At 36.2% G+C, this 144,179-nt stretch overlaps 1 protein-coding gene across 9 annotated transcripts; it reads left to right on the top strand.

Moving 5' to 3' along the window:
• The first annotated feature begins 11,923 nt into the window (after positions 1-11,923).
• GPR174 (G protein-coupled receptor 174) lies at positions 11,924-80,807 on the top strand. 9 transcript variants are annotated; one of them, XM_032840620.1, is made up of 4 exons: positions 11,924-12,105; positions 12,344-12,446; positions 37,618-37,713; positions 79,003-80,807. In XM_032840620.1, the coding sequence occupies exon 4, from the start codon at positions 79,551-79,553 to the stop codon at positions 80,541-80,543; it is 993 nt and encodes a 330-aa protein (XP_032696511.1). In that variant the 5' UTR covers positions 11,924-12,105; positions 12,344-12,446; positions 37,618-37,713; positions 79,003-79,550; the 3' UTR covers positions 80,544-80,807. The 9 variants fall into 9 exon arrangements, 6 of the variants coding, with proteins under 6 accessions (XP_032696511.1, XP_032696512.1, XP_032696513.1 ...); XM_032840621.1 differs by having other exon boundaries at positions 12,349-12,446; XM_032840622.1 differs by lacking the exon at positions 12,344-12,446.
• Positions 80,808-144,179: the final 63,372 nt, after the last annotated feature.

The raw sequence follows: 144,179 nt of genomic DNA on the forward strand, positions 1-144,179 counted from the left end.
TGATTTGTAAATATTGAGCCAACTTTGCATACCAGAAATAAATCACACTTTATAGTGGTGAATGCTTTTTTAATGCGTTATTGGATTCAAGTTGCTAGTATTTTACTGAGGATTTTTGGACTCTATTCATTGAAGATATTGGTCTGTGGTTCTCTTTTGTTGGTATTGTCTTTATCTGCTTTTGGTGTCAGGGTAATTCTTGCCTGCTTGCCTCATAGAATGAATTTGGAATTTCCTTCCGTGTGTGTGTGTGTGTGTGTGTGTGTGTGTATGTGTAAACTTTGGAATAGTTTGCGAAGAATACATATTAACTCTTCTGTAACTGTTTGGTAGATTTCCCTCTGGTCCTGCCACAATATATAATTACAAATTAACATGGTCTTGAGTAAACTGACTCTTTGGCCACTGGACTATTTGGGATAGAAACAATGTTCCACCAATTTCCCCTCATTTTCTTCCTTCTTTGCTTTCTGTAAATTGAATTCTGTTTTCCCACCTCCTTTCATGATCAATTCAGAGACTATCCCCCAAGGAAAAATAAAACATACAGGTATAAGATAACACTGAAAACTTTGGCAAAGAAGGAAGGAGTTGATTGAGTCAGTGATCTGCCCTTGGATTGCTTGTAATTTTGGTACTGAAAGGTAATTTGCAGTTTATTTGGGACTATGTGGGAGTTCCACAAATATGGAATCTACTTTATGCCATAATCTGATAATCCCAAAGCTGTGAGAATTTTTCTCTTGGCCATGTGCATCTCCTGAATCAAAATTTTTAAGTTATTCTTTTATTGTCTTCATATTTATAATGATTAACATAATTTGGTACCAATATTATATTTTACCAATAAGTACCACTATATCCTGAGAATCAGCAATGATAATGTGTCTTGAAATTTTGAACTGTTTTTCTTTAGATTTTATTTATTTATATGTCAGAGAGAGAGAGAGAGAACAGTAGGCAGAGGGAAAAACAGGCTCCCCGCTGAGCAAGGAGCCAGATATGGGACTCAATCCCAAGACCATGGAATCATGACCTGAGCCAAAGACAGACACTTAACCAACTGAGCCACCCAAGTGTCCCTGTGTCTTGAAATCTTAATTTAAAAACTGCAAATCAATTTTTAGCATTTTCTTTTTTTTGTCTTTTTTTTTCAGCATAACAGTATTCATTGTTTTTGCACCACACCCAGTGCTCCATGCAATCCGTGCCCTCTCTAATACCCACCACCTGGTTCCCCCAACCTCCCACCCCCCGCCCCTTCAAAACCCTCAGATTGTTTTTCAGAGTCCATAGTCTCTCATGCATTATTTTGACAATCAAAGCTGTATAACTTAGAGAAAGTTACTTAAAAGTAAAAAGTTATACTTAAAAAGTTATACTTAATATAATTTATATACACTTATATATATGTACTTAATATATAGCTATATATTATATATGACTATATATAGTATATATGTATACTTATATATACACAATATAACTTATAAAAAGTTATACTTAAAAGCTGTATAACTTAGAGAAAGTTACTTAAGTTACTCTTTTTTTTAAAGATTTTATTTATTTATTTGACAGACAGAGATCACAAGTAGGCAGAGAGGCAGGCAGAGAGAGAAGGGGAAGCAGACTCCCCACTGAGCAGAGAGCCCGATGTGGGGCTCGATCCCAGGATCCTGGGATCATGACGTGAGCTGAAGGCAGAGGCTTTAACCCACTGAGCCACCCAGGCACCCCTAAGTTACTCTTAAGTTACTCTCTTAGCCTGGTTTTTAATCATAAAATGGGACAAATAATATCTAAAACATAGGGTTGTTTGAATGAGTAAATAATATAACAAATGTGAAATTGGTAGTACAGTGCTTAGTGGATTGCCAACTCTCTGGCCATCAAACACTTTCCAACAAAAGTATTTTACTTAAAGAAGGACTAAGTATGTTTAGTATTTTAACTGGTAACTTGACAAAAAATTAATTTAGGTATCCTTTTTTAATGTATTTTAATTTGTTAATTGCAACACTCTAATGTCTTATTGATGATGATGATGTGTTAATTTTGTGCAATTACTTAACAGCATAAAGCACTTTGCAGATTATAGAGTGCTGAACAAATGTTAGTTATGATTAAATCAAATGATAACAATTTAAACTATAGAAAATTTGTAGAAAGGGAAAACCAGTGGTATTTAAAATTATAGATCTGATGATATGAATATGTATAGAAAATTTATTTTAATTATAATCTATATTGCATTATGCAATATTGTATACACAACACAATAAGTTGAGAGAGTAATTTTAGAATCATGAGGTAAACATTAAATGATAATGAAGCATTTATTAAAAAGAAAATTCTTTCCTCAAACAAATAATAGAAGCTCAAACTTTTCCTTTATTTACACTTTATTATTATTATTTTTAAAGGGTTATTTATTCCCTTTAGAGAGAGAGAGAGAGACAGTGCACAATTGAGGGGAGGGCAGCAGGAGAGGGAGAGAGAGAATCTCAAGCAGATTCCCCACTGAGCATGGAGTCCTATACATGGCTCTATCCCATGATCCTGAGATTATGACCAGAGATGAAAGAAATAAAAGGCATTCAAATTGGCAAGGAAGAAATAAAACTTTCACTATTTGCAGATGACATACTATACTATGTCATATATACAACAAACCTGAAAGACTCTACCAAAAACATACTAGAACTGCTAAATGAATTTTGTAAAGTTGCAGGATACAAAAGCAGTGAGAAAAAATCAACCTACTGAGCCACCCAGGTGGCCCACACTTTCATTATTAATTATTGTTATTATTATTATTTTGCCTCACAAGATCATAATTATTTACAAAAATAGGAGATTATGGAGAATAATTTACAAAGCCATGACTCTCTGAACAGAAAACAGACTCCTTTTTATTAATCTTTTTTTAAAAATTCTGATAGAGTTAACATAGAGTGTTATTTTAGTTTCAGGTGTCTAATATAGTTCAACACTTCCATGTATCAGCCTGTGCTCATCACAGTGCACTCCTTAATCCTCATCATCTACTTAACTTATTCCCCCACTAACCTACCCTCTGGTAACCATCAGTTTGTTCTCAATAGTTAAGAGTTTGTGTCTTGGTTTGTTTCCCTCTCTTTTTGTTCTTTGTTTATTTGTTTTGTTTCTTAAATTCCACATATGAGTGAAATCATATGGTATTTGTCTTTCTCTGACTAACTTATTTCACTTAGCATATACTTTCTATCTCAATCCAAGTTCTTGCAGATGGCAAGATTTCATTCTTTTTATGGCTGATATATATATATATATATATATATATATATATATATATATATATATATTAGTATATATGTATACACCACATCTTCTTTATCCATTCATGAATCGATGGATGTTTGCACAGTTCCCATAATTTGGCTATAGTAAATAATGGTGCAATAAACATGGTGGTCCATGTATCCCTTTGAATTCGTGTTGTTGTATTTTTTTGGGTAAATATTCTGTAGCACCATCATTTAATCATAGTGTAGTTCCCTTTTAATTTTTTGAGGAACCTCTCTACATTTTTCGACAGTGGCGATACTGGTCTGCATTCCCACCAACAGTTATCTTTACATTCTCACTAAGACAGGTCATTTCTTATGTTTTTTTTTTTTTATTTTAGCTACTCTGGTGTAAGGTGATATCTTATCATGGTTTTGATTTACATTTCCCTGATGTTGAGTGATATTGAGCATCTTTTCTTGTGTCTGTTGGCCATTTGTAGGTCTTCTTTGAAGAAATATATATTCATTTATTCTGCAAATTTTTAATTAGATTATTTGGCTTTTGGGTGTTAATTTGTATAAGTCCTTCATATATTTGCATACTAACCCTTTATTGGATATGTTGCTTGCAAATATTGTCTCCCATTTAGTAGGTTGCCTTTTCTTTTATTGATGATTTCCTTTGCTGTACAAAAGCTTTTTATTTTGATATAGTACTGATAGTTTACTTTTGCTTCTATTTACTTTGCCTCAGAAGACATATCTAGAAAAATGTTCCTACACCTGATACCAGAGAAATTACTTCCAGGGCTAACTTCTAGAATTTCTATGGTGTTATGTCTCACGTTTAGGTTTTTGTTTTTGTGTATGATGTAAGAAGGTGGTCCACTTTCATTCTTTTTCATGCAACTGAACAGTTTTCCCAACACCATTTGTTGAAGGACTCTCCTTTTCCAATTGGATATTCTTTACTGCTTCATTTGAGATTAACTGACCATATAGTTGTAAATTTCTTTCTGAGTACTCTGTTCTGTTACATTGACCTATGTATCTATTTTTGTGCCAATATGATAGTTTTCATTACTACAGCTGTGTAATATTACTTGAAGTTTGAAATTGTGATACCTCCAGCATTGCTTTTCTTTCTCAAAATTGTTTTGTCAATTCATGGTCTTTTGTGGTTTCATATAAATTGTAGGATTTTTGTTCTACTTCTGTGAAAAATGCCATTGGTATTTGACAAGGATTGAATTAAATATGTAGATTGTTTTGGGGAGTAAAGACATTTTAACAATTGCTCTTCCAATCCATGTTCATATAATATATTTCTATTTCTTTGTGTCACCCTGAATTTCTTTTATCAGTGTTTTATACTGTTCAGAGTGAAGATCTTTCAACTCTTTGGTTAGGCTTATTCCTAGGTTAGGTTGTTTATTTGAGATTTTTCTTGCTCTTTTAGGTAGGCTTCTATTGCTCTAAATTTCCCTGTTAGAACCACTTTTGTTGCATTCCAAATGTTTTGGACCATTGTGTTTTCATTTTCATTTGTTTCCATGTAATTTTGGATTTTTTTCTTTGATTTCTTGGTAAACACATTCATTGTCTAGTAACATGTTATTTATTCAACCTCATATTTTTGGGGGTCTTTCCAGATTTTTTCTTATGTTTGAATTCCAGTTTCATAAGGTTGTGGTCATAAAAGATGTGTGGTATGAATTCATTTTAAATTTATTGAGACTTATTTTGTGGTGTAATATGTGATCTATTCTGGAGAATCCTCTGTGTGCACCTGAAAAGAATGTGTATTCTATTTTAGGAAGACATCTTCTAAATATGCCTGTCAAATCCACCTGGTCCCATAAGTCATTCAAAGCCATTGTTTCCTTGTGGATTACTGATTGGACAATCTGTCCATTGAAATAATTATGATGTTAAGGTCCTCTATTATTGACACTTGGAACATTCTCCAGAGTAGATCACTTATTAGGTCACAAAACAGGTCTCAACAAATATAAGAAGATTGACATCAAACCACGCATTTTTTTAACCATAAGGCTCTGAACCTGGAAGTCAACAACAACAAAAACATCTGGAAAGTTCACAAATACATGGAAGTTAAACAGCATGCTACAAAACAATGAATGTGTTAACCAGCAAATAAAAGAAGAAATTTAAAAAGAACAAGGAAACAATGAAAATGAAAACATTGTGCTTCAAAATCTTTGGGAGGTCGATGGGGAATGGGCTAAATAGGTGATGGGGATTAAGGAGTTAAGGAGTTCACTTGCTGTGATGAATGGTGGATGTTATATGAAGTGTTGAATCACTATATCGTTTACCTGTAACTAATATTAGACTGCATGTTAACTAATTGGAATTTAAATAATTTTTAAAAATCCCTTACTATTACTGTTTTACTATCAGTTTCATTATGTTTGTTTTTAACAGCTTTATGTATTTGGGTGCTCCCATATTAGGTGCATAAATATTTACAATTGTTATATGTTCTTGTTGGATTGTCCACTTTATTATTATATAGGGTCCTTCTTTGTCTCTTGTTACAGTCTTTGTTTTAAAATCCATTTTTTCTGATGTAAGTATTGCTACTCCAGATTTCTTTCCTTTTTTTTTTAGGATTTTATTTATTTATTTGACACAGAGAGAAATCACAAGTATGCAGAGAGGCAGGCAGAGGGAGAGGCAGAAGTAGGCTCCCCACCGAGCAGAAAGCCTGATGTGGGGCTCAATTCCAGGACCCTGGGATCATGACCTGAGCCAAAGGCAGAGGCTTTAACCCACTAAGCCACCCAGGTGCCCCATCCAACTTTCTTTTGACAGCCATTTGCATGGTAATTTTTTCTCCATCCCATCAGTTTCAATCCGTAGGCTTCTTTAGGTCTAAAATGAATCTCCTGTAGGCAGAATTTTGATTGATCCTTTTTTTTTTAATCCATTCTGTCGCCCTATGTCTTTTGATTGGAGCATTTAGTCCATTTACATTCAAAGTAATTATTGATAAATAGGCATTCAGTGCCATTTTATTATTTGTTTTGTGGTTGTTTCTGAAGACTTTTTCCTCATCCTTTCTTGTCTTACTCTCTCTCTCTTTTTTCTTTTTTTTGGTTTTCTTTAGTGATATATTTGGATTTTTTCTGTATTTTTCTTTGCATATGTATTATTGGTTTTTGATATATGATTACCATTAGGTTTTTATATAACCTCTTCTGTATATAGCAGTTTATATTAAGTTGATGGTCATTTAAGTTTGAACCCATTCTTTTCTCCTCTCCTCCTTAAATGTTCAGTATACATTACCATGTCTTACATCTTTTGCTTGGTGACTTTATTGAGTGACTTTTTTTTTTCTTTTACAGAATATTCATTTTTACTGCTTTTGTATTTCCTGCCTTCTTACTATCACTTTTGGTCTCTCCTTTCTACTGAGAGTCTCCTTTAATATTTCTTTCAGGGCTGAATTAGTGGTCACAAACTCCTTTAGTTTTTTGTTTGTCTGGGAAACTTTTTATCCAGTCTTTGTGGATAAAGTATTCTTGGCTGCAGATTTTTCCCATTCAGCACTTTGAATATATCATACCACTTTCTTCTTACAAAGTTACCACTAAAAAATCTGCTGATGGCCTTATGGGTTCTCTTTTGTATGTAACTGTCTTTTTTTTTTTTTTTGGTCTTGCTTCTTTTAAAATATTTTCTTTATCCTACATTTTCCCTGTTTAGTTATAATATGTCTCAGTGTGGATCTGCTTTTGTTGATTTTGTTGGAGGTTCTCTGTGCCTCATGGACCTGGATATCTGTTTTCTCCTCAATTTTCAGCTATTATTTCTTCAAATATATTTTCTGCCCCCTTTTCTCTATCTTTTTCTTCTTAGATCCCTATAATTTGAATGTTATTATGTTTGATGAAATCTCTGAGTTTGGCAAGTTTATCCTCATTTTGCATAATTATTTTTTCTCTCTTTTGTTCAGCTTCATTACTTTCCATTACTGTCTTCTTGGTCTTTAATTCATTCCTCTTCTTCTTTCAGCCTGCTGTCCGTACTATCTAATGTGTTTCTCATTTTGTTTATTGAATCCTTTATCTCTACTATATAATTTTTTTTTCTTTGTGGTAAGGGTTTCACTGATGCCTTCCACTCCTTTCTTCATCCAGTGAGCATCTTTATAATCATTGCTTTCAATTCTCTATTGGGCATATACTTACATCTGTTTTTGTAGATCTCAGACTGTGGCCTTGTCCTATTATTTCACATGGTAAAAATTCCTCTGTCTTCTCATTTTTGTCTAAGTCTCAGTTCCTGTTTCTATGAATTAGGAAAATCAACTATATCTGTTCTTGAAGGCAATGGATTTATGCAGAAGGGTTCCCATATTCAGTGTAGTGTCCTTCATTCCCCAGGGCCAGGTGTCTCAGAGTGTGGACTCTGCTGATTTATCCTGGTTGCTTTATCTTTGAGGCCAGTAGTCTGCAGAAGCTTTATTTGCCTGTTGTGTGCAGAGTTTGGTCACTGAACTGAATATGGTGAGTTTTAAGAAGGTGTGCTGTGGTCTGCCTGTAAAATAATACCTGCTGCCTCCACCTCTGTAACCATGTCCCTGCAAAATTCCCAGGAATTCTGGGGGAAGGGTTACACCACTCTTTACTTACACAAGCATGACTGGGAAGAGAAGGGTGGTTCCACTGGAGTGAAGGGGATCTAGTCTTGGTGTAAGCAAGTTAAATAGCAAGCTTTGTAGTCTTGCTGATTTCTGCATGTGACCCTGTGCTTATGCTCAAGGGAGAGAAAGGGAAAGCTGCCTCCCAGTTCCTTCATTACCAGAGGGGTCTCTCTGTGAATACTACCTCTTTGGTACATACACTGAAATAAGTAAATAACCTCCCCACTGTGTGCCCCAGGTTCTTTTCAGATTGCAGTTTTCATGTTGTATCTTCACAGCCTGTTTGCCCTGCTTTCTCTCCAAGAGCAGTCCAAATGTTCTTTATGTTATCTTGGAGTCAAGCCCACCAACCTTTAAAATTGAAATCTTTAAGCACACCTGGTTGCCAGAAGTCATGAATTCATTCCCTCTTGCTTTCCAAGCCAATTACTATGGGGATTGCTTTTCCCCATGCACCACCCTTGGGTTAGTCTCTCTCTCATCTTTCTCTATCACCATGGCTGCATCCCCACTGCAGGGACTACAATCTATTTCTCTACCAAACTGCATTTCCGTACTTCTTACCTTCTTCGATATGGCCTCTTCTCTACCTTTAGTTGTGGACTTTTTTCTGGCAGTCTTCAGGTCAATTTCTGAGGTATTTAAGATGATTTGATACTTATCTAGTTGTATTTGTAGGAAGAGGTGAGCCTAGGGTCCTCCTACTTGGCCACCATCTTCCCCTTTTTTTTTCTACTTTAATATATTTTACATTTCAAAATTACACTACCAAGAAAATATTTATAAATTGTCTTGACCTGTATCTCTAATTTGAATGAGCTTAAACATCTTTTTCTTTTTAAAGTAGATCTACATGAGTCAAATGTCCACCCCTTTTATGTATAAAGGCAGAGGCATAGAATGCAGCTTTTGAGTTTATTTGATATTTGATCTTTCCTCTGTAAATAAGACAAAGCCTTGATACAGATGATACAATTGTGAACAAATTACCCATATCATTAATACCATGAGACACTAGCCAGATAGAAATGACTTTGGTGAGGACATTGTCTTAAAAGTCAAGAAACCTGGGTTTAAGTCCAAGATTTATCATTAATTCACTATGAAACATGAATCCAGTCCTTCTCTCTTACATTATTCATCCTTAAAATTAGAGCTTAGACTAAATCATCACTCATATTTCATTAGGTTCTGATATAGTGTTCTTATCTGACCAATTTGGAGTAGAATTTAACAATGTTCCTTTGGGGATATTAATTTGATTCTAATTGGGCTAAAGTTCCTTGAGCTAAATAGGAATGATAAGTACTGTCTAGGTCAGGAAATTTTACTACCAGGTATTTTATGTCATAATACATGAGGATTGGCTCCTATGAGTTCTATTTGGGACAGCCAGCTGAAACCACAAAACTGATATGTCCATGCCTAAACCTTACTTGGTGGAAGCAGACAGGAAGAAAATGAAGATAATAAAAGGTGAGCCTATACAAAACAGCAAAATTTATGGGCTTTTAGAAATCTGAAAATATATCTTTCTGTTCTGTGCTTATTGAAGTCCTGGTATTCTTAATTGGCCCAGCCCAATCTCTCATTCTCCTGGAAGTATTGCCTGACTTGTACCCTGAAATTCCATTCCTTATCCAAGCCTTCCCCCACCCCCCCATCCCTGACTTCTGTAAAATCTTGCAGTAGTAGATATGACATTTTTAGGTCCTTATGACATGTATGTTGCCTTATATTTGAGGCATCTACATAATGTCTTATCTGCTTAACCACATTCTGAAACATTGTCCTTTTGTTTACCATCAGCTCTCTCCTACTCTTTTCTCTTCATTCTTTCTTCTTCAGTTATATTTGATCTACTGGCCTTCATTTGGCAGTTACTCGGTAGATGTTAGCTGAATGAAGTTAAGTCAGAGTGAAGGTAGAAAGCACCAAAATAAACTCATGACACAGGAAAAAGAAAATAGGAAATTTTTCTTTAAATAAGCAAATAAAACATTAATGCCCTATTCTGCCAGACTGTGAAGTACAGAATAAGAAGATACAACAGGGACAATGAATTGTGATCTGTTGTCAATATATCTGACTTAATGCAAAGATAGATTAATTTGACTCTTTCTCCTATATTTACTACAATTGCTGAGAACTATTCTCACCATAGCTAGCTTAGTGCAAAATCATTAAATATTGTTTTTGTAATTCAGTTTTATATCCTGGAATCTTTTCATTTTTCTTTTATATCCTGCTCCCACCATCTATTCTCATCTTTCTAATTCTAATAAATTCATTCACACCAAAGTTTTCAAATAAGTATATTTCTAAGTGTCAGGATTTGAAGATCAAGACTCAGGAAGAAGGAAATGCTTGCCTCCAAAGGACTTGTGTTTCAGACATTAGTAAAGAAAATATTTTGAGGCAAAGAGTTCTACAGATGCTTCCTATAATATACTATGAATGTATGTCCTGGCATGAGACTGGACCTGCATTAATATACTCTTTCTTCCATGGTCTATATGAAATGTTCCCTTGCTCTGGTCTAAAATAATACTTAAGTCTTGGAGATTGCCTTCAGTTGTCCCTTGTTCATCTCTCAGGGATCCTGCTGATGAGGAAGCATAAGGCTGGCTGAGGACAAAGCAAAAGCTGGCACCTTGCACCCCCTCTCCATGCGCTCCCCTCAGTAATATGTGTGACATTCCTCAGGCACCCCTGGCTGCCCTAAAAGAAAAACAAATAGTTAACTTGCAGAGATCACAATCCAGCAAGACAGGAGTCCCCCTCAGTTTACAAATGTCCTAGTGATTTACAACAAGTCAGCTATCTTATCAATAGCTCAATTTCCAGAAACGAACAACTCAGTTCCTCAAGCCCTAATGTCGCCCTACCCTCTATAAACAAAACTGAAGGAGGCTGAGGTAGAAGGAAATGTAAATAAAGTTAAATTTCTTCTAAACCTAAATCTCACTAACAAGGACACTTGATAGCAGGAATGTGACATTCCACCAGGAAACTCCCAATTGTCTTCATGCTAGTGCCACATTAAAGGGAAAAACGGCCTTGGCTTGATAGTAACCAGGCCTTCAGTATCCTGACAGTCTCTTTACCCTGATAGCCCTTCTGAACACCCACTTTGTCCTCACCTACCCAACTCCTGTGTATATAATCAGCCACTCCTCACATCCCCAGAGCAGCAGCTCTTCCTGCCCACGGGTCCTGTCCCCATGCTTTAATAAACCACCATTTTGCACCAAAGATGTCTCAAGAATTCTTTCTTGGTCATTGGCTCTGGACCTCACCCCACAGAACCTCACCTATGTTCTAGAACTTCATCACTGCTGCCGGTGGTGATATGTTAGGTGTCTAATACAGTGTGGTGCTGGGTTCTAGAGCTCTGGCTACTTGGAACCCCATCTTCAATAGGCTGTGGCTAAGGGTCTGGGCTGCAGGAAATCATGCTCTTTTTACCCAATTATCCCTAACTACTGAGAGGAAATGGGAGTTTACTTGCACTTCCTGGCCCAGGACCCTGGGAGGAATGGGGAGTGGGTGAACAGGAAGTGGGAGGTTAGTTAGGTATCTTCAAGTTTTTCTTAAAGAGTAGAGTATTTATTTTAATTTTGGGCTTAAAGGTCTACACATCTAAGAATACCCTAGGCAGAGGTTATTCCCTCTTTGAACTCTCCTACTAGGAGCTACCTAAGGGCAACTTTAGGTAAGGAGTATCTACCTTGGTACCTCAACACTACATATATGAGGGTCTAAGAGAAAAGATCACAGTGAAGATTGCAGTGGCCTACTCTCTGTGAATGGGGTCAGAGGGTAGATAACCTCTGCAAAAGGCTCCATAAACAAATAGGCCACCTATTGTCACAAACTCAAAGCTTAGTGCAACCACAAGATTAGAAGACAATGAACAATGAATGGTGGTCCTATAAATAGAAACAAGGGTTTCTTTGCTAAGTGTGAAGTTTAGCAGGCTTTATGTACAGCCCATAGCATAGTTCTGCATCATTAATCAGAGAGAGAGAGAGACCGAGCACCAGCGAGCTTGCTAGCTCAAGCTACCTCCTGGAAAACGGAAATGTTCAGTGTGCACAGAGGCTTGCATATTTCACTCTGACATCTCACTACCATGTTTTCCAACATGGTAGTGGTTAGGTAATGCTGAGAGTTTTTTTTTTTTTCCTTTTGCTACCTTCATTTTTGTTTTGGCTTTTTAAAATTTTGTTTTCTTTTTATTCTTCTCGCCCCTCCTTCTGTACCTCCCTCCCTCCCCCCTTTTCTTTTCTTTCTCTTAATTTTTTTCCTTCTTTTCTCTCTTTTGTCTTTCTTTTAGTCTTTATTTCCTTTTTTTTTTTTTTGGTAGTGAGAAAGGATTAGATTGTCTTTTTCTCAGAACAGGGAGCTGGAATTTATGCATATATCAGTAGCATCCTTGTTGGAGTGGTTGTCACTTGAATTCTTTGGAGATCTCTGGAGAAAACAAAGAAACTGAGACGGTAAGCTCTTTTTTTAATGAATATTTAGATCTTATCTGAGTCTTTTACTGTTAATATCTAGAACTGGTCTCTTCGTACCAGATTCTGAATAACCTGTCAGTTCTAAGGGTGGTATGGATATCATAAAACTGGACCATCCTAGTATGTCATTTTCTTAGTATTTTTATGAACAACAACAACAACTATATATATATATATATATACATACAGTTGGCCACTTGATGTGGAGGGGGAGTAACTTAGAATGGGAAGAAATGTAAGTTTGACATGGAGAGATTTTTCCTAATATGTTTCACTCAGTTGATATTGAATAAAATATACCCATGAACATTTGTAAATTAACCAACTTTGTATTAAGTAGATTCACTTGCAGAATGTGCAGAATATTTTTTATCTACTCTTTGTTACCACTTTTTGGAGGTGATATTTTTATCTACTAAATGATTAAAATAGTAAGGTTTCTGTTAGTTTCAAAATGAGCTTGTGATTAAAAAACAAGAGCTATAATGTCTCAGGACCTTTACTAATTTGAATGTATGTTCTTATCAGCTTGTATAAGTTACATATTTTTACTAAAAATGTGAACTGTAGTTAAGTGTAGAGATTCTGCTTTCAAAGAATGCTCTGCAGAACAACAATGACAACAAAACACAATTATAATGAGAGAAAAGAAATAAGAAGACAAGATATATAGTTGATCTGTTTTTCATAGATGTGCTGTATCTATCAGAAAAATCAGTACATTAAAAGAAACAACAATGAGCTAAATGATTTTAGGTTAAATTTACGTCTTTAGATACACATAATTAACTTATTTTGACAAAATGTAAGTAAATATATTTTGTATTTAGTAGTTTCCTGGTTTGCATTTGTTTTCCTCTTTTGTGCTCAAGTAGAAATATTGAGGAAGGTGCCTTCTAACTTTAAACCAAATGATGGGGTTATCAGTAGCATGGAACTGTTAGGAGATGAATTCAGAGATTATGAAAAAAGAAAGGGTAATTTAAAAAAAAAAAGGAAAGGATGGATTTCCAACATGATCCAGGATGAAATCTCAAATGAGTTTCCTGCTCCTTTCTCTGCTCTTAACAATGGTGTGCATGGACTTTATATTAGTTTTTCATTATTTTTTCCATGGTCTTCATTTTATATTGCTTGGATCTTTTTAGCAAAGAAAAAAGGTATAATTTTATTCAACCAGAGTTACATTTGTTAGAAAGCTTTGTATCATTCAGCAAGAAGTATTTCTTTCCTTCAGCTGCTGTAAATATCAGGTATTGTGGCAAAGGTATTAATTTTATAGATGGGATTCAAGTTTTTCAGCTGAAGGAAAGATTCCACCAGCCACACTAGCAAATACCTGGATCACAAAATCCATCCTTCAAGAAGTTTGTGTTGGAGGGTTTTTTTTTTAATTATAGAAAATATTCTTTGCACTTTTAAACACTTGTACTGATCTATTTTGCTATATGTTTTCAGCATTATTTCTGTGAGACAGGAATCATCTAATATACCTATTCTGTTTGGGCTGGTACAATATGGTACTGAATATTGTAAAGGTGAATAAATACAAATGGGACATTGACTCCTCCAAAAAATTCACTGAGTTTTCACCTAGAGACCCTTAAGAATGAATGAACTCAATTTTCCCCCTTTGCACTAGGTGACTGAAATGAATAGGAGAAAGAAGCATGCTTTCTGCAATCCTCTCATGGACAGTTTCAGCATTAATCAGATACTCAGAGTAAGAAAGGGAATTTAACTCTTTCTTCTGAACCCTATCTAATTCTGAAAGAGGGGACCACAGATAGTGCTGTTTCCCTTGCCCTTTAAAGTGACCTCCCAAAAGCCTTTTTCTTATGTCATAGGTCTAGAGAATCAGTCTGTAGACACTGAGACAAAGAAAATGGTCAGAAACAGATTCAAATCCTTTCATTGATGGGAGAAATGGAAAACATCTAAGATTATGTTATGCTTGAAAAATGGCATACACTCACAGTTTTCATTTTACAGTTGGAAAAACTGAGGCTCAGATAATTGAAATGACTGGGCCAAGTACCTCTATGAGTCTATGACAGAGAAAAGGCTACAACCTACATCTCTGACACCTCATCCAGTGCTCATTTCACTTTTTCTTACCACTTAACAAGGCTTGAGGATTAAGAGAAGCATGTATTATTCATTGGGAAATGTTAAAATGTGTCATTTAGAAATCACTCAAGAATAAAGGGGCACTTTTCAGGGTTCTCCCAAGGACCCTATAATGTAACAAATTTTGTTTTGCTGGGGTCTAGCACTGCCACTGTTTCCTTGCAAGAGTAGGAGATAATTATTCTACTATGCCCATAGGAAAGAAAAAAAACCTAAAATGAAAATGAATATGCACAATGTTGCAAAATTAACACAGTCCTGGCCATGTACTTGATATTTATGTGCTATATCATATGCCAAGGCAATAGTTTGGCCAAGCTCTAAGACAAGAGAAAGTACTCAGGAAGTCCCGAGTTCTAGGAGATTCCATGTTTGAGTAGAGTCAAGATTATAGGGTAAGCATAAAGGCAAAACAGACTTAGAATAAAGTGTGAAGAAGTTAATATAATAATTTGTGGTATGTGAATCCAGAAGAGGATGTAGTCATTAGTGGCTTAACTATTACTGCTTATTGTATAACATCATGATATCTGGGATTTGAAAATTAAAGTGATTTCTCTTGATATAATCATTGAAAGATAATCCAGAGAGGAGAGTGTGCTTCAGAAGAATAACTTTTACTTGTAGCAATGACTACATTAGCATAAGCTGCTACAAATCAAGATGTAGACACAGATCCTGAGAAATAATGAGAAGTACAGGTTTTTGACCAAAACCAAGTCTGTATAGATGCTAGACATGGATATGGGTCAAGAAATTCACTAAATCTCATTAGCTAGTGAGGAAACAAATGTTTAAACCATTGCTTATGATTATTTGGCAAATCACGATAAGAATGGCTCCTGCTCAGAGCATGAGCCTAGCCTTCCCATTCAGTTTCAACTGTATCTTGGACATCATAATTACTATCTCGTTAGGTCCCTAAAATATATGCAAATGTCAACCATTAACTCAAAAAGCACTTCAATTCCTTTCTTACTTCTTGACAATATATTTTTTTCTTCCAACGGTTTTTGCTCAGTGTCACACTGTTTATGGAAGGGAATGACAGGGTTTCCTCCACATTCTCAGCAACAGAAGAAAGCATTTAACTTTGTTATAATTATAAATAGTTAGCTAGAATTATTTTCAGCTTTACTTGACAGGTCACATACAGGTATTTCTAGAAAGCTAACAAGATATTACCAGATGTTTCTTTTTAAAAAGTTTTTATTTAAATTCCAGTTAGTTAACATACAGCTTAATAACATATAGCTTAATATACAATTTAGTGATTCAACATTACTGTACAACACCCTATGCTCATCACAACAAGTGAACTCCTTAATCCCCGTGTCCTATTTTACCCATCCCCACCACTCACCTCGCCTCTGGTAACCATCATTTTGTTTTCTATAGTTAAGAGTCTGTTCCTTGGTTTGCATCCCTTTCTATTTTTTCCTTATGTTCCTTTGTTTTGTTTCTTAAATTCCATATATGAGTGAGATCAAGTGGTATTTTTCTTTCTTTGACTGACTTATTTCACTTTGCATAATATTCCTTAGTTCCACACACATCATTGCAAATGAAAAGATTTCATTCTTTTTATGGCTAAGTAATATTCCATGGTGTGTGTGTGTGTGTGTGTGTGTGTGTGTATTCATTGGTAGACAAACACTTGGACTGTTTCTATAATTTTGCTATTATAGATAATTCTGCTATAAATATTGGGGTGCATGTATCCCTAAAAATCAGTATTTTGTATCCATTGGGTAAATACCTAGCAGTGCAATTGCTGCATTTTAAGATAAGTTCTATTTTATCCTTTGAGGAACTTCCATACTATTTTCCACAGTGTCTACACCACATTGTACTTCTACCAAGAGGGTCCCCCTTTCTCCACATCCTCCCCAACACCTATTGTTTCTTGTGCATTTGATTTTTACCATTCAGACTAGTGTGAGGTGATATCTCATTGTACTTTTGATTTTCATTTCCCTGATGATCAATGATGTTGAGCATTTTTCATATGACTGTTAGCCATTTCTATGTCTTCTTTGGAAAAAAAATGTCTATTCATGTTTTCTGTCCATTTTTAATTTGATTATCCAATTTTTGGGTGTTTAGTTTTATAAATTCTTTATAGACGTTGGATACTAACCCTTTATCAGATACGCCATTTAAAAATATCTTCTCGCATTCCATAGGTTGCCTTTTAGTTTTGACAATTGTTTCCTTCTCCTTCAGAAGTTTTTTATTTTGATGAAGTCCCAATAGTTTATTCTTTGCTTTTGTTTTCCTTGCCTCAGGAGACATATCTAGGAAAAAACATGTTATGACTAATATCAAAGATGTTACTACCTGCATCCTTCTCTAGGATTTCTGTGGTTTCATGTCTTATATGCAGGTCTTTAATCCTTTCTGAATTTGTTTTTGGGTATGGTGTTAAGAAAACGGTCCAGTTTCATTCTTTTGCTTATTGCTGTCCAATTTTTTCCCAACACCATATGTCGAAAGGACTTTTTCTCATTGGGTATTCTTTTTGGCTTTGCTGAAGCTTAATTAATTGACCATATAGTTGTGGGGTCATTTCTGGGTTTTCCATTCTGTTGATCTATGTGTCTATTTTTGTGACAGTACCATACTGTTTTGATCACTACAGCTTTATAATATAACTCAAAGTTTAGAGTTGTGAAGCTTAATTTAAAACAGAAAACATTTCTGTAGTTTGTAATCATTGTCTTACTTTATTCACTTTTATAACCAGAGTGGCTTTATTTACCCATATTGACTTTGTTTATACATATTAATGTGACATCAATCAGAAATGTCAAGAAAACATTTCCTCCTACAGATTTTGAATTACATGGGTGTTTAAAAAACACATCTGAAAAATAATAAATTGGTTTGTTTTTCACACATCATTTATTTTCTGACACACCATTTGGTCTGACATTTTCAAAATAGAGAAGGTACTCAAAATATTTAGTTTTTTAAAAGATTTTATTTATTTATTTGGGAGAGAGAGAGAGAATGAGAGAGAGAGAACATGAGAGGAGATAAGTCAGCAGGAAAAGCAGACTTCCTGCAGAGCAGGGAGTTTGATGTAGGACTCAATCCCAGGACTCCAGGATCACGACCCGAGCCAAAGGCAGTCACTTAACCAACTGAGCCACCCAGGTGCCCAAAATATTTAGTTTTAAAGAACCAACTCACACGTCACCTTAAGTCACCTAAAAATGATTATATACTCTAAGCAGTAAATCGTTGTCATTAATGTCCTATAAATAAAGTGTAAGAATTATTTTACCATATAAATATGTCATTAACTTATAAGAAATATCTGGTAAAAGAGGTGAAAGACCTGTACTTTGAAAACTATAAAACACTGATAGAGAAATTGAAGATGACACAAAGAAATGGAAAGACATTCCATGCTCATGGATTATAAGAACAAATATTAAATGTCTATACTACCCAAAGCAATCTACATATTTAATGCAGTCTTTATCAAAATACCAAGAGTGATTTTCACAGAGCTAGGGCAAACAGTCCTAAAGTTTGTATGGAACACAAAAGACCCCGAATAGCCAAGGCTATTATTGTTGTTGTTTAATCTTTTTTTTCCCCCCTCACTGCATTCTAAAGTATTAGCAGATTTCTCATTTTTCTAAGAATGTTGGGGTTAAATTTATGTGTTACTGATTTTTAATATTTCATAAAACTCAATATGATGAAGGAAAGTTTGGACACTTGACCTAACATTAGTCCTCTGTGGAAGAACTACTGAAAATAGAAATATTTCCACATCACACCATCTGGTACAGTAATTCCTTTTCCTCTGAAAGCCTATCACATCCAAAAGCTTATCAGGACTAAAACAAAAAATGATTTGTGTTTAATTTCACATCATGAATATAATAAAACTAACCCAGTGATGATTTACCTAGCTGAGGCAGAGTGTGACTATGACAGAGAGTAAAGTGGCCAGTCTAGATAACCAATACAGAGGAATTAAGGAAAGTTGATTTGGGGCCTGAGTTACCCAGAGTATGTGATCATCAGTTGGATTTTGGGCTAGCCGTTTTTGTTCTGGCCAGTTGCTGAAAGGCCTGTTTAGTTGTGGAGGACTGAGTAAGCTTCCCTCAATTCTAGACCATTAAATTTGATTAAGCAGAGCACTATGAAGATATTTTGCAATTTATAGAGAGAACAGTGATGTTTTTCAGAATTCAGATATTATGACCTGCATCATATTTTACATAGAATTACTTATTAATAACCATCTTGGTTCTAAGTTAAAGTTGTAAGAATTGCTATCTGTGTGTCTGAGCTTTTCCTAGGGAGGAAAAATTACTTGGGTAATTTAAAGCTGTGTAACCTCTGGGAATCAATAAATTTGAAAATCTCTGTGACATGGTTCAACTGGATAGAGATACTAAGGTTTATTATCCTGGATTATAAGCTACTTTCTAACTGGGACTTGGGTCGAGCATAGCTGTAGTGCAAGCCTAGGCTAAATCAATATCTGGAGAATATGGGCATGATGGTTAATCATACTGACTCTCCCCAAATGTTATGGAATCTCCAATATGTGGGATGCTTTAATACACTAAACAGAGATACATATTCCCCTAGACTTTTCATTTAGCAACACATCTGGGAATTTGTTGAAAATATTTTGGTTACATATACAATTAAAATTGCTGGTGAACCACCATAAAATACTGCCTTCCAAAGACTGTATCATGTTGTGTAGGAAATTTTAAGTCTAAAATCAGTGTTTTCATATTGGGCCAAGAAATATAAAGCACTTCTAAGAAATGTTTATCATTACATTATCTTTTTCTGTAAATTGTCAGCATATTTATTATAAGAGTATTAATTTATTTTCATATCTAAAAATTTATATTCAAATTAGTTTTAATTTTACATAACCTTTTTGTGATATGGAGTTATTTTTAGGTTTGAAAAATTCACTTTGGAATATAAATTGGTTTTGATTTCCTTGGTTTTGTTCCTAAGCATGTTGACTTCATTTTCTTCATGGAGAATTCTGAATGTTTGGCCTTGGTCTATTCTCACAACTCTGGGAAGCCAATATGGTTTCCATAGCAAAGGGAAAATAATTAGAATTCTCCAATGTGATTTGGGGGTTTATAAGTACATTTAGTCCTTCCCACCATGGAGTAAGGATCTACATGAAATTCCCAAACTTTTGATTTTCTCTCAAAAGAACTTATACCCTATTCTAAAATGATTATCTTCTTAGTAATGATTCCAGAAAAAGGCCATAAGCATCTAAACAGCTACCTAGAGTCTATCAGCTTTTGGTGCTTATATACTACTGGCTCTAATTTTGATTTTAGGTGTTCTATCATCAAAAAGCAATAATGGTTCTTATTTACTGTGCACTTATGATGTACTGAGCACTGGGAAAGATATCTTACATTTTTATAATAACTCTATTATTTCCCCCATTTTATAGATGAGGAAACCAAAAATTAAGCAACTTGCCCAAAGTTGTATAACTGTCTTGGTTGTGTTTGAAACACAATTCTATTTGTTGCCAAAGCTCTTTCCACTAAGCTGTACTGTGTGAAGATGATACAGTTCTATTTCGCTATTTTGAGAATCAAGAGAATTCATAATAGAAATAAAATGCACTAATTTCAAAATAGGTTGTCCTTTTATTAGATTTAGGTTAGGTGAACTAAGAAATAGGGAGGAAGATTAAAACGGATAAAATGAGGAATAACAGATTTAAAAATGGGGATCATAGAAAACATAGATGAAATACTTTCTCTTTGACCAATGTTTATGGTGTTTACTATTTTTCAAGTATAGTATGAGTAATAATAGGAGTCATATAAGATATAGCCTATACCCTTAGGGAGCTTATTTACTTGGGTGGGGAGGATAAAGTGGAACATATTAAATCTGTACAAAAGGAATTTAGAAAAACGTATGACTTCATAACACAATTTGCTTTAAACCGAAAGTCACCACTGCCATTCACGTTAAGCTGCTGAGATGCAAAAAAAAAATCTCATTAGAGCTTTAACAAAATGTTTTTTTTTCTTATGTTATACTAATCTATGTTATGCTAAGTTTAGACCAAAGGTTCTGAATTCCAGATATAAGGCTATATCAGAGAGTGGGACAGAATGTGTGATTTTAGATGCAAGTTAAAATCTACACAAGGAAAAGGTTCAGAAGAAAATTATGCATAGATAATCTCTAAAATATGTACAGAAGAATGGATTTATTTATGTGTATGCTAATTTGTTGTTTTCCAACTTCACTCTATATTAGTTATAGGGCATCTAAACTAGAAGGAAAACCATTTGATCCTTCACACAGAAAATTGAAGCTACACACCAACCATCAGAAGAGAGGGTAGATTGGTTTAGGTAGTATAGACATATTAATAAAATTTGTCTTTCCAATCCATGAGCATGAAATGTTTTTTTCCATTTTTTGCATCCTTTTAAATTTCTTTCATAGATGTTCTATAGTTTTCAGAGCATTGATCATTCACTTCACTGGTTAGTCACTTATGGTTTTTGGTCCCATTGTAAATGGGATCAATTCTTTGATTTCTCTTTCTGCTGGTTCATTATTGGTGTATAGAAATGCAACAGATTTCTGTATGTTGATCTTTATTTTTATTTTTATTTTTATTTGTTTATTTATTTGAGAGAGAGATAGGGAAAGAGCATGAATGTATGGGGGAGGGCAGAGGGAGAGGGAGCCAGAGAAGGAGACTCCCCACTGAGCAGGGAACCCTGTCTGGGGTTTGATCATGACCTGAGCCAAAGGCAGACAGTTATCCAACCGAGTCACCCAGGTGCCTGTGCCCATTGATTTTATATCCTGTGACTACTGAATTTGTGTATCAGTTCCAGTAATTTTTTGATGGCGTCTTTCAGGTTTTCTACAGTATCATGCCATCTGTGAACAGTGAAAGTTTGACTTCTTCCTTGCTAATTTGGATGTGTTTTATTTCTTTTTATTGTCTGATTGTGGAGGCTAGGACCTCCAGTACTATTTTAAATAACAATGTAAGAGTGAACATCCCTGTTTTGTTCCCAACAGTAGAGGAAACGCTCTCAGTTTTCCCCATTGAGGATGATATTAGCGTGTTTTTTTTTTCATATATGGGCTTTATGATATTGAGTTATGTTCCCTCTATCCCTATTTTGTTTAGGGTTTTTATCAAGAACAGATGCTGTATTTTGTCAAATGTTTTTACTGCATCTATTAAGAGGATAATATTGTTCTTATCCATTATTTTATTAATGTGATATGTCACGTCATTTTATTTGCAGATATTGAACCACCCCTGGAGTCCAGGAATAAATTCCATTTGATTGTGGTGAATAATTATTTTAATTTACTGTTGGATTCAATTTGCTAGTATCTTATTGAGAATTTTTGCATCCATGTTCATCAGAGATATTGGCCTAGAGTTCTTTTTAGTGGGGTCTTTGTCTGGTTTTATAATCAAGATAAATCTGGCCTTGTGGAAGGAGTTTGGAAGTTTTCCTTTCATTTCTATTTTTTGGAACAGTTTGAGAAAAATAAGTATTAACCCTTCTTTAAATGTCTAGTTGAATTCCCCTGGGAAGCCATCTGGCCCTGGACTTTGTTTTTTTGGCAGATTTTTGATTACTGATTAAATTTTTTTGCTGGTCATGTGTCTGTTCAAGTTTTCTATTTCTTCCCATTTAAGTTTGGAAGTTTGTACATTTCTAGGAATTTATCCATTTCCTCCAGATTGACCATTTTGTTGGCATGTAATTTTTCATAGTATTGTCTTATGATTGTATTTCTGTGGTGTCGGTTGTGAACTCTCTTCTTTCATTTGTAGCTGTATTTACTTGGGTCCTTTCTCTTTTCTTTTTGATAAGTCTGGCTAGGGTTTTATCAATTTTATTAATTTTTTCATAGAATAGTTTTTATTTCATTGATCTTTCTACTGTTTTTTATTTTGTTTGTTTGTTTCTATATCATTAATTTTGGCACTAATCTTTATTATTCCCCTTATTCTGCTGGCTTTAGGCTTTATTTGCTATTCTTTTTCTATCTCCTTTAGGTATAAGGTTAGATTGTGCCTTTGAGGCTTTTATTACTTCTTGAAGTAGGTCTGTATTGCTATATACTTCCCTCTTATGACCACTTTTGCTGCATTCTGGAAGTTCTGGACTGTCATGTTTTCATTTTCATTTGCATACATGTATTTTTTTAAATTTATTCTTTGATTTCCTGGTTTACCCTTCATTCTTTAGTAAGATGTTCTTTAACTTCCATGCAATCTACACATTTAATGCAATCCCTATCAAAATGCCACCAGCATTTGTCACAGAATTAGAACAAACAATCCAAAAATTTCTGTAGAACCACAAAAGACCCCAAATAGACAAAGCAATCTTGAGAAGCAAAAGCAAAGGTGGAGACATCACAATTATGGACTTCAAGCTATATTACATAACTGTAATTATCAAGACAGTATGGTACTGGAACAAACACAGACACATAGATCAATGGAACAAAATCAAAAATCCAGTACTGGACCCACAACTCTATGGTCAACTAATCTTCAACAAAGCAGGAATTAATATCCAATGGAAAAAAATACAGTCTCTTCAACAAATAGTGTTGGGAAAACTGGGCAACAACACACAGAATGAAAGTGGGCCATTTTTTTTAATACAATGCAGAAAAGTAAATTCAAAATGTATGAAAGACCTAAACATGAGACAGGAAACCATCAAAATCCTAGAAGAAAACACAGGCAGCAACCTCTTTCATCTCAGCTGTAGCAACTTATTACTAGATACCTCTCCAGAGGCAAGGGAAACAAAAGTAAAAATGAACTACTGGGAATTTGTCAGGATAAAAAGCTTTTGAAGAACAAAGGAAACAATCAGCAAAATTAAAATGTAACCTACAGGGGTGCCTGGGTGGCTCAGTGGGTTAAAGCCTTTGCCTTCGGCTCATGTAATGATCCCAGGGTCCTGGGATCGAGCCCCATATCGGGGTCCCTGCTCAGCGGAGAGCCTGCTTCCTCCTCTCTCTCTGCCTGCCTCTCTGCCTACTTGTGACCTCTATCTGTCAAATAAATAAATAAAATCTTTTAAAAAAATGTAACCTATGGAATTCAAGAAGACATTTGCAAATGACATATTTGATAAAGGGCTAGTATCCAAAATCTATAAAGAATTTACCAAACTCAAAACCCCAAAATAAGTAAACCAGTTAAGAAATGGGCAGAAGACATAAACATTTTGCCAAAGACATCCAGATGGCTAATAGACACATGAAAAGATGCTCAGCATCACTCATCATCAGGGAAATACAAATGAAAACCACAATGAGATATACCTGTCAGAATGGCTAAAATCAAAATTAACAACACAGGAAAAAAACAGGTGTGGAAAAGTGGAAACCTCTTGCATTGTTGGTGGGAATGCAAACTCTGCAGTCACTCTGGAAAACTTTATGGAGGTTCCTCAAAAAGTTACCCAATGGGACGCCTGGGTGGCTCAGTTGGTTAAGCAGCTGCCTTCGGCTCAGGTCATGATCCCAGCATCCTGGGATCGAGTCCCACATCGGGCTCCTTGCTCTGCAGGGAGTCTGCTTCTCCCTCTGCCTCTGCCTGCCATTCTGTCTGCCTGTGCTCGCTCTCTCTCTCTCTCATAAATAAATAAAATCTTAAAAAAAAAAGTTACCCAATGACACAGCAATTACACTGCTAGATATTTATTCAAAGGACACAAAGATACAGATTTGAAGGGGCACATGCACCCCAATGTTTATAGCAGCATTATCAACAATATCCAAATTAGTGGAAGAGCCCAAATATTCATTGATGAATGGATAAATAAGTCCTACACACACACACACACACACACACGCGCGCGCGCACACGCGCACACACACACACACACACACACAGGAATATTACTTAGCTATTAAAGAGAATGAATTCTTGCTATTTGCAATGACATGGATGGAGCTAGAGTGTATTATGCTAAGTGAAAGAAGTTAAATACCAGAGAAAGACAAATACCATATGATTTCACTCATATGTGAAATTTAAGAAACAAAACAAATGAATATAAGGGAAGGAAAAAAAAGAAATTGTTAAACAATTTGTTATACAATTTAGTAAATCATAGATGATTTACTAAATTGTAAACCTGAATCCAATTTTACCATATATATTACCTAACTAAAATTTAAATGAAAAGTTGAATTAAAAGAGAAGAGAAAGTAGATCTCTACTTATATTTGTGAATCATTTTTCCCCCTTTGGAGCAAGGATTTGGAGTTACAGGATTCTTGTCACAGGTTCAGAATAGAATATATTGCTATATTACAGAGAAAGATAATGGAATTTAACACACATACTTAACTTTAGGACCTTAGCGTTGTAACCATCTGACCTAATCAGCTACAGAACTCTGGGAAACAAACAGGTACAAGGTTTAGGATAGTCTGTCTCCTGATAATGTTGGTTATTCTCCATGTCCTCCTGCTCTCTGCACACTGGCCTCTATTTTTATGCTTTCTTATCCAAGAGGAAGTATAAGAAGGGTCTTGGGAGATGAATCTCTGAACTCTGATCTAAATCATATTTTCAGCAGGCACTAATCAGAAGCTTGAGCTTCAAATTGTGCTTTTTGGGAGCTAGCTAGGGGCATAAACCTGAACAAGGAGGTAAACTTCTCCATTTTTCAGTTTCTGTATTTGTGCAAATAGTGTGATTGAGGGCACCTCTCTCTCAGAGGTATTATTCACCATGCAGGTACCAAATACATACTTCACATTACTTTGTTCAGAATTATCCTGTAGAATTTGCAAAATGCCATGTGCAAATTTTGGATTCAAACTGTACTGGGAAAGTTAAGTTACATCTGCCTATTTCCTTCAGCACATGGGGCCATTATGCTTTGTCCAGCTTTCACCTTAAAATGCTTATGAGGAGCAGAATTTTTATAAGGCTTAAGTTGAAAAAATGGGAGAAAAGTATGAGATTCATGAATTAGTGAAATCTCTGCTTTGAGAAAGGCCATATGGAATGCTCCAAGCACATTAAGAACCATGGTGGGTTTGTATGTTAAATATATGGTCAGCCTTCTATAGAGCTATTAATATAATATTATATAATATATATATTGCTAAATTGAATTGCTAAATTGAATAAGCCAAATATTAATGGTCATATATATATATTTAATATAATATTATAGATATAATAGATATATTACATATATAATATATATAATATAATATTATATATTATATAATAATATAATATAAATTGAATTGCTAAATAATATAAATTGAATTACTAAATTAATATTTGGCTTATTCAATTTAGCAATTGATTTCACTCATTTCTCTCTTGTTATGTGTATTGTGCCACTGCTGCCAGTCTATAAGTTTTCAAGGAGAGAGGCCATTTCTCCTTTTTCTCTCCAGTGGCATCTAGCACAATAACTTGATTTACAACAAGTTTTTGTTCATCTCATCACTTAATTCTTTTTTGTTAGACTGATCATTTAACAAACTGTAGGAGTAGGAAAAGGGCTGGCCAAGAAAAAGAACATTTGTCCTATTTTAGTTACTTTCTTCCAGAATTGCATGCCAGTGAAAATAGATATCTGTATGTCTGTATTTCTGTGTGTGGGGTGGGGATAGAAAGAGAGGTGGAAAAAAGGCAGGAATAAGTGTTATGTTTTTATACACATAGCAAAAACACATAGCAAGTATTCTGTGTTGCTTTTAGTTAATGAATAAAGCTAATTTCAAGTCTACAGTAAGCTAAGCTGAATACAAAGTCTTAGTGAAGGAGGCCTGGTGGTTAGCATGCCATTGCAGAAAGCAAAATAAAGGACATGTATTTCAGTGATCTGTACATGTGTTGATTTAAAAATTGACTGCCTTTAATAACATAAGCAAAGCTCACATGCAAATGCCTGACTATATAGAAAGAGAAATATCTGTTCACCTATTAGAGAATGTACAGTTGGAAGTATAGTGTGGATAAAGGAACTCAAGGCTTTTGAATTAAAACTTAGATTCTAATCCTGGCTCTACCATTAAGTTGCTATATAACTAAGAATGAATACCATGGGCCCCTGTGTGGCACAGTCAGTTAAATGTCCAACTCTTGGTTTCAGCTCTGGTCATGATCCTGAGATCATGGTTGTGAGCTTAAGCCCCAAGTCAGGCTCTGCAACTCAGCCCAGAGTCTGCTTGTGTTTCTCCTTCCCTTTCCCTCTTACCCCAACTCATGCTCTCTTTCTCTCTCAAATAAATTAATAAATCTTTTTTTTTAAAGAATGAATACCTCACTTTCTCTAGGCCTCAGTTACCTTGTTTCTTAAGACTACAGCATTAATAGAGATTAATAGATTATTGCTGAAGATAAAAATAACCCAATATTTATTTAAAATGTTCAATAATTTCTATCATCGATTACAGATTATAATTAGTCTCATTGATGGAATATAAGAAATAGCACAGAAGATCATACGGTTAGGGGGCAGAAACTGAATGAGAAGCAATCACAGAGGGAGAAAAACCATGAGAGACAAACTAAGGGTTTCTGGAGAGGAGGAGGATGGGGGTATGGGGTAACTGGGTGATAGGCATTAAGGAGGGCACATGATATGATGAGCCCTGGGTGTTATATGTAACTGATAAATTATTGAACTCTACATCTGAAACTAATGATGTGCTATATGTTGGCTAATTGAATTTAAATTACAAAAAAATGAAAAAAAAAGTTCATTGAATTACTACCTATGTCATCATTGGGCTTATCAATGAAAAGAACATACAGACAAAAGGAAAAAAAAAACCAGCATACCATTCCAGGTATTCAATAGCTTTTTGCTAACTGAACTTGTTGAATTATTTACTCAATATGTGAGCTGATAAGCAAGTTTGTATAAGATTTGAAGGGTGGATCTTGTTTAAAATCCCTCCCCTGCTCTCCTTCCATGGTACCACCCTCCTTTTAGCTTGTGTCTGTGATGGTTCCCATCAATGGTTTAAAAGAAGACTACTAGGAAAGTGCCTTCATGGTCTCTGTGAAGGTCCTGGATAATACCTTCTAGTTCTTCATCATGAGTACACTAGCTTAAATCCACATATCAAATTTCACTTATTTTGAGTTTAAAAATAGAGACATTCTTTTTCTCTGTCTGACTTATTTCACTTAGCATTATACCCTCTAGGTCCATTAGTGCTGTTGCAAATGGCAAGATCAATTTTTTTTTTTTAATGGATGAGTAATGTCCCACTCTATACCAATTCCTTATCCATTAATCTGAGGATGGACTTGGGTTGCTTCTGTATCTTGATTATTATAAATAATGATGCAATAAACATAGAGAAACATACATCTTTAAGAATTAGTGTTTTCATTTTCTTTGGGCAAATACCCAGTAGAGGAATTACTGGGTGCTATAGTAATTATATTTTTGATTTTTTGAGGAACTTCAACACTGGCTATACCAACTTGAAGTCCCACCAACAGTGCACAAGTGTTCATTTTTCTCTACATCCTTAGCAACACTTGTTATTGATTGTACTTTTGAGTTCAGCCATTCTGACATGTGTGAGGTGATACCTCATTGTGATTTTGATTCGTATTTCCCTGATTATTAGTGATGTTGAGCATCTTTCCATGTGTCTGTTGTCCATCTGTATGTCCTTTTAGGGAAAATGTCCATTTAGGTCCTCTGCCCATTTTTTAATCAGATTTTTTTTTTTGGTGTTGAATTGTATAAATTATTTATATATTTTGGATATAACCCCTTATTGTTTACAGCATTTGCAAATAACTTTTCCCATTCAGTAGGTTGCCATTTTGTTTTGTTTACGGTTTCTTTCACTATGTAAAAATCTTTTATTTTGGTGTAGTCCCAATAATTTAATTTTATTTTTGTTTCACATGCCAGATGAAATGTATCTAGAAAAATGTTTCTGTGGCCCATGTCAAAGAAATTACTGTCTGTATTTCCTTCAAGGAATGTTATGGTTTTAGGTCTTACATTTAGTTCTTTAATCCATTTTGAGTTTATTTTTGTATATGGTGTAAATAAGTGGTCCACATTCATTTTTCTTTTACATACAGCTGTCCAGTTTTCTCAACACCATTTGTTGAAGAGACTTTTTACCAATGTACATTCTTGCCTCCTTTGTCATAACTTAATTGACCATAATGTATGGGTTTATTTATGGGCTGTCTGTTTTGCTACACTACTCTCTGTATCTGCTTTTATCCCAATACCATATTGTTTTCATTACTACAGTTCTGTTGTATACCTTAAAATCTGGGATTGTGATGCCTACAGTTTTGTTCTTCTTTCTTGAGATTGCTTTGGGTATTTAAGGTCTTTTGTGGTTGCATACCAATTTTAGTATTGTTTGTTCTAGTTCTGTGAAAAATACTTTTTTTTTAAAATAGGGATTTCATTAAATGTATAGATTTCTTTGGGTAGTATGGGAATTTTAACTATAGTGGCTCTCCCAATCTATGAGCATGAAATGTATTTCCATTTCTTTGTGTCATCTTCAGTTTCTTTCATCAATGTTTTTTAGGTTTTTTTATTTAATTTTAATTTTTTAAAAGATTTTATTTATTTATTTGATAGAGAGAGATCACAAGTAGGCAGAGAGGCAGTCAGATTAAGAGAGGGGGAAGCAGGCTCCCTGTTGAACAAAGAGCCTGATGTGGGGCTCGATCCCAGGACCCTGAGATCATGACTTGAGCAAAAGGCAGAGGCTTAACCCACCGAGCCACCAAGGCACCCCTTAATTTAATTAAAAATCTGTTTTCATTATCTTGAGTTAGCCAACATATAGTACATCATAAATTTTTGTTGTAGTGTTCAATGATTTACTAGTTGCATAAAACACCCAGTGCGCATCCAATACGTGCTATCCTTAATACCCATCACTCAGTCATCCCCTCCCTCCACTCCCCTCTTTTCTGTAACACTCGGTTTGTTTTCCAGAGTCCAGAATCTCTCAGTTTGTCTCCTTCTCTGATTTCTTCCCATTCAGTTTTCCCTCCCTTCCCCTGCATTCCTCGATTGTATTCCTTATGTCCCACATATGAGTAAAACCATATGGTAATTGCAATATTTTATAGTTTTCAGAGTATAGGTCTTTCACCTTTTTGGTTAAGTTTATTCCTAGGTATTTTATTGTTTTTGATGTAATTGTAAATGGGATTGTTTTCTTAATTTCTTTTTCTGCTACTCTATTATTAGTGTATAGAAATCCAACATATTTCTGTATATTTTCTTTCCTGCAACTTTACTGAATTCATGCATTAGTTCCAGTAGTTTGTTGGTGGTATCTTTAGGGTTTTCTATAAAGAGTGTCATGTCATCTGCAAATAGCAGATAGTTTACTTCCTCCTTACCACTTTGGATGCCTTTTATTTATTATTTATTGTCTGATTACTCTGGGTAGGGCTTCCAGTATTATGCTGAATAACAGTGATGAGAATGGATACTTTTGTCTTCTTCCTGATCTCAGGGGAAAATCTCTCAGTTTTTCCCCATTAAGGATAATGTTAACTGTGGCTTTTCATATATGACCATCATTATGTTGAGGTATTTTCCCTCTAAGCCTTCTTTGTTGAGAATTTTTAGCATGATGGGTGTTGTACTTTGCCAAAAGTTTTTCTGCATGTGTTGAGATGATCATGTTGTTTTTATCTCCTTTCTCTTATTTGAGAATATTAAAATACATTTGTATCCCCAAAATAAATACCATTTGATCATGGAGACTGATTTTTAAGGTATTATTGGACTTGGTTTGATAATACTATATTGGTGATTTTTGCATCTATGTTCATTAGAGGTCTATAGTTCTCTTTTTTTAATGTCTTTATCTGTTTTTGTTATTAGGGTAATTCTGGCCTTATAGAATGCATTTTGAAGCCTTCCTTTCTCTTCTGTTTTTTTGGAAAAGTTTGAGAAGAATAGGTATTAACTGTTTAAGTGTTTGGTGGAATTCACCTGTGAAGACATCTGTTTCTGGACTTTTGTTTGTTGTGGGTTTATGATTATTTACTCAATTTATTGCTAGTAATCTGTCTATTCATTTTCTTTGATTGCTTCCTGATTCTGTTTTGGAAAGTAACATGTTTTTAGGAATTTATCCATTTCTTCTAGGTTTTACAATTCATTGGCATATAATGTTTTGTTATATTCTTATAATTATTTTTATTTCTGTGGTGTCAGTTGTTATTTCTTCTTCATTTCTTATTTTATTTATTTGTTTATTTAGTGATTTGCTTATTTATTTATTTAGTGTGTCTGGTTAAAGTTTATCAATTTTGTCAATCTTTTCAAAGAAACAGCTCCTGGTTTTATTGATCTGTTATATTGTTATTTTAGTTTCTATTTCATTTATTTCTAATCTAATTATTATTATTCCCTTCCTCTACTGGTTTTGGGCTTTATTTTGTTATTTATTTAGAATATGTAGGTATAAGGTTAGGTTGTTTTTGAGTTTTGTTTTTTGTTTGTTTTTTGTGTTTTTTTTTTTTTGATTCTTGAGGTAGGCCTGTATTGTTATACTCTTTCTTACAACATATTTCCCTGCATCCCAAAGATTTTGGACCATTGTGCTTTTATTTTCATTTCTCTCCGCCTATGTTTTTGATTTCCTTCTTAATTTCTTCATTGACCCATTAATTGCTTATTAACATGTTATTGTGCTTCCATGTATTTGTTATTTTCAGACTTTTTTGTCATTGATTTCTAGTTTCATACCATTGTGGTTGAAAAAGAAACATGATATGATTTCAACATTTTTAAAATTTATTGAGATTTGTTTTATGTCCCAACATGTGATCTATTCTGAAAAATGTTCCATATGCACTTGAAAAGGATGTGCATTCAGTTGTTTTTTAATGAAATGGTATGAATGTATGTTAAGTTCATCTGTTCCAATGTGTCATTCAAAGCCAGTGTCCTTATTGGTATTCTGTCTGGATGATCTATCCATTGATGGAAGTGAAGTATTAATGTCCCCTACTATTATTGCGTTATTATGGAGTTTTTCCTTCATTCTGTTATTACTTGCTTTATGTCTTTGAGTGCTCCCATGTTGAGTCCATAAATATCTACAATTGATATATTTTCTTCTTCATTGCCTTCATGATTATAATATCCTTCTTGTCTCTTTTTACAATCTTTGTTTTAAATTCTATTTTGTTTGGGGACCCCTAGTGGCTCAGTTCGCTAAGTTTTCATCTCTTGATTTTGCCCCACGTCATGATCTCAGGGTCATGGGATCAAGTCCTGCATCAAACTCTGTGACCAGGATGAAATCTGCTTAAGATTCTCTTTTTCCTTCTGCCCCTCCCTCTGTTCATGCATGCTCTCTCCCTCTCTAAAATGAATAAATAAATAATAAATAAATAAATATCTTTAAAGTCTATTCTGTTTGATATAATGAGTGCTACCACACTTTCTTTTAGCTTCTATTTGCATGATAAATGTTTTTACATCTTTTCACTTTCAATCTGTATATGTCTTTAGATCTGACATGAGCCTCTTGTATGAAGCATATAGATGGGTTTTACTGTTTTATACATTCTCTCTACCTGTGTCTTCGATTGGACCATTTAGTGCATTTACAATCAAAATAATTATTGACAAGCATGTACTTACTGACATTTTTTATTATTTTATATTTGTTTTTATATTTTTTCTCTGTTGCTTTTTTCCCCTTTTTCTTTTCCCTTGTAGTTTGATGGCTTTATTTAATGATACGCTTGGATTCCTTTCTCCCCCACCCCAAACTTTTTTTCAAATCTGTTACAGGTTTTTGATTTGTGGTTACCATTAGGTTTATATATAACATCCCATGCATATAACAGTCTATATTAAGTTGATGATAACTGAAGTTTGAATTCATTATAAAAGCACTGAATTTTGACTCCACCATCCACATTTTATATATAAGATGTCATGTCATACATCCTTTTATTTTGTGAATTACTTGCCTGATTTTTGTGGTTATAATTGATTTTACTGCTTTTAAGATTTAGCCTCCACGCTGGCTTTATAAGTGATCAATCTACCATTTTTATTATGTTTTCATGTACTTGTAAATTTTTTTCTTCCATAATTTTCATACCCCTGATTGTGGTCTTTCCTTTCCACTCAAATAACTCCTTTGAATGTTTTTTAAGCTATTTTAGTGGTGATGAACTCAAACTTTTGTTTGTCTTGGAAACTGTCTTGCCTTCTTTTCAGAATAAAGCCTTGTTGGATAGAGTATTTTTGGCTGTGGCATTTTTTTTGTTTTTTGTTTTTTTTTTTCTCCCTTTTAGCACTTTTAATATGTCATACCACTCTCCTCTGTCCTACAAAGTTTCTGCTGAATTATCAGCTGATAACCTTATGGGATTCCCTGTTATGTAACTGCTTTTTTTTTTCTTCTTTTTTTCCTCTTGCTCCCTTTAAAATTCTCTATCACTACATTTTGCCATTTTAATTATTATGTGTCTTGGTACAAACGTCCTTGGCTTCCGTTTGTTGGTAGCTTTCTGTGATTTTTGAATCTGGATATCTGTTTCCTTCCCCAGATTAGTGATTACTTCAGCCATTATTCTTCAAATAAATTTTCTGTCCCCTTTTCTCTCTTTTTTTTCTTTCTGGAATACCTATAATGCCAACATTACTACTATTGATGATGTTGCTGAGTTCCCTTAACTTATTCTAATTTTTCACTGTTCTTTTTTTTTTCTTTTTGCCAATTTTCTTGGTTTGTTTCTATTATTTTGTCTTCAAACTCACTGATCTACTTTTCTGTTTCCTCTAATCTACTATATATTCTCTCTAGTGTATTTTTTATTTCATTTATTGAGTTTTTCATCTCTGGTTCTTTTAAAGTATTTTCTCTTAATTGAAGGGATCCTCCGTTCTTTTCTCAAGTCCAGGAAGTATCTTGTCGCCATTATTTTGAATTCTTTATCAGGGTTATTACTTATCTCCATTCCATTTAGCATCTTTGCTGTTATTTTATTCCTGTTCTTCCATTTGGGACATATTCCTCTGCCTCATCATTTTGTCTAACTTGCTGTGTTTGTTTCTGTGTATTAAGAAGGTCAGTTATGTTCCTTATCTTGAAAGTTGTGGTGTTATGAAGAACAGATCCTGCAATGCCTTGTAGAGCAATGTACCTTGGTTACTCAGGCCAGGCACTTCAAGGCTATCTTCTATGTGTGTTCCATGCACCCTGATGTTGTGGCTGAGCCATGTTTGCCTTCAGTCTAGTCAGTTGCAATGTCCCCCTTTGCCTGTTGTGGACAGGTTTTGGTCCCTGTACCATTAAGGGGCCAGTCTAGGACTACCTTGTTCTTGTAGTTGTGTCAGACCTGATGCCTACCCTCAGTCCTTTTGTTGGGGCTGCTGTTGCACCAAACTGCAGGTTGCTCTCCCTACATTGTTCCCTGAGAGGATTTCCTTGATGGATGGAATGTGTAGTCAAACTCAGATGTCTGCCTTCACTTTATCTCTTGGGGTTGCAGTGGCCCCAAACTACAAGGCTTTCTCCTTGTGCTGTGTCTGGTGAGGTTTTTATTGACAGGGGAGGCCAGCAGTCAGATCAGGGATCTACCCACAGCCCACTGTTGGGACTGCAGTTGAGCTGATATATGTGGTTATCTTTTCCTCTTACCGGAACAGGGATCACTTTGGAGGGACTACTGATGAGTGGATTGGATTGGATGGGCAACTATGCAGGAGAACACAGGGACAGGGCCTTCAATGTTACTAAGCTAGGTGAAGAATGTTCAAGTTGGTTTCATGGTGTGTCTGGATATCTACATTGGGTATGGGGAGGTAAATTGTGCCCACCAGCTCTTTTGTTCCTGAAGTCTTTTAAAGAACCTTGTTCTTCCAACACATGTTCTCAGATTAGTAAATAGATTTCCTTCCGTTATATTCCAGGCACTTTTTCAAGCTGCTGCTTCTATGATGTGTCTTGCAGGGGTTATTACTCAATCTTTTTAATGGCTGAAGCTCAGTTTCCTTTCTGGCTCTCCCACAGCTAAAAATACTGATTTTGGGGGGGTGCTTCTGCCTTCGGCTCAGACATGATCTCAGGGTCCTGGGATCGAGCCCCACATTGGGCTCTCTGCTCAGCAGGGAGCCTGCTTCCCCATCCCCCTCACTCTGCCTACTTGTAATCTTCCTCTCTGTCAAATAAATAAACAAAATCTTTGAAAAAAATGCTGATTTTTAAAGCACCCAGAGTTATTCTTGCTTATTGTAATGGTGCAAAGTTAAGCCCCACTGGTTTTCAAAGCCAAATGTTATGAGGAGTTATCTTCCCAGTGCATGTCCCTTATGTCTGGGGTGCCTGGCATGGGGTTTATTCCTTTTCTTTCCCATTTTCTTTCCTTCTTCTCTGTCTTCCATTTGTGGTTAGTCTGGGCAGAAGTTTGGTTCACAGCCACAGCTCTGCCCCTACTATTATTTTTGATATATTCTCATCACTAGGATTAACTGTGGAGAATCTATTCTGCCAGTCTTTGGCTTGTTTCCTGGGTTAGCTGCACTGGTGTGGCTGCATCTAAGTGTATCTATGGGACAAGGCAAACTTAGAATTCACCTACTACACCATTTTCCCAGGATAAGCAAATCAAATTTTGTAGTAGACTTCAACTCTCAGAACTCAAAAGAACCTTAGGAATAAAAAGTCCAGCTATTGCATTTTACAGATGAAAAATTGAGGCCCAGAAACAGAAGTGATTTTCCCAAAGTCATATCACCAAATAGTGATAAAGTGAAGACTAGAATCCAGGTGTCCTAGTTCTCTGACCTGTGGTTTTACCCTTATACTCTGTTTCTCTCACCTTATGTGGCCTGTCTTGGGAGTTGAAAAAGCCAGCAAATAACACAATAGTTTTGTGGGTATATGGTTTTTCTAAAAGAAACAGTTGAAACTAAAACCCCTTTTTTGATATCTTACATGACTTTTGTCTGTGAAATATAATTTAAAAAATACTTGAAAAAAGTGCTTGAGAATATTCACCATTTCAATAAAATCTGTTTTTCTCCAGCTGGATTTGTCTAATGGTGTTTATGATTAATCCATGACTCCACTCAGTCACTGAATTCTGTCCTTATGAACTATTGCTCTAGTTTGTCCTCACATATTTGTCCCACTCAGATGGTACTTTGGTAGTTCTGGCTATGCCTTTACACACAATAAAGTACCAGTAGGCATCATAACTTTGTTGGTTTGTAATTTTCTGTCTGGGTTTTCTTTCTTACCCTTTCCCTGTAATAGATTACTGTGGATTCTGGGGCCTCTGAGAATGCCTTTTGGTTACTCTAGTCTATTTTATTCTCACCACTAATTTTTCCTTCAAGTCTTTTTAAAGCACTTATTGAGAAGTCCCTGTGTACCAAACATCTTATTTAATTAATGTTGGAAGCCAGAAGAAAAAGACAAATGACACATATTAAACATCTCTTACATGCTAAGCACTGTCTTACTGGCTTTTACTTAGGATATCTTATGTAATCTTAACAACAATGCTCCAGGAGTATACATTATTGTACTCATTGTATGAGAGGAAGAAACTGAAGCAGGGCAGGAAGAACAGAAACAAGTTGTTCAAGATCCCCCAACTGAAGCTGGTATTCAAACTCTAGTATCTTTGAAACAAGCCCCCTCCCCAAGGAGCTGGCGGTCTAGATGAGAAAAGATTCTTAAAAGGACTAGTCTCACACAAATTTGTTTATGTGGAAGCTATTATGTTGGTTGTCTGCCTTCTTTCTTTCCTGACTACTCCTCGCTTACACAGCATTTTCTGCCAACACTTAGAATATAATCTGGCTTCTCTGGTAATCCTAATATATTGCACCACCTAAGATTGTTCCCATCTATGTTCCTTTACCTACCTTCTTCTACAAAGTAAAATGAATCTTTTTTTGTATATTTCATCCTGTCCACTCTCCAAAGTGAAAACTGGCATATCTGATTGACTACAGTAAATGGGATAATTTGAAAATCTTCTTTGTAGTATTTTCATTTATTAAGAAACTCTTTGAGGGGCACCTGGGTGGCTCAGTCAGTTAAGCATCTGACTCTTGATTTTGGCTCAGGTCATGATCTCAGAGTTGTAAGACTGAGTTCCACATCAGCCTCCATGCTGGGTGTGGAGATTCCTTAAGATTCTCTCTCTCCCTCTGTTCCTCCCTTCTACACTCAGATTCTCTCCCTCTCTCTCTTTTTTTCTCCCCCTCATTTTCTCAAAAAAAAAAAAAAAAAAACAAGCCATTAAAAAAAGGAAATTCTTGGAGACAAAGTACATTAAAGGGCTGAATCTGTAATGGATATTTCAGGTAGGGTGGCAAGTCCAGGCAAGAGATCATTGTGCAATATGGAGCAGAAAGGAGTGGAGTACGGTTTTTGGTGCACCTAAACTACCCCACATGAGAAAGCATCTACAAACATTTCAAGGGTACCTGCAAGGCAGATTTTGGGGGGGGGGTAGAAGTTAATCTACCTCAGCATCAGCTGTGCTGATAGCCAGTGGCCATTTGGATTTCCCTCCATGTGTATTCATTAATCAGTGAAGCAGCTGTGGTTATGAGAGCTCAGGACAAGAATCCCCACCTGAGAACAAGTCAACTCCTATCCTCCAAATGGGTTGTGTTTGACTAGAAGCCATGGACTTTTTCCAGCTAGTTAAGAGCTCCTTGTGACAAAGAAGTGACATGTGAACCCTGCCACTGAAATTCCTATCATCTCTCACCATTTCCAAAGGCTACCAAGTTAAAAAAAAAAAAGATGTCAGATGATAAAGGGATTCCCACTCGACTTTGCTACCACCACCAGCTAAGTATAACTTTCTCCAGACTATTTTTGCACATGGTAATCCAGTTTTAGTTTCAGCATCCATCTGCTGAAGTATCCCAGCACTCTATGAGGATCTTCTTAATGCTGTACTTGACCACTGCTTTTCTATTTTTTTCAGGTATAAATGAATTAAACCAGTCAGATTCCCCATGGCTTCTTGAGAAGACCCTAATGCTATGACTAAGGAATTCCACTACCATTGGAGAAACAGTAGGTACTCAAATAGTCTTAATTCCATTTCGGCATTATCCCTAAAAGAGTGCTTTTTCACTCTGTGAAGAGTGGACTGAGAGCTCTCACAAGTCACCTCTCCTACCTCTGCTGGTCCATTGATAGATTCCCAGATAATGACCAGGTTCTTGCAGTCAATGAATGTAATCTTATAGAACATGAAAAGCTAGTGTTTCTGGAGTATTTGGTAGAATGTGATATTCTTTTAAGTATTATCTTGTTGAATCATATTGGAAATGAGGCAAAAAGAAAAATGAATCATACTGACCCTGACTATATTAAGAAAATGCAAACACATAAATATCACTCAGCACATATTCTCTACTCTAGACATATAGTAGAGAGTAATATATGTGCATTGAAGAAGGGGATGCCATTTACTGAGAAGAAATAATAGACTAGTTGTAAGTGAATCACATGAATAATAGGCAAGTGTCTATTTATTGATTGGTAAGCTTAAAAGTCATTGAATCTTAGGTTAAAAGCATATTTGGAAAATGCAGATTTTGGAGAGAAGGTAGTGTTTTTTATGTTTCTTTTGGCTTCTTTTTCTAGAAGTCTATTCTTAGAAAAAAGGTATTATTGAAGCACCAGCCTAGATATCTATTGTAAGAGAACTTGTTTAACACTTAAGCTCATTAAAAAAAAAATCAGCAGCAATATCTCATTGTAGCTTTGATTTGCATTTCCTTGATGATTAGTAACATTGAGCATCTTTTTATGTGTCTGTTGGTCATTTATGTCTTCTTTGGAAAAATGTCTATTCAGGTCCTCTGTTCATTTTTTAATAAGATTATTTGTGAGTGTTTGCTGTTGAGTTGTATGCATTTTTAAATATATTTTGGATATTAATGGAATATTGGATACATTATTTGCATACATCTTATTCTAGGTGGTCTTTTTATTTTGTTGATGGTTTCCTTTGCTGTGGAAAAGCTGTTTATTTTGGTATAATCCAAATAGTTTGATTAACAACAGGCAAATTATGGAAGCAACCCAAGAGTCAGTTGATAGATGAATGGATAAACAAGTGGTATATACACACATATATACACACAACGGAATGTTACTCAGCCATAAAAAGAATGAGATCTTGTTATTTGCAACAACATGGATGGACCTAGAAAGTGTTATAATAAGCAAACTCAGTCAGTCAGAGAAAGACAGATATGATGTGATTTCACTCACATGTGGAATTTAAAAAACAAAAGAAACAGGGGAACCTGGGAAGCTCAGTCAGTTAAGCATCTGACTCTTGATTTCAGGTCAGGTAATGATCTCAGGGTCTTGAGATTAAGCCCTGCATTGGGCTCCATCCTAGGTGTGGAGCCTTCTTAAGATTCTCTTTCTGCCCCCGCTACCACTCTCTCTCTCTCCTTCTAAAGAAAGTTAAAAAAAAAAAATAAAAAGACAAACATCAGTAGCAACAAACAGATTCTTGAATATAGAGAACAAACTGGTGTTTGCAAGAGGGGAGGTGGATGGGGGATGGGTGAAATAGATAAAGGAGATTAAGAGAACATTTATCATAACGAGCAGTAAGTAATGTATAGAGTTATTGCATCATTATATTGCACACCTAAAACTAATATAACACTGCATGCTAATTATACTTCAAAAAAATCAAGAGCAAAAGGACTGCACAGATCACTTTAACATGGAGAAAAAAAAAAAGGCTCTAAACGTGGTCACATTCACTTATAACCCTACCCAGGAATTCACGGATTTAAAAACTAAAAAAGCTCCTTAGAGTGCTCATATTCCTTGTATGTGAATATGTGCATGTTTAACATAAGTATTTAGTATATGGATTTATGGATATCTGGAAACAAAATTGAAATAATTCTATCTTTTCTTTATAGTTGCACTTTCTCATAAAAAAGAAAGAACCTCTGTTCAAGACCACTTGAGACTTTTCCCCTGATTTAATCAGGATGAGAGCTCGGTGAGACAAGAATAAAAAAAAAAAATAGATGCCTGTCTGAAGCACATTATATTTGCAGCACTCATAAATTAGTGATTAATAATAAGTGGGGTAGCCTACATGGCATGCTTCCTTTGTAAAAAATAATTATCTTTAAAAAAATAATTATCTTTTGCCTCAGTATAGTACTATACCTCTGTTGGAGGTATTAACAAATGAAAGAGCTGGTTGAACCTTAGTTCCTGTTGTGGTATAAAAGTCAAGTTAACTAAGGAAATTCAATAGCATTTTTATTTATTAATAGCCATAGAAGTCCCTAATCATGATATAACCTCAGGCTTGAGAAAGAGAAATACTTAACTATTACTACAAGCCAAAATAAATAAATAAATAAATAAACAAAACAAAACAAAGAACAACAATAGAAATTTTTACTAATAAAAAAAGATGCATGAGGAAAATATGTAATTTCTTATTATGATTTCCTCCTGGAGACATTAGCCAGCATTCAGTCTTTGGCCACAACAGTTAGATATGCATACAGTTATTTCGCACTGTTTAAAATGTTAAGAATTTATTCATTTTTAAAGATTTATTTATTTGAGAAAAAAAGAAAGAACATGAGTGGGGGTAGGGGCCAAGAGGGAGGGAAAGAATCTCAAGCAGACTTCCCACTGAGTGTGGAGCCTGACATGAGGCTTGACCTCAGGACCCTGATATTATGACCTGAGCTGAAATCAAGAGTTGGACACTTAAGCAACTGAGCCACCTGGGTACCCCAGAATTTATTCCTTTTTAAGAATATTTATATAGCACTTATTATAGAAGCTTAGAAATATTAACTGATTACTCATAGAGGGAGGCAGTATTACCTCTTTTTATAGATGAGGCAATTGAGCCGTGGAAATGTGTAAGTAACTTGCCCAAAGTCACACAGCTAGTCAGTGGCAGAGTCTGAATTTTTTTTTAATTGAAGTGTAATGAACATGCAATGCTATGTTAGTTTCAGATGTATAAAATATTGATTCAGTAATTCTATGCATTGCTCAATGCTCAATGATAACTGTAGTCACTGTCACTATACAATGTTAGTTATTACAATATTATTGACTATATTATTTATGCTCTTTTTTTATTTCCATGACTTATTTATTTTATAACTTGAATTTTGTACCTCTTAATCCCCTTTATCTATTTTAATCATCTTCCTAGCCACCTCCCCTCTGGCTGATTGGCTCCAGATTCCCATGCTCTTGTCAACTCTAAATGATGTTTCATTATTTATAAAATAACTGTATATTATACAAAAATTATATATACATCCACACATAAATATGACATGGAATACTAAGGCTATTTAAAACCCAGAAGTAAAATGATATAATATTACAATTAAATTGCCTATAAAAGTTATTTGGTTTAATCAACCCATTTTAAAGAAGAAATGAGGGAGGAAGAGAAGAAAATGCTAGCAGAGTAGGAGGACCTAGGTTTGCCTCATCCTAGGAACAAAATTAGATAACTATCAATCATATTAATCCCTTAGAAATAGATATAAAGCCTGACAGAATAAACTCTACAACTAAAGGGAGAGAAGAGACCACATAGAAGAAGTTAGGAAGAATGGAGATATGGTTTAGAGGAGAAATGGATTGTAAGTGCTGCAGAGGGAGGGAACCATGGTCACAGAGAAGGGTGAGAGAGAGATAAGCACACAGGGGAATGTGCACAAATGTTTGCCGAAGACATTGGCTTGGAAAATGAGAGAGGCTGACTTCCATGAGTTCTGGCAGCCAGCCTTGCTTAAATTCTGGAGTATTAAAGGTCAGGAGGTTTGACTGATGCCTGCAGGTCAGAGCCTTGAGGGCACTGCAGTACTCCTGGAGAGAAGGCAGGCAAAGAACAGAGAGGCAGAGAGGGTGGAAAGAGCAATCTGAAGAGTACCTGGGGCACAAATTTGAGGGATTATTCACTCTTCCCAGAGCATGTCACTGAGAGGCTGCATACATAAAGACACCTTACTGGGAACAAAGAGCTGACAGGTCCCTCACCCAGAAGACTAGCACAACCTCCTGCACATACCACTTCTCCAGACCAGAGAGTTCTACAGGGCCTCAGTTCTGGACAGGTCTCATTTCACAAGTAGACCAGAGCACACCTAGTTAAAACTCACCACATTAAGGCCAAATATGAAATACTGCCACAACAGGCAAGGAGAGCTTCTGCAGATGAGTGGCCTGAAGGACAGAACAGCTAAAAAACAAACAAACAAAACAACAACAACAACCAGCAGCATGCATACAGCAAATGTTGGTGACACACCCTCAAGCACCAGGGCACGGGCACTACATGACCTTGTCTTCATAAGGCCATTACTTTCAGGAAGAGAAGACATAACTGGTCTTTCTTTCTTCCTTCCTATCTTTCTTTCTTTTTTTAAGATTTTTTTTTTTATTTATTTGAGAGAAGGAAAGAGAAAGAGAGAGAAAGCATGAGCAGGGAGGAGAGGAGAAGCAAGCTCCCTGTGACCAGGAAGCCCAATGCAGGGCTTAATCTCAGGACCCTGAGATCATGACCTGAGCTGAAACAGAGCCACCCAGGCATCTCAAAACTGGCCTTTCTAACACAAAGAAGGCAGAAACTTAGACAAAATGTGAAGATGTAGGAATTTATCCCAAATGAAAGAATAAGACAAGGCCATTGCCAGAGATCTAAGCAAAAGAGGTATATGGAAGATGTCTGATGGAGAATTTAAAGTAGCAATCATGAGGATACTCAATGAGCTTCAGAACAGAACAGAAGACATCAGTGAGACCCTCACCGCAGAGATAAAATAATTGAAAAGATTTCAGATATGAAGAATGCAATGTATGAGGTTAGAAACAGGCTTGATGCAATGAATAGCTGATTGGGAAAAGGAGAGGAATTAATAACCTTGAAGACAAAGTAAGGGAAAGTAATTAAGCTGAACAAAGAGAGAACAAAGAATTATGCAACACAGGAATAAATTTAGGGAACTCAGTGACTACATCAAGCATAGTAACGTTTATTTTATAGAAATACCAAAAAAAGAAGAGAGAGAAAAGGGGGCAGAAAATTTATTTGAAGAAATAATAGCTGAAAACTTAATCTGCAGAAGGAAACACATATTGAGACCCACGAGACATAAAGAACTCCCATCAAAAATGACAAAAGCCGGCCAACACCAAGATACTTTGTGATTCAATTTCCAAAATATAATTATAAGGAAAAAAATCTTAAAAGTAGAAAACAAAAGAAGTCCCTAATTTATAGAGGAAACCATTAAGGGCAGCTGAAGATGTCCCAACACAAACTTGACAAGCCAGAAGGGAGTGGCATTAGATGACAAATGGCTGAATGGGAAGCATTTGCAGTAAGAATATTTTATCTAGCAAGGCTGTCATTTAGAATAGAAAGAGAATTGAAGAGTATCCCAGGAAAACAAAAACTAAAGGAATTCATGACCAGTTGACCAACCCTGCAAGAAATATTAGTGTGGATTCTTTAAGTGCAAAGAAGAGACCAAAAATGACAAAGACAAGAAAAGATAAGAAAAAAATCTCCAGAAAGAATGATAAAACAAGTAAGAAAGTGGCAATAAATGCTTATCTATCAATAGTTACTTTGAATATCAGTGGACTAAATACTCCAATAAAAAGACATGAGGTGTCATAATAGATTTTTTTTTTAAAAACAGTCTATATGTTGCCTAAAAGAAACTCATTTTAGACCTAAAGACACATTTATCTTGCAAATAAATGTCAAAATAAAGCCCGAGCAATAATACTTGTGGACAAACTAGAATTTAAAACAAAGACAACAACAACAACAACAACAAAAAGACTATAACAAGAAACAAAGAAGGGCACTATGTAGTAACAGAGGGTAAAATCCAATAATAGGATGTAACAACTGTAACTATTTATGCACCTAACAGTGCAACCACATATATGAAACAATTAATAACAAACAGGGGTGCCTGGGTTGTTCAGTTGGTTAAGTGTCTGACATTCAATTTCAGCTCAGGTCATGATCTCAGGGTTGTGAAATCGAGCCCCACTTTAGGCTCCACACTGAGTGTTGAGCTTGCCTAAGATTCTCTCCTTCTCCCTCTGCCCTTGCCCACCATTCAAGCATGTTCTCTCTCTTTAAAAAAATCTGAATTAATAATATACATATAGAGACTGATTGATAATGATATAATGACAGGAGGGGATTTTAAAACCCCACTTACGTCGATGGACAGATATTCTAAACAGAAAATCAGTAAGGAAACAATACCTTGGAATGACAAACTCGAACAGGTGGACTTAAATATATTCAGAATATTCCACCCTAAAACAGCAGGGTACACACATTCCTCGCAAGGTCACATGGAACATTCTCCAGAATAGATCACACATTAGACCACAAAACAGGTCTCAACAAATATAAGAAGATTGAAATCACACCATACGTCTTTTCTGACCAAAATGCTATGAAACAAGAAGTCAAGCAGAAAAACAAGAACAAAAACAAAATCTGGAAAGACCACAAATATATGGAGCTTAAATAATATGCTACTAAACAATGAATGGGTCAACCAGGAAATAAAATAAGAAATTAAAAAAATATGGAAATAAATGAATAGTAATATAGAATCGTCCCAAACCAGTGGGAAGCAGCAAAAGTGATCCTAAAAGAGAAGTGTATAGAAAGATCAATCTCAAGAAGCAGGAAAAATCTCAGATAAAATACCTAACCTTACACCTTAAGGAGTTAGAAAAAGAACAACAAATGAAGCCTTAAGCCAGCAGTAGGAGGGAAATAATAAAGAATAGAGCAGAAATGAGTAATAGAGGGTGCCTGGGTGTTTCAGTGGGTTAAGCCTCTGCCTTCAGCTTGGGTCATGATCTCAGGGTCCTGGGATCCAGTCCCGCACTGGGCTCTCTGCTCAGCAGGGAGTCTGCTTCCCTCTCTCTCTCATTCTCTCTCTGCCTGTCTCTCTGCCTACTTGTGATCTCTGTCTGTCAAATAAAAAAAAAATCTTAAAAAAAAAGAAATGGATGATAGAGAAACAAACATACATACAAACAAACAAAAAACCCCAACAGAACAGATCAATGAAAACAAAGGTTATTTCTTCAAAAAATTAATAAAATTGATGAACTTTTAATCAGATTTATCAAAAAGAAAAGAGAATGGACCAAATAAAAATAATCACAAATGCGAGAGGGGAAATAACAACCAACACCAGAGAAACACACTTATAGGAGAATATTATGAAAAACTATATGCTAACAATTGGACAACCTGGAAGAAATGATAAGTTCCTTAAAAAAGATATGAAATACCAAAAATGGGACAGGAAGAAATAGAAAACTTGAACAGATGAATAACCAGCAAAGAAATTGAATCGTTAATAAAAAAGTCTCAACAAACAGAAGTCTATGACGAAATGGCTTCATAGGCGAATTCTACCAAACATTTAAAAGAAGAGTTAATAGCTATTCTTCTCAAACTATTCAAAAAAAAAAAAAAAGAAGAAGAAGAAGAAATGGAGGGACACTCTCAAATTCATTCTAGGACTCCAGCATTACCCTGTTACCAAAACTAGATAAAGACCACTAAAAAATTCTGTCAAGTCCTGGGCTCTTGTTTTTTGGGAGGTTTTTGATCACTGCTTCAATCTCGTTACTAGATATTGGTTTATTCAGGTTGTCAATTTCTTCCTAATTCAGTTTTGGAAGTTTATAGATTTCTGGGAATTCATCCACTTTGTCTAGGTTGCTTAACTTATTGACATATAACTGTTGATAATAATTTCTGATGATTGTTTCTATTTCCTTGGTGTTAGTCATGATCTCTCCCTTTTCATTCATAATTTTATTAATTTGGTTCTTCTTTCTCTTCTTTTGGATTAGTTTGGCAATGATTTATCAATCTTATTGATTCTTTCAAAAAACCAGCTTCTAGTTTTGTTGATGTGTTCTACTCTATCTCTAGTTTCTATCTCATTGATCTCTGCTCTAATCTTGATTATTTCTTTTCTTTTGTGTGGGGTTGGTTTAATTTGTTGTTGATTCTCCAGTTCTTTGAGGTGTAAAGAGAACTGATGTATTCTGGATTTTTCAAATTTTTTGAGGGAGGCTTGGATGTCTATGTATTTTCCCCTTAGGACTGACTTTGTTGTATCCCATAGGTTTTGGACTGAAGTGTCTTCATTCTCATTGGTTTCCATGAATTGTTTAAGTTCTTCTTTGATTTCCTGGTTGATCCAAACATTCTTAGGCAAGATGGTCTTTAGCTTCCAGGTGTTTGAATTCCTTCCAATTTTTTTCTTGTGGTTGAGTTCCAGTTTCAACGCATTGTGATCTGAGAATATGCAGGAAATAATCTCAGTCTGAGGGTTATGGAAGGGAGGGAGGTAGGAGGTTCGGTGAAACTGGTGGTGGGTATTATGGAGGGCACATATTGCATGGAACACTCGGTGTGTTGCATAAACAATGAATTCTGGAATACTGAAAAGAAATTTTAAAAAATAAATAAAAAAATTTTAAAAAGAGCAAAGGAAACAGAGAAAGAGAGAAAAAGAGAGGCAAACCAAGAACACACTCTTAGCTATAGAGAACAAACTGATAGTTGCCAGAAGGGAGGTGAGTGGGAGCACTGGTAAATTAGGCAATGGGAATTCTAGAGTGCACTTGTTTTGATAAGCACAAGGTGGTGTATGAAAGTGTTGAACCACTGTGTTGTATATCTGAAACTAAAGTTATACTGTATATTCACTAACTGGAATTTAAATAAAAACTAAGAAAGGAAAGAAAAAAAAAAGACCACTAAAAAAGGTCCAATATCCCTGATGAGTATTGGACGCAAAAATCCTCAATAGAATACTAACAAACCAAATCCAGCAATACATTAAAAAGACCATTCATCACGATCAAGTGGGCTTTATTTCTGGATCACAAGTGTGGTTCAATATTCACAAATAAATCAATGTAATACATCACATTTATAAAGGAAAGGATAAGAACCATATGATCATTTCAATAGATGAAGAAAGCATTTGAGAAAGTACAGCATCTATTCATGATAAAAACCCTTAACAAAGTAGGTTTAGATGGAACAAAATAATAAAGGCCTTACATGAAAAACCTATAGCTCATGTCAAGCTAAATGAAGAAGAACTGAGAGCATTTTGTCTATGGTCAGAAACAAGATAAGGTAGACACTAACAAAATTTTATTCAACATAGACTGGAAGTCCTAGCACAGGAATAAGACAACAAAAACAAAGAAAAGACATCCAGATCAGAGAGAAAGTATAAAACTTTAACTTTTTTACAGGTGCCATGATACTTTATATAGAAAAACTGAAAGACTCCACAAAAAACTACTAGAAATGATAACCAAATTCAATAAAATTACAGGACATAAAATCAATGTACAGAAACCTTGCATTTCTTTTTTTTTTAAGATTTTATTTATTTATCTGACAGAGAGAGATCACAAGCAGGCAGAGAGGCAGACAGAGAGAGAGGAGGAAGCAGGCTCCCTGCTGAGCAGAGAGCCAGATGCAGGGCTCTATCCCAGGATCCTGAGATCATGACCTGAGCCGAAGGCAGCGGCTTAACCCACTGAGCCACCCAGGCACCCCGAAACCTTGCATTTCTATGCAGCAATAAAAAAAACAGCAAAAAGAGAAATTCCAGAATCAATCCCATTTACAATTGCAACAAAACCAATGGGATATCTAGAAATAAACCTAAACAAAAATGTGAAAGATCTGTACTCTGAGAACTACAACCAATAATGAAATAAATAAAAAATGACACAATGAAATATAGAGACAATCCATGTTTATGGGTTGGAAGACAAATATTATTAAAATGTCTATACTACCCAAAGAAATGTACACATTTAAAGCAATCCCTGTCAAAACACCACCACCATTTTTCATAGACCTAGAACAAACAATCCTGAAATTTTTATGCAACCACAAAAACACCCTGAAGAGCTGAATAGCCAAAGCAATCTTGAAAAAGAAAAGAAACCTGGACACATCACAATTCCAGACATCAAGTTATATTACAAAGATGTAGTGATCAAGATATTATGGTACTGGTACAAAAACAGACACATAGATCAATGGAACAAAATAGAAAACCCAGAAATAAATCCAAAATCATATGGTTAATTCATCTTTGAGAAAGAAGGAAATAATATCCAATGGGAAAAAGACAGTCTCTTCAGCAAATGGTATTGGGAAAACTGGAAAGAAAGAAGAAAGAAAGAAAGAAAGAAAGAAAGAAAGAAAGAAAGAAAGAAAGAAAGAAAGAAAGGGGACCACTTTCTTACAGCATACACATAAATAAATTCAAAATGGATGAAAGACCTATAGGTGAGACAGGATACCATCAAAATCCTAGAGAAGAAGACAAGGAGCAACCTTTTTGAGATCGGCCATAGCACCTTGTTACTAGATAGTTCTCCTGTGGCAAGGGAAACAAAAGCAAAAATGAACTACAGGGACTTCATCAAGATAAAAAGCTTTTGCACCATGAAGTAAACCATCAATAAATCTCAAAGGCAACCTTTGGAATGGGGAAAGATATTTGCAAAGGACGTATTTTTTTTAAGGTTTCATTTATTTTTTTGAGAGGGAGAGAGAGAGGGAGAGGGAGTGAGGAAGAGAGAGAGAGAACAGAAGGAGAACAGAACACTGAAAAAGGGAGAAACAGCTCTGCTGAACAGAGAGCCTAATGCAGTCTGGGCTCAATCCCAGGACACTGAGATCATGAACTTAGCTGAAGGCAGACACTTAACTGAGCCACCCAGGGATTCTACAAAGGACATATCTGATAAAGCTTTAGTATCCAAAATATACAAAGAACTTATCAAAAAATACCCTCCAAAAAACAAATAATCTAGTTAAAAATAGAAGACACAAATAGTGATTTTTTCCAAAGAAGATATACAGATGGCCAGCAGACACATGATAATGTGCTCAACATCACTGATCATCAGGGAAATGCAAATCTAATTTACAATGAGATATCACTTTACATCTGTCAGAATGGCTAAAGTCAACACAATAAACAACAGGTGTTGGTGAGATGTAAAGACAGGAGAACCCTCTTACCCTGTTGGTGGGAATGCAAAGTGGTGCAGCCACTCTGGAAAACAATTTGGAGGTTCCTCAAAAAATGAAAAAGAGAATTACCCTTCGATCCAGCAATTGGACTACTAGGTATTTCCAAAAACAAAACAAAACAAAAACACCCCCCCCAAAAAAACACCTAAATACTAATTCAAAGGGAGACTTGCACGTAGATTTTTTAAAAAGATTTTATTTATTTGCTAGAGAGAGAGAGCACAAGCAGGCAGAGAGGGATGGGGAAGCAGGTTCCCTGTGGATTAGAGAGCCTGATGCAGGGCTTGAGCCCAGGACCCTGAGATCGTGACCTGAACTGAAAGCAGAGGCTTAATCCACTGAGCCACCCAGGCACCCCTGTTTTTTTTTTAAGATTTTATTTATCCATTTATTTGAGGAGGGAAGAGAGTGGCGGGGGAGGAGCAGAGGGAGAGAGACAAGTAGATTCATTGCTGAGTGCAGAACATGACACAAGGCTCCATCTCATGACCCTGAGATCATGACCTGAGTGGAAACCAAGAATCAGATGCTTAACTTACTGGGCCACCCAGGCGCCCACACCCAGATGTTTATAGCAGCATTATCTACAACAGCCAAATCATGGACACAGCCCAAGTGTCCATAGACTGATGAATGGGTAAGGAAGAGGTCACACACACACACACACACACACACACACCAGAATATTACTCAGCCATAACAAAGAATGAAATCTTGGCATTTGCAATGACATGGATGGAGTTAGAGAGTGTTATGCTAAGTGAAATAAGCCAGTCAGAGAAAGATAAATACCATGTGTTTTCACTCATATATGGAATGAGAAAACAAAACAATGGGGCAAAGGAGAAAAAGAGAGAGGGGGCCAAATCAAGAAACAGACCCTTAATTATAGAGAATAAACTAACAGTGACTCGAGGGGATTGGGGTGGGGAGTTGGTTTAATAGGTTTTGGGGATTAAGGGGTGCTCATGTGATGAGCACTGGGTGCTATATGAAAATGTTAAAGCACTATATATTGTACACTTGAAACAAGCTTTACACTCTGTGTTAACTATCTGGACTTTAAAAAAAAAACTTTAAAAAAATAAGCGGTATTTAGATTGCCCCCCAATAAAGAAATGAGGGCCCAGATAAATTGACTTTCTCATGGTCACACAGACATCCAATGGCAGAGATGGAACAAAAGCTCAAGACTTTTCACTCTTTTTTAAAATATTTTATTTATTTATCTGACAGACAGAGATCACAAGTAGGCAGAGAGGCAGGCAGAGAGAGAGGGGGAGGCAGGCTCCCCACTGAGCAGAGAGCCCGATGCAGGGCTCGATCCCAGGACTCTGGGATCGTGACCTGAGCTGAAGGCAGAGGCTTAACCCACTGAGCTACCCAGGCGCCCCAAGACTTTTCACTCTTAATCTGATTTTCATTACAATGAAGTTGCCTTTGCTATGACGAATTTAAAGAAATTCATCACAGTTTATATTTTCAAATCAATGTTACCTTCAAATGGTCACTTTGCAAAGATATATGCTCAGCCTAGTGATGCTGTGTTTTGAGAAATATTCTCATAACTTATTCTTTGGAACTATCTTTGGGACTCCTTTGAGCTAATCAAGAAAAAGGGGGTTGACAAATCATAACATAGACTTTTAACTATAGAGAACACACTGAGGGTTGCCGGAGAGGAGACGGGCTGGGGGGTTGTGTGAAATATGTGATGGTATTAAGGAGGGCATTTGCGATGAGCACTGGGTGTTGTATGTAAGTGATGAATCATTGAATTCTACACCTGTCAGTAATATTACATAGTATGTCAACTAGCTGGAATTTTAAAACTTCGAAGAAAAAAAAAGAAAAGAGAAACGAATGTTCCCAGGTACTTAGCTTTTGATAAAAAATGACATTTTTTTGTTTTTTTAATTTTTTTTTATCATGTTATGTTAGTCACCATACAGTACATCACTACTTTTTTGATGTGGTGTTCCATGATTCATTGTTTGCATATAACACCCGGTGCTCATTACAATAGGTACCTACCTTCATACCAATCACTGGGCTACCTCCATCCCTCCAGCCCCCTCCCCTCTGAAACTCTTCAGATTGTTTCCCAGAGTCCATAGTCTCTCATGGTGATCCTTAACTTCATTGTTCAGGCTTTTTTCTGAATCACTTTTGACTATTTATTTCCCAAAATCAACTACCCTTGAAATATAAGGATTGTTACCACAGAGATTATTCTAAAGTGTGTGATGCTGGTTCTGAGAGCAATTCTAAATGAAAATTACAAAATTTTCCTAAACAGTAGGAGTATAATTGTAATAAACATGTATCCTTTCAAAATGACATCCTAGGAAAAGCAAACTCACTTGGATGATTGCTTTCTGTCAAGTTTATTTTTTTTTATTTTTTTTTATTTTTTTTTATTTTTAATTAATTAATTATTTATTTATTTTTATTTTTTGATTAATAGCAGTGTGGGGACTCCTAGGTTCTGAAAGTTTCAATGCATTGATAGGGTCCAGAATGATAGTGTGTGTGTGTGTGTGTGTGTGTGTGTTGTGTTTGTGTTTCTTGGGTGATTTTTCACAGATGTAGATGTTCCAAATAGAGAGTACTCTTTATCCTCCCAGGCAAAGGAGATAACCTAGAGATGAATACCTTGGCATGATATGCAGAATGCATTGATGGCATAGTTGGAAAGGTTATGAAAGTAATAAGGAAGTCAGAGGCAAGGAGAAGCCAAAAATAAGGCAACTCAAAACAATGTGAAGAAGATCAGATGAAAAAAGTCTACATAGGAGTCTGAGAAGAGAAGTGGTGGAGAAAATGGGGATTAAAGAAGACTTTAAACTTTGAGTTATTTATGATATTAGTGATGTTCCCAATATTGGGAAGGACAGGGGAAGAGAACGGTTCTGGCTTTAGATAAATTTAGAATTGCTAGCAGTTTGTTTTTCTCTTTCTCTTATCTCCTGTGTGAAACCTTATCTAAGTGATTCATGTATGGATAGATAGATGATAAGTAGGTAGATGGGTAGATAAATAGACAGATAGACAATAGATAGAGTTAACAGCCATTAACAGAACAAATGATGGAAACACATAACCATTTGAAGGGGATTTAAGATGATCTCTCTGATATGAAGAATTTTAAAGGCAGGAAGGGCAAGTGTGGGGGAAGGGAGGGAAAAATGAAATAAGACGGGACCAGGGAGGGAGACAAACCATAAGAGACTCAATCTCAGGAAACAAACTGAGGGTTGCTGGAAGGGAGGGGGAGAGAAGGCATAGGATGGTTGGGTAATGGACATTGGGGAGGGTATGTGCTGTGGTGAGTGCTGTGAATTGTGAAAGACAGATGATTCACAGACCTGTACCCCTGAGACAAATAATACATTATATGTTAATAAAAAAGAACTTCATATAAAAAAAAACTATAAACAAGAACTAATGGGGGAAAACAAAACAAAACAAAAAACCAATGGACTCAACATAGGGAGATGGAGAGGAGAAGGGAGTTGAGGGAAATTGGAAGGGGAGGTGAACCATGAGAGACTATGGACTCTGAAAAACAACCTGAGGGTTTTGAAGGGGTGGGGGGTGTGGAAGGTTGGGGGAGCCAGGTGGTGGGTATTATGGAGAGCAGGTATTGCATGGAGCACTGGGTGTGGTGCAAAAACAATGAATTCTGTTACGCTGAAAAGAAAAAACAACAACAACAACAACAAAAACAATGGACTCTCCAGAGCTATTATTCCAATCACCTTGCATTTGACATATACTTATGTAGTAAGTACAAGGGGAGGCCCTCTGAATTCAAGCTATTTGCCATCTCTTAGACCTAAATCTTCTTTCTTTAACACTTGTTAAAATGTTACAAAGGAAACAGGGGTAAATACAATAAACTCAATCCAAATCCAAACCCAATAAATCCAATCTCAAAAAGTGGATAGTCACTTACTTTTCGTTCCAGTGAAATATAGTCATTAAAAACCAACCAAATGTTGAAAATGTTGCTATTCATTGAAAAAAAAAATACTTCTCATTTTTTTTTTACCAGTTTTGGTTTAGAAATAGCTTCTCTCTTTAGTCTTTTACAAGATGCATTTAAGGGGAAGGAATTAAAAATAGGGCTCAAGCTCATGACAAAATTACTCTGAAACTCACCATAGGCCAAACTTATTCTGTAGGCTTACAGGTAAGTCCATATTAACTTTTTGAATAGTTCATGACATAGAGAGATAAGCGATTGGCCTATGTCAAAACTTAAAATGAACAAATCAACAGGTAAATTTAGTAAGAAAAAAATATTATCTTTTTTCAACGGCAGGTTTTGGAGACCAGTGACAGTTCAAAATACTTTCAGGAACTTGGTGATTACCCTTGCTATGGTAGGGGAGGGACTTGTCATTTCCTGCTATCAGAAGGCAGCAGGCTGTGGTAGAGAAAATAAATAGAGTACCACATTTTCACAAAGTGTGTTCTACTCCATTTTGGTGTGTGTGAATGAAAGGGTGATTTTTTTTTAACCTGACTTGATTTTATATGTGCTTTCTTTGATAGTAATACAATGTGACCACTTAAATGTATATTTTGAAGAGTTATGATTTAAAAAAAAAGCAGTGAGTGTATTTTGAGTTGTGTATTCTGCCTTAGTTCACAGCTTGCAAATAAAAATGGTAAATTCGTAGTTGGATTATTTTTTAAACGCTAAATGGACAAAAGACATATGAGGCCACTGTTTCTCTGAAGATGTGTTTTCTTTTTGATTGTTTCCAAAGTTTCTTCAACTTGATTCCCAAATACATAAATGAATACATTGTAATTACTTCAGGGAAAACCATGAAGGAGATCCTAATCAGTTCACTGGGATGACATTCAGAGCTCTTTTTTATCCATTGGCAAATGGTAATAACTAAGAGCAAATTTTACTGTTAGGGGAAAAAAGACAATTTTATAAAAAATCAGATGTAATTCTAATAAAAAGAAATGTTCTTTAAAAAGTGGCTTTTATAATCTCCAAGCACTTTGATGTAGCTCATATTAATGATTAGAATAATAGCTAGAAATCACTAAATGTTTTTAGATTTCATAACTTGAAAATACTTTAAAAACATACTGCAAAAATTATGCAGAAATTATTTGAAATGGATCATTCAAAAATGCTTCTACAAAGACATATGGACATATATTGTTCATTTATTCATGTATTATTCATTTCCTAAAGGTCTGTTACTGGACATTTAGTACAGGCCTATTCTAAGTGTGGTGAGAGAGACACATATAATTAGGACCGAGTCTCTACTCTCAAAGAACTTACAATCTAGTGGTTATATGGACAACTTACTATACCATCAGACAAGATGAAGCACATCAGGTCATAATAGAGGTACAAGCACCATGTTTTGGGAAGTAAACAGAAGAAAAGCTAATTATGATTTAAATGACTCAGTGAATACTTGGAGGATAAAATAAAATTATTAAAATTATCCTTTATACCAAGAATTTGTCTATCAAACTGGGATAGTGAGGAACTGGAAAATAAAGACCTATAGGTTAAATGAAGAGACAGAGATAGCAAGGTGCATGATACATTCAAGGACAGTCTGACATAATGGAAGCCGAGAGCATTTAGAAGAGTGTAAGAGATCAGGCTAAAAAGAGAAAATAAAATTTTTTGAAAGTCATATTTTTAAGACATCACAGTGTTTTTACTTAAAAAAATTTGTACAAGTGCATGATATGCTTCAACCTATATCTGGTGTGGTATATAAACAATGAATCTTGGAACACTGAAAAATTAAATTAAATTAAAAAAAAAACCTATATCTGATAAAAACACCTGCAGAAATATGTCAATCTAAAATAAGAAAGTTATGCTACTTAACATAATAAAGAGGAAATAAGGCTATTACTCATGTCAAAATGCTATAGATGGAGATAAAATATAAATGTTTTTCCTCTTTCTGAAATATTGCTGGGTATTACTGATACTGTTATGGAAAACTACAATAAGTTTGCATTTGCTGATTGAAATTCTATTTGATTGTTTATTGTTGCAAAAGTTAAGATTTTGTGTTTTTTGTTAATGGCTGAGTAGTATTCCAATGTGTATGTGTGTGTGTTGACATACATATCTTCTCTATCTATTCATCACTGAACATTGGTGCTGTTCCCATTTATTGGCCAGTGTACATAATGCTGCAGTGAACATATGGGTACACATTATCTTTTTGAGTCAGCATTTTATCAGCTCTCCAAGGTTATATTTAAATTCCAGCTAGTTGACATACAATGTAATACTAGTGACAGGTGTAGAATTCAATGATTCATCACTTACATGCAACACCCAGTGCTCATCACAAATGCCCTCTTAATACCATCACATATTTCACACAACCCCCCAACCCGTCTCCTCTCTGGCAACCCTCAGTGTGTTCTCTATAGTTAAAAGTCTATGTTATGATTTGTCCCCCCCCCTTTTTCTTGATTAGCTCAAAGGAGTCCCAAAGATAGTTCCAAAGAATAAGTTATGAGAATATTTCTCAAAACACAGCATCACTAGGCTGAGCATATATCTTTGCAAAGTGACCATTTGAAGGTAACATTGATTTGAAAATATAAACTGTGATGAATTTCTTTAAATTCGTCATAGCAAAGGCAACTTCATTGTAATGAAAATCAGATTAAGAGTGAAAAGTCTTGGGGCGCCTGGGTAGCTCAGTGGGTTAAGCCTCTGCCTTCAGCTCAGGTCACGATCCCAGAGTCCTGGGATCGAGCCCTGCATCGGGCTCTCTGCTCAGTGGGGAGCCTGCCTCCCCCTCTCTCTCTGCCTGCCTCTCTGCCTACTTGTGATCTCTGTCTGTCAGATAAATAAATAAAATATTTTAAAAAAGAGTGAAAAGTCTTGAGCTTTTGTTCCATCTCTGCCATTGGATGTCTGTGTGACCATGAGAAAGTCAATTTATCTGGGCCCTCATTTCTTTATTGGGGGGCAATCTAAATACCGCTTATTTTTTTAAAGTTTTTTTTTTAAAGTCCAGATAGTTAACACAGAGTGTAAAGCTTGTTTCAAGTGTACAATATATAGTGCTTTAACATTTTCATATAGCACCCAGTGCTCATCACATGAGCACCCCTTAATCCCCAAAACCTATTAAACCAACTCCCCACCCCAATCCCCTCGAGTCACTGTTAGTTTATTCTCTATAATTAAGGGTCTGTTTCTTGATTTGGCCCCCTCTCTCTTTTTCTCCTTTGCCCCATTGTTTTGTTTTCTCATTCCATATATGAGTGAAAACACATGGTATTTATCTTTCTCTGACTGGCTTATTTCACTTAGCATAACACTCTCTAACTCCATCCATGTCATTGCAAATGCCAAGATTTCATTCTTTGTTATGGCTGAGTAATATTCTGGTGTGTGTGTGTGTGTGTGTGTGTGTGTGACCTCTTCCTTACCCATTCATCAGTCTATGGACACTTGGGCTGTGTCCATGATTTGGCTGTTGTAGATAATGCTGCTATAAACATCTGGGTGTGGGCGCCTGGGTGGCCCAGTAAGTTAAGCATCTGATTCTTGGTTTCCACTCAGGTCATGATCTCAGGGTCATGAGATGGAGCCTTGTGTCATGCTCTGCACTCAGCAATGAATCTGCTTATATCTCTCCCTTTGCTCCTCCCTGCCCCAACTGTCTCCCCCTCCTCAAATATATGGATAAATAAAATCTTTAAAAAGCAACAACAAAAAAATTCAGGTGCATGTCTCCCTTTGAATTAGTATTTTTGTTTTTTTGTTCTTTTTTCTTTTCTTTTTTTGGTAAATACCTAGTAGTGCAATTGCTGGATTGTAGTGCAATTGCTGGGTAATTTTATTTTTCATTTTTTGAGGAACCTCCAAATTGTTTTCCAGGGTGGCTGTCCCACTTTTGCATTGTCACCAATAGAGTAAGAGGATTCTCCCTCTTCACATCCTCACATCCTCACCAACATCTGTCATTTCTTGTGTTGTTGATTTTAACCATTCCAACAGATGTAAGTGTTATCTCATTGTAGTTTTGATTTGTATTTCCCTGACGATGAGTGACATTGAATGAGCATTTTTTACTCTTTGGTTAAACACCCGTAACTGAAATGGCTAGATTTCACTCTTTTTAATGGCTGAATAATATTCCTCTATGTGTGTGTGCATGTGTGTACCACTTCTTTATCCATTTATTAATCAAAGGATACTTTGGCTTCTTCCATAACTTGGCTATTGTAGATAATGTTATAAACGTAAGAGTCCATGTATCCTTTTAAACTAGTGTTTTTGTATTCTTTTGGCAAATACCCAGTAGTGCAACTGCTGGATCATAGGGTATTTCTATTTTTAATTAATTAATTAATTAATATATTTATTTATTTATTTTTGAGAAAGAGCAGAGAAGGGCAGAGGGAGAGATATACTCTTAAGCATGCTCCATGCTTATGCTCACAACCCTGAGATCATGACTTGAGCTGAAATGCAGTGTTGGATGTTTAACCAACTGCACCACTCAGGCATCCTGGGTTGTTCTATTTTTAATTTTTTGAGGAATGTCCATACTGTTTTCCACAGTGGCTGCACCAGTTTGCATTCCCATGAAAAGTTCAGGAATGTTCCTTTTTCTCCATATCCTTACCATCGCTTGTTCTTTCTTGTGTTGTTGATTTTAGCTGTTCTGACAGATGTGAACTGATATTTCATGGTAGTTTTTATTTGCATTTCCCTGATCATAAGTGATGGTGAGAATCTTTCTGTAAGTCTGTTAGGTATCTGTATGTCTTCTTCGGAAAAACACATGTTTCGTTGGAAAAATATAATGTCTTCTGCCTGTTTTTTAATTGGACTATTTGTCTTTGCAATATTGAGTTTTATCAGTTCCCTATATATTTTGGATACTAATCATTTATTGCATATATCATTTGCAAATATCTTACATTTTGTACGTTGCCTTTTAGTTTTGTTGACTGTTTCCTTCGCTGTACAGAAACTTTTTAAAAATGTATTCCCAATAGTTTATTTTTGCTTTCTTTTAAGATTTTTTTTATTAATTTGACAGAGAGAAAGACAGTGAGAGAGGGAATACAAGCAAGGGGAGTGGGAGAGGGAGAAGCAGACTCCCCACTGAGCAGGGAGCCCAATGCGGGGCTTGATCCCAGGACCCTGGGATCATGACCTGAACCAAAGGCAGATGCTTGACGACTGAGCCAACCAGGCACCCCACTTATTTTTGCTTTTATTAACTTTTTCTCAGGAGGCCTATCTAGAAAATATTTGCTATGGCCAATGTCAGAAAAGATATGGAATATATTTTTTCTAGGATTTTTATTGGCTCAGATCTCACATTTAAGTATTTAATATATTTGAATTTATTTTTGTGTATGGTGTAAGAAAGTGGTCCTTCTTTTGCATGTTGCTGTCCAGTTTTCCCAACACAATTTGTTGAAGAGACTGTCTTTTTCCCATTGGATATTATTTCCTCCTTGTCAAAGACTAATCAACCATAGAATTTTGGATTATTTCTGCATTTTTCTCTTCTATCTTATTGATCTATATGTATATTTTTGTGCCAGTTCCAAACTATTTGGATTATTACAACTTTGTAATATAACTTGAAGTCCAGAACTGGGATGTCTCCAGTTTTACCGTTCTCTTTGAAAATTGCTTTGGGTATTCTGGGTCTTTTTTGGTTCTTTCTAAATTGTGGGATTGTTTTTGTATTTCTATGAATAATGCTGCTGGTATTTTGATAGGTATAGCATTAAATCTGTAGATTGCTTTGGAAAATATAGACATTTTAACAATATTTGTTATTTCAATCCATGAGTATGAAATGTCTTTTCATTTCTTGTATCATCTTCAATTTCTTTTGTCAGGGTTTTATAATTTTCAAAGTATAGTTTTTTTACCTCTTTGGTTATGTTTATCATTGGTATCTTAATATTTTCTGGACAATTATAAATGGGATTGTTTTCTTAATTTCTCTTTCTGCTGTTTCTCTTTCTGCTGTTTCATTATTGGTGTATAGAAATGAAATAGATTTCTGTACGTTGATTTTGTATCCTGTGAGTGTACTGAATTAATTTATTGATTCTAGCATTTTTTGGTGGAGACTTTTGGGTTTCCTATATATACTATCATGTCATCTCCAAATAATGAAACTTTTACTACTTCTTACTGATTTAGATGCCTTTTATTTCTTTTTGTTGTCCGATGCTCTGGCTAGGGCTTCCAGTACTATGGTGAACAAAAATGGTGAGAGTGGTCATCCTAGTCGAATTCCTGACTTTAGGGGGAAAGCTCTCAGTTTATCTCCATTAAGAATGATATTAGCTATGGATTTTTCATAGGACACCTTTATTATGTTGAGGTATGTTCCCTCTAAACCTTTGTTGTTGAGGGTTTTTATTATGGATGGATGTTATACTTTGTCAAATGTTTTTTCTGACTCTATTGAAATGGTCATATGGTTCTTATCCTCTCTGTTATTGATGTGATGTGTCATGTTGACTGATCTCTGCACACTTGCAATCCAAGAGTAAATCCCACTTGCAATCCAGGAGTAAATCCCACTTGATTGTCATTCATTGATGAATGATTTTTTTTAATGTATTTTTGGATTTAGTTTGCTAGTATTTTGTTCAGGATTATTGTATCTTGTTCATCAGGATCTTGGTCTATAGTTCTCTTTTTTAGTGATGCCTTTATCTGATTTTAGTATCAGGGTAATACTGGCTAGAATGAGTTTGGAGGTTTCCTTTCCATTTCTATTTTTTAGAATACTTTGTGAAGTGTAAGTGCTAATTCTTCTTTAAATGTTTGGTAGAATTTGCCTATAAAGACATGTGGTCCGAGACTTTAGCTTGTTGGGAATTTTTTGATTACTGAGTTAATTTATTTGCTAGGAATTGGTATGTATGATTTTTTTCTGTTTCAGTTTTGGTAGGTTATATATTTTTAGGAATTTATCCTTTTCTTCTAGGTTGTCTAATTTGTTCTTATATAGTTTTTCATAATATTCTCCTGTAGTGTTTTATTTCTACAGTTTGGTGGTTATTTCTCCTCTCTCACTTATAATTTTTTTTTATTTATGTCTTTTCTCTCTTTTTTTTTTCTTTGTATGTCTGGCTAGAGGTTTATCAATTTTGTTGGATTTTTCAAAGAACTATCTCTTCATTTCATTTATCTTTTCATTGTTTTTTAAATTTCTGTATCATTCATTTCTATTCTAATCTTTATTATTCTCTTCCTTCTGTTGATTTTATGTTTCATTTGCTGATCATTTTCTATCACCTTTAGCTATAATGTTAGGTTGTTTAGTTGAGATATTTCTTACTTCTTGAGGTAAGCCTTTATTGTTATAAACTTCCCTCTTAGTACCACTTTTGCTGCATCCAAATGACGTGAACCACTGTGTTTTCAATTTACTTTGTTTCCATGCACTTTTTCACTTCTTTTATTTCGTGGTTGACCTATTCATTGTTTTGTAGCATCTTATTTAACTTCCATATATTTGTGTTCTTTCCAGTTTTTTTGTTTGTTTGTTTTTGTCGTTGTTGTTGACTTCAACTTTCATACTGTTGTGATCAGAAAAGATGCATGGTAGGACTTCAATCTTTTTAATTCACTGATACTTGTGCTGTGGCCTAGTATGTCATCTATTCTGCAGAAAGCTCTATGTGCATTTGAAAACAGTGTGAATTCTGCTTTTTTATGATGAAATGTTCTGAATGTATCTGTTAAATCCATCTGTTCCAAGTGTATTATACAAACCCATTGTCTCCTTGTCTATTTTTCCTTTTAGATTATATGTTTATATAAGTGTTAATGTCCTACACTATTATTTTATTATTAGAAATTTGTTTGTTATTTACTGTTTTATGTATTTAGGTGCTCCCATGTTGCATGCATAAATATTTACTATTATTATTTCTTATTGTTGTATTGTCCCCTTTATTATTATATAGTGTTCTTCCTTATCTTTTGTTACAGTCTTTGTCCTAAAGTTTGTTTTTTCTGAGGTAAGTATTGATAGTTTCACTTTATTTTGACATACATTTTCATGACAGATATTTCTCCATCTCCTTATTTTCTCTCTTTAGGTGTCCTTAGGTCTAACATAGGTCTTGTATGCAACATATACTTGGGTATTTTTTTTTTTAATCTATTCTGTCAGGATATGTCTTTTGACTGGAGCATTTAGTCAATTTACATTTAGTGTAATTATTGATGGACATGTATTTATTGTAATTTTAGTACTTACTTTGCAGTTGTTTTTGACTGTTTTCTCTGATCCTTTCTTATCTTTCCTTTTCATGTTTTGTTGACTTTCTTTAGTGTTATATTTGGATTTCATTCTCTTTATTATTTGCATTTTTATTAGTGGTTTTTAATATATGATTACCATGAGGTATTTATATAATCTCTTCTGCATATAGTAGTTTATATTAAGTTGATGTGTTTAAGTTTGAGCCCATTCCTTTCTCCTCTGTTACCCATCCTTGAGGATTGTGTTGTCATATTTTGCATCCTTGTATGTTTGAGATTTTTCACTGATTATTTTATAGAAATATTCATTTTCACTGGTTTTATGTTTCCTATTTTTTTAAAGATTTTGTTCATTTATTTGACAGAGAGAGATCATAAGTAGGCAGAGAGGCAGACAGAGAGAGAGGGGGAAGCAGGCTCCCCGCTGAGCAGAAAGCCTGATGCGGGGCTCAATCCCAGGACTCTGAGATCATGACCTGAGCTGAAGGCAGAGGCTTAACCCACTAAGCCACCTAGGAGCCCCTGTTTCCTATTTTTATACTGTCATTTTTGGTCTACCCTTTACACTCAAGAGTCCCCTTTAATATTTCTTGCAGGGTTGGTTTAGTGGTTACGAACTCCTTTTCCTTTTGTTTGTCTCAGAATTTGTTTATTTCTCCTTCTAATTCGAATGTTAGCCTTCCTGGATAGAGTATTCTTGGCCACAGACTTTTCATATATATCATGCCACCCTCTTCTTGCTTGCAAAGTTTCTGGTGAAATATCTGCTGGTATTCTTATGTTGTTTCCCATGTATGTAACTTTCTTCTTTTGTCCATTTTTATTTTTTTTTTTACTATATCTCTGTATTTTGCATTACATTATTAATTATAATATATCTCAGTGTGGATCTGCTTTTGTTATTTTTTGGCGGGGATTATCTATGTCTCATGGATCTGGATATCTCTTTCCTTCACCAGATTAAGAATGTTTTCATCTATTATCTTTTCAAATAAATTTTCTGCCCCTTTTTCTCTCTCTTCTGCTGGTACTATTATATGAATGTTTTTATGTTTGATGGAGTCACTGAGTTCTCTAGGTCTGTTTGTGTGTTGCAAAATCCTTTTTTTCTTTCTTTCTTTTGATCTGCTTGATTAATTTCCATTAGTCTGTCTTGTAGGTCATTACTTCCTTTCTCTGCTTCTTTGAGCCTGGTGTTTATTGCAGTAAGCCTGTTTCTAATCTCACTTATTGCACTCTTCATCTGTAATTGGTTCTTTTTTATTTCTGTGTTAAGGGTCTCACTAATGTCTTCTGGTCTTTTCTCATGTCCAGTGAGTATCTTTAGGATCAATGCTTTATACTCCATCAGGCATGTTACTTATTTCTGTTTCACTTAGATCTCTGGCCATGGCCTTCTCCTGTTCATTCATTTGTGACAAATCCCTCTGTTTCCTCATTTTATCTAAGTCTCTGTGCATTTTTCTCTGTGTGTGTGTGTGTGTGTGTGTGTGCATTAGGAAAGTCAGCTACATCTGTTCTTGAGGGTTATGAAGAAGAGGTCCTGTAGTTCCCTTCATGTAGTGTCCCCTGTTCTCCAGGGCCTGGAACTTGCAGAAGTGTCTCCAATGTGTGCTGCATGTTTTCTGCTCTTTTGTCCTGGCTGTTTTAGCTTTCAGGCCCAGTTGTCTGCAGAAGCTTTCTTTGCCTGTTGTGGGCAATGTTTGGTCCCTGACCTGAATGTGGTGGGTTTTAACAAATGCATCCCGATTTGCTTCTGAAATGAGATCTGTTGCCACCACCACCAGAACTGAGGCTCTGCAAAACTCCAGAGCGGGGAGATGTGGTATTTTCAGGGGTATAGGCAGGTTCTTCTGGGGAAGGAGGCCTTGCCACGATGGATCTGAGGCAAGGGTGACTGGAAAGCATGAATCCATTAAAGTATGGCATGGCAGGGCTTAATTTATATTAAGTAAGTTAGGTAATGAGTGTTGGTGATGTGCTGGTTCCTGCAAGTGGTTTTCTGCCTATACTGAAATGCAGGGGAGGGAAATGGCACCTGTCATTCATTTGTTTCTGTAGGGGGTCTCTCCATGAATGCTGCTTCTCAGGGACATTCTCTGAAATGAGCAAATAATCTCCCCACTGTGTGTCCAGGTGCTCTTCAGGTTGCTGTTGCCATGCTATATATCCACAGGTTCTTTGCCCTTCTTTCTCTTCAAGTGTGGCCACTCTGCCTCAGGGGTCTCCCTAAGTCAAGCCCCTTGACCTTTTGAACTCCAGATTTTAAGCCCCACTGGTTGCTAAAAGTCATGAAATTCAGCCCCTCTGGCTTTCTGAGCCGATTCCTATGGGGATTCATTTTCTAAATGCACTCCCCTGTGTGTTAGTCTGTCTCTCATCCTTCTCTATGACCATAGGTCTCTCCTCACTTCAGAGTCCATGATCTCTTTCTCTCTCATACTGTGTCTCTGTACATTCTACTTTATTCAGTGTGGCCGCTTCTCTCCATTTTGTTGTAGAATTTGTTCTGTCAGTCTTCAGGTCAATTTCTGTGCTATTTAGGATGATTTGATAGTTATCTAGTTGTATTCATGGGATGAGGTAAGCCTAGGATCCTCTTACTTTGCTGTCATCTTCCTTTTCTCAGAATATCTTTCCATCTATTTGTGTCATCTTCAAGTTCTTTCAGCACTGTCATAATTTTCATAATTTACTTATTCATAATTTACTTCCTCGGTTAAATATATTCTAAATATTTTATTTTTGGTGTAATGTTAAAAGTATTATTTTCATTTCCCTCTGATTTTTTGTAAACAAGAAAAAACACAGATTTCTGCATGTTGATTTTCTATCCTCGGACTTCACTGAATTCATTTATTAGCTTTTTCTTGGGGAAGGGTGGAGTATTTTGGATTTTCTATATAAAGTAGAAAGTATTTGTCATGGGCAAATACTGACAGTTTTACTTCCTTTCTGTTTTGGATGCCTTTTTATTTTTCCTACATAATTGTTCTGGGTAGGACTTACAAAACTATGTTGAATAAAAGTGGGGAGTGTAAACATTCTTGTCTTTTTCCTGATCTTTGAAGAAAATCATCTTTTCACCACTGAGTATGAGGTTAGCTGTGGGTTTATCATATATTGCTTGAATTATATTTAAGAACATTCCTTCCATGCTCTCTTTATTTTATCATAAATGAATATTGAATAGTGTCAATTATTTTTCTGCATCTGTGGTCATATATGATCTTTTAATCATGTAATTTTTATTCTTCATCTTGTTAATGTAATGTATCATGTTAATTGCAGATGTTGAACAATTCTTGCATCCTTGGAATAAATCCCACTTGATCATGGTACATCATCCTTTTAAGGTATTTTTGGATTTGATTTGCTAATAATTTAAGTAATTTTGCAAGTATATTCACCAGGGACATTGACATGTAATTTATTTTCTTTAGGGTGTTTTTGTCAAATTTTGGTTTTATGGTAATGCTCGTATTAAAAGAACTTTGGAAGTGTTTTTTCTTCAAACTTTTGGGGAGATTTTTAGGGTAGATATTAAATATTCTTTCAATGTTTGTTCGAGTTAACCAGTAAATTCATCTGGTCCTGGACTTTTATATGGTGGGAGGTTTTTAATTATTGATTCCATTTCCTAACAAGTAATCTATCTATTCAGAATTTCTAATTCCTCATGATTGAGTCTGGAAAAATTATCTATTTCTAGGAATTTATCTATTTCTTCCATGTTGTCCAAATTGCTGGTGTATATTAGCAGGAGTTTCTTATGATCCTTTGTCCTTCTGTGATGTCTGTTGTAACTTCTTTCATTTCTGGCTTTATTTATTTAACCTATCTTTTTTTCTTGGAGAGTCTAGCTAAGGGTTGATCAATTTTGTTTATCTTTGAAAAGAAACTGCTCTTAGCTTCATTAATCTTTCCTGTTTTATTTTTAGTCTCTATTTCATTTATTTCCACTTTAAGATTATTTCCTTTCTTCTACTGAATTTTAATCTCATCTATTATTCTGTTTCTAGCTTATTTAGGTATAGAGTTGGATTGTTTATATCAGATAGTTCTAGTTTCTAGAGGTATGGTTGAATTTCTAGTTTCTAGAGGTAGGGCTGAATTACTATGACCTTCCCTCTAGCAATACTTTTGCTGCATCTCCTGGATTTTGGTATGTCATAAATCTATTTTTACTTCTTTCTAGGTTTTCTCAAAATTTCTTCATTGATTGCTTCAGTGACCCATTGGTTGTTCAGAAGCATATTGTTTTATCTCCATATTTTTTCCCATTTTTTTCTTGTAATTTATTTCCAGCTTCATACCATTGTCAGAGAATATGTGTGATACGATTTAAGTCTTCCTGAAGTTATTAAGACTTGTTTAGTGATTTAACATGTTATCTATAATGAAGAACATTCTATGTGCAATTGAAAATAATGTATATTTGTTGCTCTTGGATGCGATGTTCTATCTATTAAATCTATCTGGCCTAATGTGTCATTTAAGGATGATATTTCCTCATTAACTCTGTCTTTGGAAGATCTGTTTTAATGTAAGTGGGTAGTTCAAATTGCATCACTGTTATTTTTTTCCTTTTATGTCCATTAGTATTTGTTTTATATATTTTGGTGTTTCTATGATGTGTGCATATACATATATTTACAAAAGTTTGTTCCTCTTTTTCGGTTGACCCCTTTATTGTTATGTGCCTTTCTTTGTCTATTATTACAGTCTTTAAAGTCTATTTTGCTGCTGACTAGAGATACATGATTTTTCTTTTTATTTGATTTATATGGAATATCTTTATCTATTCCTTCACTTTCAATCTGCATTGTCCTTACTTCTGAAGTGTGTCTCTCATGGGAAGCATATAGAAGGGTCTTTGTTTATTTGTTTGCTTTAATCCATTCAACCACTCAGTCTTTTGATTAAAGAGTTTAGTTCATTAATATTTAAAGTAATTACTGATAGGTATGTACTTATTGACATTTCATTAATTATTTTCTGGATGTTTCTATAGTTCCTCTGTGTTCCTTTTGTCTTTTTCTCTTTCCTTAAGGTTTGATGGCTTCCTTTGTTATTTTTAGATTTCTCTTTCATTTTCTTTTGTATATTTACTGCAGACTTCTGCTTTATGGTTCCTATAAGATTCACATACAACTTTCTATGTATATAATAGTCTGGTTTGAGTTCATAGAGACTTAAATTTGAACACATTCCCAAACTACATATTTTTATCTTTCCCCCATATTTTTTGTTGTTGTTTGTGATGTCACATTTTACATATTAAAAAAAAACATTTTATTTATTTATTTTAGAGATAGAGAGAACAGCAGGGGGATAAGCAGAGGGAGAAGGTCAGGCAGACTCTGTGATGATTGCAGAGCCCAATGTAGGGCTCAATCCTACAACCCTGAAACCATGACTTGAGCTGATATCAAGATTTGGATGGTCAACCAACTGAGCCACGCAGGTGCCTCTTACATATTTTTATTTTATGCATTCTTTAACTAGTTGTTGTACTTTCAGTTAATTTTACTATTTTTAAATTTTAACTTTCATACTTGTTTTGTAAGTGATTGACTTGCTACCTTTACTAAATAATTACCTTTTCCAGTGAGATCTTTAGTTTTGTATGTATTCTTGTTTGTAATTGAATACCATTTTCTTTCAGTTTAGAGAAGTCTCTTTAACTTTGTTTGTAAGGCCAGTTTAGTGGTGATAAACTACTTTAGGTTTTGCTTATCTGGAAAGTTCTTGATCTCTCCTCTAATTCAGAATGTTAACCTTGTCAGGTAGATAATTTTTGGTTGGAAGTTTTTGCTTTCAGCCCTTTGAATATATTGTGCCACTCTCTTCTGGCTTACAAAATTTATGGAGGGAAAAAAGCCTGATATTCTTTCAGATTTCCTTTGTATGTAAGAAGTTGTTTTTCTCTTGTTGCTTTTAAGACTCATTCTGTATCTTTAACTTTCACCATTTCAAATATATGTCTCAGTGTGCATCTTTTTGGGTTCATTTTGCTTGAGACTCTGGGCTTTCTAAACGTGTTTGTTTCATTCCCCAGATTAGGTAAGTTTTCAGTCATTATTTCTTCAAATAAGAAATTGGCTCTTTCTCTCTACCTCTCCTCTTCCAGGACTTATAATGTAAATGTTATTCCCTTGATATTGTCATAAATGTCCCTTAAGTTATCATCTTTTTTTCTGGCTCTGTCTGAATTAGTTCTGTTGATTTGCCTTTCAGCTCATGGATTTGGTCTTCAGCTTCACCCACTATCCTGTTGAAGCTCTCTAGTGTATTTTTCAGTTTAGTTAATTTATTCTTTAGCTCTGTAACATCTGTTTGGAACTTTCTTACATATCTTATTTTTTTTAAGATTTTTAAAATTTATTTGACAGATAGATCACAAGTAGGCAGAGAGGCAGGCAGAGAGAGAGAGGAGGTGGAGGCAGGCTCCCTGCTGAGCAGAGAGCCCAATGCGGGACTCGATCCCAGGACCCTGAGATCATGACCTAAGCCAAAGGCAGAGGCTTTAACCACTGAGCCACCCAGGCGCCCCACATATCTTATTTTTTAATAAGAATTTCACTGTGTTCATTCATTGTTTTCCCATGTTTAGTAAGCATTTTTATAGGCATTACTTTGAAATCTTTATCAAGTAGATTGTTTATCTCCATTACATTAGTATATCTTTTTCCCCTGATATTTGGTCTTTCTTTGTGTGTGTTTTTTTTCTTATTTTCCCTGTCTTTGTTTGACTTTACATACTACACAAATCAACTAATTTTCCCAGTCTTTTTTTTTTTTGAAGATTTTATTTATTTATTTATTTGACAGAGAGAGATCACAAGTAGACAGAGAGGCAGGCAGAGAGAGGAGGAAGCAGGCTCCCTGCTGAGCAGAGAGCACGATGCAGGGCTCCATTCCAGGACCCTGAGATCATGACCTGAGCTGAAGGCAGAGGCTTAACCCGCTGAGCCACCCAGGCACCCCTAATTTTCCCAGTCTTGAAGGAATGGTCTTATGTAGGACAAGTCACATGGTGCCCAGAAGCACAATCTCCCTGACCAATAGAGCTAGGTGCTTAAAAAGTGTCCCTTGGGTTGGTTGTGTATGCTTATCTGTGTTTGGGCTGTAACTGTGGTGAAGACATGGGTGGGACTGGTACCCAACCCATTTGTAACATGTGCTTGCACTATATCACTGAGGTGAGTGGGGCAGGTTAAGACCCAGCCAGGCTGTGACATGCAGCTGCACTGTAGGGGTGAGTAGTGGAGGTTTATTTTTAAAGTGAGTGACAAAGTAAACTCCTTTAGAGTTCTCCTAATTTATAGGGTCCACTTTCTGAGTATAGAAAATATTGTAGAAAATTGAGAAGTACAGAAAAGAATCCTATTTGACTGGAGTATCAGAAGAGACAGGCTACTAAAAGCCAAAAAGTAAGACAAGTCCAGCAAAAACAAAACTGACACTGGAGGAGTCTTATATTTAACCATCTGGAATAGCAGCTTTCACTGTCTTGTACCCCTCTCCCTTGTCTTCCTCCAAGTCTGATATAAGGATGTGATTTAGTATCTGTCATTAAAATTCAAAAATGAGATCCTTATGCTTTAGATTAATTGCCTTTTTATTGGGTTGTCAAATGTTCCCTAGGCAGTTTTTTAGAATAATTATTAAAAGCTACGTGGGTACATTTTAAGGTAATTACCTAGGGCTAAAGAGTCTTTTGTTTTCCCCTTGCATTTCAGTATTTAAAATCATAAAATCTAAATCATATTTTATCATGATTTTTTAAATGTAGTTTCTAAAGACCTCAGGCATCTACTGAAAGCCTTCCATAATATGTTTTTGTTGTTTTTAAAAAATATTTTTTTCATTTATTTAAGATAGAGTAAAAGAAGAGCGAAAGAGAGCATGCAAGGGAGAGGGGGATGGAGAGATTCCCTGATGAGCAGGGATCCCGACCTGGGGCTGGATCCCAGGACCCTAAAATCATGATCCAAACTAAAAGCAGTTGCTTAACTAACTGAGCCACCCAGGCACACCCTTTCATTCTTTAAAACAAACTGCTATAGGGGCACCTGGGTGGCTCAGTCAGTTAAGCATCTGCCTTCAGCTCAGATCATGATCCTAGTGTCCTGGGATCACACCCCATAAAGGTCTCCCTGCTCAGCAGGGAGTCTGCTTCTGTCTCTCCCTCTGCCCCTCCAGCTGCTTGTGCTTTCTCTCTTTTTCTCTCAAATGAATAAAAATAAAATACTTAAAAAATAAATAAAACAAGATGCTATAGATTTTGAATAATACAGTGGAGAGAAAATGTTCTCAATGTATAAGTAAAACACAACTATGGGGGAAAATACTAAGCACCAAGAACAAAAAAACTGATACACTAACTGAGCTGTAAAGTACAGAATGCAAAAACTCTAGGATCTATTATACATGATACAGAAAATCTGAATTTGTGTGTGGTACTGATATTCCCCAGGAAAAGATGCCAGTTTTAAGTTCCTGAACTCCATCTTTAAAGGTGGAAGTCTGGCATTCCAAACCTAAATTTTTTCTATAGGGAAAAAAAAGGCTCATTCTTAAGAAAAAATGAGTTTGGACCCCAACAACATATTGGAAGGGATTTTTACTTTCTTTTTTCTTACAAGAGGGCTTTTTGGCAGCCCTTGAAATCACAGCACATTAGGTAGTCACCTACACTCAAAATCAAAGCCAGCACTGGAGTGAAGCCCTGGAGTCTGGTTTAATTTTCCACTCCATTCTTGCTCTTTTTACCAGACCTCTTAAAGTTGCTTTAATTCTTCACTTTTGCAACTTATTAATCCTATGAAGCAATGGATAAGGCACACCCTCAAAAAGAAATTTGCAAGAAAAGGACTGCAAAAAAGTGAAAACAGCCAGAAAAGACCTGGTTATATTGGACCTTACTTTATTTTCTATAAACTTGAAAGCATTTAACTTTCCTCTAAAAAGTCCTCTTTTTGTCTAAATTCTGATGTTTGGTCTGAAATACCAGATGAACATTAAGAAGAGTGGAAGGAAATCCCTATAGACTTGTCAGCACTGAGAATAGGAAATACATACAGTTTTCCCATTGCACCATAACTTGTGATTTTGTCATCACACCTACATAGTAAAAATATTTGAAATATAATGTTTAAAATGGAACTTTGTAAAATGGTGACCTTTATTTCCAAATGAAAATTAGGATACATATACCCAGAGTTGTAAAAACAGGAGACACTAATAGCTAGATAGTTGGATACATAATTAGAAACTGTTTGCTCAGTGTTTTATAGTACCTGTGAAAAGTGATTTACTACTTTCTCCTGTATTTTAACCATGTATAAATAAAGTCTTAAAACACTTTATGAGCCACAAGTTAAACAATAGTCAATATAGAGCTATATTCAAATTGTTTACAAAATAACATGGCATATATGAGACCTAAAAGGATCCTCCTATTGTATTAAGCTCTGACCTAGATGTTCAATAAACTTAGTTGAATATAATTGAGTTCTGACTACATGTAAAATAGCTGGGCACTTCAGTGGTGGAGGGTTATATAATCAATAAAACATGGTCTTTGCTAGTAATGAGATCACAGTTTTGTGGAATGAATAAGAAAAGAAAATATATTTATAATGCAAAGTGCTATGGGAATTCATAGGTGGGTATGATCATAATCAGAGGATAATGGAAACTTTCATAAGGAAGGTAGCATTTTTTTTAAGGAGTGTCCTCAGAAGATGGACAGGATTTCAATAGGTAAAGATGGGGATGTAGCACTTTAAGCAGAGGGAAAATCAAGAACCTAGGGAATGGAGATAGGAAAGCATAGAAAATGCCTGCAAGGACCTAATTTTGGTGTGGAGCTTAAGAAAATGACTAAATTGATGTTGATGTTGCCCTTTATAACTCAAGGAAAACTCTCAGATTTGAAGGTTCTCAGATTTGTTTCTCTTGGAAGCTTGTTAAATGTAGCTACATTGGCTCTATCCTTTGGAAGTTAAGATTTGTTCCATCTGGAAATATTCATTTTTAATATGCACTCCAGTTAGTGCAGAGAGCACATTTTGAGAAATATAGCTTAAGAAAAAGTGAAAAAAAATAAAAATAGAGATCTTTAAATCATGTGTATGAGAACAAGACACTGAGAGATAGGAGCTGTGTAAGAACAATCTAACATTTTTTAATGGACGGTAGGGACAAGGAAGTGGGTAGTAGCTAAAGTACTTGTTAATTATTAGTACAGATTTTAATGGCATCTGAGGTCACCAATACCAATTAGTGAGCCTTTGTCTCCAGGATATGAAATGATTACAAACTAGGATATCTGAGGAAAGGCATCGTGACTGGGCATTACTTACTGGTAATGTGAGATTGAGTAATGTACTCCTTGCTGTCTCCTGGTAATTAAAATAATACTACTCAGAATAACAAGGTGCACTGTCCGTTGAAGAAGAAATGGGCTTCAGATCTCAGGAAAGACATTTAGACCCAGCTAAATGAAATAACTTCCAGGTAAAATGGCAATGCTCACAGTAACTACATTGTCTGTCCACACATAGTTATCCCTCCCTTTATGAAGTTGGCTTATGAAGGAATCATAGGAGGTATCAAATATAAGAGAAGTTGGGAGCCTAATTGAATGTGATATCCATGCAGAACTCCCTTCTTTAAAATAAAAATTCTGACTGAGCTTTCCATTGGGCAGAACTGGTAAGTTCCCTAGGAGAACTAGCCAGGAAAAGACTTTCTGAAGTATTTGCTTACTGTGCTGTAGTCAGCTCTTTAACTAATTGCAGTTGCCAGATAGGTTTTCTGGGAAGATTATAAGCTATTTGACTTCAAGATCTTCAAAAGTGAAAAATAATCCCTGATATTTGTTATGTGTGCTCATCAGTATCAGGCAAAATCTTTGCCCTTATCCATCCAATATTTGTAATTACTTATGTGTCATAGTGGTACTATTGGCTCTCACACACATGTACACATCTTATTCAGTCTCACATCATTTGCAGTCACTTGAAGCATTAGGTCTGCATTTTCTTGGTTTACTAAAGTATGTGCCTATCTAGAACTCTAAAATAAAGTTGATTTTTGGGTGAGTAGTTGCCTTTGACCTATGAAAGGATGGTTGCTGGGCAGAATGCCACATCCCAAAATATAGTATTTACTTGCCACTAATATGTCTCAAAGACCACCATTAAAAATTATGTCATTTGATGGTTTAATATTTTTAATGATTCACTTTCTTTTATTAAAATATAGAAACACATGTTGATAGGTAAAAGTCTCGCATCTTTATAGGTAATAGTAACTTGTTCAGAAGAAGTCTCAGTAAGGTGACACAAAAGGTTATCCCTGATATTCATTTGAATCACATTTTTCCTGGATAAGTAACCAAATACACAATATTGCTGGAAAATACTCTCAGACCATATCATGAGTGAAATTTGGTAAAGCTTCAGGTTTTGATAAACATAAATATTCATAAATGAAAATGAAAACTTCTCATAAGAGCTCCATATGAAATAGTTTCTGACCTGTAGATTGCTGGGAATCAGGCCAGATTTAGGCCATTGGTTTCATTTTTTTTCTCTCTTTTTTTTTTCTTCCCAAAAGAAAGTAAGTAAAGTTAAGGAAGAATAGTCTCCTGAAAGCAAAAAATAATTTGATCAAGGAATCTAGCATGTTTATTCAAATAAATATCTCATTCAAACTGGAGTCTGTTTTAGTGCCTGTTATAATATGGATCATTTCCTGAGAAAGGAAAATCTCAAAAAATAGTGGCATGCTCTGAAAACAACAACAACAACAACAACAACAACAACAAGCCTCCTTCATTTTTTTGTCTCCATTACTCTTAGATAATGTGGAATTTACATTCATTATAGAACAGCTAAGTAGGGATTTTTCCATTATGGAAAGCTTTTTCAATCATCCCAAGCAACTTTTCCTATTAGAAAATAATGTTATTTAAACAATGGGAAAATATCGTCAGCTCTCCCAGAAGAAGCCAGAGGAACTGTAAGGGAGATACTCTATTCAGGAGCATTTCAAGGTTACAAGCTAGGGTATACATATGAAAATGCACTTGAATGTGGCCAATGACAGATTAACCAACAGGAAAAATATAGATTTTAGGAGGATGGTCATGACTTTGATTTCACTTCACTTAAGCAAATATGTTCTTAATATTTTAGTTGTTTCCCTTCATTTGTGTTTATAGAATACACTGTACTTTTTCTACAAACACACTTTTTTAAATATTGTAAGACAACTATCATTCTGCCTCACTAGGAAAATAAGGTCCAAGAAGACAAAGATCATGTGCTTTTTCCACTGTCTATATCCCTAGTACCAAGAATGGTGCCTGGCAAATGGTAGATGGTGAATAAATATTTGCTGGATAAATATTAGATGAACCCATCACATTCCAAACATGGCTTTAGGTGCTTCAGGGGATATAAAGGTGTTCAAGCCCCAATCCCTAACTTCAAGGAATTTCTGGGCTTGTTATGGTAGGGTGAAATAGGCAGGGGAGCAGAGGCATAAATAAGATACAGACACAAATTGCTAACTAAAAAACAGAGAAAGTTAAGTACTTTAAGAGAGCAATAAATGAGTATTTGAAAAAGGGATTAGCATAACAGTGCCAAGTTAATCACAGAAGTTTCCATAAAGAACAGGAAATTTAAGAAAGGCCTTCATAAACAGGTAAGACTGATATGCAAAAAGACAATATTCCAGGATGAGTAGCATAATAAGCAGTTGTTTGTGGAAAAAAAAAAGAAAAAAAATGTCAGTTTGAACAATAAGGAGCTCAGTTTGCCTGGAACAGTGATCACCACAGGGAAGTAACAGGAGACAAAACTAAAGGTATAAGGAAGATACAAGGTACAATGGCTTTAAGGAAGCAATTGACTACAAGACTATGTACTTTGTGATTTGATGGGTAATAGGGAGTCATTAATTCTCTTTAAAAGGTTCATCTTAGAAAAAAATTCTAATGGCATTATACATAATAGGGAAGGATAAGATATAGGATAGGGAGACAAATTCAGTAATAAAGGCCTGAACTAGTGTGAAAACAATGCAAATTTCAAAAATGAGATGGTTGTGAGAAATAAGGCAGTTGCAGAAAATAGTAATAGGATCAGTTATAATAACTCATGTTTATTATGTACTAGACACTATGCTAAATATATTACATACAGCAGCTCAATTAATTTTCAAACTGTTTCTGTACATTAGATACTATGATTTTTCTCATTTTACCAATGAAAAAATTAGAGATCAGAGAGCTTTAGTGATATACCCTGGGTCACAGAACAATAGAAAGAACAAGAATTTAAACTGAGGTCATTCTGACTTCTAAACATTCATTATTTCCCCCATAGTATACTGTCTCCCCCTTAGAAACTTGTTTGGAAGTGGAGAACAAGTGACAATGAGTCAAGGTCTCCAAGACTTTGATACAACCTGGGAAAATATTGATGAGCTTAATAGAAATAAGGAAGTCTAGAGCAGAATCAGGTTTGAAGTTTTGAGAGATGATAATTTTTGTTTGAGACTATTGATCTCTATAGTCATATTTTTTATTTACTGAAACTATTTCAATCAACAAACACTGAGCACTTTATGTCTTGCACAGTCTTTGGTTTTGGTACACAGCAACTGGACAAACACAAGAATTCCTCTCCTCGGACTTTACTTTCTAGTAGGTAAAATATATTAAAAAAAAGTAAAAAATATAAACATAAAGTATATTAATTATGGTTGAAAGTGGATAAAATAAAATACTGAAGGAGATGGGAAATGTTGGAGAGATGCAGTTTTAAAATAGAAAGGTCAGGGGAAGTCTCATGAAAGGTAACATTGAGGTAAAGATCTGAAGGAGGTGAGCGAATGAACAAGTGAATAACTGGACTAAAGCATCTCAGGCACAGGGAACTGCCAATTCAAAGGCTTCAAGGCAGGAATGTACCTGGTCCATTCCCCTAACAGCAAGGATGGCAAAGTGGCTGGAGGACAGTACAAGAGGGAGAATGTTAGAATGTGAGCTCAGATGAGTAATAGGGGCCAGAGCATGTAGGATGAAGGCCATTTTTAAAAAGATTTATTTATTTATTTTAGAGAAAGAGAGTGGGAGAGGTAGAGAGAGAGTGGGGAGGAGCAGTGGAAGAGAGAGACATGAGCAGGCTCCCCAGTGAGCATGGAGCCCAACATGGGGCTTGATCTCACAATCTTGAGATCTGACCTGAACTGAAAACAAGATTTGGAAGCTTAACTGACTGCACCATTCAGGCATCCAAAAAATGCAAGCCATTGTAAAGAACTTTGGTCTTCCTCTAAATGAGAGGAAAAGTCATTAAGATATTTTTATCAAAGACATGACATAATCTGATAAGATAAGACATAATTTGAATAAATATTAAAGATAACTTCATGTTCATGTGTTGAATTTCAAGGTGATAATGAAACATTCAAGAGAAGAGTTCTTATACATAGTTGGAAAGAGAGCTACAACTCAAAAGAAATATAGATTTAAGAGTCATTGCTCATGATAAGGAAGATGGGTGTTCAATAGAGATTGATTGGATGTATATTTGTATAAACTACTACTGTCTATTCAATGACATTAAAAGACAATGACTTCTGTATAAATAGTTAAGAGATTGAAAACCCAGGGCTTTTGATTGTTTGGTCTGCCACCTGATTTTGCCTGTCACCTATCTAAAATTAGTACTTGTGAAAATATTATAAAGATGAATTTCAGTTTGAGAACTAAACAATCTCTAATTTTAATCACTTTCAATATATATGTTATTCTTTAAAGCTGTGCTTCCTTGTATCTTATAATTCCATTTCCCTACTTTGTCCTTCCTAAGAAATCTCAGGTGTTTAACCTCTTCAGTCTGATGCATAGTTCATATCATTCATCAGGCCCTTTAGTTAAAAAGGGCATGACAGTTTTGAACAAAATGTGCTATTTTTCTTAACAAGCAATTGAGGCAAAATAATAACAAAACAATTCCTTTAGGGGTTAAATCAAGCACACTTTAAAATCCATAGATTTGATAATATAAAGCAGAATGTTTCATAATTCCTATTTCATTTTTGTTCTTCCCACATATATTTAAAGTCAGTTAAATCTTCCTGAATTTCAGCAGCCTTAAGGCAACTGAGACCCTAAGCTAAAATTTGGTTTACCTTAGAACAAAGGTCATGGGTCCAGCTTAGTCAACTATCTTGGGATTTTTATTCTCTCTACTAGTACTATGATCTCTTATCTTGGATAATTGATAGGTGACTGAATGACCCATGTAAAATATTTAAAAGAGAAGCTGGTTACCCACTTATTTTCAGACACCTGAGAAGGATTTTGACCAAGTCAGTGGCCCCTATAATGGTGGTTCAAGGAGAAATGCTCAGTTGACTATAACTGAATCATATGGGAAGTTTTTAAAAATATGATTTCGAGGCCTTGTATACTGAATCAGAATCTCTGAAGGAGACACTAGGAAAGCCATAGAAAGTTGTATTTTTTTAACTCCATCAGATGAGTCTGACAATGTGATCTGTGACTCAGTAGTCTAAATCAGAGCCTCTCAAATGTTAATATGCATAAAAATCACATGCAGCTCTTGTTAAACTGTAGACTTATTCAGGAGGTCCCAGGTGGGCCTAAGAATCTTTGGCATTTCTTTAAAAAAATATTTTTTATTAACATATAATGTATTGTTAGCCCCAGGGGTACAGGTCTGTGAATCGCCAGGTTTGCACACGTCACAGCATTCACCATAGCACATAACTTCCCCAATGTCCATAACCCAATCACCCTCTCTCTACCCCCACCCCTGGCAACCCTCAGTTTGTTTTGTGAGATTAAGTGTCTCTTATGGGTTTTCTCCCTCCTGATCCATCTTGTTTAATTTTTTCCTTCCCTACACCCCCAAGCCCCCCACTTTGCCTCTCAACTTCCTCCTATCAGGGATATCATATGATAATGGTCTTTCTCTGATTGACTTATTTCACTAAGCATAATACCCTCTAGTTCCATCCACATCCTTGCAAATGGCAAGATTTCATTTCTTTTGATGGCTGCATAATATATATATATAATATTATATATATATATATACCACTTCTTCTTTATCCATTCATCTGTTGATGGACATCTAGGTTCTTTCCATAGTTAGGCTGTTGTGGACATTGCTGCTATAAACATTTGGGTGCACGTGCCCCTTAGGATCACTACATTTGTATCTTTAGGGTAAATACTCAGTAGTGCAATTGCTGGGTCATAGGGTAGCTCTATTTTAAACTTTTTGAGGAGCCACCATGCTGTGTTCCAGAGTGGCTGCACCAGCTTGCATTTCCACGTATTCCCCTTTCTCAGCATCCTGTCCAATGTCTGTCATTTCCTGACTGGTTAATTTTAGCCATTCTGACTGGTGTGAGGTGGTATCTCATTGTGCTTTTGATTTGTATTTCCCTGATGCCGAGTGATGTGGAGCACTTTTTCATGTGTCTGTTGGCCATCTGGATGTCTTCTTTGCAGAAATGTCTTCTCATGTCCTCTGCCCATTTCTTGATTGGATTATTTGTTCTTTGGGTGTTGAGTTTGATAAGTTCTTTATAGATTTTGAATGCTAGCCCTTTATCTGATATGTCATTTGCAAATATCTTCTCCCATTCCGTCAGTTGTCTTTTGGTTTTGTTGACTGTTTTCTTTGCTGTGCAAAAGGTTTTGATCTCGATGAAGTCCCAATAGTTCATTTTTGTCCTTGCTTTCCTTGCCTTTGTCAATGTTTCTAGGAAGAAGTTGCTGTGACTGAGGTTGAAGAGGTTGCTGCCTGTGTTCTCCTCAAGGATTTTGATGGATTCCTTTCTCATATTGAGGTCTTTCACCCATTTGGAGTCTATTTTTGTGTATGTGTAAGGAAATGGTGCAGTTTCATTTTTCTGCATGTGACTGTCCAATTTTCCCAACACCATTTGTTGAAAAAACTGTCTTTTTTTCATTGGACATTATTTCCTGCTTTGTCAAAGATTAGTTGACCATAGAGTTGGGTATCTATTTCTGGGCTCTCTATTTTGTTCCACTGATCTATGTGTCTGTTTTTGTGCCAGTACCATACTGTGTTGATGATGACAGCTTTGTAATAGAGCTTGAAGTCTGGAATTGTGATGCCACCAACTTTTGCTTTCTTTTTCAACATTCCTCTGGTGATTCAAGGTCTTTTCTGGTTCCATATAAATTTTAGGATTATTTGTTCCATTTCTTTGAAAAAAAAAAAAAAAGGATGTCATTTTGATAGGGATCGCATTAAACGTGTATATTGCTTTAGGTAGCATAGACATTTTCACACATGCTTGCACACTAGACTTCAGAGTAATTACTATTAAAAAAACCAATCCATGGGCATGGAACATTTTTTTCATTTCTTTGTTTCTTCCTCAATTTCTTTCATGAGTACTTTATAGTTTTCTGAGTACAGATTCTTTGCCTCTTTGGTTAGGTTTATTCCTAGGTATCTTATGCTTTGGGTGCAATTGTAAATGGGATTAACTCCTTAATTTCTCTTTCTTCTGTCTTGTTGTTGGTGTAGAGAAATGCAACTGATTTCTGTGCATTGATTTTATATCCTGACAGTCTTTGGCATTTCTAACAAGCTCTCAAACAAAGTTGGTTCACAGTCAGAGACTATATTACCTTTCAAGTGACTTCTAGCTATAGTTTTTTATAATTCTAAAGAAACTTATAGAAACTGGCTTGTCACCCTCACTTACATCAGAATTTTCCTTCATAGATTTTTGTACACATAGGCTTTTTCTTTTTTTGCAAGAAGTCCCAGAATTAATTGACTTATATGTTTTTTCACTTGCAGCTTTGCCTTTGTTTCCCATTTTTAAGCTTTCAACACATAGCTGAAAAAGTCTTGGAAAACTGATCTATCCAAATTAATCATCTCTGAAGAACTGCGGACTTACTGAGTACTAAAACAATCCTTTCTTCTACGTGAGGCAAACATAAAAAAAAACAGCCTGTCAAACACCTGTAAAGAGATGGCTATCATCATATGGAAAGTTGAAGAGCTGCTACGTAGCAATTCATGGTCCAAATGGGAGAGTCAACTGTTATGATGTCCCAGAAGGTCTTATAACAGGAAACAAAAGGGGGAAATTGTAACAGCTTGTTATCTGTGCTTGCACACTGGACTTCAGTGTAATTACTATAAAAAAATCCAAAGCAAATATGCAAATAGTTCTTTGAAAAGTCCCCAAATTATGTGTAGAGGCTCAGATCAATGCAGTAAATGCAGTTATACTCACTCTCTATCACCCATTCATAATTAGTCTTTTAGGAAGAGTGGCAGTTAATTGTGAATTTATATTTAGATCCACTATTTGGCAGACAGTTGCTCTGGGAAGAAACATGCTTGCAAATTACACATGTGCTGGGCCAGAAGGATCTAAGACAGATTCTCGATATTTTATCTATGCAGTGACATACACTGTAATTCTTGTGCCAGGTCTCATAGGGAATACATTAGCCTTATGGGTATTTTACGGCTATATGAAAGAAACCAAACGGGCTGTGATATTCATGATAAACTTAGCCATTGCTGACTTACTGCAAGTTCTCTCCCTGCCACTAAGGATCTTTTACTACTTGAATTATGACTGGCCATTTGGGCCTGGCCTCTGCATGTTCTGTTTCTACCTGAAGTATGTCAACATGTATGCAAGCATCTACTTCTTGGTCTGCATAAGTGTGCGACGATTTTGGTTTCTCATGTACCCCTTTCGCTTCCATGACTGCAAACAGAAATATGATCTATACATCAGCATTGCTGGCTGGTTGATCATCTGCCTTGCCTGTCTGCTCTTTCCTCTCCTCAGAACCAGTGATGACACCTCAGGCAACAGAACCAAATGCTTTGTGGATCTTCCTACCAGGAATGTCAATCTGGCCCACTCTGTTGCCATGATTACCATTGGCGAGTTGATTGGGTTTGTCACTCCTCTTCTAATTGTTGTATATTGTACCTGGAAGACAGTTTTATCACTGCATGATAAATATCCTGTGGCCCAAGACCTTGGGGAGAAAAAAAAAGCCTTGAAGATGATTTTAACCTGTGCAGGAGTATTCCTAATTTGCTTTGCACCATATCACTTCAGCTTTCCTTTAGATTTCCTGGTCAAGTCCAACAAAATTCAAAGCTGCCTAGCCAGAAAGGTGATTCTAATATTTCATTCTGTTGCCCTCTGTCTTGCTAGTCTGAATTCCTGTCTTGACCCAGTCATATACTATTTCACCACTAATGAGTTCAGAAGACGACTTTCAAGACAAGATAGTATCCAACTCCATGCAAAATCCTTTGTAAGCAACCATACCACTTCTACTCTGACAACTGAATTATGCTAAATTAAAACAAAACCTGAATGTGGTCTAAAATGCAAGTATATCAGAACATATTTATAATACCCCAAGCCACTGGAAAGTAATTACAGGAAGCACTCACTGCTGTTCATTTATGCTCTATCTTACCTATATGACGAATTCACACCTTTGTAACAGAACCTGTTTTTAAAGCATTGTATTCCACCATCACTGTTGTTGATATGTCTGTGTAATAATTTGTTATTAAGTCAGTATTTGAACTGTAAAACTTCGGTGACATTCTATATATATATATGCACTCAATTAGAGTCATATATATGGGAACCTAAGACACAGAAATACTATTAGCCTGGGCTCATAATAAGCACTTAATTTTGCCGCAATGGACACTGAGTCTCTGTACTTAGAGGCAATGTAGTTTTCTATTTATACTGGTAATCACAGTTTATATTCAAATACCATATTTTTAGTGTATTTCAACTAGGATGGGCAATTTGTTATTCTGTGAAAACAGAGCAGTATAAATATGGGACTATTTTTATCTCCCATGTGTGATTATACCCTAGGGTTTGAAGACTCAAGTAACTATTCTCTTCATTTAGGTGTCAATATGAAACATCATGTCACACTTATTCATAAAATGAAAATCTGAGCTCAGGCCTCTGGTATGTTTAAAGTAAGAAAAAGAAACAAATTCATATACAGTAACCTCTATGATTATATAAGATGTCTTATTGAATCCACCTAGATCAGATAGCTCACCAAAGTACATGCAATGTAACCTAAATTTTCTCTATAGGTCTGGGAGATGGCAGATAAGTGACAATCAGAGTTCCAGTTCTCTTAAGCTATTTCTGAAGAATACCTATTGAAATGTATGGACCTGCCTAATAGAGAGAGTTTCCACCATCTTTCTAGAGTAACACCGAATATCTCTGACAGGATACTGCACTATTTGAGCTTATGAAAGAAGTAGTGCATTAATTAATTACTGAGCTTAGGCCAGAATAAAAAGATGAAGGGATGGGTACACCTCTTAAAAGTCTCACCACATTGTATTTATTACTTTAAATGATGATTGTCAAGCCACCTTCATGAACTGAAGGCAAACAGGCAGGTGGACCCTAGAGGCTTCAGAAATTTTGGGGGGCCAGCTTTGCCTCAGTCATACCATTGTGAGTCCTACACAGCCTACCTCCCAGCGCTATGGAAGGAGATTCTTTCACCATTTTTGAGAAAATAAAAGTGCAGAAGATGAATTTTGACAGCATTGGACTCCCCTTACAGTTATTTGCCTGTTACCTGTTTGGTACTAGTATGCAGGTAGCAGACCCAAGATATGAGTCACAGTTATATCTGAAGTTAAAATATTATAGTACCTTGAAATATGTTTTATCAAAAAGCTCTAATTTAAAACAATGATCTACTTAAAAATCTGTGTGCTATATAATAAAGACACATGCTACTTCTCATCTAGAAGGAATGTAGAAATCAACCAAAGGCTCCATCATATTTTCATTGGAAAGGAGTTGTTTTAGGCACACAATTATGATACTAACATGATTTGGGAGAAACTGGCAAATCAAAATTAATTCTAGCATATGAGAGGAATGGAAAATATTCAAATGTTTTTTTTAGACAAGTATTGATTTTACTTTGTTATTAAAATAATACCTTATTAGAAAACAGACTTTGTGCTGCTAGCAATGGTGTGTTTATCTCCTTATTATTCATCATAATGTACATATTGTAATGTATTATAAGAGTTCTAAATGAGTGTTAAATTGTGTTTTAAAGGGAGGAACTGTAACTATGTCTGGTCTGTTTGCTTTAAAGTGATTTGTGTTTGAATATAATTTAATGTTTTAATGGGATCACAAGTAATAATTTTGTGGGTACTTATAATGAAAGAGTCTTGTTTATAGCATTTTTTTAGTATTTTTTAGATTAATATGGATTACACTTTCTAGGGTCGTTTTGGGGTACCAGAGATTTAATTTTATTAATGTATTAATGTTACTTTAAACACCTATTTTTTTCTAAAAAGGAGAGGAAATATTTCTAGGACATTAATGAATTTCTTAGAGGAATGGTTGAAGGGGTTAGAGCCCATTTATTGGTGGTCCAGAAGCTTTTGTAGATCATTTACATCATTAGAGCAGAGGATAAGTGTCTTGTATTATGATGCTGTGTATCTAGGACCACGACTTCTCCCCAGGTCTGCCCATCTAGGTTTGTATTAAATGTAATTTACTTTATTTACTTTTCTTCTCCATCAATACATTTTTCCTCCTGTCCTATTCCCTTGTTCTTCTAGTCAGTAATCTGATCAATTTATTCATACTTAGGTGCTAGTGACTAATGTTAGTTTAATATTAACTTGCTCTGGGATACCTGAATTCAAGTTTTAGGGATAAACTATAACTCAAAGTGTTAATCCCTTACTTTTAATGGGACGTTGAATGACACTGTAGAAAGCTGGAGGGGAAGATTTTTTTAAGAAAGTGAATTTTACAGCAGTGTCTTTCAAATTGCATAATAAGTGATCACCTATTTTGATTGCAGTAATTTTAAGAAATATATATTTCATCCATCTATCTATTATCTATCTATCTATCTATCTATCATCTATCATCTATCTGTATCACAATATATCAGCTTCACATGTCTCTGCTTGTTTCCTTTTTCTTTTTGACTTTTCCCCTTCCAACTCCGGACTTTATTTTCAGGAGAAAAGCTTTGTTGTTAGGAGTCAGAGGGATGTGCTACTGCAGCTGCCATCTGGACAGCAGTCTCCTCTCTGAGCTTCTCTTTTCCTTGGAAAATCTTTTTGAATCTCCCATTTATCACTCTCTGGGTCAATGAAACCAAGGTGCAAAAGTAAGCATCCTCAACTATAGTAATATACAATTCAAAATAAATAAACTCACATTTCCTATATAAAGTTTTTTGAGTTCTGATTCCAAAAGCTACATACATGTAATTATTCCAAAACCAGAGATTTTGAATATGGGGTGATTTCCATGTTACTATTATTGTCATTATTGTTATTATTATTATTATTATATTCAAATGGTTTAAAGTTTTTCATTGTCACTCAGATAAGCAGCTAATTCTACTAACGTGTAATTCCATTAAAAAATGAGCCATTTGTCCTAGGAACAAGAGATCAAGCTACCTTGATCTGAAAGAGTACATGAGTGGAACTTTTGTGTAACTTCATTTTATATCATCATTCTGTTTTTACTTCCAAGACACTGTGAAAAATGTTGCACTTGGAATTTATTTTCATATGTAATTTATAATTTGCATTTTAGCAATAAAGATGGTCTCTGTAATTATATATTCTCTGCCTCCTAAAGTCAAGGTATATTTAGTGACTTTTTCATAAAATGATAAGCTTGAGTATTTCTTTTTCAGTATTCTCACCCACATAGATAAGTCCCATGAGGCTTCACTCTCCCTTTCTCTCCCTGGAGAGGTGCATTCTATTCTCAAATAGAAAGATAAGGAACTTCCCTCATTCTACTCCACCCCCTTCCATCCACTTCTCCCACAGATAGACTCTCATATATCCACACCCTACTAAGATTATTCCTCACACTCACTTGTTGACCAAGTTTATTTGAATGACAATGCTCTGTATTTTCTAGAATATAGTTTATGGGCAGAAAAGGAGATAAAGTGACAGAGGGAATGTTTTCTCTTTAGTCTTAAGGGTTGTTAAGACCTGATAGTCTGATTTGTTTTGCAGTTTGCCAGGAACCCCACCCCCACCCCACCCCAACAATTTTACACTATGTCCTTCCACTCTTCCAAAAACAGATTTAAAAACAAACAAAAAAAAATGCAAAGACAGTAAATTGTCTCTGGCCCTCTTCTCATCTTCTCTTTCTTCCACTTTAGCAACTCCCTCTTTATCTTGCTTATACCTCCAAGGCTTTGGTGAGTCCCAGGTATCTTCTCTAATAAGTAGTTAGTTAAGAATTACACATTTTGAACAATCTGAGGTTTGCTGGAAGGGAGATGGGCAGGCGATGGGCTAAATGAGTCGTGGGTATTAAGGAGAGAACATGTAATGAACACTGGGTGTTATATAAGTGATGAATCACTAAATTCCATTCCTGAAACCAATATTACACTAACTAGAATTTTAAAAATAAACCTTAAAAATAAAAAAAAAATTAACACAAAATAAAAAGGAAAAAGGAAAAATTTAAAAAAAAAGGAATTACACATTTTGGCTACTGCAGAAATAATTTCCTAGGAAGTGGTGAAGACTTTTTAGGGAGAAATCTCTGATGTTTTGGTAGACATGGAAGAAAATAATGGGATATAAATATGGGATCTGGCCCATGCTTCCAATACCCTCAAATCACATATACACCTTTTCTGTACCTTCCAAAAGCCAGACCAGAAGTAACTTCACTGCCTCCACTACCATATTTTGGGAGGAAGGAGTGAGAGATAAACTCTCAAGTAAATGTGGCTCTTTTAACTTATTCCTTAGTTATAGAGGATGTGATGTGTGTTTGAGAAACAAAACAGTGTACTCTAACTTTCTTGAACTTCATTAACCATTTCCTCCATAGAATTTCCTCACTTATTTGATTTTGTCAAGAAGACATTTCTTCTTCTATTGTTTGTTGACTAAGTTTTATTTATCTAACTCCTTACTATGCATCTGCTAATTCCTCTAGAAGCATAACTCTTATTTGATGGCTTACCTTTGTCTCCTTGGATCTTTTCAAAGAATAATAGAGCAACTGTTCCTTGGAAGGGAGAACTATCATTAGACCTATCACCCTGACCCCAGTGTTTTCTTTCTGCAAGGGCTTCAGAAGCAGAGTTCAGAGGCAATCCTAGGATATTTTGCTCTTCAAAGTTTGATTCTGAGCATAATGGGAAGATTTGTTTCCAGCCTTTTCTAAGCAATATTGAGTATCCACAACCTGTGCAATGACAAGTATCCTTCATATTTTTAAAATGCTAATCTAATAACAAGAAAAAAAAATAAATAACCAGCTTGAAACACTAATGGTCAAAGTATTGGGCTCAAGGAATGAAAGCATGAAGTAAGTAGCCTTACCATAAGAATCCCGCCATGCTTGCATGAAGTAAAATATGTAATACAGGGTTAAAAATGTATGAAATCACAGTAGTGTCCTATGTCACTAAATGAGTTTAACTTTTTTACTTAGATGCATATAAGTCTGTGTGTAACTATGGAAAAGTTTAAATATATTCAAATGAGGAACAATTAGTATAACAAACATCCATGTCCCCATTATTCAGCTTCCGTCAACATCAACACATGACCAGTCTTTATCTATGCCTGTACCTATTTTCCTTACTCTATATTACATTTCATACATTATATAATTTAAAGTACATTTAGTACATTTCATACATTATATAATTTTAAAGTACATTTCATACATTATATAATTCCATCTTTAAATATTTTAATAAGTTATATTACTATTTAAATGAACTATTCAATATATGATCAAAAGCCATTAAAGATAAATGATTTTAGATGTTTTCAGTAATAACATCAAATGCTAAATTCAAACAAATAAAATAATTTCTTTTTGATCAATATGAACAGGTCCCAACTAAGATAAAAATGTCTATTAACCTGACTCTATTTTCCACAGATGAGCTTTCTACTGCAGAAGTGTGATGGAGACTTTATCCTGCAATGGTATCCTTCTTATATGAAAGATAAATAAAAGTTTTCTCAGACAAACAAAGATTGAGGGAGTTCATCACCACTAGATCTTTCTTGAAAGAAATGTTTAAAGTTCTTCAAGCTGAAGTGAAGACCCTAATCACTGAAAGAAGAAACATATGAAAGTACATGACACCCTGGCAAAGATGAAAAGTAGATAATCAGACTTAGAAAATTGTAACTCTATATTAAGGTACTGTGCTAACACCTCAACTACAGTACAAAAGTCAAAGGAAAATGATTAAAGTAAGTATAACTACAATATATTGTTAACAAATACATAACATAAAAGAAGTAAATTGTAACATCAATAATATAAAAGAGAAGACTAGGAGAATGGGGACTTTATAGACATTCAAAGATAAGTTTCTATCAGCCTAAAATGGAATACTTTATTTATTAGACATTTTAAATAGTGTAAAGGCAACCACAAAGCAGAAATCTAGAGTAAATCCACAAAGACAAAGAAAGGGGAAAGAGAATATCACTATGGAAATAAACCAATTTACAAAAATACATAGAGACAAAAGGAAAAAGAAACAATAGAAATATGAAACAACCAAAAATAAGATAGCAGTAGTAAGTCTTATATATCAATAATTATTCTAAATATAAAGGTATTGTACTTACCCATCAAAAGGTACACAATGGCTGGGTAGATTTTTTAAAAATCAACTATATGCTGCCTAAAAAGGGCCAATTTCAGATTTAAGGGCACATATAAACTCAAAGTGAAGGGATGGAAATAGATATGCCATAAAAGTGGAAACCAAAAGAAAGTAGAGGTACCTACATCAGACAAAATAGACTTTATGGTAAAAAAGTAACAAAAGATAAGGAAGATCATGGTATAACGATAAAAAGATCAATGCATCAAAAAGATATGGTCATCATAAACATATACACACCTAACACTGGAGTACCTAAATATATTAAGCAAATGCTAACAGATTCAAAATAAGAAATAGATAATAATACAAGAAGAGTAGGGGATTTCAACATTTTGCTTTCAATAATGGATAAAATAATATAGACAGAAAATCAACAAGGAGATAATGGACTTGAAACATACATTATACCAAATGGACCTAACAGAGATGTGTAGAATACTCCACCTAAAAAAAAAAGCAGAATACACGTTTTCAACTGCACAAAAAGCACTGTCCAGGATACAGCATATGATAAGACAGAACAAATCTTAACATATGCATAAAAGATTAAAATCATACCAAGTATCTTTTTTGACCACAATGGTTCAAAACTGGAAATCAAAATAAGGAATTCTGGAAAATCTGCAAAAATACAGATACTAAACAACACACTCCTGAACAACCAAAATATCAAAAAGGAAATCAAATGGAAATAAAAAAAATATTTAGAAACAAATGAAAATAAAAACATAACTCACCAAAACCTATAGAATGGTACAAGAGCAGTTCTGAAAAGGAACTTAATACTGGTAAATGTATATATTAGGAAATAAACAAGATGACAAATAAACAACCTAATTTGGAATAAAAGCAAATTAAGCCCAAATTTAAGGGAAAGAGAGAATAAAGATCAGAGTGAAAGTAAATGAAATAGAGACTAGAACAAAGGAAAAGGATCAATGAGAATAAGAGTGAGATTTTCAAAAAATAAAATTGACAAAACTTTAGCAATACGGAGAAAAGAAGAAAGACAACTCAAGTAAGTAAAATTAGAGAGGAAAAAGGAGAAATAAAAAGTGACACCACAGAAATTCATAAAATATCAAGAGACAACTATACCTCTCAATTGATACAGAAAAAACATTTGACAAAATATAGCATCTGTTCTTGATTAAAACCATTCAAAGTATAGGAATAGAGGGAACATTCCTCAACTTCATAAAGTCTATCTACAGCAAATATCATCCTCAATGGGGAAAAGCTGACAGCCTTCCCTTCAAGATCAGGAACATGACAAGGATGCCCATTCTCACCATTCCTGTTCAATATCTTACTGGAAGTCCTAGCAACAGTAATCAGACAACAAAAAGAAATATATGGTATTCAAACTGGCAAAGAAGAAATCAAACTCTCTCTCTTTGCAGATGACATAATACTTCATATGGAAAACCCAAAAGAGTTTACTCCCAAACTACTAGATCTCATACAGCAATTCAGTAATGTGGCAGGATGCAAAATCAATGCACAGAAGTCAGTTGCTTTCTTATACACTAACAATGAAAATATAGGAAGGGAAATTAGAGAATCAATTCCATTTACTATAGCACCAAGACCCATAAGATACCTGGGAATAAACCTAACCAAAGAGATAAAGGATCTGTACTCGAGGAACTACAGAAAACTCATGAAAGAAATTGAAGAAGATGCAAAGAGATGGAAAAGCATTCCATGCTCATAGATCAGAAGAATAAACATTGTTAAAATGTCTATACTACCCAGAGCAATCTACACTTTCAATGCCATCCCAATCAAAATTCCACCAGCATTTTTCAAAGTGCTGGAACAAACAATCCTAAAATTTATATGGAACCATAAAAGACCCCAAATAACTAAGGAAATGCTGAAAAAGAAAAACAAAGCTGGGAGTATCACATTGCCTGATTTCAAGCTTGTACTACAAAGCTGTTATCACCAAGACAGCATGATACTGGCACAAAAACAGACACATAGACCAGTGCAACAAGATAGAGAATCCAGATATGGACCCTCAACTCTATGGTCAAATAATCTTCTACAAAGCAGGAAAAAATATCCAGTGGGAAAAAGACAGTCTCTTCAATAAATGGTGAGGAGAAAATTGGACATCTAAGTATAGAAGAATGAAACTCGACAATTCTTTTACACATTCACAAGGATAAACTTGAAATGGATGAAAGACCTCAACGTGAGGCAGGAATCTATCAAAATCCTAGAGAAGAACATAGGCAGTAACCTCTTCGACATTGGCCACAGCAAAGAAAACAAAAGTGAAAATGAACTTTTGGGACTTCATCAAGATCAAAAACTTCTGCACAGAAAAGAAACAGTCAACAAAACAAAGAGGCAACCCACAGAATGACAGAAGATATTTGCAAATGACACTACAGACAAAGGGCCGATATCCAAGATCTATAAAGAACTTCTCAAACTCAACACCCAAAAAACAGATAATCATGTCAAAAAATGGGCAGAAGATATGAACAGACACTTCTCCAAAGAAGACATACAAATGGCTGACAGATACACAGAAAAATGTTCATCATTAGCCATCAGGGAAATTCAAATCAAACCTCATTGAGATATCAGCTTACACTAGTTAGAATGGCCAACATTATCAGGACAGGAAATAAACAAATTTTGGAGAGGATGTGGATAAAGGTGAACCTTCTTACACTGTTGGTTGGAATGCAAGTTGGTGCAGCCAGTTTGGGAAACAGCGTGGAGATGCCTCAAAAGATTAAAAATAGAGCTACCTTATGACCCAGCAATTGCACTACTGGGTATTTATCCTAAAGATACAGATGTAGTGAAAAGAAGGGTCATATGTACCCCAGTGTTCCTAGCAGCAATGGCCACAATCACCAAATTGTGGAAAGAGCCAAGATGCCCTTCAACGGACAAATGGATAAAGAAGATGTGGTATATATATACAATCGAATACTATGCAGCCATTTTTTTAAAAGATTTTATTTATTTATTTGACAGAGAGATCACAAGTAGGCAGAGAGGCAGGCAGAGAGAGAGGAGGAAGCAGGCTTCCCACTGAGCAGAGAGCCCCATGCAGGGCTTGATAACAGGACCCTGAGATCATGACCTGAGCAGAACCCACTGAGCCACTCAGGCGCCCTGATAAAACCTTTTTCACTGGCCAACTACTTCTCAGAGACAGCTAGTTTAATGTCTGAAAAAGACTTCTCATGCATTTCATTAATACCAAAGAGTGTTCTAATGGCTCAGTTCTTTTACTGTGTAGTGCCTAGATATAGTACAATTCTCATGAGGTGTGTAGGTCTATTTACCCATATACTGAATGCTTCTGGACTAACATTACTTTTTAAATTTCTTTTGTTCATTTTTTAGAGTGTTTCTGTCTTATTTTCTTTTTGTCAACTGTAATTTCTTTATCCTGTACTAGTATTTACTCTCCTTTCCTTATTCTAATGAAAGGCTTCTAGTATTCTGTAATAACAATGCTCATTAGAAGTACTTATAAAATAGGAGCCAAATGGTTTAGAATCATTTAAATATTGTGAAATTCTGGGTAAAACTATATATATAAAGAATGAATAAAAAAAACTATATATATATATATATATATATATGTGTGTGTGTGTGTGTGTGTGTGTAAACACACTTGCATTTAGGTTAAATAAGATAATTATACAAGTCAGATATAAAGAGACCTAACATGATAAGTACTCACGTTTAAGATACAGCTTTGAGTAAACTAACTCCACAGTTCAATGTGTCTATCCATAAGCTAGCAACACTCTTTAAAGATTTTGTTTATTTATTTGATAGAGACACAGTGAGAGAGGGAACACAAGCAGGGAGAGTGGGAGACAGAGAAGCAGGCTTCCTGCTGAGCAGGGAACACTTAATGACTGAGCCACCCAGGCGTCCCAGCAAAACTCTTTTAATACATTAAGAAAGGAACATTTTCCACAATTAGGAAGGTGCCATTCTTGCTCTAATCTGCATTGGTCAGGTGAGTTTTGGAAATCACATTTTAGGACTGACTTAAATAAATTAAAGTACCCAAAGGAAGATGACCAATGCAATGAGAGGCTGGAAAGCATGGCTAATGAAGAATATGTGATGAAACTAGTGATGGATATCCTGGGGACATGAAAACTGATGGTGGTGAACAGAGGAAAAAGCATGCTTGCTATCTTCAGAAAGAAAAAATAGCTGTCATATGCAAGAGTGAAGGAAATTAATTTTTTAATGTAAGAAAAGAAAGAAAAAAGACCAAAACTGGAAATTAGGTGGAGATGGATATCCAGTTATAAGAGAGAACTTACAAGCAGTTCTTTAATAATTGGGCAGCCTGCGTATGAAAGTAGATGTTCCCCCAAATTGAAGGGCATTGAAATGAAATACAATTTTATTTACAATGAAATCAGAAATATGCTGAAGAAAGTTTCCTGCTATGAAAAAAATTACATGTGTCAGAAATGTTAGGTCCATGAAAATTCTTCATTAATAGGTTAGCCTTCAAGCAAGGTGAAACATGTATCTAGAAGCCAGACAGACAGAGCTCTGAGGCCATGGTCACTAGGTTTTTAACCCTCCAATGCATATGCCTCTTTCTTTCTGTGTTTCTTTTTTCTTTTCTTATTTATTTGCTCCCCTGGCCCTGCAAGTGTATGCCTTAAATCACTAAAGGTTTTCACTTGTAACCTTCAAGTGTAAAGAAAACACTAAGACTTGACATAGAGATTGTTCCCACCTTAACTGATCTAGCTATATTTCTCTAAGTATTAATTGTATTATCTTAGGTGATTTTCCAAACTTTTTTTGGATTTTAGTTCCCTTCTGTGTGAAATAATTTTAGTTCCCTTCTGTATCAAATAACTTACCCTCCTTTTTGTTGAAGCAGTATGCATGTGTGTGCACACACTTCTAATTGTGCAAAACAGACATAAAAATCAGCATTGCAAAACAAGGCATTATTAGTTTACTCTCTCAGACATGAGTAAAATTTTGGCAGTTTTAACAAATTGTTTTCATAGGAAGCTCTCCCCAGATGTTTGTATGTGTGTAGGAGGGGTGAGAGAGTGGACTTAACTCAGTCATTTCTATTCTTACTATTCCAGATATCTCCATTGGTAATTAAGTGCATTTTATTTTCCTTGGATCTAGAAATATTCTTCAGAAGCAGATAGAATATTATGTTGGGGATGGGATGAGAATCCCATCTTCAGAAGCATTGTTAACATGTCTTTGTAGCTATTCAAGAACATGTGGATGGGTTTTCTGTCAGGTAACTTTTGTGAATGAAATAATTGCAATGGCCTCTGGGAAGCACTCCTCACAGACAGGACACAATAACAGATTTGTTAAACAAAAACAAATTAACAACAACAACAAAAACCTACCAAGGACCCTGTGCTTTCTGAGGAACCATAGAACATAGCTACTGGTCCCCTCTGCTGGTGAGCTGCAAAGGTTTGGATAAGAAACAGCCATGCAGGTGTGCCTGGGTGGTTCAGTCCTTAAGTGCCTGCCTTCTGCTCCCCTCATGATCCCAGGATCCTGGGACTGAGCCCCACATTGGGCTCCTGCATCAGGCTCCCTGCTCTTCAGGAAGCCTGCTTCTCCCTCTGCCCCTCCCCCTGCTTGTGTGCTCTCTCTTTCTCAAATAAATAAAATCTTTAAAAAACAAACAAACAAACAAAGAACAGTGGTGCTACCCCACAGCAGTTCCCAGTTTATGTAAACATGAAACAGAAAGCCAGCCCCTAGACTCCCTATTTTCCACTGGCTTCCCCACTCTGGTGCCTGGGAACTATGTTGCACTCAGACACCGCTGCTCTTCTTGTGACCCCAGGGATCCTGAGACCAAGCTCTCCCACCTGGGATCTGCCCTGCTTCACCACCTAAACACCGTTAAGCCAGGGAAGTTCCCCACTGTAGCCTGTTAGGGTCCGTGATCAAAGGAACGAGACTGATATAAAGCAAAAATCAAACAAAGTTTTATTTCACACCAAGCATCAAAAATCAAACTGACCCGTCAGGGCTGTCTCTTACGAAAAGACAACGACGATGATTCCGACAAGGTCACTCCCAAGAAGGCCGCTCCAGAGGAGGCTGCTCTGCAGATGAGGCCACTCCCTGGTTGGAGCCACTCCCAAGAAAAGGCCACTCCCAAGAAGGCTGTTGCTGGTGAGGTCACTACCTGGACAGGGCCGCTCCCAAGAAGAGGCCACTCTGGAGGAAGCCGCTCCCAGGACGAGGCTGCTCCCAATGATGAAGAGGCGATGATGACAGTGACAATGACAAGAAGGACAACACCGATGACACAGACTCTGCTCCCCATGACGCCATTCTGACAAGGCTGCTCTGGTGAGGCTGCTCCCCAGACAAGGCTGCTCTGGCAAGGCTGCTCTGGAGGAAGCCTCTTTCTTGATGATGCTGCTCCCGCAGGGCCACTCACCAAGGAGGCCTCTTCCCAGACGAAGCCGCTCCCCAGAATGACACAGCTCTGGCAAGGCAGCAGCTCAGGGTTCGTGGCGAGGTTGCTGCTGTCTAGGCTGGTCCCCACGGTGCCGCTGCCAAGGGTTGCAGTATGTGGGCAGGGCCACTGGCATCGGGGCCGCTGTTATCTCGGTGCCACAGGCGTCTCGGGGCCGCAGGCGCCAGGGCGCTGGCGGCGGGACCGCAGGCGGCTCGACCGCTGGCGTCTTGACCACTGGCGTTGGGACCGTTGGTGGCACGGGCCGCAGGCAAGCACGGGACCGCTGGCAGCTCGACCGCTGGCGTCTCGACCGCTGGCAGCTCGAGGCCGCAGGCGGTGGGATCGCCAGCGGCAGGACAGCTGCCATCTGGACCACCGGTGGCTCGGGGCCGCCGGCAGCGGGACTGCTGGCGTCTGGAACCGCTGGCGGCTCCGGGCCACTGTCGTCAGGGCCGCAGGCGTCAGGACTGCCAGCGGCTCGTATAGCTCTTACAAGAGCTGTTACAGCCCCTATATCTCTTACAAGAGCTGTTACAGCCCCTATAGCTCTTACAAGAGCTGTTACAGCTCTTCTCCTTCTGCTTCTGCTTCTTCCTTCTTCTTCCTTTGACAGCTCTCCTTCTTCTCCCCTGACAGCCTCGCAGACCAACCTTTATGGGGGTGGTTGAGCCCCGCCCCTACACAGGCGGCCAATTGAATCCCAATTCACCCCAGTGGATATATGTGCGCCCCACTGATTGGACGTCTCCACCCGGCCTGCCCCGCCCCCAGGGTGCACAAGCCAGTTCCTCTGGGAGGGGCAGGCCCTTACATAGCCAACTTCTAAAAGTTCTGATTTTGCACTCCAGTCAAGAAATGGGCAGAAGATATGAACTGACATTTATCCAAAGAGGACATACAAATGACCAACAAACTCATGAAAAAATGCTCAGCATTACTTGGCATCAGGGAAATACAAATTAAAACCACAATAAGATTCTACCTCACACAGGTCGGAATGGCTAAAATGAACAACTCTGGAAACAACAGATGTTGGCAAGGATACAGAGAAAGGGGAACTCTCTTACATGGTTGGTGGGAATGTAAACTGCTGTAGCCACTCTGGAAAATAGTATGGGGATTCCTCAAAAAGTTGAAATTAGAACCCTATGACCCAGCAATTGCACTAATAAGTATTTATCAAAAGGATGCAAACATAGTGATTTGAGGGGACATATATGCACCCCAATGTTTATAGCAGCAATGTCCACAATAGCCAAAATTTGGAAAGAGCCTAAATGTTCATCAATGGATGAATGGATGGGGAACAAGTAGTAGGTATATTTATATAGTGGAAAATTACCATCAAAAGGAATGAAATCTTGTCATTTGCAATGATGTGGATGGAACTAGAGGATATTACACTAAGTGAAATAAGTCAGCCAGAGAAAGACAAACACCATATGATTTCACTTGTATGTGAAATTTAAGAAACAGATGAACACAGGGGAAGGGAAGGGAAAATAAGGGAAGGGAAGGGAAATAAGGGAGGAAGGGAAGGAAAAATAAGATGAAAACAGAGAGGGGGCAAATCATAAGAGACTGAACTATAGGAAACTGAGGGTTGCTGGAGGAGGTGGTGGGTGAGGGAAAGGGGTACCTGGGTGATGGGGATTAATAAGGACATTTGAAGGGGTGACTGGGTGGCTCAGTTGGTTAAGCAACTGCCTTCAGCTCAGGTCATGATCCTGGAGTCCCAGGATGGAGTCCCGCATCTGACTCCCTACTTGTTGGGGAGTCTGCTTCTCCCTCTGACCTCTCCCCTCTCGTGCTTTCTCTCCCTCATTCTCTCTCTCTCTCTCTCTCAAATAAATAAATAAAATCTTAAAAAAAAAGAAGGGCCTTTGAAGTAACGAGCACTAGGTGCTCTATGCAACTGATGAACCACTAAATTTTACCTCTGAAACTAATAATACAGTATATGTTAATTAAATTGAATTTAAATAAAAAGTTAAAAAAACACAGTAGCAAGTGATGCCTTGCTACAGAGTATCGGCTCTGTGAATAATCATGAAGATGATAGTTGGTATATTTCAGGACCTTTAAACAACTAAAGATCCACTTAAACACTGAACTATAACTCCATACACATCCAGCTAATTATGACTTAGACAAAGGTATATTAAAAACACACAGGAATTCCACATATGAGTGAAATCATATGTGACTTTCTCTGACTGACTTATTTTGCTTAGCATACTATAGTCTAGCTCCATCCATGTCACTGTAAATGACAAGATTTTGTCCTTTTTTTTAAAAGATTTTATTTATTTATTTTACAGAGAGAGAGCTCACAAGTAGGCAGAGAGGCAGGCAGAGGGAGAGGGAGAAGTAGGCTCCCCACTGTGTAAAGAGCCTGATGTGGGGCTTGATCCCAGGACCCTGAGATCATGACCTGAGCCAGAGGCAGAGGCTTAACCCACTGAGCCACCCAGGTGCTGCAATATTTTGTTCTTTTGATGGCTGAGTAATATTCCATTATATATGTGTATATGTACCACATCTTTATCCATTCATCAGTTGATAGACATTTGGGCTCTTTCCATAATTTGGCTGTTGTTGATAATGCCACTATAAACATCTGGGTGCATGTGTAATATGTATTTAAATCAGTATTTTTGTATCCTTTGTGTAAATACCTAGTAGTGTAATTGCTGGGTCATAGGGTAGTCTGACATTTCAGAAACAAAACCGATGAACAAAGGGGAAAGAGGAAAAAAGAGAGGGAAGCAAACCATAAAAGACTCTTAAGTATAGAGAACAAACTTAGGGTTGATGGAGGTAGGTGGGCAGGGGATAGGTTAAATGGGTGATAGGTATTAAGAAGGGCACTTGTGATGAGTATTGGGTGTTACATATAAGTGATGAATCATTAAGTTCTACTTCTGAAACCATTATTACCCTATATGATAACAGACTAGAATTTAAATTAAAAAAAATCTGGAAACAAACAAAAAGAAACACACAAGGTAAAATATAAAGCTGATAGTCTTCAAACCTTACCTCAGACTATAGAAAACTATAGTTTTTTTGAAACTCTCACCTAACCATACTGGTGAAAAAGTGCTACAGAGATAAAGCTAAAGTTGTTTTAAAAAGGCAACCAAGAAGAAGACCACAAATTTTCTAATTCCGAGATCCCACAGAAAATCCAGGCCTTAGCTAATCAAAATGCATGATGAACAATCCATCCCCAGATTTCTGTCTGATAATATATCATGCCAAAACCAAAAAGGCCTGTTATTCATATCTTGTATGCTCTATGACAATCAGGTTGATACTCTGAAGGCATCTATTGAGTAAGAATATGTAAATTGCTGAAGAAATGCCAATGAAAGAGAGAACTATGATTAATTTGCACAGAAACAGCTGGAAAGTAAGTACTTGTCTTCTCACTTTTAGAGTTAATTTCACCATAGAAAAAGGCCCTCGAATGGGGCATGTAGTCACTTGCTAGCTAGTATTTGAGACTCATAAATAAACAATTATCACCCTTCAAGTTAAATGACACTTCAGAGATTACCACATTTGCTTAAAATTTAGTAACCTTGGGGACTTTTCTCAATGCCCCTAAGTCATGATGGTCATTTTATAGATAAGTTTACTAGGGAGAAAAAAAGTTATTTCATTTTGCCTGGAGGGTAATATAGATTTGATGATGATAATTGTGCTTGTGGTGGTGATGGTGGTATACAAATTTATTAAAATTGTATTATCTTTTGTTATACCAGTTTTTTATTGATTTAATTTCTTTTCAGTGTAACAGAATTCATTGTTTATGCACCACACCCAGTGCACCATGCAATATGTGTCTTCCATAATACCCACCATCAGGCTCCCCCAACCTCCCACCCCCCGCCCCTTCGAAACCCTCAGCTCGTTAGACCAGTTCTATGTATCATTTCATTAAACTCTCATATAATCCTATGATATATAGGACCTATTACTCTATTTCATAGATGAGAAAATTGAAGTAAAGAATGTTAAGTAGTTTTCCTCAGGTTACACAACTACTAACTTGCAGAGTTGGAATTAAGATCCCAGGCAGTCTGACTCCCACTAGATGTAAAGCCTCCTTACTTACTGCTAATAATTGGGTGAACCAGGACTTAAGAACAAGTTCCTAACTGCAATGTTAATATTCTTTCCATTCTTTCTTATAAACCTCTACAGAAGGCTTCTTGCACCATGAAATAAGCTGGGCAGCCACACTTACAAAATCCGATGGGGAAAGGGATTGTGTCTTTGCGAAAATACGTCGTAGCTGGAGCTCTAGGGGAGCAAAATTTGATTATACCCCCAAGTATTCAGACCCACCCTTTTAAGCCAAGGGAAACTTTGTAGCTGGAAGCTGAGTCTGCTTGAAGGAAAATTTTAAGGTGGCCCTTCTAGCCCTTATTACAATTTGACAAAAGCAAAGGATTGTCATTTGCCACTTCTGGAGGAGGCTGGAGTTATCATACTCTTTTTACAAGTTGGTTTCTCTATGTCTCATCTCATAATCACTTGAGTGGCTGTTTCCATAGACACCCACACTTCAGTTTCCCAGCTTAACCACAATGAAACAAGAATGTAGGCCTTGGTTGCAGCAGCTGTGAACTGTTTCACCATGTGTCTAACAGGCATGGCTTATCTACTTTCCTCTCTGTGTATAACAAAACAATAGAGTTCAAAAACAGAAATAAAATTACCTGAAAGATCCTTGGGAGTTTCAGAGCTAAAGAAACATATTTGATCTCTATGAAATAAAGCAAAATCAGAAAGGAGAGGAGCCAACTAATTTTTTTGTTGTTGTTTGGCCTTAGGGGGCAGGGTGAGGCATTAGTTCTAGTGCTAGTCTGTTTCACAAGTGCAAAATGAAAGCACACACCTTTCTTCTCTACCTGAAACAGAGTTGTGGGTCCCTGGGGACCTATAAGGGAGGGTGGTGGAATGTGGAAATCTGTGTAGGCACTGAAGAAAACCTAAAAAAAAATAAGCTAATAACATTCACAGGCCACAAGACTGTGTTTAAATTTGAAATTGTACTAACAATCAAAGAAAATAATTGAATTATGTTTTAAAAGCCCTTGCCTGCTGAGAATCTGGGAAAAGAATATTGAAGTAGAAGTTTCTATAGAGAGAAAAAAGGATAAGAATCAGCTTAAAAATTTGCTCTTGTGCAAAAGATAAATAGTAAAGTTGTCAGTTGGTCTAGGAACACCCAGTACACAAAACTTTCTGGTTATGCACATGCCACTTGAACACAACATATATACAAACATGCCTCACGTCATGGTGTACTTTGAAGTTCAGTATACGCAACGAGGCAAATATTCTGAGCTTAGATGAAGCTGGTAACAAGGACGGCATGTTGAAAAATTCCATGTTCTAAAATAGTGAGAGCAAACGCTATTTCAACTCATATAATTATCATACCTATCCTATGATATAGATTCTATTATTAAATTATGCAGATGAGGAACTTGAAGACAAAAGTATTAAATGACTTGCCAAAAGTCACATTGCTAATAAGAGGTCTAACCAAGATTTGACCTTAGGCAGTTTGATACTAAAGTCTGTGCTCAAAGTCAATAGCATTTTAGTTAGCATGTGGAAAGAAGTGCTCTGAGCCCAGATGGAAAAAGTGGGTGCTGATCCACCCTCACTTTTCTTTCTTCAAAGCTTCTAGAGCTTTTTGTGAGTTTCTGTTCTACGTCAGTGGATAGGTGGGTGGGAATTTAGTGGTAAAGATATTTTCGGTGGGGAGGGATATGTGGTTTGAAAAGTAATCACTATTTGGTGAGAAAATGAGCTCTTTGTAATGAACTCGGCAGAGACTCTTTCTCTGCCTTCACCTGCTACTGCTAAAAGAGTGTATGATCTCAATTTTGGCTTAGATTACAGGTCCTCAAAAACAGGAAAAACATGTCCAGGGTGATTTTTGGACAACAATATTCCAACCAAATTCAAAGCTTTTTCCCCAATTATTTCCTGGTTCATAAAGATAAGTTGATCATACAGCATCTTTTACTATAATTTGTTGGAACAGAGTTTTTAGTGTAATATTTATATCTGCGGATGAGCTAGTTGGTGCATTAACTTTTTACATAAACAGATTAAATCTCTCTTTGTGTAGCCATTATGTTTCATGTTCTTCTGTGATCAAGGAAGCTTTTCTCAGCTAGTTGAATTTCTACAAATGTAGATATGTTTCCACTTGTAAGACTTTAAACAAGCAAAAGTTTGTTACCTTTTTTCACGCTCTCCTTCCAGATAGATTTAATCTTACTGAGTAGACTTTGGGCTATTGGGAATGTGTGAACTAAATGCACCAATGTCTTCCTTTGGATACTCACAGAAATACAGTAGAATCATGGATTAGACAAAGAAACTACAACACTCTAAAGATAGGCCATTTTGGTAGTTCTCTTACTCATATTAATTACAGACACTATGCACAAAGTAGAATAATTTTTATTCTACAAAGTAGAATTATTTTCTCTAAGGGCCAAATATATTATTATTATTATTATTATTATTATTATTAAATTCTTGCTTATGTTGTTTTATTTTATTGCAAAAAGTAAAGATAACTCAGAAACTATTGAGGTATTTTTTATGTATTCATGGGATTTGAATCTGGATCTAAAAGAGGAGGGAAGGAGGAAAAATGTTAAGGATAATGTTGTATAACAATTAGTTAAACATAAAACTCAATAGTAATCTATCTAAATCAGTAGAGTTGAGCCATGGCTCCAGTATGAAGAGCAAAGAAACATCTCTGGCACTAAGCAAATTCCTTTCAACATTTTATTTTTTTCTGGGTGTAGTCGTGGGTTTCTGTTTCAGTGCTAAGGACTAGTAGGTGAGCTATGAACCTAAATGAACAGATTTAAGAACCTGATAGTTAGCAAGGAGATTTGCCTTTAGGATATGTAGCATATGAAAGTGGATACAAGAGTATTTAATGGGGCAATTTAAACTTCCCAGGTAAGGTATTTAGAGTATTTCCTGCAAAAGACAATGACCACAGGAGAGCCTTGAATGCTAATGTATTAAGATTAGGGCTATATCAGCAACAATGTGAAAGTTATTTTAAGTCTAATATCACCATTTAAAATATATTACCAACTATCTAGACATGAGCAGAATTATCTTAAATATTAAGTTTCAAAACTGGTGGCTTATAGATGTTTGGAGGTTTGGAAATTAAGTGAAATTACTGAGATGCTTGAGTTGCAAATAAGCTTCAATGAACAGGTGGCAATATGTTGCATTTGAGGATTACTAGTCATGGGAAATGAATATATTTTTTTACCTGAAGAAGAAAAGCCATGAAATCCCTGAAGATTCTACTTAAAAACTCAAGCTAAACTGCAGTTAGCCTCTTTATGTATGCCTTATATTCTCAGACATTACCCACTGCTGCTGATGAAATATGACCTATCAACTGCTCAGGCCATGGAGAGTTTTCACCACAGGTTAGGAGATTCCATGTGTTCATATTTCATCACACTTAGGGAAGGAATGGGAACTGGAAGACATTGAAAGACTGTGATTCAACTTGGGGATTAAGCCTGAAAAAGAAGTCAAGGAAATACAAGAAGAAGAAAGGGGGAAAGTATGAGATAAGAGGGGAAACTGAAATCTTGCCAATAATGTTAGTCAGACTTTCCCTGAGTCCTCATATGAATAGGTTGCTATTTTGAGATCCCCACTACTGAGCACTGAAGAAAAAAGCTATTATGAAAATACTGTAAAAATAAAGACATATACTATATACATAGTATATATACATAGTATATATGTATATACATATATACATAGTATATATACATAGTATATATGTATATACATATATACATGTATATACATATATACTATGTATATATACATATGTCTTTATGTCTATATGTCTTTAATTTATATATATATATACATATATACATGTATAAATTCAAAATAATTGATTTACAAAGAAATTGAAAATATTGGGGACCATTTGGAAATGACTATTTGTGTCCCTGGACTATTCATTAGTCACATCAGCACTAATCTATTTCTTTCCCTGGGCCAACTGTTTTCACTGAAACTTATAAATAGAGGTTAATAAAAGCTCTTTAAAAGGTGACAGAAATAACTAAAACATCAACAACGTTTAAAAAAAAAAAGTTACCATCAGAAGTATGAAAATAGTTTTCCCAGAGTCAGGGAACAGTTTAAGTAACACTATTTAATCTCAGTGGAAAATGAGGCAATAAATACTGGGATATGTGACACACTAAAGTAACAATGACCTCATTTTTCTTTTCCACTGTGTTAAAACCAAATGCAAAAAGAACACACATAGGTGTTTTTGTTTATAACTTAAAGATAGACAGATATAAGCTACATTAACCCCATAGCCTCACCTACCATTCTGTTTTGATTTTTAGATAAGAAGTTTTTATGTATCATTAAACATAGAATAATTCTTTTTCACCAGTTACCATTCTGTTTTTATCATCTTTCACGCTCAGGTTTTTCCTATAAATGACTTTTACCCACTGCATCCATATATTTATTTTCCAATCTGTCTTAAAACCTGGTAATCCCATTTTCTAATAGAAATATTCCATTAAAAGTTACTAGTGACTTCCCAATGAATAACATGAATTGGTATTTTCTCAAGTCCTCATTTAATTGCCTTTGGGCTTTTTAAAATGTTTTACATTGTTCACCACCACTTTTGAAAATTTGTCCCCTTAATATTTCTTTAAAAAAATTATTTATTTATTTGACAGAGAGAGAGAGAAATCACAAGTAGGCAGAGCAGCAGGCAGAGAGAGAGGGGGAAGCAGGCTCCCCACTGAACTGAGAGCCCCATGCAATGCTCAATCCCAGGACCCTGGGATCATGACCAGAGCTGAAGGTAGAGGCCTTAACCCACTGAGCCACCCAGGTGCCCCTCCTTAATGTTTCTTAATCCAGTACCTATCCTGATTTTCTTCCTATTTCTATGTCTCTTTTGTTTTCCTTTTGGTGCAACTCTCCCCCTGTCCAACCCTTAAATATTGTCCTTTCCTAGGTTACATCCAAGGTCCATTTCTCTTCTAGTGTTGTTCACTCACTTCGGGCAAGGACACCTACTTTTATGATTTTGATTACTACTTCTATACTAATGATTCCTAAATCTCTATTTATGGCTTTGTCTTCTCTCTCATTTCTTTTTTAATTTAAATTAAATTAGCTAATAATAATTTGAGATGTAGAGTTCAGTAATTCATCAGTTGCATATAACACCCAATGCTCATCACATCACATGCCCTCCTTAATGCCCATCACTCAATTATCCCATCCATCCACCCTTCTTCTCTCAAGCAACCCTCAGTTTCCCATAGTTAAGCATCTGTCATGGTTTGTCTCTCTTTCTCTGATTTCTTCCTGTTCAGATTTCCCTCCCTTCCCCTATGATCCTCTGTACTATTTCTTGTATTCCACAGATGAGGGAAATCATAAGATATAGATATTTGTCTTTCTCTGGTTGACTTAGTTTGCTCAGTATAATACCCTCCAGTTCCATCCACATCAATGTAAATGGTAAGATTCCATCCTTTTTGATGATTGAGTAATATTCCATCACATATATAAGAAAAAATATATTTATATAATAGAAATATATGTATTATTATATATATAATATAAATAAATAATATATAATATATATGATTATATATAAGAGATATATAAGAAAAAAGCATATATATATATTCTTTTCCACATCTTTATCCATTCGTCTGTCAGTGGACTTCTGGGCTCCCTCAACAGTTTGGTTATTGTGGACATTGTTGTTATAAACATTGAGGTGCAATCGACCATTTGGATCACTACATTTGTAACACTGGGGTAAATGCCTAGTAGTGCAATTGTTGGATTGTAGAGTAGCTCTATTTTTATCTTCTTGAAGAACCTGCATACTGTTTTCCAGAGTGGCTGCACCAGCTTGCATTCCCACCAACAGTGTAAAAGTGTTCCCCTTTCTCCACATCCTCACTAACATTTTTTTTTCCTGACTTGCTAATTTTAGCCATTCTGACTGGTGTGAGGTGGTATCTCATTGTGGTTTTGATTTGTATTTCCCTGATGCCAAGTGAGGTTCAACATAATACTGGAAGTCCTAGCCTCAGCAATCAGATAACAAAACAAAATAAAAGGCATTGAAATTGACAAAAAAGAAGTCAAACTCACATTCTTCACAGAGGACATCATACATCATGTGGAAAACCCAAAAGACTCCACCCCAAAATTGCTAGAACTCATACAGGAATTCAGCAATGTGGCAGGATATAAAATCAATGCACAGAAATCCTGTTGCATTTCTATACACTAACAATGAGACAGAAGAAACAGAAATTAAGGAATCAGTTCCATTTACAATTGCTCCCCTTTGGTTCTTACTAATATTATGAAATCTGTTTTAATCAAAGACAAAAATATAGGTAAAATATACTATTATTAGCTCTGTGGCCTTATCAAAGTTTAAAGGGAGTTTATTGCCACATTAAATGTTATTTGAAAGTGAAAAGAAAAGGCTTACTCACCTAAAGTCCAAAAAAAAAATTATGTAATGATTTACTCAGTTGTATTCTCAGACTAGATAGCTCAAAGGTTATGTTTATATAAATAAATCTCAGATGGCTTCTTTTTACCAGTTTACACCAAGGCAACAGAACAGCTTCTTCCAGGGATGCTACTTTCAGGATAGCTTGGAAGTATGGGACGGGGCATGCATTTCAAAAGACACCTGAACATTGAAGGAAGGGCTTAGTACATTCACCTCTACCTTTTCTTCTTTATCTAGAACCCTTTATCACTGCTACTTCCAGTGACAACCTGGTCTAGATAGAACCTAGAATTTCCTAGGAGGCCAAAATGCCTTGGTTCTATAATTATGCTGCCTACTCTGCGATTAATGAACACGTGGATCAGATATGTCTCTCCTGCTAGTTCTCAGTTTTCTTTCCTCTAAAGTACAGACAGTAATGTCTGCTCTGCCTACCTTCCTAGGTTGTCTGAGACTCAAAATGTTAATAGAAATATAGCAGCTTTTCACATAAAAGATAACTTCATTAATCTCTAGTGTCCAAAGAACTAGCAAAAACACAAACATTAATAAATGCTGATAGGGGTCAAAAATCACAGTTTTTGGGGGCAAATGTTAGGGGGTTCCATTCACCCTAAAGAAGCAAAAGGTAGCTGAGCTTGAATAAATCACAAAGGGCATACACATGCACACATACACACACTCCTAACCCTGGCAAGGTGCTTTCTCTGAAGGTCATTTGATATGGCTTTCTCACAGCAAACATATCAGATCTTTTGTTTGGGAATTTAACTTGTTATTTTGGTTTTATTCTGAGTTGCAGATGTTCAAATACCATCATGCCATTCATGAAACACATCCTACAATAGTAGAGTACCTCTACCTCAACTTGTAAAACAATCATGCAGCCCCAAAATCTAAGCAATTATATGAGGCTTATTATGACCAGCAGCAGCAGATGACATTTTTCATGAACATTTATGGTGAAATGAGAATTAAGTTTTATCACTCTTACCCTTCTGACATCTTTTGAAAAAGCGTATCTGTTTATAGAATTGTTATAATGATTTCCAAGAAGAACAATGTCAGCCTATGGTAAGACAGCCTTTCATCTAGTGGGTGAATTGCTCTTGCTGAACATATGACTTAGGCAGTGCTGATATTTTTGAAATGAATGAGCATTCCACAGACAGTACTAAACATGACACTGAGTAGAGGGAGGAGAATAAGGAGGTGGAGAGAAAATAATTTAATAATTCTCCTTTTAGGAAGCATTGATGAAATTACAGAATCTAAGAGCCGACAGCAACCTTGAGGTTACCTGGTCCTGTGTTTCCCAAATTTCAACCATTCTTGTAAATTCTTCATGATTTTGTGATACCTACTTATCACCACTTAATATGCATAATAAGATGTGTCTTTTTCATTAATCTATTTTAATTTAATTGTATTTAATGTTATTTTAACTTCTTTTAAAAGGAAATATTTTATTACTATATGTTTGGAAGGCAAGTACATCTGGCATAAAGGGATGATAATTGCAAAAAAATATTATAAGTAATATTTTGTTCATTAGTTATTAAAACAAAAATTATCTATAAATTTCCCCAAATTATATTTTTTGTTTTTTTAAGATTTTATTTATTTATTTGAGAGAGACAGAGATAGTGAGAGAGAGCACAAGCAGAGAAGAGAGGGAAAAACAGGCTCCCTGCAAAGCAGGGAGCCCAACACGGAGCTTGATCCCAAGACCTTGGGATCATGACCTGAGCCAAAGGCAGATGCTTAACTGACTGAGCCACCCATGTGCCCCTCCCAATATTATTTTGTATGCCACTTGTGACAAATGGATGCAGTTATATATCTGTTTTGTATCCACAGAGTATTTTAGAAAAGAACTTCTCTTATCCTGAAAGACTGACTCCTGTCTGAGATCCCACAGCAAGGCAGTGGTAAAAATGAAACCGACCTGGGTACAGGAATATATCACTGTCTTAGAAAGGTAATTTCTTTTTTGTATACTCATGGAGACAAGACCCACATTAAATGACCCTTTGAAAGAAGAGCTATTACTTGAGACTTAATAGATTGTCACTTAACTTTTCCTTCCTGAATTTACTGGCACATTTAAACCTACAGCCCCAATTATAAGAGATGGCTAATGTAACAGTCAAAGAAAGAAACTGAAATTTGGAAAAGGACATCATCAGAGTTGGACAGGGAAAAAAAATCTTGATATAGATGGATTCATATGTGCAAAGCCTCAATCTCTACAGACCGAAGGGAAAGTTAGACACTGATCACATCTCTTAACAGTTGCATAAATCTTGGGGACCCATGAAAAGAGACAGCAAAGCAGCCAACTAGGACAGGAACACCAGGTTGAACTATAAATCTTAGTGACTGGAGAGGAGTTTGGGGTATAAATGTAAAAAGAAGCTACTGTCAAAGATTTTGCCAAATCAGCCACTTCCAGGGTGTGTTTCCCTGGATTTAGGAAATAGCCCCATTCTATATACTTTTCTCCATTTTTATCTCTAGACATAAGCAGAGAAGACTGGTGCTCAACATGTTTCAAAACTAAGTTTTACATCAACATGATTAGAAGTAGCAAAAGTCCCCAACTAAAAATGGCATTAATTTATTAGCTTAATTAGCTTTATTAGCTATTACTTATAAATGAACATTAGTCAAAATCTAGCAAATTTGCAATAAATGATTCCAAATGACTTTAACTAGAAATGAGGAATTATAGAAGGCCTGGAATATTACTCAGTATAACCATCTCAAATAATTGGATGAGGAAACAAAGCCCAGAGAGTGATAGAATTTCCCTGTAGTAACATATAGTAACATAGCAAGTTGACCTCAGAACTGCAGTTAGAATCCAGGTGTCCTGACTGCCAGTATGATCTTATTTTTAAATACTATATTCTGTTCAGACTTCAGCTTTCCTCTCTCTCTCACTTCCCATTCCCACCCTTGCTTTAGAACACTTCTGCTCTTACAAGTACAGGGTATTTTTTGACTGAGTAGTCTCTCTTTTAAAACTAACATTTTAGTGATCCATTTTGGAAGTTAAGTTTACTTTTGATTCAAAATAAAACTCAATTCCTAGGTAAATCAAATTCATTTAGTTTTTGCCCAGTCAAGACTTTATATTTTGGCCCTGTTCCATCATACCAACATGAATCTAAACCAGGATAAGTGGGTAATTTGACTCTAACTCAGATTTGACACCTGTCTCTTTCATGCACCTGGCTTCATTTATCTTGGTACTTGTCAGTGTGTTTACACTGCCTGCACAGGCTAGGTTTTCTCTTTATTTTAATCATTTTTTTAAATTTATTTGCAGCATAACAGTATTCATTGTTTTTGTACAACACCCAGTGCTCCATGCAAACCGTGCCCTCTCCAACACCCACCACCTGGTTCCCCCAACCTCCCATCCCCCCCACCTCTTCAAACCCTTTAGATTGTTTTTCAGAGTCCATAGTCTCTCATTGTTCACCTCCCCTTCCAATTTCCCTCAACTCCCTTCTCCTAACTCCCCATGTCCTCCATGTTATTTGTTATGCTCCACAAATAAGTGAAACCATATGGTAATTGACTCTCTCTGCTTGACTTATTTCACTCAGCATAATCTCTTCCAGTCCTGTCCATGTTGCTACAAAAGTTGGGTATTCATCCTTTCTGATGGAGGCATAATACTCCATAGTGTATATGGACCACATCTTCCTTATCCATTCATCCGTTGAAGGGCATCATGGTTCTTTCCACAGTTTGGAAACCATGGCCATTGCTGCTATAAACATTGGGGTACAGATGGCCCTTCTTTTCACTACATCTGTATCTTTGGCGTAAATACCCAGTAGTGCAATTGCAGGGTCATAGGGAAGTTCTATTTTTAATTTCTTGAGGAATATCCACACTGTTCTCCAAAGTGGCTGCACCAACTTGCATTCCCACAACAGTGTAAGAGGGTTCCCCTTTCTCCACATCCCCTCTAACACATGTTGTTTCCTGTCTTGCTAATTTTGGCCATTCTAACTGGTGTAAGGTGATATCTCAATGTGGTTTTAATTTGAATCTCCCTGATTGCTAGTGATGATGAACATTTTTTCATGTGTCTGATCAGGCTAGGTTTTCTAAAGCACCCTGCTCTTCATGAATTTACTTAGCCATATCTGCAGTTTTTTCTTAAAATGTTTTCAAAATGTCCATCATTTGCCCAGAAACTTCTTTCAGAGACAGAGAACAAGCTTTTGTAGGAAGAACTGTTATTTGCAAATGCTTAGTATACTACAGAGCTGGTATCGTTCTTGGCAAATTCCCCTCATGTCCAAGAATCACTAATAAAATTTACAAAATATGAAAGCTGAAAAAAAATCAAGGTAAAGTAACAGAAACCCATCTCCCTTTGGAGAAAAAAAAAAAGAACAGTGGGGGGTGGGAGGTGTTTGAACATTAGTAGATTTAGGCCAAATTGCCTATTTTCCTTAATAGACAAGGATATTACATTTCATGAAATGGAAGTCATTCTTGGCCACTCTCCTATCCAATTGTGTTCTGGAGTGGAAGAATCACAGAAACATTGTTTCAAAAATGATTTGGGCAGTTGGATCCCTTTCTACCTCTAAGTTTCAGCCTTTAAATTTTTGCTAGCTATTTACTTAATTTCTCTAAATATCTAAGAGGTTTGTTTATTTATTAGTTTATTAATTTATGTTTTTTGGAGGGGTTTCTATATAATAAGTTAGTTTTTTGCTACATCATCTCTTAGTTCTCATGTATTGCTCTTCAACCAGAAAGCACATATGGTCCCTGTTTGCGGATGTTTAAAAGGTGTTTTTCTCTTTCAGAAAAATCCAAAATATTATGCAACCAGAGTCTCAGCTTCTTTCTGCTTGATCCATTTCATGGTTGCTCCCCTGCTGATGATCCATCAGCATCCCATGTTTGTCTAGTTATATATTGAGTGGGTGATGGCAGAGGAATTTTTTTTTTAATTGGCTTGTTCTCCTTAAAAATTACAGTTTTAAAGCACAATATCAAATCGTTCTGGAAATACTCATTCAAATCAATTGTTACAGAATCAAGTTGTATTGCAAAGTATCCATCTCCCCTCTCCACATACAAATGTAGACATCTTACCATAGATTTGTTGGTTTTGCTGGATAAAATTAAAGGAACCAACAGATGTAATATAGTGCAAATAATAAAATTATAGTTTCCACATTTGTGACCTAAATTACATTTCTCTTAAAAGCCAAACCCTTCATTTAGCACGTGATAGAGTACAGTATTATAAACAGGCAGGCACCTATGTATAAAACTTTTGTTGGGGGTGCCTGGGTGGCTCAGTGGGCTAAAGCCTCTGCCTTCCGCTCAGGTCAAGATCTCAGGATCCTGGGATCAAGCCCCACATCCCCACATCAGGCTCTCTGTTCAGCAGGGAGCCTCCTTCCTCCTCTCTCTCTGCCTGCCTCTCTACCTACTTGTGATCTCTGTCTGTCAAATAAATACATTAAAACTTAAAAAAAAAAGAACAAACTTTTGTTGGTATGAAAGCATGTTTTATAAGAAATTTTTGATCATAGTTATTTTAATGGATTATTAAAATCTATAATTATACATAATTTATGTTACATAGACTTTTCCTAACATCTTACTTTTAAAAATAATATTTATTATAGATATATTAAAACAAAATAGAACGGCATGATGAATCCTAATGTACCTAATGTATGCCAGCTTTAATAACTAAGAATATATTGCCAATCTTGTTGCATTTATCTGCCTTCCTTCACAATTTTTATTAAAGAATTTTAAAGCAAATCCCAGATACAATGTCATTTCATCTTTCAATACTTTGATAAAGCATTGGTTACCTTGGTAATAAAAAAAAAAAGCATTGCTTAATTTGGTTAGAGATTGAAGATAATTCGTTTTTACATTACTACTATACACATAACTTTTTTAGTGGACTTGCTAGCTTGCAAGAGAGCCCCACAGAAAACTGGGAAGCCTGAAATCTCATTCCAACTCTGTCAACATCCAATTGTGTGATTCCTTTAGGATCTTAGCTTCTCTTTCATCAAATAAGAGTGTTAGATACAATCCCTAGGACCTTATTAATCTCCGAGATTCTGGAAATTACTGGAAAAAAATGATTAAGTTTAAAATCTATGTTTTATTATTCCTCTAGTAGGTAGGTGTGGTGAAAAGAAGATTAGAACCTGGTATTTTTAACACTAACTGCATTAAGAATTTGAACTTGAGGTAGACACTTAAAGATTAGTGAAATAAGTTTTAAAGTATAATTGTTTCTATCTTCTGAGGAAATATTTCTTGTAACTGCCTACACAGAACCCTTATAATTATTTGAAAACAATAATAACATGGTTTAATCATTCTAACTACCTTCCTTCTTAAAGAGCTGGCAATAGCTTGACAGAAGTGCTGCTAAAGCCTGTGGCGCCCTCTTCTGACATCTCAGCCAACATAGTAAATCATAGCTTTTTTCCTAAATGGCCCTTGGTCTTTATTTAGGTTTTCTCCTGTTACATTTTAGTCCTGAAATATCATGCAAAAATTCACACAGAATTGGTGAAAGACCTGGGTCCCATGAAAGAAATCTAGCTATAGCTCAATGGTGAATACTTTACATATTCTTATAGGTTTCCATTTTGAAATTTGAGAATTACTCTAGAGGAGAAAATGTAATACCTGAAATTTGAAATGTGATAGAAGTCTCACTGAAACAACACACCTATATAAGGAAACCTTATGAAAAGAAGGAATAAGACTATTCTGATGAAATATCTGAATTATAAAAAAAAATATTTTGTATTGAAATTCAAACTTCATGCCATTAACTATGTGCCTTAAAGCAGAGAAGCAAGATGGGCTGTTCTGCACAACATACTCTGCACTTTAAAATCACTCTCTAGCTCTCTATTCAAAGATAGATGTTCTCTTTCAAAACTTGTAGTGTTTTATTTTACCCTGCTTTACTTTCCACAAATGCTAGTTTCCTCTCCTATCCCTCACACCTGTTGCTCAAGGAGGCTTTCTAACAAAATATCCTTCTTTATCTTTGGCATTCATCCAAGCAACTGTCATCCCCATTATTTTTAGGCCCATCATAAATCTTATCTGCTCAAGGAAATCTTTCTTGAATGTGCTACTTCATCTGACCCTTTTTCTCCTCTCAATTCCTATATCTAGAATTTACCATTAAAAACTCCATTATACTGTAAGATAAGACTGACTCCACAAACTATGGTCTGACAAAAATTAAAATATCTCATTATAATAGTCACTTTATATTCTCTCTTCTCTGATTGCTAGCATGCTTGAATTCTGATTTGTCCTTTAATTTGTAATTTAAACTTTAGAAATACAGAAGCATACTGATCTGAAATTTCCTTGCAGGACTGGGCTTACGCACTATTTTCTTGAAAGTCCCAAGGTCTCCTGCTGTTGGGTCTTCTAGTGATAAAATCTAGATTGGATTAGGAACTGAGATTTGTGGGTTAAACAAAACTCACTCAACTAGCCAAAGTAACTAGTTCCCTGACCATCTATATTAGATGGGTACCATTTACATGCCCCAGCAGTCTTTTGCTGGCTGCTTTTAAAATTCACAATAAAACAGCCATTACTTTAAGCTACATGTTTGTTTTATATTGAAACTCTCCATAAAAGCAAGCATTAAAATCACTATAGAAGAGAAGTGTTGCATTTCCCTTTTTAAAAAAGATTTTATTTATTTATTTGACACAGAGAGAGAAATCACAAGTAGGCAGAGAAAGAGGGGGGGGAGAAGCAGGCTCCCCACTGAGCAGAGAGTCTGATGTGGGGTTCGATTCCAGGACCCTGATATCATGACCTGAGCTGAAGGCAGAGGCTTAACCCACTAAGCCACCCAGGTGCCCCTGGGCCTATTGTTAATTATCCTTCTGGTAATTATTTGTCAGTATTTAATATAATTCACTTTTAACTGATGGCAAGCAAGGAGAAGGAAAAAATATAGCTGTCCACATGACATTAAAGTTTCAATTCATGAATAAAAAATAAGTCAATAAAAAATTCCAAACATCCAATATTATCTAAGGAAAACATCATATATCATGTAAGCAAAAATAAAAATGTTTATGTTTTCTATCAAGTTGCTTTTTTGTTCCATGCACACAGCCGATTGTGCATTTCATATTGAACATTTCTTTTACTTATTAAGAATTTTAATAAATTATTTGATGTATTTTTTAATTATCTCAGAATTACTATTTTAAAGCTCTCACTTTTCCCCATTACAACTAATCAAAAATTTATCTCCAAGTGACAAGAGAGTGTGGGTGATGAATCCCAAAACTAGAAAAGAGTAAAATACATATTTTCAGATGGAAACTAAATACAAATTCACCAGAAAAAGTAAGTTCTTGGAAATGACAAGTTTAATGTCTTCAGTTCATTCCCTGGAAAGTCATTAGGTAATTATTTTTTTAAGGATTTTATTTATTTACTTGACAGAGAGAGAGTACAAGCAAGGGGAGCAGCCCGCAGAGGGAGAAGAAGACTCCTAATGGAGCAGGAGGCCTGACATGAGACTAGATCCAAGAACTCTGGGATCATTATATGAGCCAAAGGCAGATGCTTAACTGACTGAGCCACCCAGGCGCTCCATCATTACGTAATTAAAAGATAACAGATACTCATTCAAAGGCTTAACAAATTATAGTCAAGGCACACTGATTTCACTTTTTTATGATTAAGTAGGAGATCTAGAGATAAAAAAAATACAGGACATATGCTCAAAATACACTGGTTTCAGTAAACCTTTGAATGAGTCAAATTTATCTATCAACATGTTGTTAAAACACATTAGACATTCCAGAACTACTCATTTTTATTCACTGCCACATTTGTAAGTTTCAGATGTGTTGTGGGACACCTGAGAAGAAGGGGAAAGAGGAAACAATGCACTGTATAAAGAATAACTGCAAATGTGTTTATATGTTGGTAGTGTTAAAACACATACACACACACACACACACACACACACTCACACAGACTGCACACAACCACACATTTAGAATACATCAAAAGGAGAGGACGCCTGGGTGGCTTAGTCTCTTAAGTGTCTGCCTTCAGCTCAGGTCCTAATCTCAGGGTCCTGGGAGCTGGATCCCAGCTCCATCTTGGATCAAGTCTCCATCTTGGATCAAGCCTCCATCTTGGATCAAGCCTCCATCTTGCTTCCTGTTCAATGGGGAGTCTGCTTCTCCCTCATCCTCTGCATTTCCCCTTCCCCTCCTTATGCTCCCTCTTTCTTAAATAAATAAATAAATAAATAAATAAATAAATAAATAAAATCTTTAAAAAAATAAGAATATATCAAAAGGAAAAATAAAATTATCACTTTTAAGCAACTTGTAAATATGTAGAGTCTAAGTAATTTGAGATTTTCAGTGGGTTCTGTAGAACTATTTGCCAGTAAGGAAGATTGTGAGAATTGATTAGAAAAAAATATAATAAGATCAGTTTTTCCCATGTTAGCAAACTTAGCTCCTAAAGAATTACATATTATTTTTATTGTTACAGTATTTTAATTTTTATTTCTATTTTGAGTTTATTATTTTAATTTAATTCCCATCACCTATTTAACACATTCCATCACTCACCTCCCCTCTGGTAGCCATCAGTTTGTTTTCTATAGTTAAGAGTCTGTTTCTTGGTTTGCCTCTGTTCTATTTTTCCTTTGCTCATTTGTTTCTTAAATTTCACTTGAGTGAAATCATATGGTATTTGTCTATTTGTCTTTCTCTGACTTATTTCACTTTATTAGCATTATGGCTCCATCCATGTTGTAAATAACAAGATTTCATTTTTATGGGTGAATAATATTCCGTGTGTGTGTGTGTGTGTGTGCATGCACGCATGTGTGTGAGAGAAAGAGTGTGTGTGTATCTTCTTTATCCATTCATTTACTGATGGACATGGGCTGCTTCCACAATTTGGCTATTGTAGATAATGCTGCTATAAACATCAGGGTGCATATATCCCTTTAAATGTGTGTTTTGTATTTTTCTAAATATCCAGTAGTGTGATTACTGGATCATAGGGTAATTCTATTTTTAATATTTTAGGGAACTTCCATACTGTTTTCTACAGTGACTACACTGACATAGGGTAATTTTATTTATTTTTTAAAGCTTTTATTTATTTATTTAGAGAGATATTGAGGGAAAGCATGGGAGGAAGGAGCAGAGGAAGAAGGAGACTCCCTGCTCAGCAGGGAGCCTGATGTGGGACCCAATCCCAGGACCCTAGGATCAAGACTTGAGCCAAAGGCAGATACTTAACTGACTGAGCCACCCAGATACCCTGACATATGGTAATTTTAAAATAGGATATGAAACCAACCAATTTTTAGCTTTGTTTCACCACTTGCCTCCCTCCCTTGCCCAGTGCTTTTATGGTAGAAAATACTTCTCAATGCCAAGGTCAGGCAAATATCAACATATCATTTCTTCTAATGCATAAGAGTTTCACATTTAAACATTTAATGCATTGATTTACCTGGAATTTGTATGTCTTTTTATTCCTTCCACAAACTTAATAGTGAAACTGAACCACATATATACCAATATTTTGACCAAGGAGAGATTTTGTGGCAGGAAGTTCAACAACTAAACTCATGTTGGTCAGGTTATTAAACTGTTGCTCTTAAATATTTCCTTTCAGTGAAGCAAATCACATCAACACTTAAATGAGAGATGTGCATTTTCGCCATACAGTTTTCTCCTGGTTTTTCAGTAATTTAATAAATAAAGAATGACATACTGTATTTTATAACTATGTAGAAGTTGACACTGACAGACACATTATATTGAAAAACATGGTGGTATAAAATGGTGGTTTTGATAACAATATACAAAACTCATAGTAAAAATAAATACATTTTACTCTCAAATATATTTTTTATTTCTAAAAATATAATTTTAAATAATATTTCAATTAAATAAGAAAATTATGAACCCCTTGTAATCTCTGATCATGTCTGACTTATTTTATAACCCTAACCTCACGATATACAATAGGCACTCAGTAAATTTTAACTTAATGAGATTCATGGATAAGTTACACAAGGAAATAATCACAATGCTTTTATAATTAGAACATACTAATAAAATAAGACTTGCAAGTTAATAAATCCATATGGGGAGATCTATTTATTTAACTATTAATATTGTGAATAATTATTTTGTATATTCAACTTATTAAATTCCAGTTAGTTAACCTACAGTGTAATATTAACTTCAGATATAGAATTTAGTGATTCATTTACATGCAAACACAGTGCTCATCACAATAAATACCCTTTTCTTAAAAAAATGTTGACTTTATTTTTTCAGTATTCCAAAATTCACTGTTTATGTACCACACCCAGTGCTCCATGCAATATTTGCCCTTCTTATTACCCAACACCAGGCTCACCCATTCCCCCCCAAACCCTCAATTTGTTTCTCAGAGTCCACAGTCTCTCATAGTTCATGTCCCCTTCTGATTTCCCCCCAATTCACTTTTCCTTTCCTTCTCCTAATGTCCTCCATGTTATTGCTTATGTTCCACAAGTAAGTAAAGCCATATGATAATAGACTTTCTCTGCTTGACTTGTTTCACTCAGCATAATTTCCTCCAGGCCTGTCCATGTTGATACAAAAGTTGTATCATCCTTTCTGACAGCTGTGTAGTATTCCATTGTATATATGGACCATACCTCCTTTATCCATTCATCTGTTGAGGAACATCTTGGCTCTTCCCACAGTTTGGTGATTGTGGCCATTGCTGCTAGTAACATTGGGGTACAGATGGCCCTTCTTTTCACTGCATCTGTATCTTTGGGGTAAATACCCAGCAGTGCAATTGCTGGGTCATAGGGTAGCTCTATTTTTAATTTTTTGAGGATGTCCACACTGTTTTCCAAAATGGCTGCACCAACTTTCATTCCCACCAACAGTGTAAGAGGGTTCCCCTTTCCCCATATCCTATCCAACATTTGTTGTTTCCTGTCTTGTTAATCTTTGCCATTCTCATTGGTCTACAGTGAGGTGGTATCTCAATGCAGTTTTGATTTGAATTTCCCAGATGGCTAATGATGAACATTTTTTCATGTGTCTGCTAACCATTTGTATGTCTTCTTTGGAGAAGTGTCTGTTCATGTCTTATGCCCATTTTATGACATGATTATCTGTTTTTTGGGTGTTGAGTTTGAGGAGTTCTTTATATATCTTGGATATCAGCCCTTTGTCTGCAGTGTCGTTTGCAAATATCTTCTCCCATTTCCTGGGCTCCCTCTTTGTTTTGTTGACGTTTCCTTTGCTGTGGAGAGGCTTTTCATCCTGATGAGGTCCCAAAAGTTCATTTTTGCTTTTGTTTCCCTTGCCTTTAGAGATGAGTCTTAAAAGAAGTTGCTGTGTCCGATGTCGAAGAGGTTACTGCCTATGTTCTCCTCTAGGATTTTGATAGACTCACGTTGAGTTCTTCCATCAATTTTGCATTTATCTTTGTGTATGGTGTAAGAAAATGAACAAGTTTCATTCTCCTATACAGAGCTGTCCAATTTTCCCAGCACCACTTTTTGAAGAGACAGTCTTTTTTCCACGGGATATTTTTTCCTGCTTTGTTGAAGATTATTTGACCATAGAGTTGAGATTCCATATCTGGGTTCTCTATTCTGTTTCATTGTTCTATGTGTCTGTTTTTGTGCCAGTACCATGTTGTCTTGGTGACCACAGCTTTGTAATAAAACTTAAAACCAGGCAATGTGATGATCCCAGTTTTGTTTTTCTTTTTCAACATTTCCATAGCAATTTGGTGTCTTTTCTGATTCTATAAAAATTTTAGGATTGTTTATTCCAGCACTTTAGAAAATGCCAGTAAAATTTTGATTGGGATGGCATTGAAAGTATAGATTGCTCTGGGCAGTATAGACATTTTGATAATGTTTATTCTTCTGATCCATGAGCATGGAATGCTTTTCCATCTTTTTATGTCTTCTTCAATTTCTTTCATGAGTGTTCTGTTGTTCCTTGAGTACAGATCCTTTATCTCTTTAGTTAGGTTTATTTCCAGGCATCTTATGGTTCTTGGTGATATAGTAAATGGAATTGATTCTCTAATTTCCCTTTCTATAGTTTCATTGTTAGAGTGTAAGAAAGCAACTCACTTCTATGCATTGATTTTGTATCCCAGCACATTACTTAATTGCTGTATGAGTTCTAGCAGTTTGGGGGGTGGAATCTTTTGGGTTTTCCATATAAAGTATCATGTCATCTGTGAAAAGAGAGAGTTTGACTTCTTCTTTGTCAATTTGAATACCTTTTATTTCTTTTCATTGTCTGATTGCTATTGCTAGGACTTCTAGTACTATGTTGAACAACAGAGACAAGAGTGGGCATCCTTGTCATGTTCCTGATCTCAATGGGAAGGTTCTCAGATTTTCCCATTAAGAATGATATTTGCTGTGGGTATTTCATAGATGAATTTTATGAAGTTGAGGAATGTTCCCTCTATCCCTATACTTTGAAGTGTTTTAATCAGGAACAGATGCTGTATCCTGTCAAAAGATTTTTCTGCATCAATTGAGAGGATCATGTGGTTCTTCTCTCTTCTCTTACTGATTTGTTCTATCACATTGATTTGCAAATGTTGAACCACACTTGTATCCCAGGGATATATCCCACCTAGTCATGGTGGATAATCTTTTAAATGTACTGTTGGATCCTACTAGCTAGGATCTTGTTGAGAATCTTGGCATCCATATTCATCAGGGATATTGGTCTGAAATTCTCCTTTTTGGTGGGGTCTTTGCCTGGTTTGAGGATCAGGGTAATGTAGGCTTCATAGAAAGAGTCTGGAAGTTTTCCTTTTGTTTCTATTTTTTGAAACAGCTTCAGGGGAATAAATATTATTTCTTCTTTAAATGTTTGGCAGAATTCCCCAGGGAATCTGTCATGTCCTGGGCTCTTGTTTTTTGGGAGGTTTTTGATCACTGCTTCAATCTTGTTACTAGATAGTGGTCTATTCAGGTTGTCAATTTCTTTCTATTTCAGTCTTGGAAGTTTATAGTTTCCAAGAATACATCCATTACTTCTAGGTTGCTTAACCTATTGGCATCTACTTTTAATAATTTCTGATGATTTCTTGTATTTCCTTGGTGTTAGTCATGATCTCTCCCTTTTCATTTTAATTTTATTAATTTGGTTCCTCTCTCTTTACTTTTGGGTTAGTTTGGTGAGCAGTTTATTGATTTTGTTAATTCTTTCAAAGAACCAGCTTCTAGTTCCTTTGATGTCTTCTACAGTATCTCTAGTTTCCAACTCATTGATCTCTGCTCTAATCTTAATTATTTCCCTTCTTGTGTGTGGGGTTGGCTTAATTTTTTGTTGATTCTCCAGCTCTTTAAGGTGTAAAGAGAGCTGGTGCATTCGGGATTTTTCAGTTTTTTTGAGTGAGGCTTGGATGGCTATGTATTTCCCCCTTAGGACCACCTTTGTCATATCCCATAGGTTTTGGACCGATGTGTCTTCATTCTCATTGGTTTCCATTGTTTAAGTTCTTCTTTGATTTCCTGGTTGTTCCAAAGATTCTTGAGAAAGATGGTCTTTAGCTTCCAAGTGTTTGAATTCCTTCCAAACTTTTTCTTGTGGTTGAGTTCCAGTTTCAAAGCACTGTGGTCTGAGAATATGCAGGGAATAATCTCAATCTTTTGGTGTTGGTTGAGCCCTGATTTGTGACCCAGTATGTGGTCTATTCTAGAGAAAGTTCCATATATGCTTGAGAAGAATGAGTATTCTGTTGTTTTAGGATGGAATGTCCCGTGTATATCTATGAGGTCCATCTGGTCCAATGTGTCATTCAAAGCTCTTATTTCTTTTTTGATTTTCTGCTTAGATAATCTGTCTATTACTGAGAGTGGCATGCATGTTAAGATCCCCTGCAATTTATGTATTCTTATCAATATGATGCTTTATTTTGGTAAACATTTGGCTTATGTAGTTGGCTGTTCCCATGTTGTGGGCCTAAATATTTAGAACTGTTAGATCCTCTTGATGGATAGACCCTTTAAGAATGATGTAGTGTCCTTCTATATCTCTGACTACAGTCTTTAGCTTAAGATCTAATTTATCTGATATGAGAATTGTTACCCCAGCTTCTTTTGAGGCCCTTTGGCATGAAAGATATATCTCCATCCCTTCACGTTCAATCTGATGTATCTTTAGGTTCCAAATATGTTTCCTGTAGACAGCATATGGATGGGACTTGTCATTTTATTCAGTTTGCAACCCTGTGCCATTTTATGAGAGCATTTAGTCTGTTCATGTTGAGAATGATTATTGAAAGATAAGTTTTTATTGACATTATGTTGCCTGTAAAGTCCTTGTTTCTACAGATTGTCTCTATAGTTCTATGTCACTCTTGGGTTCTTTCTTCTTTTATATAACCCTCCTTAATATTTCTTGTAGTGTTAGCTTGGTGGTCACATAATCTTATAAACTTTGCTGGTCTTGGAAGCTCTGTATCTCTCCAACCATTCTGAATGTCAGCCTTGGCTGCAGGTTCTTCTCATTTAGTGATCTGATTTGTCTTGCCAGGCCTTTCAGTTTTGCTAGGTTTCTGTGGAAAGGTCTGACATCATTTTGATTGTCCTCCCTCTGGACATAGGAATTTCTTCACCCTAGCTATTCTTAAGTCTTCTCTGAATTTATTAGTCATGAATTTCACAATAACATGCCTAGAAGTCTTTCTACCCTAGTTGATCTTGGGGGGTGTCCTCTCTGCATCTAGGACATGAACACTTGTTCCATTCCTCAGGTTAGGGAAACTGTCATCTAGGATTTGTTCAACTATATATTCTAGTCCTCTTTCTCTCTCCAACCCTTCTGGGATCCCAATAATTCTGACATTGGAATATTTCATGGCATCATTTATTTCCCTAGTTTTGTTTTTGTGACTTCTAAGCTGTTCCTTCCAAAACTCCTGATTCTTCTTTTCTATCAGTTTCTCTTCTAGATCACTAATTTGATCTTCTGCCTCATTTACCCTAGCTGTTAGAGTATTTAGATTAGATTGGATCTCACTGATAGCATTTTTAAGTTCTTCCAGATCAGCTCCCACTTCTGCCCTTAGAGATTCTATGTTGCCACTAATCGTCTTCTCCAACCTAGCCATTACCTGGGTTATCGTTACCCTGAATTATATTCCTGACATATTGTTTAAGCCATATCCAATAGTTTTGTTGCAAAGGTCACAGTTTCTGAATTTTTCCTATGTTGGGAAATCCTCCTCTTAGTCATTTTGGTGAGAGGTGGTTGAGAGGATGTCTAGCTGAATATATCAATCACGATCCAGGCAAGGTGCATCCTGGAAAGTTTTGGAGCAATCAGAAGTCACCACCAAAAAAAGGAACAAAAAAAAAAAGAGAGAGAGAGAAAAGAAAAGAATGAAAAAAGAAAAAGAGAGGGAAAGAGAGAGAAAACCCAGCCAAAATGAGCCCCAACAGTAAGATTTATAAGGCACAAAAGCAAAAACAAACAAAAAGACTGACAAAAGAAAAAGAAAAAAAAAAAAAACAGCCAAAATGGGCCCCAAGAATAAGATTTATATAGTATAAAAACAAAACAAATACACAGAAACACTGACAAAAATATAAGATGGGAAGGTGCTTATAAACCGTCAATGTGGGTGAGGAAGCTTATTTCAGTTTTTCCTGGGTTTATCTTTTTATCTTTGTTAAAGGACTCAACTTTCCAGAGATACAGGGAAATTAAAACTGGTTTATACATAGGGATAGTGTTGAATAGGGGAAAAGGACTACCTTGAAGCTTATATCTATCTATCTATCATCTATCTATCTATCTATCTATCTATTTTAAAAGAAAGAGAAACAAAGGTATATTTAAGAAAAAAGCGCAAGTTTAAAAAGTTATTATGGAATAAGTTGTATTAAACATCTAGTTGTAATGTTAAGTAGGTTAAGGAAATTCTTAAAGAATAAGAATCATGAGAATGAATTTTTAAAAAAAGGAAAGAAAAAAGAAAAGTTGTATCTATGAAAAATACAGGTTTTGGGGTAATACCAGGAGCTTAATATATTGTTTTCCCCTGATGTTGGGGTTTTACAGTTTATGGGTACCCTGTGGTGGTTGTCCCCTTTTTCTTTTGATTTGTCTACTGGGAGAGGGGACTGCAGCATTGTTTTTCAGTCAGTCTTGGCTGGGCCTATCAAGGGGCTGGGCTCTGTGGAAACAGGTTTTCAGGCTTTTGTTCTCTTGAGGTTTTTGTTCTTTGGTGGCTTTTTGCACCTTTTCAGAGGGTTAGTGCAAAGTAAACTGTCCATACCCAGACCTCCTCCTCAGAGAGAAGCCTCAGTCTGCTCCCCTCTGGATGATCCAGAATTCACAGACACTCCCTCTGCAAACTGCACTGAACACCACAACCTCCCACAGGTGGCGCGCACCCCCAGCCACCATCTCAGTGGTCACCCAATGCCCCTGCTTGTCTCTGCACCCCTGTGTCCCTAAAACCACCAATGATACTGGTTTGCTCGAGCCTGATCCCCTGGCTGCCATTGCCAGGGACTGCTGTTTGGAGCCCATGCCCATGTCCACACCAGGAGCACTCAGAGCTGGCAGTAGTGCAGGTTGAGCAAAGCTGCAGGCCCAGAGACCGCCAGCTGGAGCCTGCATGGGGCTCTCTCAGGCACAGGTGGGGACCGGTTGTGACTGCTCAGGGACCGTGGGCTTAGGCTTATGTCCATGGCTGCCTGATCTCACCAATTACCCATTAAGATCCTTTGTTCTTTTTGAGCGCTATTAACCAGTCTTCAAGTTAATGCTGGTCCCCCAGCACAGGACACTTTCATATTGGGGTATTACTTTGTAATGGTCACCTCTGGTGGTTCCCTCCCCCTTCTGTTTATCCTCTGATATCAGTCTGAGCACTTCCATTCCTCTGTATCTCTCCACTGATGATCTCCTGCCCCCATAGAGATCCAGAAGTGTATAATCTTACATCTCACGCTGACTTCATGGATATTCCGAGTGTTCTGGTAGATATTTAGCTCAATTCAGGAGACACATTGAAACAGGGTCTCCTACTTCACCATCTTGCCCCTCCCCACATTAGGGAAGTTTTCAGCCATTATTTCCTGAAATAAGTTTTCTGTCCTTTTTTTTTTTTTTTCCTCTTCTTCCAGGACTCCTATTCATGGAGTCACTGATTTCCCTAAGTCTATTCTCACCTTCCATAATCCTTTCTTTTTTGTTCAGCTTCATTTTTTTCTTTTCTTTTCTTTCCTGTCTCTTTTCTTTACTTTTCTTTTTCTCCTATTCCTCTGCCATCTTGCCCCCAATCCTAATAAGTACCCTTCTTAATTCCCATCTCCTATTTAACCCACCCCACACCTCCCTTCCAGCACCCTGTTTGTTCTCTATAATTAAGAGACTGTTTTATCATATGCCTCTCTCTTTTTTTCTCCCTATGTTCACTTGTTTTATTTCTTAAATTCCACATATGAGTGAAATTATGTAGCATTTGTGTTTCTCTGACTGATTCAACTTACCATTATACTCTATAGCTCCATCCACGTAGTTGTAAGTGGCAAGATTTCATTCTTTTTGATAGCTGAGTAACTTTCCATTGTATTAATATACTACAACTTCTTTTTTTAAGGTTTTATTTATTTATTTGACACGGAGAGAGAGAGATCATAAGTAGGGAGAGCAGCAGGCAGAGAGAAAGGGGAAGCAGGCTCCCTGCTGAGCAGAGCCCGATGTGGGGCTCAATCCCAGGACCCTGAGATCATGACCCAAGCTGAAGGCAGAGGCTTAAACCACTGAATCACCCAGGTGCTCCCTATACTACAATTTCTTTATCTATTCATCAGACAATAGACATTTGAGCTTTTTCCATAATTTGACTATTGTTGATAATAAACATCTGGGTGCATGTATCCCTTCAAGTCACATGTTTGTATCCTTTGGGTAAATACCTAGTAGTGCAATTGCTGGATCATGAAGTAGTTCTATTTTTCACTTTTGAAGAAAACCCATACTGTTTTTCAGAGCAGCTACAACAATTTGTATTTCCATAAACACTGTAACAGGGTTGTCCTTTGTCTGCATCCTTGCCAAGATCTGTTGTTTACTGTGTTGTTAATTTTAGCCATTCTGATGGGTGTGGGTCAACATCTATTGTGGTTTTGATTTGTATTTCCCTGATGATCTGTGATTGAGCCTCTTTTCATGTGTCTATTAGCCATCTGTATGTCTTCTTTGGAAAAATGTCTCATTCATGTCTTCTGTCCCCTTTTTAACAAGATTATTTGTTTTTTGAGTGTTGAGTTTTATAAATTATTTATAGATTTTGGATACTAACCCTTTATTAGTTATGTCATCTGTAAATATCTTCTCCGATTCCAAAGGTTGGCTTTTAGTTTTGTTTATAGTTTCCTTCACTGTGTAGAAAGGCTTTTCTCTTGAATACATTTTTTAAAATATTTTATTTATTTATTTGACAGAGAGAGAGATCAAAAGTAGGCAGAGAGGCAGGCAGAGAGAGAAGGGGAAGCAGGCTCCCTGCTGAGCAGAGAGCCTGATATGGTGCTCGATCCCAGGACCCTGAGATCATGACCTGAGCGGAAGGCAGAGGCTTTAACCCACTGAGCCACCCAGGCGCCCCTTGAATACTTCTTTTGTATAAAGATTTCTATTAGTGCAAAATACAAGATCCTCTATGGATAATGATATAATTATGCACTATAATTTTAAATGTTAATTCTGATAATTAAATGCAATTTATTGTGAATATATTACATATATACTGAGTTGGAAACTAATTAGACTGTTTGTATTGATAAGATGCTGTGATTCAGAGTGTAAAAGGGACATATTAAATTGAATTGTCTTAAAACAAAAAATGTTTGATTTACTTAAATTCTGTATACTCAGGAACCTTATAACTTCTTAATCAATGTTCACTGTTAATGAGACAGCTATGTAATTATGTCACTATTTTCAGTTAGACTGGATATTGGGCCTTTAAATATATTATCAATAAGAAACCCAATTTTACAATATAACAGATACTTGAAATAACAGAATGAACATAATTGTAGAACAAATTCATACTTTTATTTTTCAAATAATAGAAATGCAAGGTTTTTATACCTTTTCAGTGACACTTTCTAAAAATCAGAGAATCTAAAATAAATTTTTTCAACATTTTGTTTTTAAGTAATTTCTACAACCAAAATGGGGCTTGAACTCACAACCTAAAGGTCAAGAATCACATGCTCTACCAACTGAGCCAGACAGGTGCCCCTGAAATTAAATTTTAAATAAAAAATAGTACTTGTCTTCAATATCTATTGTCTTTACTGATTATAAAAGCTATACAGGCTCATTGACAAACAAATGAAAAATTTGCCAAGTACAAAGTGGAACTTTCCACTTGTCTGACCACTTCACCATTCCTTCTTTTTTTTTAAGGTTTTATTTATTTATTTGAGAGAGAGAGAACACGTGAGCAAGAGAGCACAAGTGGGATGAGGGGACAGAAGGAGAGGGAGAAGAAATCTCCCTGTGCAGGGCTCAATCCCAGACCCTGGGAACATGACCTGAGCCAAAGACAGCCACTTAACCGACTGACCCACCCAAGTGCTACACTTCACCACAACTTCTAAACAAACAAATTTTTGTATATTTTAAAATACAGAGAAAAAGAAAATCCCCAATTTTTTCACACTTTTCCTTCATCCTTCTCAAAAGGTGGAAATACACATATAATCAGATTCCTAGACACTATATTAGAAGATCATACCCCTCTTTATTATATTCTCTAATATATTATATATTCTTTAATATATAATATATATTGTATTATATTCTCTAATGCTTCCTATTTCTTTGTAACTAGGGCTGTATAAAAGGACTGAAAATATTTCTACTTTCAATATTTTTTTGAGAAACCTCCATACTGTTTTACATAGTGTCTGTACCAAATTACATTCCCACCAACAGTGCATGAGAGTTCTTTTTTTCTAGACATCCTCACCAACTTTTGCTTTTGTACTTTGTCAAATTTTTTTTCAGAATCTATTGAAATTATCATATGGTTTTTATCCTTTCTCTTGTTGATCTGACATATCACAATGATTGATTTGTGATTACTAAACCACACTTGCATCCTGGAATAAATCACAATTGATCATAGTGAATTAATTTTTTAATGTCTTTTTAGATTCAGTTTGCTATATTTTGTTCAGGATTTTGCATCTATGTTCATCATAGATTTTGGTCTATAGTTCTCTCTCTCTCTCTCTCTCTATCTCTCTCTCTCTGTGGTGCTTTTAGGTTGTGTATCTGGATAATGCTGGCCTCACAGAATAAAATTGGAAGCTTTCTTTCCTCTGCTACTTTTTTGTTTCCCAGAGTCGAGGGGCTCTCTCACAGTTTTTTTCCCTCACTGATTTCTTTCCATTCAGTTTTCTCTCCTTTCCCCATGGTCTTCTGTGCTATATCTTATATTCCATATATAGGTGAAACCATATGGTAATTGTCTTTCTCTGATTCACTTATTTCAATTAGTGTAATACCTTCCAGCTCCATCCAGGTCAATGTAAATTGTATTAATCCTTTTTGATGGATGAGTAATATTCCATTGTATATATGAACCACATCTTCTTTATCCATTCATCTGTTGAAAGACATCTTGGCTCTTTCCACAATTTGATTATTGTGGACATCACTGCTATGAACATTGGGGTGCATGTGCTCCTTTTCACTACATCTGTATCCTTGGGGTAACTAACCATAGTGTATTTGCCAGGTCATAGGGTAGCTCTACTTTTACAGTCCTGAAGAACCTCTATACTGTTTTCCAAAGTAGCTGTACCATCCTGCATTCCCATTAGCAGTGTAAGAGGGATCCCCTTTCTCCACATGCCCACCAACTTTTGTTGTTTCCTGTCTTGCTAATTTTAGCCATTCTAACTGGTGTAAGGTGTTATCTCATTGTGATTTTGATTTGTATTTCCCTGATGACAAGTGGTATGGAGCATTTTTTCATATGTATATTGGCTATTTGTATGTCTTCTTTGGAGAAATGTCTCCTCATCTCTCCTGGCCATCCCTTGGCTGGATTATTTGTTTTTTTTCAATGTTGAGTTTGGTGAGTTCTTTGTAGATTTTGGATACCAACCCTTTATTTGATATGTCATTTGCAAATATCTTCTCCCATTACTTGGGTTACCTTTTGGTTTAGTTGACCATTTCCTTTATTGTGCAGTAGTCTTTTATCTTCATGGAGTTCCTTTACCTTTGTTTCCCTTGCCTTAAGTGACATGTCTTGCAAGAGATTGTTGCAGCTGATGTCAGAGGGGTTGCTGCTTGTGTTTTCCTCTAGGATTTTGATGGGTTGCTCTCCCACATTTAGATCTTTCATCCATTTTGAATTTATCTTTGTATATGGTATAAGAGAATGGCCCAGTTTCATTCTTCTGCATGTGGCTGTCCAATATTCCCAGTGCAATATATTTAATAGACTGTCTTTTTTCCTTTAGCTATTCTTTGCTGCTTTGTTGAAAATTAGTTGACCGTAGAGTTGACGGTCCATTTCTGGGGTCCCTATTCTTTTTTTTTTTAATTTAATTTTATTTTTTTCAGCGTTCCAAGATTCATTTTGTTTATGCACCACAACCCAGTGCTCCATGCAATACATGCCCTCCTTAATATCCACCACCAGGACTCTGAGAAACAAACTGAGGGTTCTGGAGGGGAGGGGGGTTGGGAGATGAGTGACCCTGGTGTGGGGTCTCTATTTTGTTCCATTGATTGGATGTCTCATGAACATCTTGATGACTTGATGACTACATCTTTGTAATATAGCTTGAAGTCGGGCAGTGTGATGCCCCCAGCTTGGGTTTTCTTTTTCAACAATTCCCTTGGCCATTCAGGGTCTTTTCTGGCTCCATGCAACTTTTAGGATTCTTTGTTCTAGCTCTGTGAAAAAGTTCAATTATGTTGAATGTGTAGTTTGCTTTGGATAGCATAGACATTTTAACAATCTTTATTCTTCCAATCCATGAGCATGGAATGTTTTTCCATCTCTTCATGTCTTCATCAATTTTGTTCATAAGTGTTTTGTACTTTTTAGGAAAGAGATCCTTTATCCCCTTGGTTAGGTTTATTCTTAGGTCCCTTATGTTTTTTTTGGTGCAATTGCAAATGGGATTGATACCTTAATTTCTCTTTCTTCAGTCACAGGGATAGTGTATACAAATGCAACTGATTTCTGTGCATTGATTTTATATCCTGGCACATTGCTGGATTGCTGTATGAGTTCTAGCAATTTGGGGATGGAGTCTTTATATTTGTGGAGCCATAAAGTATCATGCCATCTGTGAAGAGTGAGAGTTTGACTTCTTTGCCAATTTTAATACCTTCTATTTCTTCTTGTCTGATTGATGCAGCTAGGATTTCTAATAGCATGTTGAGTTTAATTCTTCTATACATAGCTGTCCAATTTCCCCAGCACCATTTATTGAAGAGACTGTCTTTTTTCCACTGTGTATTTTTTCCTGTTTTGCTGAAGATTATTTGACCATAGAGTTGAGGGTCCATATCTGGGCTCTCTATTCTGTTCCACTGATCTATGCATCTGTTTTTGTGCCAGTACCATGCTGTCTTGTTGATAACAGCTTTGTAGTAAAGCTTGAAATCAGGAAATGTGATGCCCCCAGTTTTGTTTTTCTTTTCCAACATTTCTTTAGCAATTTGAGTTCTCTTTTGGTTCCATACAAATTTTAGGATTGTTTGTTCCAGCTCTTTGAGAAATACTGGTGGAATTTTGATCGGGATGGCATTGAAAGTATAGATTGCTCTGGGCGGTATAGACATTTTAACAATGTTTATTCTTCCAATCCATGAGCATGGAATGCTCTTCTATCTTTTTGTGTCTTCTTCAATTTCTTTCATGAGTGGTCTGTAGTTCCCTGAGTACTTTACCTCATTGGTTAGGTTTATTTCCAGGTATCTAATGGTTCTTGGTGCCATAGTAAATGGAATCGATTCTCTAATTTCTCTTTCTATAGTTTCATTGTTAGAGTGTAAAAAAGCAACCGATTTTTGTACACTGATTTTGTATCCTGCTACATTACTGAATTTCTGTATGAGTTCTAGTAGTTTGAGGGTTGAGTCTTTTAGGTTTTCCATATTCATCATGTATTCTGTGAAGAGAGAGAGTTTGACTTCTTCTTTGTCAATTTGAATACCTTTTATTTCTCTTTGTTGTCTGATTGCTGTTGCTAGGAGATTTAGAACTATGTTGAACAACAGTGGCAAGAGTAGACACCCTTGTCGTGTTCCTGATCTCAAAGGGGAGACTGTCAGCTTTTCCCATTGAGGATGATATTTGCTGTGGGTTTTTCATAGATTTTATGAAGTTGAGGAATGTTCCCTCTATCACTATACTTTGAAGTGTTTTAATCAGGAACAGATGCTGTATCCTGTCAAATGCTTTTCCTGCATCAATTGAGAGGATCATGTGGTTCTTCTTTCTTCTCTTATTGATTTGTTCTATCACATTGATTTGTGAATGTTGAACCACCCTTGTATCCCAGGGATATATCCCACCTGGTCATGGTGGATAATCTTTTTAATGTATTGTTGGATCCTACTAGCTAGGATCTTGTTGAGAATCTTGGCATCCATAATCATCAGGGATATTGGTCTGAAATTCTTTTTGGTGGAGTCTTTGCCTGGCTTGGGGATCAGGGTAATTAATGCTGGCTTCATAGAAAGAGTCTGGAAGTTTTCCTTCTGTTTCTCTTTTTTGAAACAGCTTCAGGAGAATAGGTATTATTTTTTTCTTTGAAGGTTTGGTAGAATTCTCCAAGGAATCCATCAGGTCCTAGACTCTTGTTTTTTGGGAGGTTTTTGATCACTGCTTCAATCTTGTTACTAGATATTGGTCTATTCAGGTTGTCAATTTCTTCCTGATTCAGTTTTGGAACTTTACAGGTTTCCAGGAATGCACCCATTTCTTCTTGGTTGCTTAACTTATTGGCATCTAACTGTTGATAATATTTTCTGATGATTGTTTCTATTTCCTTGGTGTTAGTCATGATCTCTCCCCTTTCATTCATGATTTTATTAATTTGAGTCCTCTCTCTTTTCTTTTGGATTAGTTTGGCCAGTGGCTTATTGATCTTATTGATTCTTTCAAAGAACCAGAGTCTAGTTCCTTTGATGTGCCTACTGCATCTCTAGTTTCTATTTCATTAATCTCTGATAGGATGTTGAACAAAAGTGTTGAGTGTGGGCATCCCTGCTGTGTTCCTGACCTTAGGGGAAAGTTCTCAGTTTTTCCCTTATTGAGAATGATATTCGTTGTAGGCTTTTTGTGGATGACTTTTATTATATTGAGGTCTGTTTCCTCTCCTCTATCCTTACACTGTGGAGAGTTTTAATCAAGAAAGGATGCCATATTTTGTCAAATGCTTTCTCTGCATCAACTGAGTGAATCATATGGTTCTTGTCTTTTATTAATGTACTCTATCACATTGATTGATTTGCAAATATTGATCCACTTTTGCAGCCCAGGAATAAATACCATTTGGTTGTGGTGAATAATCCTTTTAGCATACTGTTGGATCCTATTGGCTGGTACCTTGGTGAGTATTTTGATATACATCTTCATCAAGAATACAGGTCTCTAATTCTCCCTTTTTGATGGTTTCTTTCTCTGGTTTTGGGATAAGGGTAATGCTGGCCTTATATAGAACAAGTTTGGAATATACATATGTGTGTGTGTGTGTGTGTGTGTGTGTGTTTGTGTAAAACACACATATATATCCATTAAATATGTTATATATAACACATATATTACAAATATAATACATATATAACATTATATATACATGTGTAATACACAATAATACATATATAATGTAATAATATTCAACCATCAAAAACAATGAATCTTACCATTTATATCAACGTGGGTGGAACTGGAAGGTATTATGCTGAGCAAAACAAGTCAGAGAAAGACAATTATCATATGGTTTCACTCATATGTGGAATATTAGAAACAGTGCAGGGGATCATAGGGTAAGGAAGGGCAAACTGAAATAGAATTCAGAGAGGGAGAAAAACCATGACACTCTTTTTTTTGAATTATTTGAATATTCTTAATAAATTTTATTTTTGTTTAAACATATAATATATTTTTATCCCCAGGGGTACAGGTCTGTGAATTGCCAGGTTTACACATTTCACAGCACTCACCATAGCACATACCCTCCCCAATGTCCATAACCCATCCCCCCTCTCCAACCCCCCTCACCCTATCAACCCTCAATTTGTTTTGTGAGATTAAGAGTCATTTATGGTTTGTCTCCCTCCCAATCCCAACTTGTTTCATTTACTCTTCTCCTACCCCATTAACACCCCATGTTGCATCTCCTCTCCCTCATATAAGGGAGATCATATAATTGTCTTTCTCTGATTGACTCACTTCGCTAAGCATGATACCCTCTAGTTCCATCCACGTCGTCGCAAATGGCAAGATTTCATTTCTTTTGATGGCTGCATAGTATTCCATTGTGTATATATACCACTTCTTCTTTATCCAGTCATCTGTTGATGTACATCTAGGTTCTTTCCATAGTTTGGCTATTGTAGACATTGCTGCTATAAACATTCAGGTGCACGTGCCCCTTCGGATCACTATGTTTGTATCCTTAGGGTAAATACCCAGCAGTGCAATTGCTGGGTCATAGGGTAGTTCTATTTTCAACATTTTGAGGAACCTCCATGCTGTTTTCCAGACTGGTTGCACCAGCTTGCATTCCCACAAACAGTGTAGGAGGGTTCCCCTTTCTCCACATCCTCGCCAGCATCTGTCATTTCCTGACTTGTTAATTTTAGCCATTCTGACTGATGTGAGGTGATATCTCATTGTGGTTTTGATTTGTATTTCCCTGATGCCGAGTGACATGGAGCACTTTTTCATGTGTCTGTTGGTCATCTGGATGTCTTCTTTGCAGAAATGTCTATTCATGTCCTCTGCCCATTTCTTGATTGGATTATTTGTTCTTTGGGTGTTGAGTTTGATAAGTTCTTTATAGATTTTGAATGCTAGCCCTTTATCTGATATGTTGTTTGCAAATATCTTCTCCCATTCTGTCAGTGGTCTTTTGATTTTGTTTACTGTTTCCTTTGCTGTGCAAAAGCTTTTGATCTTGATAAAATCCCAATAGTTCATTTTTGCCCTTGCTTCCCTTGCCTTTGGCGATGTTCCTAGGAAGATGTTGCTGCGGCTGAGGTCGAAGAGGTTGCTGCCTGTGTTCTCCTCAAGGATGTTGATGGATTCCTTTCTCACATTGAGGTCCTTCATCCACTTTGAGTCTATTTTCGTGTGTGGTGTAAGGAAATGATCCAATTTCATTTTTCTGCATGTGGCTGTCCAATTGTCCCAACACCATTTATTGAAGAGGCTGTCTTTTTTCCATTGGACATTCTTTCCTGCTTTGTCGAAGATTAGTTGACCATAGAGTTGAGGGTCTATTTCTGGGCTCTCTATTCTGTTCCATTGATCTATGTGTCTGTTTTTGTGCCAGTACCATGCTGTCTTGATGATGACAGCTTTGTAATAGAGCTTAAAGTCCGGGATTGTGTTACCACCAACTTTGGCTTTCTTTTTCAATATTCTTTTGGCTATTCGAGGTCTTTTCTGGTTCCATATAAATTTTAGGATTGTTTGTTCCATTTCTTTGAAAAAAAAAATGGATGGGATTTTTGATAGGAATTGCATTAAATGTGTAGATTGCTTTAGGTAGCATAGACATTTTCACAATATTTATTCTTCCAATCCAGGAGCATGGAACATTTTTCCATTTCTTTGTTTCTTCCTCAATTTCTTTCATGAGTACTTTATAGTTTTCTGAGTATAGATTCTTAGCCTCTTTGGTTATGTTTATTCCTAGGTATCTTATGGTTTTGGGTGCAATTGTAAATGGGATTGACTCCTTAATTTCTCTTTCTTCTGTCTTGTTGTTGGTGTAGAGAAATGCAACTGATTTCTGTGCACTGATTTTATATCCCGACACTTTACTGAATTCCTGTACAAGTTCAAGCAGTTTTGGAGTGGAGTCTTTTGGGTTTTCCACATATAGTATCATATCATCTGCAAAGAGTGATAGTTTGACTTCTTCTTTGCCGATTTGGATTCCTTTAATTTCCGATTGTTGTCTGATTGCTGAGGCTAGGACTTCTAGTACTATGTTGAATAGCAGTGGTGGTAATGGACATCCCTGCCGTGTTCCTGACCTTAGCAGAAAAGCTTTCAGTTTTTCTCCATTGAGAATGATATTTGCAGTGGGTTTTTCATAGATGGCTTTGATAATATTGAGGTATGTGCCCTCTATCCCTACACTTTGAAGAGTTTTGATCAGGAAGGGAGGCTGTACTTTGTCAAATGCTTTTTCAGCATCTATGGAGAGTATCATATGGTTCTTGTTCTTTCTTTTATTAATGTGTTGTATCACATTGATTTGCGGTTGTTGAACCAACCTTGCAGCCCTGGAATAAATCCCACTTGGTCGTGGTGAATAATCCTTTTAATGTACTGTTGAATCCTATTGGCTAGTATTTTGGTGAGAATTTTTGCATCTGTGTTCATCAAGGATATTGGTCTGTAGTTCTCTTTTTTGATGGTATCCTTGTCCGGTTTTGGAATCAAGGTGATGCTGGCCTCATAAAATGAGTTTGGAAGTTTTCCTTCCATTTCTATTTTTTGGAACAGTTTCAGGAGAATAGGAATTAATTCTTTAAATGTTTGGTAGAATTCCCCCGGGAAGCCGTCTGGCCCTGGGCTTTTGTTTGTTTGGAGATTTTTGATGACTGTTTCAATCTCCTTACTGGTTATGGGTCTGTTCAGGCTTTCTATTTCTTCCTGGTTCAGTTGTGGTAGTTTATATGTCTCTAGGAATGCATCCATTTCTTCCAGATTGTCAAATTTGTTGGCGTAGAGTTGCTCATAGTATGTTCTTATAATTGTCTGTATTTCTTTGGTGTTCGTTGTGATCTCTCTTCTTTCATTCATGATTTTATTTATTTGGGTCCTTTCTCTTTTCTTTTTGATAAGTCTGGCCAGGGGTTTATCAATCTTATTAATTCTTTCAAAGAACCAGCTCCTAGTTTCGTTGATTTGTTCTATTGTTTTTTTTGGTTTCTATTTCATTGATTTCTGCTCTGATCTTTATGAATTCTCTTCTCCTGCTGGGTTTAGGGTTTCTTTCTTGTTCTTTCTCCAGCTCCTTTAGGTGTAGGGTTAGGTTGTGTATCTGAGACCTTTCTTGTTTCTTGAGGAAGGCTTGTACTGCTATATATTTTCCTCTCAGGACTGCCTTTGCTGTGTTCCACCGATTTTGAACCATTGTGTTTTCATTATCATTTGTTTCCATGAATTTTTTCAATTCTTCTTTAATTTCCTGGTTGACCCATTCATTCTTTAGAAGGATGCTGTTTAGTCTCCATGTATTTGGGTTCTTTCCAAATTTCCTCTTGTGATTGAGTTCTAGCTTCAGAGCATTGTGGTCTGAAAATATGCAGGGAATGATCCCAATCTTTTGATACAGGTTGAGACCTGATTTAGGACCGAGGATGTGATCTATTCTGGAGAATGTTCCATGTGCACTAGAGAAGAATGTGTATTCTGTTGCTTTGGGATGAAATGTTCTGAATATATCTGTGATATCCATCTGGTCCAATGTGTCATTTAAGGCCTTTATTTCCTTGTTGATCTTTTGCTTGGATGATCTGTCCATTTCAGTGAGGGGAGTGTTAAAGTCCCCTACTATTATTTTATTATTGTTGATGTGTTTCTTTGATTTTTTTATTAATTGGTTTATATAGTTGGCTGCTCGCACGTTAGGGGCATAGATATTTAAAATTGTTAGATCTTCTTGTTGGACAGATCCTTTGAGTATGATATAGCGTCTTTCCTCATCTCTTATTATAGTCTTTGGCTTAAAATCTAATTGATCTGATATAAGGATTGCCACTCCTGCTTTCTTCTGATGTCCATTAGCATTTTAAATTGTTTTCCACCCCCTCACTTTAAATCTGGAGGTGTCTTCGGGTTTAAAATGAGTTTCTTGTAGGCAACATATAGATGGGTTTTGTTTTTTTATCCATTCTGATACCCTGTGTCTTTTGATTGGGGCATTTAGCCCATTAACATTCTGGGTAACTATTGAGAGATATGAATTTAGTGCCATTGTATTGCCTGTAAGGTGACTGTTATTGTATATTGTCTCTGTTCCTTTCTGATCTCCTACTTTTAGGGTCTCTCTTTGCTTAGAGGACCCCTTTCAATATTTCCTGCAGAGCTGGTTTGGTGTTTGCAAATTCTTTCAGTTTTTGTTTGTCCTGGAAGCTTTTTATCTCTCCTTCTATTTTCAGTGATAGCCTAGCTGGATATAGTATTCTTGGCTGCATGTTTTTCTCGTTTAGTGCTCTGAATATATCATGCCTGCTCTTTCTGGCCTGCCAGGTCTCTGTGGATAAGTCTGCTGCCAATCTAATGTTTTTACCATTGTATGTTACAGACTTCTTTTCCCGGGCTGCTTTCAGGATTTTCTCTTTGTCACTAAGACTTGTAAATTTGACTATTAGGTGGCGGGGTGTGGACCTATTCTTATTGATTTTGAGGGGGGTTCTCTGAAGCTCCTGGATTTTGATGCTTGTTCCCTTTGCCATATTGGGGAAATTCTCTCCAATAATTCTCTCCAATATACCTTCTGCTCCCCTCTCTCTTTCTTCTTCTTCTGGAATCCCAATTATTCTAATGTTGTTTCGTCTTATGGTGTCACTTATCTCTCGAATTCTCCCCTCATGGTCCAGTAGCTGTTTGTCCCTCTTTTGCTCAGTTTCTTTATTCTCTGTCATTTCGTCTTCTATATCGCTGATTCTCTCTTCTGCCTCATTTATCCTAGCAGTGAGAGCCTCCATTTTTTATTGCACCTCATTAATAGCTTTTTTTATTTCAACTTGATTAGATTTTAGTTCTTTTATTTCTCCAGAAAGGGCTTTTATATCTCCTGAGAGGGTTTCTCTAATATCTTCCATGCCTTTTTTGAGGCCGGCTAGAACCTTGAGAATCATCATTCTGAACTCTAGATCTGACATAATACCAATGTCTGTATTGATTAGGTCCCTAGCCTTTGGTACTGCCTCTTGTTCTTTTTTTTTTTTTGTGGTGAATTTTTTCGCTGTGTCATTTTTTCCAGATAAGAGTATATGAAGGAGCAAGTAAAATACTAAAAGGGTGGCAACAACCTCAGGAAAATATGCTTTAACCAAATTAGAAGAGTTCCCAAATCGTGAGGGGGGAGAAAGTTGATAAAAAGAGGTTCAGAAAGAAAAAAAATAAACAATTAAAAGAAGAAATCGAATAAAGAAAAAATATAAAAAGGAAAAAAATATATATATATTAGATAAACTAGTTAAAAATGTTAAAAAAGAAAAGGGTAAAAGTTTAAAAAAATTTAGCAGAAGAAGAGAAAAAAAATTGAAAAAGAAAAAAAATTTAATTAACTGCAAGGCTAAAGAATCATGGGGAGAAAGCCATGAGTTCCGTGCTTTGCTTTCTCCTCCTCTGGAATTCCGCTGCTCTCCTTGGTATTGAAACTGCACTCCTTGGTAGGTGAACTTGGTCCTGGCTGTGTTTCTTGTTGATCTTCTGGGGGAGGGTCCTGTTGTAGTGATTCTCAAGTGTCTTTGCCCCAGGCAGAGTTGCACCGCCCTTACCAGGGGCCAGGCTGAGTAATCCGCTCGGGTTTGCTTTCAGGAGCTTTTGTTCCCTGAGCGCTTTCCGTAGAATTCTGGAGGACGGGAATGAAGATGGCCGCCTCCCAGTCTCTGGCCCGGAGGAGCCGAGAGCCCGGGGCCCCACTCCTCAGTGTTCCCTCAGAGAACAGCGCCCAATTACTCCCGTCACCCTGGCCTCCGGCCGTGCTCCGAGCTCACCGAGCCTGCGACCGGTTCAAGGTAACCCGAGTTTAGAGCTCACTCCTCGGCTCTGTCTCTGTAGCCGGCTTCCCCGTTCTAATACCTGTAAGCTCTGTGACACTCAGACACCCTCGATCCTTCTGTAACCCTGCAGGACCTGAGGTCACGCTGACCCCGCGTGGGCTTCACCCCAGTTAAGCCTGTGGAGCGATGTCCCTCAGTGGAACAGACTTTTAAGAGTCCTGATTTTGTGCTCCATTGCTCTGCCGATTGCCGGGAGCCGGCCCCTCCCCCCGCGGTCTATCTTCCCGTTGCTTTGGATTCACTTTTCCGCCAGTCCTACCTTTCAGAAAGTGGTTGATTTTCTGTTTCCAGAATTGCTGTTCTTCTTCTCTTTGATCTCTCATTGGATTTGTAGGTGTTTGCATTCTTTAGATAAGCTATCTAGCTGATCTCCCGCTACCTGAAGTAGTCTCAGCCTGCTACTTCTCCGCAATCTTGACTCCTCCCCTATCTCAAAACCATGACACTCTTAACTATAGAAAACAAACTGAGAATTGCTAGAGGGGAGGTGGGTGGGGGGATGGGGTAATTGCGTGATGGGAAATTAAGGAGGATACGTGATTTGATGAGAACTGGGCATTATACACAACTGATTAATTACTGAACACTACATCTGAAACTATTGATGTACTATATGTTGGATAATTGAATTTACATTAAAAATTTTTTAAAGAAGATTTTTTTTTTGAGAGAGTGAGAGAAAGAGAAGGGAGGAGTGGATGTTTACAGAGAGAGAGAATCTCAGGCTAACTCTCCACTGAGGGCAGAGCCTGATGCAGGGCTTGATCTCACAACCCTGAGATCATGACCTGTACCAAAATCAAGAGTCAGATGCTTAAGTGCACCTGAGCCACCCAGATACCTCTCTCTCTTATACTTAAAAATAGTCTTGCTGGGCACAGTTTATTGGTTGCAGGCTATTTTTCTTTACTTTCAGCACTTTGAGTTTATCATACTGCTCTTTTCTCACCTGCAATGTTTCTGCTGAAAAATCAGCTAATAGACTTGCGGGGTTTCCCTTCCCTTGTATGGAATGGCTTTCTTTTCTCTTGTTGATTTTAAAATTCTCTTTTCATCACTACTTTTTGCCATTTTAATTATTATACATCTTGATGTGGACCTTCTTAAGTTAATCTTATTGGTGGTTCTTTTTGTGCCTTCTGGATCAGGACATATGTTTCCTTTCCATATTAGAGAATTTTTCAGCCATTATTTCTTCAAATAAATTGTATTCTCCTTCTTTACTCTTCCCTTTCTGGGATGCAAATAATGCCAATATTATTGTGCTCAATTTTATCTCTGAGTTCCCTTAACCCATTATAATTTTTTGGTATTCTTTAAACATTTTTATTTATTAATTTTTGTCATTTTTATCATCACCATTACAGTTCAGCTTAGTGCTGAGCTGTCTTCCAGGTCACTGATCCATTCTTCTGACTCCTATAAACTGCCATTGATTTCCTCTACTGTTTTTTTTTCCTCATTATTGAATTCATCTCTGACTTTATTTTCTATCACTTCATGGAAGGACTCATTGAGATCCTCTACTCTTTTCTCAAGTCCAGTGAGTATCTTTAATACCATTACTTTGAATTCTTTATCAGCCATATTGTATCATCTCATTTTACTTTTGCCAGGCCTGCAGTCCTGTTGACCTCCAGTGCGCTCTCCCTGCCTTAGTCTCCAAAGAGACAGACTTTTGTTGTTGGGTGGGGCTGGAAGTTAGAACAGATGCTTGTCCCCAATCTGTCTGCCTGGGCTGCTTTATTACTGACTAGCAGGACACTCTGTGTGTGCTAGGTATAGGTAGGGTTCAACTGTTGGTGCTGTGGGCATATAATATATATATATATATATATATATATATATATATATATATATATATATGAAACTCAGTGTGTTTTGGCTTATTTTCTTTTACTTTCTATGATAACCATACTCTTTCTTTCCTCAGGGAATTAGCCACCACTTTCTTCTAAGTGAAATATTCTCTTTTCATTTATTTCCTGTATAGTACTTATTTTTCAGTCTTAGCTCAAATTTTACATGCTCAGTTACAATTTTGCTAATAGTCCAGGTTCCTTTCTCTTTATAAACTCTCATAAGCACTCTATATTTTTTTCTTTTGAACAATATTATGTAATTATTTGAAAGATATTTTTTTCTCTTCCAGTAGACTAAATCACAATAGAGGTTTTGCCCCTGTCTCTTTTGCTTAGAACTGTACACTTTCCAATGCCTAGAACTATACCTGGAAAATGAGTGAATGAGTAAATGAATTAATTCAATCAATATCCATGTGAAGTTTGGTGAAGGGATAGAAGGGAAAAAGTGCAAAAGGAAAAAGAGTGCAAAACTGTTTCACAGAACATCTTCGATCAATGACTGCCCACTTTTCTGAATGATACAGATCTTTGCTTCTGAATGAGTGAACAAAGAATAGGAGTTATTGCTGTAAAACATCAATTCATCACAGATCCTAGCATCAGGGTTTTAACTTACATGCCTAGTGATTTTGAAGGCTTTCTATTTTTAAAAATATTTCCTGGTAGTGATCATTTAAGAAAGTTTACACTCATTTGAAAGTTTACACTCATTGGGGGGTGTTAGCCTCATATTATTTTATACTGGCAACCAGGATCCCACCCCCATTCAGCCACTTTTACCATCCCTATTTGATTAAACAAAACAAAACAATCAATTTACTGCATGGAATTTCAAGATCTTATTCATTTCCACACTAAGATCTCTTTCTTGGAACAATTCTCTCTCTTGTGTGAATGTCCCCTTTAAAATTTTTGTAAACTTGGCTGTGGCTTAATAGCTGTTCATGTAAGAAATCCTTGCCTCCAATTTCTTTTTCCATGTTTCCTCTTCTCATCTATTTATGCTTCTAGATAAAACTTCAGTTTTGTCAAGTTTCTAAAACAGTTTTTCTGGGGGCAACTTGATTATGATGGGGTTAAACCAATACATTTAATTGGTGAGCAATTTATTTATTTATAAAGTCCTTTCTTCCTTTTCTATATACTCAGCTCTACTTTAGAAAGTTTTAATTAAGTTTTGTGGCTTTATTCACTATAATTCCATAAACTGCTTGTTCAGTGATATGTCCCCATTGCTAATATGAGTAGAGGGTTTTACTTACTTGTATTACCTTTTCAGTTTGTTTTTGGTGATATAAAGAAAATCTATCAGCTTTTGTTTATATTATACCAAGTCTTCATATTGATTTTTTAAAGTTTTTAATTAATACATTTGTGTCTTATGTAAAATATCACATGGTAGTAAATGTAATTTCATGTCCCCTTAAAAAGTGATATTTGTTATATTTTTCACATATTATTGAATTGGACAGATGGTCATAAACAAACTGAATAGCTATAAAAGCTAATATCCTTTCTTTTGTTTCAACATTAGTCATGATGCTGATAATTTTTAAGATAATTAAAAAAAATGAATCTCGGGAGGAGTCAAGATGGTGGAGAAGTAGCAGGCTGAGATGACATCAGGTAGCAGGAGATCAGCTAGATAGCTTATCCAACCATTGCGAACACCTACAACTACAATGGGAAATTGAAGAGAAGAAGAGCAACAATTCTAGAAACAGAAAATCGATCACTTTCTGAAAGGTAGGACCTGCAGAGAAGTGAATCCAAGGCGACGGGAAGATAGACCATGGGGGGAGGGGCCGGCTCCCAGTAATCAGCAGAGCAACAGAGCACAAAATCAGGACTTTTAAAAGTCTGCTCCACTGAGGGACATCGCTCCAGAGGCTAAACCGGGGGAAAGCCAACACGGGGTCAGCGTAACCCCAGGTCCCGTGAGGTCACATAAGGACCAGGGGTGTCTGAGTGTCGCAGAGCTCACAGGTATTAGAGCAGATAAGCCAGCTACAGAGACAGAGCCAAGGAGTGAGCTCTCAACTCGGGGTTAACTTGAACTGGGCACAGGCTGGGTGAGCTTGGAGTGCGGCCGGAGGCCAGGGAGACAGAGTGACTGAGCACTTTTCTCCAAGTGCCCAGCTGGAGGCCAGCAAGATGGAAGCGACCGAGCCCTTTTCTCCAAGAGCGACTAGAGGCCAGGGAGGCACAAGTGACCAAGCGCTTTTAACCAAGCGCGACCAGAGGCCAGGGAGACGGGAACAATTGGGCACTCTTTTCTGAGGGCACACTGAGGAGTGGGACCCCGAGTTCTTGGCTCCTCTGGGCAGGAGATTGGGAGGCCGCCATTATCATTCCTGTCCTTCGGAACTCTACGGAAAGCATTCAGGGAACAAAAGCTCCTGAAAGCAAACCCGTGCGGATTACTTAGCCTGGCCCCTGATAAGGGGGGGGCAATTCTGCCACCAGCAAAGACACTTGAGAATCACTACAACAGGCCCCTCCCCCAGAAGATCAAGAAGAAACCCAGCCAAGACAAACTTGACTTACCAAGGAGAACAGTGGAATTCCAGAGGAGGAAAAAGCAAATCTTATCTGGACAAAAGGACAAGGTGGAAAAACTCACCACATAAAAAAGAACAAGAGGCAATACCGAAGGCTTGGGACCTAGTCAATACGGACATTGGTAATATGACAGATCTAGAGTTCAGAAGGACGATTCTCAAGGTTCTAGCCAGGCTCGAAAAAGGCATAGAAGATATTAGAGAAACTCTCTCCGGAGAGATAAAAGCCCTTTCTGGAGAAATAAAAGAACTAAAATCTAACCAAGTTGAAATCAAAAAAGCTATTAATGAGGTACAATAAAAAATGGAAGCTCTTACTGCTAGGATAAATGAGGCAGAAGAAAGAATTAGTGACATAGAAGACCAAATGACAGAGAATAAAGAAGCTGAGCAAAAGAGAGACAAACAAATACTGGACCATGAGGAGAGAATTCGAGAGATAAGTGACACCATAAGACGACACAACATTAGAATAATTGGGATTCCAGAAGAAGAAGAAAGAAAGAGGGGAGCAGAAGGTATACTGGAGAAAATTATTGGAGAGAATTTCCCTAATAAGGCAAAGGGAACAAACATCAAAATCCAGGAGATGCAAAGAACGCCCCTCAAAATCAATAAAAATAAGTCCACACCCCATCACCTGATAGTAAAATTTACAAGTCTTAGTGACAAAGGAAAAATCCTGAAAGCAGCCCGGGAAAAGAAGTCTGTACATACAAGGCTATAAACATTAGATTGGCAGCAGACTTAGCCACAGAGACCTGGCAGGCCACAAAGAACTGGCAGGATATATTCAGAGCACTAATGAGAAAAACATGCAGCCAAGAATACTATATCCAGCTAGACTATCATTGAAAATAGGAAAGATAAAAAGCTTCCAGGACAAACAAAAACTGAAAGAATTTGCAAACACCAAACCAGCTCTACAGGAAATGTTGAAAGGGGTCCTCTAAGCAAAGAGAGACCCTAAAAGTAGTAGATCAGAAAGAAACAGAGACAATATACAGTAACAGTCACCTTGCAGGCAATACAATGGCACTAAATTCATATCTCTCAATAATTACCTTAAATGTTAACGGGCTAAATGCCCCAATCAAAAGACACAGGGTATCAGAATGGATAAAAAAACAAAACCCATCAATATGTTGCCTACAAGAAACACATTTAAGACCCGAAGACACCTCCAGATTTAAAGTGAGGGGGTGGAAAACAATTTACCATGTTAATGGACATCAGAAGAAAGCTGGGGTGGCAATCCTTATATCAGATCAATTAGATTTTAAGCCAAAGACTATAATAAGAGATGAGGAAGGACACTATATCATACTCAAAGGGTCTGTCCAACAAGAAGACCTAACAATTTTAAATATCTATGCCCCTAACATGGGAGCAGCCAACTATATAAACCAATTAATAACAAAATCAAAGAAATACATCGACAATAATACAATAATAGTAGGGGACTTTAACACTCCCCTCAATGAAATGGACAGATCATCTAAGCAAAAGATCAACAAGGAAATAAAGGCCTTAAATGACACACTGGACCAGGTGGACATCACAGATATATTCAGAACATTCCATCCAAAATAACAGAATACACATTCTTCTCTAGTGCACATGGAACATTCTCCAGAAGACCACATCCTGGGTCATAAATCAGGTCTCAACCAGTATCAAAACACTAAGATCATTCCCTGCATATTTTCAGACCACAGTACTCTGAAGCTAGAACTCAATCACAAGAGGAAATTTGGAAAGAACCCAAATACATGGAGACTAAACAGCATCCTTCTAAAAAAATGAATGGGTCGGGGCGCCTGGGTGGCTCAGTGGGTTAAGCCTCTGCCTTCGGCTCAGGTCATGATCTCAGGGTCCTGGGATCGAGCCCCACATCGGGCTCTCTGCTCAGTGGAGAGCCTGCTTCCCCCTCTCTCTCCGCCTGCCTCTCTGCCTCCTTGTGATCTCTGTCAAATAAATAAATAAAATCTTTAAAAAAAAATGAATGGGTCAACCAAGAAATTAAAGAAGAATTGAAAAAATTTCATGGAAACAAATGATAATGAAAACACAACAGTTCAAAATCTGTGGGACACAACAAATGCAGTCCTGAGAGGAAAATATATAGCAGTACAAGCCTTTCTCAAGAAACAAGAAAGGTCTCAAATACACAACCTAACCCTACACCTAAAGGAGCTAGAGAAAGAACAACAACAAAAGCCTAAACCCAGCAGGAGAAGAGAAATCATAAAGATCAGAGCAGAAATCAATGAAATAGAAACTAAAAAACAATAGAACAAATCAACGAAACTAGGAGCTGGTTCTTTGAAAGAATTAATAAGATTGATAAACCCCTGGCCAGACTTATCAAAAAGAAAAGAGAAAGGACCCAAATAAATAAAATCATGAATGAAAGAGGAGAGATCACAACCAACACCAAAGAAATACAAACAATTACAAGAACATATTATGAGCAACTCTATGTCAATAAATTTGACAATCTGGAAGAAATGGATACATTTCTAGAGACATATAAAGTACCACAACTAACCAGGAAGAAATAGAAAACCTGAACAGACCCATAACCAGTAAGGAGATTGAAACAGTCATTAAAAACCTCCAAACAAACAAAAGTCCATGGCCAGATGGCTTCCCAGGGTAATTCTACCAAACATTTAAAGAAGAACTAATTCCTATTCTCCTGAAACTGTTCCAAAAAATAGAAATGGACAGAAAACTTCCAAACTCATTTTATGAGGCCAGCATCACCTTGATCCCAAAACCAGACAAGGATCCCATCAAAAAGAGAATTACAGACCAATATCTTTGATGAACACAAATGCAAAAATTCTCACCAAAATACTGGCCAATAAGATCCAACAGTACATTAAAAGGATTATTCACCACAACGAAGTGGGATTTATTCCAGGGCTGTAAGGTTGGTTCGACATCTGCAAATCAATCAATGTGATAACAATGGATTAATAAAAGAAAGAACAAGAACCCTATGATATTCTCAATAGATGCTGAAAAAGCATTTGACAAAGTGCAGCATCCCTTCCTGATCAAAACTCTTCAAAGTGTAGGGATAGAGGGCACATACCTCAATATTATCAAAGCCATCTATGAAAAACCCACTGCAAATATTATTCTCAATGGAGAAAAACTGAATGCTTTTCCGTTAAAGTCAGGAACATGGCAGGGATGTCCATTATCACCACTTCTATTCAACATAGTACTAGAAGTCCTAGCCTCAGCAATCAGACAATGAAAAGAAATTAAAGGCATCCAAATCAGCAAAGAAGAAGTCAAACTATCACTCTTTGCAGATGATATGATACTATATGTGGAAAACCCAAAACACTCCACTCCAAAACTGCTAGAACTTGTACAGGAATTCAGTAAAGTGTCAGGATATAAAGTCAATGCACAGAAATCAGTTGCATTTCTTTACACTAACAACAAGACAGAAGAGAGAGAAATTAAGGAGTCAATCCCATTTACAATTGCACCCAAGACCATAAGATACCTAGGAATAAACCTAACCAAGGAGGCAAAGAATCTATACTCAGAAAACTATAAA

This window comes from Lontra canadensis, unplaced genomic scaffold, assembly GCF_010015895.1.
Source record: "Lontra canadensis isolate GAN:19392208 unplaced genomic scaffold, GSC_riverotter_1.0 scaffold114, whole genome shotgun sequence".
Classification (NCBI taxonomy): Eukaryota; Metazoa; Chordata; class Mammalia; order Carnivora; family Mustelidae; genus Lontra; species Lontra canadensis.

Coding starts and splice junctions, on each gene's coding strand:
- GPR174 (XM_032840620.1), top strand. CDS start 79,551: ATGCTTGCAAATTACACATGTGCTGGGCCAGAAGGATCTAAGACAGAT.